At 31.3% G+C, this 110174-nt stretch overlaps 1 protein-coding gene across 2 annotated transcripts; it reads left to right on the plus strand.

Annotated features, from left to right (window-relative positions):
* The first annotated feature begins 6873 nt into the window (after nt 1-6873).
* Nucleotides 6874-81101, plus strand: LOC143200069 (uncharacterized). 2 transcript variants are annotated; one of them, XR_013006620.1, is made up of 3 exons: nt 6874-7810; nt 77399-77760; nt 79673-81101. XR_013006620.1 is itself a non-coding variant. In XM_076410336.1 (3 exons), the coding sequence occupies exons 1-3, from the start codon at nt 7096-7098 to the stop codon at nt 79786-79788; spliced, it is 1044 nt and encodes a 347-aa protein (XP_076266451.1). In that variant the 5' UTR covers nt 6878-7095; the 3' UTR covers nt 79789-81101. The 2 variants fall into 2 exon arrangements, 1 of the variants encoding a protein (XP_076266451.1); XM_076410336.1 differs by having other exon boundaries at nt 6878-7810; nt 77399-77611.
* Nucleotides 81102-110174: the final 29073 nt, after the last annotated feature.

Genomic DNA, 110174 nt, shown 5'->3' on the forward strand with positions numbered 1-110174 from the left:
GGTAATCAATCGAAGAACCTTGTTTTGACAGCGATGTATGACTAGTTAATTTGAATTTTTAGTGTAACCCCATATTTGCACCCCATAGGTTCATATTGGCTTTATAATTGTAGTATAATTGTATTATTAATTATTACAACTTATTTTGGTTCTAATGTGTTTTGCCTTTTGTCTAACATGATTTTTCCAATTTAATCTACCGTTAAGATGGATTCCAAGATATTTAGCTGATTTTGCTTGAGGAATCTGGCATCTATGGAGTGATATAATTAAGTTTTTATTATTTCGCCTCAATGCAAAATTAACGTGGTGAGATTTGGAGCTATTATGTTGAATTATCCAATCTTTCGTCCATTTGTAGATTTTGTTGACTGCCTCCTGCACTTTTTCTATTGCCCTAGGGAGAGATATATCTGTGGCCATAATAATTGTGTTGTCAGCAAAGGTTCCAAGTAGTGTTTCTTTTGTTGTTGGAATGTCAGCAGTGTATAGCAGATACAGATACAGGCAGATACTAAGACGCCACCTTGTGGAGCTCCAGCCGAAATAGTTTTAAATGTCGAGAACGTCAGCAATTGCCAATATTTACGTAAACGTTAAATGTAATTAATAAAAAAATATTTAATACTATACCTGATGATGCCTATGTGGTGCACAATGTATATATATATATATATATATATATATATATATATATATATATATATATGTATATATATATATATATATATATATATATATATATATATATATATATATATGTATATATATATATATATATACATTTCTGTACCTTGGTACAATTTGCATTTATTTAAACATTATTTCACACTTTATTCCTAGATTTTTAATCGCCGCTATTTGATCCCTTAGCTGTATTTTTATATTTGTTGTTTATTTATGACCTTCTAACTTAAATGTTATGTAATCAGTACTATCATGCAGTCAACAAAATAAATGTGGATCTTACCAACACGTATGTTGGCCAGAAATTTAAAGGAAATCCAGATCCAAACTAGCTTGACTAAATCTGGAAATGTTGTAATGTTACTTAATTTTTTGCGGCTTGATAAAGTTTATTGTTAAAGTTAGGTTATCCTATAGAGAACGGTTTACAATATTCTACTGCAGAATTATTTCAATTCGTATTATACGATAATAGGTTAGGTTACTCGTTACACCCCACGAAAATAAACCCAAATGACTGAACAAAAATTATTATTTGAAAGAAATAACACACTTTACGCACCATAAATGTCGCATTCATAAAATAATTTGATATATCGTTCCATCGTTGTATGATTTCAATGCAATGTTACCGTCGTTCAATTTAGGATGCAAAATCACTCAGTTCACGCAAATTTGTTCATAGATTGAGGAAAATAATAAACGGATTACTACTGTAATATTTTTTTGTAAATCGGATGCGAATATGTGCGATGAGGTTTAGTTTACCGAAGAACAGAATTATTTTCTTTAAGAAAACGCATTGGAGTTCTATAAAGGTTGTTAAATCCAATAGATTAAAGTACCTATTCACCAGATTTAACTCTCTAACATCTGATTTTATGGATCTACTCATATCTCAAAAAACTCTTTGGTGCAAAACAATGTTTGTCAAACGAAGAAGTAAAAGTTGCTGTAAAAAATGAGACTTTAATGTATACCAAAAAAAAAGTTGCAATAAAGTTAATATAAGTTACAAGCAAAATTTAACAATAGCTGCCAGCTTACCAGCTAAAGTATACATCATTTATGCAAATTTGACAACTATTTTGAGGACATTAGACATGAAACGCTGGAAAATCTACGTTAAAAGGAAATCCCTAAAACATCTGAATATAATATAATAATAGCAATAATCTAATTTAAAATATGTAAGACTCTTTCAGTTATGTGTCTGTAACTTGTTGTTTACCTGCTACATACGAGCGAGATGGTAAATTATGAATAAAATGATAACTAAGTATCATCATAATATCAGTTAAACTTGGAAAAAAAGTGGTTTCATTAAAATTTTTAAGTAAATCTGTTCAAATAAGCTTTAAGAATAAACATAATAATACAAATAGTTTACGTATCTTTAATGCAAATTTAACCAAATATCTCGGTATTATATTGGATGCGAAATTTTGCTGAAAGTTCATTACTAAGAAGAAATTATGTCAATATAAATTTCAAAATTAAATTCCGTAAATCAAAGCATATCAAGTTGAGTGTTAAAAAGTGTATTATCTTAAATATCAAGATATTTTGGAACAGAGCACTGAAAAATATCGCAATTCAGTAGTTCTAAAGTATGCAGGAGGATGCGATTTCTACTACTTCTCCAAGTTTCTTATTGGGCTTATTAACTAATTAAACTAACTAATTAGCTATTTAAATAAAACTATTAAATAATATACTCTTAAATTCAAACAAAATCTCCAAAAGCAGTTTTAAGACATAATATATTTTTAACTGATATCATTAAACGTATCTCGAATAATTCTAAACAAATCAATTAGTAAATCACGACTTACTAGAATATTAAGAGAGTACTAGCTCTGAAAGTAAGAGTGAATAATGCTAGATTCTTGGACAATTTATTAACAAATATATTTTAAAAATAAGTACCAGATATTATCCTATATTTTTGTATCTAGATATTTACGTAGCTTTTAATTAGTTGTTTCCCTAATTGGAAAAAAAGAGATTGTTAATAAATAAATTGATAAATATGAAATAATTTTTATCAAAAATGATCTCTAGTTACCTATAAATAGTTTTAAGAAAATATTCAAAAGTTAATTTACTACACAAAAAAACTACACATACAATATAGCAATAACACCTAATAACTTTAATTTCCATAAGAAATTTTAACATGAATTTTAAAAAAATGTAATAAAAACAACAGTTAAGTAAAAACAATTATTATAATTTCTAGATAAGATACCAAAAACTGAAATAAAATGTTTAGGAAATCTCAGCAATATTGACCTTTGACGCAACCTTGAGATAAATGGATTGGTAATTAAATATTTATACAATAAACCATATTAAAACTAATTCCACTCATTATATTAGTATTTCAACCAAATGTTCTGCGTAACAGTAACAATTCCACTTAAAAAATATCCAAAATAAACTGAAAAATCAAGACATCGTGTACGTGTTGATAGAAAACTTCAGTCGTTTATAGGCACGTTAAGTTGAACTGTCTATTAATGTTAAGACATTTTACAGTAAGCGACAATAAAATGACATGTTTACGTTAGCCAACAAATTAGTTTCCTTTCGGAGATTTTATGATAATTTTCGAGTGAGAATTTTCAAGTTCGAGGATTTGTGTATGTGTGTGAAATAATTGTGGGCAATTAAAAATGTTTGATAGATAATATCAAAGACATTAGATATTTATATAATTGAAAATAGAAGCTAGACGATGTAAATGTACAAGGTTATTATTAACTTTTCTCTTACAAAAATCCTGATATAGTATTTTAAATAACGTAATATTCAATATGTATTGACTACATCGATTAGTATTTATATATTTGACATATAACTTCGACTGTAATAAATATTATTTAAACAATATGCTCGTTTTTTTTGTACTATCTATATATAAAAAAAGTGTGACTAAAAGTTTACTGAAATGTAATTATAGTTACTAAATAAATATGCCTCCCAAATAATTATTTATGAAATTAGTAAATAATTGTTTATTCAGTAATATTATTAAAAATGCGTATCAAAATTAAGACTTTTAACATTAAATATATAAGGTATGTTTAATATTACAGTTAGTAGCAACTTCATATACACATTAAGTATATATATATATTAAAAATAAATAATATATCTGCATAATTCTCAATTCAAAAATATTTAAATGAAACAGTTGTAATAAAATATCGATTAATTTATAAAATATTTATTTACTTTTTAATTTTCCTTTAAAATATTACATTTCTTATTTATAATATAAATTTGTTGTTTTATTATTTGTTTCATACTAAAGACTTCCCGAAAATCCATCTTTTCTCAACCAATAACATGTCATTCCAATAACATAGTACAGAAATTTGAGTTGTAGAAAACTGATATATAATTATTATATATAATTATAATATTATATATATCATATATATTATATATATCCTATAAAATATAGTTATAAATAAATCCCCACGCGAAGAATGGAATAATTTATTAACAACTGATTACGAAGTTCTAATATCATTATAAATTATTAAGTAAATAGTATTATTATTCTTGGCTTATATATTATATTATGGCCTAATTTATAAAAGGAAAATTAAAGAAATTTGCAAGATATGATTGATGAGATTATTTGGTAGATATATAGCGAAATAAAAGAAAATAATATTTTTGAAATGTTATACCCTTTATGTGTGCTTAAAATATAATTTTGAACAAACAGTAAAAAGAAATGTTAGCCCTTAAGTTGGGTCATTGAAACACTCTATTTCGTGTATTGGAGTAAACTCTAACTAGTTATTAATTAATTCTAACAGATAATAATCAAATCGAGAGTAGAAGGCGAAATGGTCTAAAGGGTTACTGACTGTTTAGCTTATATTTCTCTGATTTACTGAAATTATTTATGAATTCAACAGAATTATTAATAGAATTTGTCGAATTATTAAAAACAAAATATTACATTTTATTCATGCAATGCATTGTTAATAATTGTAAATAAAATGGATGTAATAATAATATGGAGACTGATTACAATACAGTTGCATGACAACGTTACGGATTTTTAAAATAAAAAAATTCCGATATCCCCAAGGCTCACTGCAGTGAAGAAAGACACATTTTTCATTGGAGTGTTGTAGATGGAAGAGCTATAAAGCCATATTACATTATAACTTAGAAAAAGAGTTACCAAAAATACAACCAATCACTTTATAGACTATCAACAGAACTGAAAACAAATTTTGTTTCATTTGATTCAATAGAAAATAACTGGACACACGACAAAATTAACCTAAATGTTATAAACTATAAACTTGAACAAATGGTTAGCATTCAAGTTGGTTGACAGTTTAAACGATACATTCTTGATTTACTGAAATTATTTATGATTTTAATAGAATTACTAATAAAACTCATAAAATTATTTAAAAACACAAAAAATATAGTGTTCATATAATACATTGTTAATAAATGTAACTGATCAGGATGTATATTTTCAGTTCTGTGCTGAATTATTAGTTGATTATAGTAGTGTTGTGTGATAATGTATTTTAGAATAAAAAATCCAATTTCACTAAAATTCACTGCAGTGGAGAAAAGCACACTGATAATAATTATAACCAGTGTAGAAACTTAAAAGGTCTAAAGGGTTATAGGCTGTGCAATCGATCTATTTTTGACCTGTTTAAATTATTTATGATTTTAATAGAATTATTAGGAAAAAAAAACAAACAAAAATTTATAGTATTGAAATAATTCATTGTTAACAAATGTGAATAATAAGGATGCATGTATTCAGATCTGTACTAAATTTTTAATTGATTATGGTAGAGATGTACGATAATGTTAAGCTTTTTAATATAAAACGTAATCTAGTGTCACTAAGATTAACTGCAGTGGAGAAAGGCACACTTTTTCAATGGAGCATAGTAAATTACAGAAGCTATAGAGGCATATAATATTACTACTAAAAGAAGAGTTACCAAAAATAGAACCAATTATTTTATAAACTAAGAACAAAACTGAAACAATTTAATGTTGTTTTATGCGATTCGTTCGAAAATAGCTAGACAAATGGCAAAATTAACGCAAACTCTAAACTTGAACAAATAGTAGAAACATTATTAGCATTTACACTGGTCCATTAAACAGCACAATTTCTTGTAAAGGCGCAAAATGTTTGTATTTTTATTTCTAACTAATAGTAATCAAATCTAGTGTAGAAAATCAAATAGTCTAAATGATCATTGGTTGTTCAATCGATATATTTTTGATTTACTTATGTTTTTACTTTACTTATTTATGATTTTAATGGAATTATTAATTGAATTATTAAAACAAAATAAAAAAATATATTATTAATATAATACATTGTTAACAGATGTAAATAATAAGGATGCATATCTTCAGAAGTGCGCTAAATATTTAATTGATTATAATGGAGTCGTACGATAACGTTACGTTTTTTAGAATAAAACGAAATTCAATTACATTAAGATTCACTGCAGTGGAGAAAGACACACTTTATCATTGAAGTAGAGTAGATTAGAGAACTATAAGGCATATAAAATTACTACTAAAAGAAGAGTTACCAAAAATGGAACCAATCATTTCATAAGCTATGAACAAAACTGAAACAAATATTTTTTTTACGTGATTCGTTCGAAAATAACAACACACATGGCAAAATTAACGCAAATATGAATCGCGGCACAAAACACGAAACAAAACTGGCCGCGCTCTTCGAGGAGGAGCGATGAAAAAATCAGTCGAAAAGAGAAACAACGAAAATCGTCTGCACACCAAAAACTATAAAAGATTAAAGCCAAAAGATAAACCGAGAATATCATCGCCGGTAAAACGATCATCTTCAAGTTGATTCATTAGCTCGGCTACCGAAATCCAGTAGACCGCTCAGCTGAGCATCAAACCTTAAACAATTCACAAATTATCAATTTGAATCGCAGGCTCCGCCCCGAAAGGAACGCGCTAGCCCCGCCCCCCGACTTGCGCCCGACGACGCGGCCACTAAGCTATCCCCTCTTGAGCGTTGACCATCCTTGTCGCACACGCGCGCCGTCCTATGGCGGCGTCTCGTTTCGGGCGACGTCGAACGCGGACTAAACAGCGTGGGATCGCATGGTCCTTCGAGCCAGTCGTGATGCCTGATTGCCGTTTTACTATCGCATAAGAATCCACGTGATACGGACTAACTTCCAAAGCTTAGTCGGTTCCGCGATGTTGTTCACGTCACAACGCTGCGTGAAGACCGTTTGAAACGACAATTAGTGACCGTTGTTTTGGTGTGGTTCTTGATGTTCTGTCGCGCGTCTATTATGGTTATTGTGCGGTCGATCTGAGACTGTTCAGTGTTCGATTCGATTGACGATGAGTTCGTATCAATTTGTGAATTCACTGGCCCAGTGCTACGGGCAACAGGGACGAGCCGGTGAACACTCTCACCAAGCCGCCAGTCCCGGGGCCGATTATTACAATCCGAACGCGGCCGCCGCCGCTAATTACCCGCCTACGTGTTACTCGCCTCCCCAAGTGGGACCCCAAGGATACACCCCGCATCCTTACGCCGCTCCCGCACCGGGCCATGGCTTGCAACCCATGGGCGATTACACCCAACTTCAACCGCAGCGATTGCCTGGTGGTGCCGGAACCGCGGCAATGCACCACGCCAGTCCTGGCGGTCAGAGCCCCGGGATGCTCAATCCCTCGGCCAGTTGTAAGTACGCGGACTCCACGTCCTCGACGGGAGTCGCCAGTCCTCAAGATCTGAGCACAAGCGCGCCCCCGAACCGAAGTACTCCGCCACTGACCGGTACCCAGAGCGGAAATAACTCGAACGCCACTATTACGTCGAAAAGTTCGGGGCTGACGTCCCCGCTGTCGGTCAGCACATCGCCACCGGGAAAAGCAGGAGCCGCTTCCTCGACGGCCTCGCAAAATCTATCCTCGCCCGCTTCTAGTACCAGCTCGACATCGAGCAACGAACAGAAAGCCAGTACGAACAACAACAACTCGAAAAACGGAAATCAAGCTAGTAATCCACCACAGATATATCCCTGGATGAAGAGAGTACATCTTGGACAAAGTAAGTACTCATCTCCATTATCCCAATACCCGTCCTCTCGAAATCAAGATCAAAATAATGAACTATTAGTTAATGATACCTATCAATTACCGTTTTTTATATCACCTATCAGAAAAAAGCGTTCCGATATAATGTTGGTAAATATAGTAAACGGAAAGGTCGAAACATAAATGGTTGTTGAATCCATTCAAAAATCATTAATCAAATGGAATGGTTGTAGGTACAAGGCATCTCTGACGTCTAGCACAGACCGATGATAAAATTAGAACGTGATTCCGATTGAAGGGAATACGAAAATAATAAATTGAATTAGGCAGTATCATTAAAAATGATTTTTGACTAATATTGATAAATGTTCGGACTTAAATTATTCAATGAATGTCTCGCAATCAGCGCTCACCAGATTATTTGTTCAGCATCATCTATCTATAATGGTTCCCGAGATATCATGGGAACGTATCAGTTTGATTTTACTCATATTAATTTAAGGTGATACAAATTGATCTATGATATTTGCTGAGAGCTAACAGAAAAAGTTGAACTACTTAAGGATGATTATAAATATATTTTATCTAATTCGATTGCGGCTGTGAAATTTAACAAACAAAATTCTATAAATAATTATGATGAAAGCATTTCATGCCATTTTTGTTAAATTGTTATTTATAACATAAGTTACTTAATAAATATTATTAATTATCTACAACTGTTATTAGAATATAGGGTTATTTTTAATCAACTTATTTAAAAAATAAATTAAAATTACTTAATTAATTCCAAATAATTATTAAAGAATAGCAAAATATCTCATAAATATGACAACAAAAATATATAATATTTAAGATAAATATCTGAGAGCAATTTAATGCATCTTAAGTATAATTTAAAATATCAAAAACAAAAAAATAACCATAATTTATATGGTAACAAAAAAGGAAGATTTACAACATGTAGGCCATCATGTGCCAGATTATAGTTCAAAATATATTAGAGGAAATTAAAAAAAAAAAACAAAGTAAGCCTAAGAGGAACGCAACCATTTCTATATAAATAATTTATTTAAAAAACTAATCTGCTTGCAGCCTACAATTTTTTAACTGATAAAATACTTTTAATACCGTTTTTCTTTCAGGAATTACTTAAATTTATTTTCGAGAAAGAGTCTTATTAACTTAAATGATTGAGCGTTAACTAATTAACTATCTTAGTTTGATTTAATTAATTAAAGATCAGGCATTTCATAAAAAAACTCCCCTGTTTCTTTGTTTTTATTAACAACATAAAATAAGAGTCAGATTTGATGAATAATATTTAGCTACAATTTCGCTTAAATTTCGATACAATATGTTCTGCAAAATATTTTTATGAAAGACTGTATGATAAATATTATATCCCTACTATAACTAATATTTATACCCATGGTATTTTATCAAATATTTGTGTATATATATATATAACATAATATTTTACTGTTTGTAGGTAGTTAATAAATAATATATAGTTTGATTTAATGGGTTTTATACACTGTAACGACATTTGCAAATAAAATATGTTAACCTTTTTCAATTTGTAATAATAAAGATAAACATACGGCGAAGATTTATGTTGTTATAGTGACTAATGCCGGTTATTAGATCTGAAATATTACTATAATGTTAAATAATTCTTAAATTCGTTATACTATATTGTCGATACGTGTATACTTTTATGTTCCATGGTATTTCTATTTAGTTTTCGTGGTTTTTGGTGATATAATGTTAATTTTAACAAGACAATTATTAAAAAAAACGAGGCAATTAAAATAAAACTACTGATAACCTCATAAATATCATTCCCCTCTACCAGAAGCTCCCTTATCAAGACGGCTTTTCCTGTCTGTGCCAGAGATTCGGTCCCGATAGTCTCGTAAAATCATTATCGATGACTTCGACATGTAAAAAAAATCGTTCGACCTTTCGGTTATCAATTTTTAAAGCCGTCGCGTGGTGGTGCACCAGGTTCAGCAGCGTATCTCGTTCAGCCGGCTCCGATCCATTCCAAGACCGCAGGGTTGATTTATGAAAGTTCGAAGCGCGAGGGGTGTAGGTAGGCCTTCGGTCTTGTCTCGAGGTCTCGATGCCCTCACGGATGACACACAACTTGATTTACGTAGTATTAGTTAACTGCCTTCTACATCGAATCATTGTCCAATTATGACAACAGCTTAACGAGCGGGTTATTTATAGATGGGGTTGATTTGGATATCTATATCAATAAATATGATGATCTAACATTAATTTCAATACAAACTGTATATAAACTGATTTTACTGATTAATTATCAAGAAATTGTAAGAACTCGTGAACAAAATACCAAATAATTTTTTTTTAAATATCACATATCTTAAAACAACTTTTAATTCGTGAAAATATATTATTTTATTCTAGTTTTGAATATGCTTATATGTTATTTTATTTATGTTATTGAAAGATACATTGTTCAAATATATCTTAGGGGAATAATCGATAATACATGAGTTTAAATATTAAATAAATGCAGGTTTAAATGTGCGTTTTAACCATTACACTATAAAATCTTTGCGGCAGATTTTCTACATCTCCGACACTATTATTCCAATCTCAGAGATGTAGTTTGTCGGTTATTCATATCGCATTTTTCAATGTCCATCTTTTGAGCTGATTATAAAGAAATTACTGGTACCTCATTCGATAAAAATATTCATTCTATTATAACATTGCTTTGAATTTGCTCTTTTTAATGTTATTATGGGGAAGAATTCGACTATTTACTGAAGCCGATGATGCGCCTTTTAGTTTCTAATATACAACTGATAATATATTTTTGTTTGACTTACCATTCACAATTTGAGATAAATCTAAGGAATTACTGTGAATATTATTGTTTTTCAAAGTATTCTGGATCACAAGAAACTATTTAACACTACACAAGAAAATATTTTTTTTTAATATTAGGATATTCTTGGTTGAAAAAAATAACGTTTTGATTATCCAAGATACCAATCATTATAAAATGGATATATTTTTTAATAACATTTTATATTAGCACAATTTTAATTTATAAAGTACTTTACTACTTTTTTACTAGTTCTAATTTACTACTAGTTTTGTTGTAATTGCATCATCACAAGCAGTATGTGTTCGAGATAAATATATTAGTATGTAATTCCCGAATTAACTTTAATTTGACTACTTAAGCTAAATGTAAGAGAAATTTTTATATACTACATAAGTTTCTGTAGTTTGGTTCTCTAGTTAACTGCGCGTTGCCCAGTTCCTCTTTGCTGTTATTTAATAAAATTATTTCAAGTTAATAAGCGAAATTTCAGAAAACTTGGTAAATCCATTTGAACTCTAAGTCACAGTGTAGTTCTTCATTAGCTGCGTAGCGAATAATATTGTAAATTAATTGAATCTCCACTTGCATCAATAATTGCACCTATAGGGACTTATTTCAAGAGTTTGAAAGTTCGGGATTCCAATTTGTCAACTTGCACCTTTTTCCGGTTATATGTATCATGATATATATCATCAAAAGTTTGGATATCACAATGCTTACAAGAAACTTGACTATATATTGTTACAGATAATTGTAGTTAGTTTATTTAACAAATAGTTATCTCTCTACACTCGCACAAATAATTTTATCGATAAGGATGTTTGCTCATAATGTTCAGTTTGAGATTCCAATTTGTCATTTTGAAACCTTTTTGGGTTATATACGCCATGCTGCATACCATCAAAAGTTTGAATATAATAATGATTACATGAAAATGGACTAAATATCGTTGCAGATAATTGTAGTTAGTATATATATATATATATATATATATATATATATATATATATATACCTCAATTTAGGATACAAAAAATAGTTGCTGGAATAAATTCTTACACCGCAATTTCTTACTGGGTGTTGCCTTAAATCTGTCAGTTCTGAAAAAAAATAGGCGAAAGTGTGAGGATTATTATGAAATATATATCAGTTGTTGATCGAATGATTTACTCGAGCACAGTTATCGTTACAAACCGACTAAAAGGCGAATTAGCATAACTCTCGAGGCAAATAAGGCTTAATAACGACCATTAAATACCAATTAGTACCTCAAACACGTAGTATAAATCAAGAACAAACCGCGGGATAATAAAAAGAACACACTATCCGAAACGGGGACCGACTGAACATAACTCAATAAAGAAAATCGTAAATCATCCGGCGAGTGACTACGTGAAATATTCTGGGACTCCGGAATGACCTTTACATCGAAATCCGCTAATTATTCCGAATAAATAATTATAATTGGTTTATAGCGCTGCTGGTACAGTTTTTTTTTCGTTCGCTAGTTCTGTGTACGTGCTATTTTCCAGATTTACGACCAGCGGAACACTCGACGGGTAACGACCGGTACCTTGGTATTTTATGAACGTACTGTTTAGTGTATTAGTAGGCAATTAAAATAGGCGTAATAATTACTAGCTAATTAGTTCGTATGGTTTAATAATCCCTATTTGTTTTAATGACTGATGCACAAATTATTATTCAAAAGAGTTTCCGTTTATTTTACTTTTATTTATTAGTACCATGTAAATAAGAATTCGCCAATTTTTTATCAAGTATGCAATTATTTATTTCAAAGAATTTTTGTAAAAAAATTATTTAGCTGCTATTGATTAACTATTATATCAAAATACTATATACATTTGCACTATGTAAAGAAACCTGAAAATGTTCTCCAACGTTTAACTTAATATTATTAAAAAATATGTAAAAAATAAATATTAATTATAATTAGTCTTATATATAATATATCAATATATTATATATAGACTATACTAAGTATAATTCAAAATGTATCAAAATAGTATATCACTTAAATAATATTGCAGTTAGAAAGTTTAAAGTGGCTCTTAATCTTGTCTTAATTAAATGTACATTTCATTGGTTTTTGTTCTAATTATCACAACAATCAAAGTTATTGTCTAGTGATTTTTCACTTCACAATACTTCACACTACATTTGTACTTGGATTAAACCACAATCAAGACGAGCGCGAGATAAACACATTAATATGTATTCCTCAATTATAAATGTATAAATACTAAAGCTATAGTTTACACTAATGGTATGCACTTTATATAAATTCATTTGGTTTCGTTCGCTTCAATCTTCTAATATCCTGCGCGTTGTCAGTTGTATTGCTTCCACGTTAGTATGATTTAGTATTAGCATTTGATTTCCAGGTTATCGTTCAGTTCTTCGTTGCTTACGTAGCGATAGGTATTAGTAATTAAACGATGAATTTTGTTTTGGCAGCGTTGGATGACTAATTGATTTGAATTTTTAGTACAACCCCATATTTGCACCCCATAGGTCCAAATTGGCTTTATGATTGTCTGATAAATCAATCTCTTTGATTTTAGATCAAGCTGAGAGTATATTCCGACTAACCAGTATAGTTATTTTATTGTGGTTCTAATGTGTTTTGTTTTTGTCTAACATGATGTTTCCAATTTAATCTACCGTCAAGATGGATTCTGAGGTATTTGGCTGATTCTGCTTGAACATGAACGAATTTCGAGCTATTGAGTTGAATTTTCCAATTTTTAGTCCATTTGTAGATATTTTTGACCGCACTTGTACGTTTTCTACTGCGTTAGACAGAGATATATCGTTTGCGATAATAATTGAGTGGTCAGCAAACGTTCCAACTAGTGTTTCTTTTATTGTTGGGATGTGTAGCGCAGATATAGCAGAGGTCCTACGTCCACCTTGTGTTACTACAGAAGAAATAGTTTTAAATGTAGAAAAGTCTTGTGATTGACACCTACAATTACATTAAATTGCATTTCATTCTATTTTGATAACTTCAACATTGAAGATTGGTGATTTAAGGTATACACGAGAATAATTCGCTAAAGTATTGTATTTAAAAGTATATTCTAATCATTAGACATGACTTAGGCTATAACAGAAACATTGCTTCTGATAAGGTATGAGTACTTTGTGATAATCGATGTGGAGGATACAGAGAAACCACGACCATCAATGCCTCAACAATATATTCATACCACTGTTGTGATGCTTGACATTTAATTGAATTAGATCTATGTGTCAAAGTATTATAAAATAATTATTGTTGCATTAAAGGAAGAATGCTTTAAGTTAATCTGTCATAAGCCATGTAACACTATTAGTTTTAAAAAGTTAAATCTTGAATTTAAACGTAGCTTTAACAACGCGCAGTCAATCTGTTGTTACAAAAATAACAGTAACAAATACATTTTCTTTCAGTTTCTCCATGTATAAATTATTATTACAAATTCATTAAAGATTCTTAAATTACTCGTTACAAATATCACGCCAGCCATACCGTAAAGTTACAAAATTTCATTTGGGTACATTGTAACATGACCATATTGGGAGTCACAGCACTGACTCATTTGTCACGTAATGGTTCCAATTATCTCATGATTACGCAACTGGTACTGTAGACAAGGACGTATCCAATAACTATTACCAGTATTAAAAATTATAATCAAGCACCGTAAAAAAATAGGCGATTTTAAACGAACTTTATTACTGCCTCTCGAGTAAAAAACGATCCGCTCTCTTATCGGCAACAGAGATATTTTGAAGACCTATTATTACCTGAAAAACAAGCCACTATATCATGCTAAGTCAAAAGATCGGTAAGGAGTCCATTGTGAGTGAAACCACTTTTCAATTGTTGCGGGGCAATCTAAAAGAGGGCATGATGTTTACGATGTGAGGATAGAGCAATGAAATTTTCACCCCATATCAATTTGGGACGCTAGCGCAACTGATTTATGGCCGATCTCCCATGTCTTTTCCACTGTCGCTCCAGCATATCGGGACGTTCTTTTTTATACTCTACATTGTTTCGTTCTGATTTTTTTCGAGAGTCCTACGAGTTTTTCTAGGGGCGGATTAAAAAGACGAGGTTAAAATGTCGCGGCTTCAACAGACCAATGTATAATAAAAAGAACAGAGTTCCCATAAAGTATATGTATCCTATTTTTGCAAAATAAACAGTTTTTTCTAACAAAGACTTCAGTAAAATCGAGGGAGAGTTAACATTTGTATTAGCTACTTCAATATTATTGGAGAAAATTCAGAACTTATATTTCGTTGGAAATATTAGACAATATTTTTGATATAAGAAAATAAATCCTATTTAATACTATTATCATAATTTAATAAATATTTCAATGTAATTCTATTTTATACGAAGAAAAAACAAATTAGTTGCAACAGGGATGTAACCTTTAATTTTCTTTTCGGATCACTTTGTTTAAATATTGGTAATTTGTGGTGGATATCTGAATAAACTATAATCAGATACGCAAGCCCTAAGCTTGGCAAAATGTCATCTATTAATATATATACATATATCATATATTTGGCCTCCTAAACTTTCTCAGTTAGTTCAACATTTCATGGCAGACAGGCCTTAATCTAAAGTTGCAGTGCTTTTAGTAAAAATACCTTCGATATTTCTAAAATGATGCACCCTGTCACAAGTCAACGAAAATGATGGTCGAGTTAAACGAATTACTCTTTGGATTGATCTATCAGGTACCAGTGACTGCTGGTAGTTTGCAGATTTAGATAATGCCCCAATGAAAGAAATTTGATTAAAATGAAATATGATTCCTTTCAATGCAGATCTACTTTGAAAGCAAAGATGAATCCTTCCCCGAAAAAAGGCTCACTGTATTTACAGGATGACTCTTGAAGGAGAGTACTTTGATGAAACGTTTCGAACTGGTCTAAACATTTTTGTTTCATTAATGAAATAGTTTGATAGCGATTCATCTAATTATAATGAACAATCGCTTTCGGATATCACCAAATATTTATCATTCATCATCTTGTGTTAGAAATAAACTTAAACAGAATGATCTTTAACAATTACATGTAATTAGTAATTACTAATTTTTTACATCAAATACAAAATCTTCAACCGATAACCTGTAAAAAGAAAGCATCAATGAATCAAAGTTATTGAATATTATACCTATTTTATACAATATATATTGCCCTCTGAATCTCTTTCATGCGACTGGAGAACACAGATGATGCTACGCGTGTCCAAAATGGCAGGTTATCGGCCTCTACTGATCGCCCATAACCACTCAATTATCATGACGGGCGATCATCTCTGATTATAGCAATTTCGATCGACTACAAAAAAAATTAAACCGATCGATTTACGAATTTGCATTTTGGGGCATCTTAATTATCTCGGACAGCTTAACCGAAGCTCCACCCATAGGCTTACCATGCACACCTTCCAATTTTGGTATAATAACCGTCAATATAAAATAATTACATTTTTTTTCATGAAAACTAATATGCCAGTAATGAACTGAGATGACTCTGTGGATCTATGATCCAAAACTTTGATTGATAACTATTTCAAAATGTGTTTTTTTAATTATTTTCGTAACTTTACATCTACATCATAAAGTACAGCGTAATGAGAGGTTTTGGCATGAGATCAATCATGTGACCTTTCCAAAATTTGTTAAAATTAACTCATAGTTCTAATATATAGAAGAATGCCGGAATGTTCAATAGTTTCGCCAACGGCAAGGTGTTTTCTGGAAACAGCAACATGAAAAAGAGTTGATGGTAGGAAAAGTTTGTTTATTTTGCACTAAAACTTTCCTCAACTTTAATATATTTATTTTAGTGTTCTATCAGTTTATGTTTCACCATTATGTAGTGGTTATCTTGTAGGTTTGCGAAATCTGACACCTAAATTAAATGTTGAAACAAGTCGTACGTCATTCATTGATTTAGGTGGCTGTTATTTGTGTCCCTTCCAGATGGCCCAAACGGTTACAATATCAATACGAGCTTATTGCTTTATCAGATAAGAGGTATTTAGTAGCATGTCTTTTATATCAGAAGAATCTGACTAACGATTTCTTACAGATAACAGAAACCCGCTTCCAAGGTGAATAGTCATATTCACTCCATTTTAGTATCCTATTGTGATTCACGTCTCAACCATAGGGATGAAATTATGCACGAAATTATCCTTTCAATTAGTTGTAAGTCGTATTTGTATCTATATTAGTTTCACTGTTAGCGCAGGCGGTACCTATTGCTTGCGGTATCTAAAATTTTAAAATTTAATTTATCATAATCTGCCATGATGATAACTGCAAAATGTAGAAGATTTTACAATATATTCTTCCTAGAATTTTGAACTACAAACCATTTATCGCATCATTTGTCATTTTTTCACAAGAATACCATAAATTTATTTGTTTTTTTGTACATTTTAAAGCCTCCTTTTACCAAGGAGGATTTATCTGGACTGGACCTACAGTTTAACGTGGGCTCAGAACTACGGTTCTCAGAATTAAACTTATCGAGAAGACATCCGGTCTTACACAGCAAGGTTTCTGGCGTGACTGGGATCATTTTCCTTGTCCGATTTTACACTCTTGCCTAGAACAATCACAAATATTAAACACTTACAAACATACATCTACAACCATGTCCCAGCAGGATTCGAACCCGCGACTATCACAGGAGCCCTGTCGCCTTTACCACTGCGCCAACCAAGCCGGCTATATTTATTTTATTACAGAATTAAATCTGTTAAATGAACATTGTTACCATTTATAGTAAAGCTGAAGTAAAGCTGATTGCAATGATTAACATTCTGTAAACTGAGCACGAGCTGAGGACTTGAGCTTAGTAATAAACGGCAAGAAAATAGTGTCTATTACTGAAGTAATAAACAGATTCGACCAATATACAAGAGCTTGAGCTTTTCTGAAGTAAGATAGTGCGTAAAGGAGGAAATATCATAATGTAGATTAAAATATGTCTCTTTCTACCGCCTATTTCGCCATTACTTCTATATGGCTCCGATGCTCGAAAACTGTTACACTCTGACATCTGACATCTAATACCTTGGTTTTTCAAAGACGATGTTTAAGGCAAACTCTACATGTTACTCTGCAAAATCGTATTAGAAATATAGTTATTGGTTTAAGACAATTGGACAATCAGCGCGCAGTTCAGTAACAAATTTAGAGACGCAGATTGGTTTAGGCAGCCGGTTAAATGAAGAGTAGACTCTACTACCTTGTCACAAAATAAGCTTTTTGTGCTGAAGATGTAGCGCACAGCTTCAAAATAGATACAGCTCCTCAGGATCATAGAAAGCGATCAGAGGCACATTGATGATGATGATGATGTTTTATTTTTAAAACTATTCAAATTGCGCCAGTAAACTGACGGAATAAGGCCAGTCTTCTAGTTTATCCTGAGACTAAACCTACCTTAAGCAGTCCAAAGAGACCTTATTAGGTAAAAAAAATATTAATTTTACAGTATAATTGAAAAATTTGCTATTATAATATATTTTATTTTCTGTCTAATAATGTTTGACAGCAAAATAAAGTTTGTTGGTTATTAATTTTTAAGAAATCAACTTACATTTATTTTTACAGCCATCATATATAGTTTATTAATAATAATTATGAGTCGGCGTATAATTGTTTCAATGGTATAATGAGCTACAATTAACAACCAACATATAAATGGTAGATATAGTACAAATTATTGGCAATTAATAGAAATATTGTTGGTCGAAATTATTTCTACTTTTATATAGTTGCCCAATAAATATTTTCATTAATTTAACGAAATCATAAGCAGTAAATATCTAATACCTGCACATCAGTTTGGATTTATGAGAAAACATTCAACAAATTCAACTTTCAATAATTCAATAAAGCAAACATTATAGAAAAACGACAGGCATTAATGAAAAAGCTTGCGAAACCTTCTAAAAAGTCTCACATAAGGGAGTCATGCACAAACTTCATATAATATTATTGAAACAATACAAACTACTACATCTTAGCCAGTGCGTTTGAGTTAGACAAGAGGAAGCTTCAACAATGAAAACACAAAGACAGATGTATCGTCAGGTAGTGTTTTGGTGCCTGTTTTTTTATACATGTGACATACTATCAATAAATAATGTCACTACGGATACATTTATTGATGACACTATGATAACTGTTATTGGAAATAATAGTGAAGAAGCAAACAGAAAACCGCAATACCCAAGTAATAGTATAAATAAGTGAGTAAATCAATACATAATGAATTCAGCAACATCCAAACTGATCACATACCAATAAATATGAATAACACTATTATCCCTTACAGTAACAATGCTCAGTACCTTGAGATGAATCTTGACGCAAAACTTCACTGGAAAGAGTATATCACAAAGAAAAGAATTTGAATTAAATCACAAAAAATATGTTGGTTATTTGGAAGACAATCTATATTACCCACGCATAATACTACACGAACCTGCGGAATGCAGTTATGGGGTTGTTCTGCGGGAAGTAATATTAGTATAATGCAAGTATTTCAGAATAAAGTCCTCAAAAGTATTGTGAACGTACTTGGAACTGTAACTATGTGCTGCAACTCTCGTTTAACACTGAACTAGGATCCAGACTAAAATTGTTAATAATTTTTATTTTATTAGATACTCAGTAATGGATACTGTAGAGAAAAATTATAAATTAGTCGGCAAATTCTAGTAATAATACATTAAAAATTCTTTATTTTAAATAAATTGCTTTAATATATTATAGGATGTATTCTAATAACCATCTGAAAAAATAAATAATAATCGTATCGTATGTCGAAATGATACAGGATAATAAAGTCGTCTATCCAACACCAAACATGTCTTGTTCGAAACCTCCCCAATAATTATCGCCGAGCATGGCCGAGAAGCTTCCATCGTCCGGTTTAATTGTCTTCTTTTTTGTTGTGTCTTCTTCCGAACGGCGGGCGTTCACGAGAACGGGCCAGGACCTTTTGCAGTTTTGTGGTAGCGCTACGGACGGGGCGGCAAAGACCGAACCGCATCGTCTTTTTTCCCTCCCGAACGATATACTTTGGCTCGCGGGAAGCAACAGTCTGTTATTATCTCGCTCGCCATTTTTGTATCATGCGAATCTCATCTCGAGGGAGAACGTTTTCTGACCTTTCCGGGCGACTTGTTGAACTCGACGCATCGTGGCCGGGGTGTTAAATAAAAGGAACTGGCCTTTAAGCGAACGTTCGAAAAGCGTTCGCCGCAGTATTATTACCGTAAACAATGATTTAGTTATACGAGAAAGCCTATGATGCTCTTTAAACTATTTTAGGATGCCTAAATTGCAATTTACTAACCAATTAATTAATTTTTATAGGGAAAAATTCAGCTACTGGCTGGATCTTAAACTATCTATGACATTCCTCTTTCTTTAAACCAGTAGCTCCAACACAGATTATACATTCATACTTTAGACTAATGTTCCTCCTTAGTCATTATTATTTGTTTTTATAAACAGTTTGTAACTTGTTTTATAATTACTATATATAAATATATATATATATATATATATATATATATATATATATATAATTTTTTTTGAAACTTTGAAGCTTTAGTCAGAGATATTGATATTTTAGATAGACCTTGAGAAGTTTGGCCCATTTTTTGCTAACACGGCCTATGGAATAGAACAATATTTCCATGCTTATTAAACGCATTTAGTGATTCTTTAACGACTTTTCCAACATGTGGTTGAGCGTTGTTGTGCTGCTAGATCCATTCCTTCTTAATACATTTGGGATTGCACCTACTTCCTTTGTTCTCGCATCATACCAATGGTCTTTACTTAAAATCACTTGCTAAGTATTATATATAGTCAAGGAAAGCTTTTTTTTAAAGTTTGATATGTCCCAAAATATCTCCAACTCAGCGCCTTCAAACTTTATTGGCCTCTCTAAGTATTCTTTCGCTAGTCATAACTTTGACATTGTTGTCAAAATCGCCACATTTGAATCAACATGTATGCATTTTTATTGATTCAATATGTTCTTCATGTATATCAAGCAGCAAACTGTTGGCAGTATTGCCAATCCATAGCTAGAGTCGGGGGAGAGTGGCTTTTTATCCAATACGATGCTACTGATGCAGTAGGCCTTTCAATAATCGTCACCAAATCTGACCATAGTTGGCGATTTGAATTATTGAATTATTTCGCAGATCCCTTTCTATTGTCTTGATCCATCTATTTTTACAGCTGCTTGCTCTTCCATCCTAAATGTCCAGAAGTCCGTTAGGAATTCGTTCAGCTTTCGCTCGGCAAACATGCCCAAACCACCATAATCTGCGTCTCGTAGAAATGAACTAATGATTTGGAATCATCGGCAGAAACACTGTCTGTAAAATACGATCTCACAGTTCCGTTTATATAACCTCTGCTTGATTATCGCCGATTGGCTCACACTCATCATACTGCAAACCTCCATAACAATTTCATTCTGAATGAGTTTTAAATTCCATGCCCTCATATCTTGTGACTTTCCGCTGAGTAATATATTTCCTTTTTTTATTTTCCCTTTAAAAAGAGGCACGACTATGCCCTCACAATCAAGCATTAACAGATACAGCAAATAACAAAATATTAAGGGTTTGTTATTACACACATTTTTTGCTTATTTATAAAATATAAGTCTTCAAGTAGATAACATTTTGTAATAATGACTTCACGATTATTTTTATGCTATTTAGCATGTTTTTGTTACGTATAGCAAGATAATGATTGAAGGATATGTCAGTAAATTCATGCTAATATGTTTTAAGCAACATTTCCCCATATTTAATGCGAGGGTATCTACTATATATATTTCAATATAATATGTTACCTGCAAATATTATATATCATAAGAAAAACAAAGCAAATTAATTTTGCTAACTACCGGATAAAGTAATACTGAATAAAATATAAATCGACTGAATAATTTCAAAAACGATTTATAGTTTAATCATATAATTTCATTAAAATAACATTAATCATTTAAGAACAATTAACTCTTCATCTACATAGGTATCGCCTTTAATTTAGATATTATTATGAGCCATTTAATCTCATCTGAAACTATAAAACTGTTATCTGCCAGTGGACAGTGTTGCAAACTACCATCTCACCTGTTTCGGTTTTTTGTCGCATCATTTTTCGTAGTCGTTGTTTGTGCGATCGCTCCATCATTAGTCATGGACGGTGGACGGCCATAGTCCAGATATTTCTGTCATAAACCCAATGACAATTTTAAATTTCAATCATTAATTAAGACCGACGCTGGCGTTTAATAAATTTTACGGCCGATATTTAAATCAACCACTATGACACGCGTTCGTGGGCTGCACTCGATGTACATCATTTAGTTTTTCAGGATATTCAATTTTGAGGAATCCACATCTATATCTACGTACAGGGGATGGACAAACAAATATGAAAACCTGATAAACAAATAATACATTTTTGTTAATAAGGCGTTGGACCATCATTTGCATCTGGAACAACTGCTGGGGGGCAGATCTGGAGAATAAGATGGATCAGGAAGCAATTCGAAGCCCAATTCATTGCTTTTGCCATCGTATACACTGACTTGTGACACGGTGCATTGTCTTGGTGAAGCAGCACTTTCTTTTTCTTCAAATGCAGCCGTTTTCGGCGATTTCGCCATTCAAACGGCCCAATAACGCTACGTAATAGTCGCTGTTTGTGGTCCTTCCTTTTTAAAGGTAGTCCATGAAAATTATTCCATGCGCATCCCAAAATACAGACGCCATAACCTTGCCAGCCGACTGTTGTGTTTTCCCACGCTTTGGAGCGGGTTCATTGTGTCAGTCCACTCGGATGACTGTCGACTGGACTGCAAAATAAAATGATGGAGCCATGTTTCATCCACTGTCACATAACGATGCAAAAACTTGGGTTTATTACGCTTGATCGTCTTCAAACACTGCTCCGAGTCAACTCGTCGTTGTTTTTGGTCAAAAGTGACCTCGCGTGGCACACAATTTTAACTTTAGAGTATCTGTTATTTCATTCAATTTCAATTTACGGTCATTCAAAATCATTTTGTTTATATTTGAAATATGTTTGTCGGTAACAACCTCTTTTGAGGGTCAACTAGATTTCACAGTCTTCGGTGCTTATTTCACCACGTCTAAACTTAGCATACCAATCCTTGATGGTTGATTTTCTTGGGGCAGTGTCCGGAAACTCGGCATCAAGCCAATTTTTCGCTTCGACTGTATATTTCCCTTCAAAACTCATTATCTAGCACTATTTAATCAATACGCAAAATTCTTTTTTATCCATTTTTTTCACAATAACAAAAGTTGCTCCACTGAAAATGCTATAATTCACAAACTAATGATCCGACAGCTGTTAAATTTAAACGCGCATCTTTTGAGGGTTAGGGCTAAGTGAAAAACATATGGATTTAGTTCTAGTAGCGCCATCTATGTGCTAAGCCGGGGACTTTTCAACTGACCTTTTAATATATAAGACCAAATATAAATCGATTATTCAATAGTGGCTAATATGGTCCTTTAAAATTTTGTGAATAAATAGAAGCAAGAACGGGGAAATAATTTTAATAGTATTAAGATTCTCTCCATAGACTGGAATAACTTAAAATACAACCAGCTGTACATAATATATTAATTTTATAATTAATTTTAATCAATTATTACTGTTTTAGTTGTTCAAGCAAACAGGCTTTTCGCAGCTCTCATTCGTTTTAATTTTTTTATATATTATTTCCCATTTTTAACTCATTTTACTTATATGCCCAAATCTACTGAAGCTTTTAGGTAAGATAATTAAGTAGAAGTATAGTTTTTATATACTTATCATACATCATATCATATTTTACATATAATATCATTTAGGTACATTTTAATAAAAAATAAAATAAGCCCAATTTTTGGGGAAAAAATTAAATGTAGTGATACCAAAACGCACAACCAAATATTTTGGAAGTATTATTATAGTTGGAATCGAGCTGGGACCACTCTGGATCTTTTGATCGTTATTAATGATTTATTTGCAGAAAAAATCATAAGGAAAAAGTGTTCGTTTCGCACTTATCACATTGTTTACAGGTATAAATCAATCAGTAATCAGTGCGGCGATTTGTATCCTATTAGATTCTGGTACGAATAGCTGGCGGGGGCGCCATCGCCTTGAACGATTTTTCTCCGCTTCGATACAGACGCCGAAAACGCGTATGGCCGCCTGCCTAGATGTTTAAAATCAACGCAGTTCCCTCAAGCGCAAATAATGTTTTGGCCACGGCAGTCATTTGTTTGTATAGGGTATACCACATTGTATGCCGTTTCAGTTGTTTTAGGCATACATAGATATGTTATTTATTCTTATTTTAATTATACAGGTTGATAATAGAGAAAAAAATAAATAAAGAAATGAATTTTTGAAAATTAATATACTTACAGATGTTTAAAATCAAATAATCAAGATCACAGGCCTTGTGGTTCTGGCCTTTTACAATTGGGAGTTAAAATTATGAAAAGCTTTCATAAGAAAAGAAATTCTCTGAAATCGAGACCATTTATTGCTGAATATTCAGCTTTGATTATGGTAACCTTAGCTAAGATTATTAGAGTATATCTTGTTGTTAAAGTTACCCCATAAAGTGAAATCTGCTGGATTTAAGTGGTGGGTTCAGGAAAACAGACCCAAGACACATTCCTTCTGTATCACTAAATCTCAACATTTAAACATTTCCTTTTGTACTGTTTTGATGTGTTAATGATGATTAGAATATTACTTTTAATTACTAAATTGTTGACTGATTTTTTTATACAGGCTTAATTATTATAAATATATATATTTATAATATTTATACAACAGTTTTTATATAGATATTCTACAGCGAGATATCACGTATAATATCATTTTAAGGTCATTTACCGGATATAAATAATCTGAATTAAGTTGCAAATACCTAGTGTTGATTTATCATTGTAACATAGACACCTTGCATTATTTTATGGCAGTTTGATTGTATGCTGCAGTATACAAAACTCCTGTTGTTTTTAGTAACATTCATCTTCTAATTTACATGCTTTAAACGTAAGGTTTACATATATAGATACTTTGCTTCATTCCTATATATTGTAGTAGAATGTAACAATTGCTTAAGCGTGGGAATGAACTACGAAATGCATAATCTTTTACTTAAAAATACAGACACTATAATATCAATCATTTACGTCGTGTGGCCTGTTTCATTTTTATTACCGAATTACGGTGCTGGAATTATTGTTATTCATAATTCCCTCCAAACAATGCAGTGGCATCTTCAGTTGTATCAATACACATTGTATCAACACAAGCATTCTTTGTAGCAATATTGTCTGAAAATAATTATCACGCCAAATGCTAAGACATGGATATTCACAGTGCATTAAGAAATTATCTCTCTATAAATCATATATAATCATATTCATATCATATAAGAGGTGAGTTCAAGGGAGAAAGTTTCAGGGGCTCAATAGCCAGAAATACCATAAGTATTGAAATCCTTTGGTTACAAGACTTCTTTTAGTGTTTACCTTCTCTAAACACCCCAAAGAAAAACGTTGGATATGCTACTGACTACATGGAATTAAAGATACCATTACTATTAATGATCCCAGACTGTTTTAGATAATGCACAATTTTAATGTGCAATATATTTTATATTATTTACCCAAATAGTTTACCATTACAGTCTTAGTTTGATTATAATCAAATTTAATTATTCATCTGCCATTAGTCATATTGGAATTGTATTAAAAATATGAATATAATATTTTGGATGTCACTGAGACACTATCACTATCACTACAATTCATTACGTTTCATGTATCATCGCAAATTTCGTGAATTGCTTCAAAGGCAAATATAATATCTTAATTAATGAGACAGTTCTCTAAGATCTAAAAGTTTCAATAAAAATGTTTCATCTCTAATATTTATTTTTTAAGTGCTATTATTTGGACAATTATGGGACTATATTGTCTATATTGCCTTTATGATTCTTTACTGACGTACAAGTTTAAACAGCTTTTCAGTTAGGTGCAATTAAACTCATGTCGTATTTTAATTAAGTGTTTTTAAAATCATAGATTTCAATTTTGTTATTCGTCATTTCGAATTGTATCTATTATTTTCACCTAAAATTAGAAAATCTGTTCATATGGTAAAATTCGAATTATTTTTAAAAATTAGATTATGTTATAGATAACAGCTAATCGTGCAGTATCCGAAATGTGGGTCCTAAAAGCAGTTAACAAAAACAGTTTGTTTACGACTTACCAAAGTTCCGGGGTCAATGAGGTTATCGGTTCGAAACTTAAAAATAACCATTTTTCTACAAGAGCTTTTATTTTAATCGTATTCTGCCCACATACAAAACTAATAAATTATTTTTCTTTGTTTTCAGGTGAGTATTTCATCTTGGACAGAAATATCTGCAAATCGAATGTGGTAAGGTATATTCTTCGGTATTTATGTGGTACTATTTATAACAAAGTCAAAATAAACACTTCGTTATTATACAAATAACAAACGTCCATTGAGAAGCATTTAATTATTATTTCTAAATACTTTAACTGTTAATCTAAAATTATAAATTATAAAATCAATTGGATTGTTCAATAATTTCTATAAAATGAAACGACAAATTCCGAAAAAAAAGTTGCATAAACAAATCTTGACTGTAAAAAGAAAGGTAGAACTCTGAGGAAGCTCATTTTGGTGAATGATTGTTGAAACAATATGTAGTTTAATTTACAATTTTAGTTATAACTTATAATTTAATTGAACATCTGCGTTATATGAAGAACGTCATTTAAAACAAACGTCCATTGAGAAGCATGTAATTATTATTTTGAAATACTTTAACTGTTAACCCAAAATTATAAATTATAAAATCAATTAGATTGTTCAATAATTTCTATAAAATGGGACCACAAATTCCGAAAAAAAAGTTGCATAAACAAATCTTGACTGTAAAAAGAAAGGTAGAACTCTGAGGAAGCTCATTTTGGCGAATGATTGTTGAAACAATATGTAGTTTAATTTACAATTTTAGTTATAACTTATAATTTAATTGAACATCTGCGTTATATGAAGAACGTCTTTTTTTTCTGTAAAACATTCCTTCTTTTGAGGAATAATCTCTTGTTTAAATCATGATAATGATGAAAAAATATCATAAACTTTTATAGTTTAACCCTTGCCGCATCTATAAAAACTATAAATTAAATTCAATTTAATTTTGAACTTCTATATCACGTCTTTGTTCAAGATGAATTATTAAAATGACTTTGGATTTCTAGTATTACTATTGGCATCAAGCGCTGCGAGCTGACTGAACGGAGTATAGATTATCTATTAAAAAGCTAAACAAATTTACAGATTCCCGGAAAATAATTAATTATTATTTTATGTCAACTGATAATTACATACTTAAAAAGGTCATATTTTGATCTTCAAGGCCCTCGTTCAGACATTAAAAAATATTTTTGAAGCTGTGATAATTCTTATCTTAACTAGACCAAACTCAATTATACCACTATATTATTATGACATTTTGCAACTGCTATTTAAAGAAAATTATATTATTTGAAATGTTTGATGGCCAGTTCGATCAACAAAGTTAAATATTACATAAACATGCTGACTAATTTAATAAAATTAAGAACCAATTTAAAATCAATCAGATTTGATCAGGTACAAATTGTATAATAAAATCGATAAAAACAATAAACATAATAATTAATTGCCGATTAGTTTGATAAATACACGGAGCAATTTTGAAAAACAAACGGAATTGGTCAGTGACTATTCCAGCAGGCAACGTTTCATAAGTGCAAACTTTTACAGGCAAGACATTAATCATTTTCGGACGAGTTAACGATGTTATAATGTTGAAGTCGCAGCGGCAATTTGTCAGGATTGTTTTATTTTTCGAATAAAGTCATAACAGGAAAAAGGTCCGGGTTAGATGTGGGTTAGTATAAAGTCTGAAAATAGAGTTGTCATCGTGGAAAGTGTTGTTTAAAGTGTCAACAACTTAGAGTTATTATACAGCTAGCTAGTGTAGGCATATAAGAAGCTCATTATTATCATTATTACGTTATATAGCTGTATTAAATATAAGTAAATATTATATTGCATATGTATATAATTAAAAACTTTATTAAAAGTTTATTAAAAATATAGCCTTAGTGATTTCTAGAAGTTTTTATTACTCTCAAACTTAACAGCTGTCTTAAATAGCATTTTTAATATGTTACTTTTCTAAGGTAACATATCTTCCAAGACGTAACATAAGCAAACGTTAATACTGGTATCAATATTTATTATACCAAAAAAGGATTTTCTTGATACATGTCGTTCTTGTTAATTACCCATTCTTGTTAGTGGTTGGGTAGCTATATTTGGGATCTCATATCAAATGGAGCACTAGGGCATATGGACTCACTAAACCATATTCATCATTATATTAATGCCAAGTATGCAGTAAAATTTGATTGAAACAAAAGGTGTGACTCTAAAAAATGAAAAAGTTTTTCACGAATTATGTGGTGATTCTACAGAGACATGTCAAGTGATTGCATCTATTTTGATCAGTGTTGTATTCTTGGTGAAAAGTGAAATATGGGAATGAAGAAATTGTAGTTTAAATAACTGCAAAATATCGAGCTCTATTAATATAAAATCGAGCTTTCTTATATACGACAGCTGTCTTAAATAGCATTTTAAACTCTTTTATAGCTAATGCGGTAAATAAACTGATCAATATGTTAATTTTCTAAGGTAACATATCTGCCAAGACATAACATAAGCAAACGTTAATACTTGTATTAATATTTATTATACCAAAAAAGGATTTTCTTGATACATATCGTTTTTGTTAATTACCCAATCTTGTTAGTTATTAATCAAGTCTAAAATGTTATGCAGGTTTTTCGTTACTGGGTCTTGTATTTACATAATCTTTTAAAAATGTTCTTGCTATATCGTACCAATAACTAGTACTGGTTGGGTAGATATATTTGGGTTCTCATATCAAGTGGAAGACTAGGGCATATGGACTCACTAAACCATATTCATCATTATATTAATGCCAAATATGCAGTAAAATTTGATTGAAACAAAAGGTGTGACTCTAAAAAATGAAAAAGTTTTTCACTAATTATTTGGTAATTCTACAGAGATCTGTCAAGTGATTGCATCTATTTTGATCAGTGATATATTCTTGGTGAAAAGTGAAGTATGAAAAGGAAGAAATTTTATATAACTGCAAAATATCAAGCTCTATTAATATAAAATCAAGCTTTCTTACATACGTTGCTTTTATTAGGCGCATCTTGATCGGCGATATTTATTGCTGAAAATGCAAAACATCAACGTTAATAACTTTTAAAGCTATATATTAAATTAGGAGGCTTCGACATTTCTCTGGATAAACTAAGAGTTTTTTATTTACATTATTGTTAAACATTATGAGCAAACGCTATCCATGGAACGCTCAAATTTTTATATTCAACCTTATTACTTTTGTTGTATGATTTTAAGAAATTTGGTGCCTAAGCTCAACGAGCAATTATACTGGTATTGGTTTCAGTAGCTTGAAAGTGGTAGTCTTAATGTCAATGTTAAAGAATGGTCTGGAAGGCCAAAAAAGTTCGAAAACAATAAATTGCAAGAAGTATTGAAGAAAACTTAGCTGAAATCCTCAAAGGTTCTTTAAAACGGCTTAGTAGTTGACGAATAAACTGCCGCTGAAGTTTCAACGTCGCACTTTCTTTGTTTTATAGGTAAAAACTAGAATTTTCTATGAAACATTTTAACTAGCGACGAAAGATGGTTCTGCTACGATAATATTAAGTGCAAAAAGTCATGGGTTAGTTCACAGATCGACACCGACAATAATATTTTCGAACATTGACTGAGATCATATTTATTAATTTTTGGATTATGAATCTTTTTTCGTTTTTCTTTAGTAACTAACAATTTTGTTTCAATTTTTACATTCATATTATTTTTAATTATGTAAAAATTAGTGAACGATTTATTATCTTTATTAATTAATATACAAAATAACTACAAAATATTACACATAACAAAATAATTTAACAAAAGAATAGAAAAACTTTCCTCTACATCAATTCTAGTTCAGCTACCATATGCGCTGAATTACCGCGGTTCGACCACGACCATTTCAGCTTAATGTTCTGGTAAATGATTCACATTTCATCACCAGTGACGATCCGCTTCAGAAATGGGCCGATCTTGTTCATTCAGTAGCAATACCCATACATAAAAATTCATTCATGGAAGTCGATGTGCTTTTTTTAGTTCTAACCCCTACGACAACCATATACTCAGCCTTATCAAACTGTTTCCTAACCATTGTGTGTCCAATATTCAGCTTCTGATTAACAGAAATGGCCACTTCCATGATATTATCACCATTTTCGACAATTGGCCTTCCACCGATAATGATATTTTCGAGCATTGACTGAAATCATATTTCATTCATTTTTTGAATTACGATTTTTTTTCTTTTACCTTTAGTAACTAACAATTTTCTTTAAATTTTTATATTGTTATTATTTTTAATTATGTAAAAATTATTGAACTATTTAATATCTTGGTTAATTAATATACAAAATAACTACAAAATATTACACATAACAACAATAATTTAAGAAAAGTAACATTGCTAAAGACATATAGGAAAAACAAGAGCAAACCTCTAAAGGATATATATTACTTGCATAAGAGAAGTTACAAATTCTCTTACAATATGATAAGGGTTTGGAATTTGATTCCATTTATTATCTAAGAAATCTGGAACAGGTTATGTAGAACAAAATGTTTTTTGAATTCATTCTCTATTTTAGTGATTTTTCATTGAGTGAATGTGAGTTGAGTAATAATAGCAATTCGTTCAATTCGAAGCTATACCCAAATAATTTCTGATTAATGATCAACACCACGACGACAGGACCAAAGGTTTAATTATGGGGGATTCGGGAAGATGACGTAACAACAGGAGAAAACCATCTGCTGTTAAATAAAAAGCTGGTGTCGAGCTTTCGGGCGTCCTTTCGACGCACCACTAACCCCACCACCCCCGTCGCCGATTATTGTGGGATCCAGCGACTGCTTATCGAGGGTTATTTAATTATTAGACCCCTCTTAAAAGTGATTCCGTCGGAAGGGTGGCTAATTGCGAAATAATTTTGCCCTCATTGGGGTTGTGTTTTCTCTAGAAAGTCGCAGATTATCACAGGATTAAAATGAATGGCGGGCCAAAGATTAAACATGTCAAAGGAGAAACGATAAAGCTTACGTTAAAGTCTAAATAGCTATATTTCATTTCGAATGAGAATAAAATATGAGGATGTATAGTAGGTGTAGTTATACGACATCGAAACTTTATTTAACATATTTGTAATAATACGATTTTAGTGAAATATGTATTGTTTTCTTCGATAACCTGTGATCAATTTAAGAACGTAATTCTATTTTATTTATCCCATAAAAGCCTACAGAAGACTGGGATAGTTGATTTTCTAGATTTTATTGAGGCCACTCAATAATAGAAAGAAGTTCGCCATGGACAAGAAGACGAGGTAATCACTTATTCGTTAGCCCTTACTATGATATTAATAAATAACAAAATTTGCAACCGAGTTCTCAGAGTTTTTAGCGAGTTGCTATAATTTTAATGAAACAGAATTACTGTCCTAGACCAATTGTTCACAGTATGGGCTCATGATTCCTTGATATTTCCACCAAATGCACCGAAAAACTTTCCTCTTTATAGCTTAGCTACCATTTTCACTGAATTATCGCGGTTCGACCAAGACCATTTTGGCTTAATGTTCTGGTAAATGATTCACATATTTCATCACCAGTGACGATCTGCTTCAGAAATGGGTCTATCTTATTTCATTCAGTAGCAATACACAGATGAAAATTCGTTCATGGAATTCCATGTGTTTTTTTAGTTCTAACTCATGCGACACCCATACACCCAGCTTTATCAATCTGTTTCCTAACCATTTTGTGTCCAGTATTCAGCTTCTGATTAACAGAAATGGCTACTTCCATGATATTATCCACATTTTTGACAATTGGCCTTCCACAGCCTGTTATATATTCAACATCAAAATCACTGGAGCCGAGGAAACTAAAATTGTATCAGTCACCTAGCGTTTTTACCTTTATCGAAGAAAAAAATTTAATATATAGCACAATTTTCCTTGTGCTGGGATCCATTGTTGACATTAGTTTAAACAAAGCAAAACCTTAATCGATCTGACTTCCACAGTACAAAATACAAATAAGTATAGCCATATATTTGAATAATTACCATTTATTACCAATACAGTTTATTCAAATTTAATTTATCCCAATTTCAACTATTGAACATAATTAACAAAATGCCAATAATATCTAAAAAATATGTTATATGATACCAAATATATGAAAAATTGTCTAATTCCTTATATGATTGTAAATAATAAAAAAAAACTGTTGACATCATTTTAAAAATAAATCAATGTCGCTATACCTGGCGATATATATGAAATATTCTAATATAAGAAAATATTAAGCTTAAAATCATCAACAATTCAATAGGATAATTAACAAAATTATAAATAAAATCAATAATTCTCGTAGGAGATAAATCTCAACCGCATTTTTCCTAAATTTGTGTTCTAGTTTCTAATATAGGATTTGTTTAGGCCGGAAACTAAATCATAAAGAGATAAAATAACAGAAGTAGGAAAAAATGTAAGGTCATTCCTGGGAACTATTTTAACTAGAAAAATAAATAAGTTCTTCATAGCACAACTCGAACATCTTCTTGAAACACATGTTGCGTGATATTTGCATAAGATAAACCAGATGCCGCAAACGTCAGACGTCAAATTTCGCAAAATGCACGTCGCGGGGTGCCTGGTCAACCGATTGCCTGGACCTCTCGATATCGTCTTTTGTTTATTCTCGACCTTTGGACGGTTACGCAATTTTCTACGGTACCATCTCGACTCCGATCCGGTGTTAGACACATGTTTTCTGCGAACAATCGACTACGGGCCAGACATCAATTTTCCACGTACGGGACGGGGAAAATGTTATTCGGATTTCATGGTAGCGTCAACAGGTGTATATATTTTGTTGGACAATCAAACTTGAACCCCAAAATCAGCAGCCGACGGCGGATAATAAAGCGGGAAAGAGCAATGGCTTGTGACCCCGGAGACCATAAATTTTCTTTGGGAGCGCGATAAAGAGGCGCGCGACAGAAGGAGAACACTGAACGCAGAACGTACTATCGTGTTTCGGATAAATATACATTCAATATATGTTTAGTAATACATATTTTAGTTTAACAGAATTTATATCCATTAATAATCTAAAAATCTCGAATTTTTATACAACGGAACGGTTATATAGTATTAATAACACTGTGTGACAAAATATTTCTAAAATAAATTAGATTGCGTGTCTTGTATTCCTTATTCTATTGTTAAAAACATTATCTATTGAAAATATACTGCTTGTCTAACGTGTTAGTAATAGTGTAAATACTACTTACGCTTGAAAGCTGTATTACTCTACAGTGGCAGTCTATATCCTTCCATACCTAATGCATAATTAGTGATTTATAAAAAAAGATTTTTCGAAATAGTGTTGTTTTCTCTGTTTGTATGACAGTAGAAACACCAAAAACCATAATGAAGATTGGCCAAAGAACTGAATTGGTTTGTGGTAAATAAAATGTTAAATATGAATCTCTTATTCCACAAGAAAATGTGATTTTCCACTTTTACATATAAAACTTGGTTTAATGAAAATTTTTGTCAAGGCCATGGATAAAGATGGTAAGAAATTTTTGTACTTGAAAACTATCGATCATGTGAAATTAAAAGAAGGCCCACAAATAAGAAAATTTATTATCATGGTTATTCTCTCTGTCTGTCTGTTATTGATGGATTTTTAAGCAATCTTAAAGTTGAAAATGTCGAAGTTTTAGTGAATGGTTTGTAACAAAATTTTAAAACGATAGGGTGCAGAATGTCTTTAAAAATACATTTCTTCCATTCTCATTTCGATTTTTTCTCCCAAATCTTGGAATGGTGAAAGTTAAAGCGTTTTCAGGTTACTGCTAGTTTGCAATGAAAGATGATTCTACTGTTCACAAGAATATATGGCTCATTTTTATATTGACCACTTAAACTTGAGCTACTTTGATTTATTGTCTATTTGTAAAAATATAATACTTTTTTTTAAATAAAATTAATAACATAAATAAATATGATTTAAAATTTTAATACTGCCTATATTTATTTATAGTACACTAATTTAACATGCCTCTAATATGGTACGTGTTACAAAAAATCCGTTTAAATTGTTGTGTTCATGAGGAAGAATTTGACAAAAGAGTGCCTTTGTATATATATATATATATATATATATATATATATATATATATATATATATTCGATATGCAGAAAAAGAAATAGAAAGATTCCTTCATTTGACAATTACTACGAACAATAGAAGGTTCTTTATGGAGATTTTAATATTTTCTTTGACTTTTAGAGCATTGACGGAGTTGCGTTTAAAACTTCTATATAAATGGATCTGTTTGTGAAGCAATTTTCTTTAGTATGAGGGCAGTTATACAAATCTTCTGAAAAGCTGTTTATATGAGGCATAATATTAAAAGCTAAATATACTTAATTCTATATATACTTAAGTATATATATATATATATATATATATATATATATATATATATATATATGTATATATATATATATATATATATATATATATATGTATATATATATATATATATATATATATATATATATATATATATATATATATATATATATATATACCAGAAGTACTGAGCCACATTTCAATCGAAACTGTTTTGACGTAAATTTTGTAAATTGTATATATTCCAAATTGTTTCCAAATTATATATATTGGAGCCACAAAAATGGTTTAGAATGAGGGTAGTCGCAATTTTGATTCAAAATTCAATATTTGGGGATGTACGACTAAAATGGTTCTTTGTTTTCAATTCCTGATGCTGATCAACAAACTAACACACGTATACAAAAACACGAACATGAAAACATGAATTAGATAGAGGAGAGAGAATTTGTGGTAATTTTGGGGAGGTATTTACAAAATCATAACCAAGGGTCTCAGATATTTCAGGCTCTCAAGATATTTCTATTTACTCGTTCATTACTATTCCTTAACTTTTTAGTTTTTTAGTTGTCATTTCTCCATATGGTAAACATATATCTTTATCTTTGATGATTGATCTTCTTATCTGGTTTCAGTTTTGGCTAAATTCTATTTTTGAATAACTAATTTATTTTATATTAATTTAGAATGGTTAACACAAACTCATCAGTATCACTTACATTTTAGTTTAAGCTATGCACGTTTCTTTAATTTAATTTGTTTTCAAAGATTATCTTTTGATATTTGATAGCATCTGTAAGAAGTACTAGCTTTTCCTAGCATAGATAGCATTTGCAACAGCACCGCCAGTGTACTTACTTACTACTCTCACCTATTTCTAGCCGTAGACTTGATTTAACAATGATTTTTTCATTCTGTGACATGGTATATGTGTATATAAAAAGTTAATCTTATTTACATGTACTGATATATAACATTGCATATCATTTTGAATATGTATGTGTTTATGTCCAACAATGTTCATATTTTAGTTATAATTTGTTTAAATTTGTAGACGATTTTCGATAGGGTTTAAAAATTAATTATCTTAATCTCTCATGTATCATTAATCTCAACAGTAGATTCTAAAAAATATTTTGTTGAAAGGAAAATGTGCCAATCAGTTTTGATACTTCCCTTTCTGTTGATTATTAACTGTGTTCATGAAAAAGCGTTTGATCTCATCATATCGTTGTGCTTTTGTGAAACTTGAAAAAAGAAAGGAAAAGGCCCCCTATGTGTGGGCTCCAATAAAAAACTGTTTTTTTTTGTAAATTTCCTGAACATATCCCAGTTTAATACACACTAATTAATTAAATATACAGTCAGTAATTAAGCGACATATTTGATTTATTCCCATACCACATGTCACAGTCGCAGTACTTTTTTCTCTGAAGCTCGCGTGTCGGAATGGAGTCCGTTCGAACTTTTCAGACAAACACAAAAACACACAACGAAGAAAACACACATTGTTATGTTATATTATCTCGTCGAACATTTTCCACCGACTGTGTAATCCAATTAGTCCATCAATATGATATTGTGTTTTAGTTTTCGGTGATTTAATACTTGTTTTTGTTAGTGTTGAACCCGGCGATGGTTCGATGGCTCGGCCGAAAGAATTACCGACCATAAATCTGAGATCAAAAGGTTCGAACATTAACTGGCACAAATTTTTTTCGTGTGCTCTCTCGCGTCGGCTTTTATTAGACTGAGGCGTTGTAATTTTTTATTCGCCCGTTTCAAAGGGTATTAGCACCGATTAGGATAGGAGCGCATTATTTGGGAACGCCCCAAATAGTGTTTTAATTTTATTAAATGTCTATATTACACTCCTTCTTAATAGTAAGAAATTAAATATTTAGGAGTTTTAATAAAAGGATTTTTTTATTACGGAAATTATATATAGATTCTTAATTAAGCCTAGTTTTTCTTATATTTATTACTAAATATTGGAATGTATTTTATTATATTATATTTTCTTTGTTTGACGACTAATCTAAAATGTGTTTTTACCATAACTTAAGAACAAGATATATATCTAGCAGAACCCATTGGTCCTTACTTAGTCTCTATAATAATAATGTTCATGTATTAATTATCACTACTATTTTTTCTGTTTAACATTCTTTATTGTACTACAATATCTAACCAAAAGATCAAATGCTCGAGTATTATCAAAGGATTTCAAAACTTCGGTATTAACATAAGAGTGGAGTGGCAATCGTGTCCAAAAATCTGCTGAAGTTAGGTGAAAGTAATAATTCCTATATTATACGGATGCATTCAAGACACCTCTTCTTTTCTTCTCTGAAAATTTTTTGGTAGAATGTTCCAGTAACTGTTTTCGTAACTGAGTTTAATTTGCTTGTACAGCAACTTACTATGTACAGACAGGTGTAGTTTTCTTCCAATTAATCAATATTCCGATTCCATATATAATTTAATCACTTATTCACCCTTAAATATCACTGTAGTGTTTTTTTCGAAAAGCTTGCAAAATACGCATCCAAGAAAGCTGCTACTATTCGTTTGATGAAAGGTTGATTTAGAGGTGTTTTTATATTTACTTCAATAGTTTTTAGCTTACTTCCGAATACTTCGTGTTTCGTCGTTGAGGTTGTTCGTTTTGACTTAAATTCATCATAGTGATAAATGTATATACAATGTCCTTTTAGTAGTTCTTAAAATCGAAATATATATATATATATATATATATATATATATATATATATTTGCCAGATTTCGCGATACTTCACATGTTGGCAACACTGCACCTATTATAAATAGGATAAGGAAACCGAAAATGTAACAAATATCTGTATCTCCCGATAAATTATGTACTGTACAAAATGTCACTGGATACATATTAATTTGAAAAAATGAATCAAATACACCTTAATAATTAATGTAATTAGATTCAGATCTGAAAATAATTCGTAGAAACTGTAGTTAAATAATTTTTAATGATAATATCCGTATATAAAGAGACTACGATTGAACTGTTACCACTTCTTTTATGAATCATGAATCCTAAGCATCAATTATATAGGCTGGTAAGTGATCTTGTGAGATTTTACACTCTAACCAATGATAATCCAAATCAAAAACATAAATTAAAAACGGTCATGGCCTAAGCGTGATTCGAACTGGTGACTACATAAGCGACATACTATTGTTGCATATGGTTGAGTTCTGTGATCTTAACCACAGCTGGCTGGTTCTATAATATTATTAAATATTTTCGTAAACTTGTTTCCCTCAAAAGTAAGTAGTATTAGATCTAAAACAAGATTTAGAAAGGGTTTAATATAGCGCCAGTTATAAAAAAAGTTATGTCGTGGAACAGTAATCTGTCGCAAGGCAAGGAAATAAAGTAAGTTAAATAAGATTAGACGGAAACCGTGAATATGTGACCTACATAAGGGATCCTTAAAAATGACCAGCCATCAAACAAAATAATACGAAAAGCAAGCCGTTTTATTAGAAAGTCAACAGGCACCGTCCCAAAGAATACGGTATATTTCAAGTCCTACGAACGTAGGTGTTTTGAAAGCAACATAAACAAATTGTTACGTATAAATCTACGCAAAGCGAATGCCGCAAAGTTAATTTATTACTGGCGGAGTGTGAATCGTTTAAATGACTCTGATGATACAACGAGATGCGGGTTAAAAATGCACCAGCATTCTGAGTGCGGCACGGCCTGAAAAGCCGGGAAAAAGGCCGCCTGACTAATTGGTCCTTGTTATGAATAGGATTTGAACAATTTCAAATAAATGTCGTAGGAAACCCGCTCGAGAAAAAATCGCCAGATATTCGCGTAAATTTTCGAGCGACTCAAATGCATCGGATACGGTGTTGTGCATGAATGGTAATGATGAGCAATTAACACCGTTTCTAGATCAACAGGAAATAGGCCGAATACGACATTATAATCACCATTTAAACGAAGAAAAATATGCACAAGATTAATCAGTTAAATTCCTTAACAAATTTCACCATATAATAGGTTGTTAAATAAGTTCTATAATGTTCTATAAGACACGGTGCTATAACATTTCTTCGTTAGCAGAGAAATGTTTAGTAGATCAGATAAAAAGTCAGTCAAAGTTCTGAAATCGACCAAGAAACTATCAACACCTGTTTGATTCATCAAATCAAGTTACTAGTGCGATATGAGTGGTTGCTGAGCTTTAATGATTCTGGTTTTCAATTTCATTTAATTTCTTTACACTTTCAACGTTTGCAGCCAGATACCTTTAGGCTAGGTTGTACCATCACATATACCAATATCTGTCATTCTTCGGAATTTTTCAAATTATTGGGCCTTCAAAATATCCGAATCAGATTTAAATCACCTCAGATGTATACTTCTTCAAAATAGAAACAGTTTAAAAGATATAAATATCCCCCAAATGAGAAATAAGATTCTATGCTAACCAATTATAAAAAATGAAACAAAACAAGATAAGAACAAAGAAGTTTCACTAGGGGTCCTCCTGTTTCTTCAAAGAATAACAGAACGCATTGGGAATCGAACCCAAGAAACGCATCTTATACTTAATTCGCTAAAGCTGACAAGTGTGCCAAAGGTCACCTATGGGAAACTCTAATGAAGTGTGAGAATGCACAGATATAAAATAACATTAACGATGTATGGGATATAGTCACACCAGTTTTGGCCAATCACTGGACGAATCACAACATTTACATAAAGTCGAACTTCGTCGAAGAAGAGGGTTTTGATATTTACAAACAGCAAAACAATTAGTCAATATAAGCTCTTCCAAACTGGAAACCAAAGCTTCAATACAATTCACATCCTCCTTTTAACTCACTCTTACCAACGCTGTTTTTGCTCCGACCAATATGACAAAATATGACGTTAAACTTTCTAAATATTTTTTTAAACATAGATAGACCGTTAAATAGCAACTGTTACATTCCTGCAAATGTCTGGATTCCTCAGAATCAGAAGAGTTACAGCAAATTGACGGCATGTAGTACGAAATAGACCAATCTCAGAGGAAAACCATAAAAGGGTTTATGTCCAACAGTTGATTAGTAGCTTGTTAGTTATAATGCTGATGTTTATTGCAACCATTAAAAGTGTAAAAGAGTAATACTATACTTTGCTTGTTCTATACAAATATATATTAAATACAAACATGGAATTAAGTACTTTAAAAAAATCCGTATTTACTGGACACCAAAGCCTTGCTATAAAATAACGTTGACATAACATTAATTAGTATATATATTATTGCCGTATTATATTTATCCAAGTAGTACATTATTTTTTAGTTTTTAATTATTTTGTACTAGTAGAGAAACACGAAAATGGTTAGGCTGAAATATGCAGTAATAACTGGAGTGAAATCACGATTTACTAAAGCGGGACGCAGGACACTACTGGTTATATTACCATAAAATCAGATAGTAAAAATTACTCTGTTAACTGCGGTAATTAATTATCGGGTAAATTATTGAATGAATTAATAAATAGACAACCCTGTTATGATTTATTATAGCGTTTATTTGTTTTTTTTTGTTGTGGCAATAAAAGTATGTCATAGTGATGTTATTTGATAGCGTATTTTTGTAAAAGTCAAGTTTAGTTCATTGACTATATATTGTTCCGATTTTATAGTAGATTGTAAGTAATGGGTACCAATCTGTCTTAAAATAATAACCATGTTGTCCAACTCTAAACTTTTTGTTTGTTGTATTTTTAACGAGAGTGCTTCCATCTGTGGGCATGCATCTCTCTATGTGAATCTGTTGCTGAGACTAGGGATCATATCTCTACAGCCGCTCGAGCTCTTTTTATCCTACTTCAGAGAGCGTCAGTGCGAGATTGTTTTCATGTTGTACAAATCTTCTCTGATATTTCATGCTATGCTGATTTATTTACAGCTTCACTGTTCTCATTTTGAGATCTACATAGTTCTTGCTCGTACTTTGGAGATTGTTAAACATGTCCTCAATGTTTTGCTTTGGAACATTTCTAATATTTCAATATTGCTGTCGTTTGTTTTGGCCAATAGTTAATTCACGTATATCCAGATTTGATTAATTTTCTATACTGTCATATTGCTCTCGTTGATTACGTGGGAATTGATTTAACTATCCGTTAAAATGAATGCAAACTAACATATATGTTATATAATATGTTATATAATTCAGAACAACTATGGAAAAGTATCACTCTGTACATGATATCCTTGTAAAGTTACTAAAGGAACTGTCATTATAAAGGGCTAACTTATTGTAAGAAATGGAATCTTAGATTTACTGGTCGGCACGATATACTTTTATTGGACAATAGTATATTTTAATAAGAAAATAATTTTTGCAGCTATGAGTATGAAGCAAGATCAGCTCCGCTTAAAAGCCTAGAAAAAATTGGAGTATTTCCAGATTTAATTTTAAGGCACTAGATTCATAAAACAAAAACTTTTAAACAAAACCAGCTTTGCTCGTCGAGATTCTAACATATCCTTCAAGGGTGATGCATTCAGTTAAGCGTCAAACTTCAACAACTTTTTGATTCTACTTTTCTAATCGATCTTCTAATCTTCTCAACTGCCAAAATTGAGTGGTTGAGAGTGCTTTGATACTTGGTAAATTAAATTATAAATAAACTTTATTCTCGACCTGGTTGGCTCACTGGTCAAGGCGACAGGACAGGTCAGGACAGTGCCCTCCTACTGTTGCGGTAGTTGAATCCTGCTGGGCCATGGATGTACTTTATGTTTATGATTGTAATAGTGTATAATTTTTTAGGCAACAGTGTAAAATCCAACAAGGAATAATCATAACAGTTATGCAAGTAATCAGGCTACATAAGATTGGATGTTTTCTGGAATGGTTTCTAAATTGCTCACTGACCATTCTTCATACCAAAGGTAAAGGTTCGGAGTTCACGTTAAGTAGTGGGTCCATTAAAACCTCGTTGACAAAAAGTAGATTAAAATATAACAAAAAAAACAAATTTTTATTTATTTAGTTACGCGCATACATTCATCAATTTAAAAGTCTTCAGCTCAACCTGCTTTGTCTTCAAGTCATTCATACATTGTCTCCGAGCCGATATCACCAAAACGACCGATAACTTACTCGTATATATTGTTTTATTCGACTCCTTTTATCAGTTTTAACAGTACAAATTGCCGTTCGGCCGCCGACCGACAACAAACACAACTCTGCTCACATAAAACCTCCCAGAAAATCATATTTCATTAAAACAAATCGATATGGGCCCCACACCTGTCAACGACACTTTTTCCAAAGCGCTTTTTCCCCCGCCTAATCGTTGGTACCCGTCACTGAAAGATAGACTTTAATTGAACACGACTAGGATCGCTTTAGAGAGAAAAAACAACACCGTCCTGGCTTGAATTGGCCATGGCTACGTTCCAGAATGCGATTTTTTTTAATTTATAGAAAAAATCGAATGAATTTGTCATCGAGGTTTTATCTAGAGTTCGTAAAATTTAAATTGCTACAAATTTAATATATAACTCTATAACCAGAAAGTCTTCAAGAATGACTGTAAACTATTAATCGTATTTTATATAAATGTATATAACAGCTGAGCAACATTTCAATCAACATTCAATAAAAACAATGAAATTGTGCAATGAATTTCCAGTAAAGACTGTAAATCCTATTATACCAAATATTACTCTGATTGTGACTATATATGAATATAATGGAACGTATCACTTGCTAGCTCCCAATATATAGAGACTGATTTCTGCGAGATGTACTGGTCAGCTGTCGAGATTACGTCCATCCATCATCCGGTGTTTGAAAACAGTCGAAACAATAGCGGCAGGAAATTCGAGTTATATTTGAAAACGTTGACATACAAATTTGAAACCGTGGATATTTAATTCTAGCGGTTTAAATTCCTTTCATTCAAAAAATGTTTAAAACACAATACAGAAAAATCATCTCCAAAAAAAAAACAGACGGCCTTTCGGATCATATCTTTTGCCCCCTGACTAAATGCACGCAAAGTTCAAAGTGTAGAAACCGAAAAAGCTTTCTGTGGTACCTGCGTTTCGTAGACAGGTCGTGTACTCTGTCAGATTGTCGGATGTTTCTCCACAGTTGGGCAGCCACTTTTCTGCCAGAACATTAATAAAAATTAATTCTTAGAGAGCTACTAAATCCAATGCATATACGTATATAATATTTATATTACTGTTATGTATTGTTTCTTCATATCAATGTTAAATTATTATTTTAGATGTTCTTCAGTGAATATTATAAATAATTGTTGTGAAATATATTTCCGCTATTTGGAAAAATAACGATTGCAAGTAGAATATTGTCAATTTAAGCGTGAATATATGATAAACCGAGCTTATTCACCAGTCTGTGCTTTTTATGAAGTACCGCTTCCTGTGCTTTTGCGCTTTTGTAGACCTTTGGCCCCATTTTAAGTTATGGATTAATCATGAATGTAGTTGAATACCAATAACGATCATTGTATTTATTTATCTTTATATGTTTTCCTGCATATACTTTTTACATGTTTGAATTTATACAGTTGCGCACATATGTATTTTTTTCTCATTTACTAACTTGAAATGAAAGTGTTATTATATATGAAAGTATTGTTTTTATTTCTGAAAATGATTGGATTGCCTACTCATCAGAATTAGCACTTTGTTAAGCGACAATTAAAGCAAACGGCCGATGAAATGCGTCATCTCTCAGATTTCGAAAGGGAGCAAAATCGTCGGTGCTCGATTAACTTATAACATAAATTTATCGCGGCAGAAGGGACAGCAGAATTCAATACTCACTTGAGTAATACTTCTTTGAGTTTTAAAGAAGAGTATGAGAAATTGGTGGATGTTTTGGTACAAGAATGGGACAGCAGATAATCTACAGCAGCCTTATTGTATGTATATTAGTACAACCTCTAGATTATATGTAAAAAACATTCAATGATTCATTAGGCCTACTTTCTTTTTCAAGTTTAGCTATTTGAAGTTAATTATATAAATATTTTACAACACAAAGAATAATGTAATAATTAACTATGTGGTTATTTTTATGGCAATTTATACATATGTACACTCTAGTTAGTAAATAAAACACGAAGGTTTATTAATTCATTTAGTTGTCAGTAGTTTTTATTCTCTGGAAGTTTTCATTTATTAATTGGTTTACCATATATAATTAAATGATATTATGTACTTGCTAATTTCGGTAATTCTAAGTGTTATTTTTTTATAACTTTAGGATAATTAAATCGTCATAGCCCTAATTATATTGAAACAATTTATAAGTGGATTGGGCATTTTCGGTTGGTGTTATTGCTTGGGATTTGTCATGTTGGCGAGATATTATGTTCAGCCAACGAGATTTTATGTCTAGATTCTCTATTTCATTATAAAGTAATTTAGTTTTTGGTATGATTGAACTTCCATGCATTTACTCCAACGGTACACCAATTTTTAGGTTTCGTCATTGTCAGGTTTTCCATAAGGTTTAACGTATTACGGCAATTATTAGAAGACAGAGGGTACTAACTTTGGTGATTAAACAGCTATATCAACATACAATTCAAACATTAATTCATATATACTAGTAATCATTTTTGACCTATAAGAGCAGTTGCGTTATTCTATTTTCTCTATAATATCTGAATGTCGTTTTGCAGAAATTTTGCATCTACCAAACGTTTACTATAACAATCTCAATTTTTTTTCTAATCAACAAACATCCCATTATATCCCAAAAAAAACCGACGCTAAAATATCTGGTTCATGATTTCAAATAATCAATCAATCAGTACACTTGTTTTGGATATTAGAAAAGTATCTGTTCAAAATGGAACAGCCTAATTCAAATGAAAAAACTTCCCGCTAGTATTTTCAAAACAATTAGTAACATGGTTACCAAGCTTAAAGGCTATTCTGACAACTGAATACCAATAGAAAGTACAATATAATGTCTCGCCTATAATTCATATAAGTAGTTTGTTGCATCAGTAACCAATGTTCCTATTACATGCCGAAAAAAAACTACAGCATCAGCTAACTTTATAATAATTAAATATTTTGAATTAACCACACTTCCTTTAACTTATAGACATACAAATTCATCATCTTCTAGACACCACTGATCTAAGGATAATGTTGAAAATGAGTAATGACTTAAGGTGACCGTTTAACGTGACTAATGTTACGATAGATCCCTATTGAAAATATTAATCAATTTCTAATTATATAGCGTTGGGGAATAAATTTTTGGTGCGGACGCGCCGCGTGTGGGAAAAGCCCGCGGCAAGGAGGATCTCTGGTATGTCTTCAGTCATCCTGAAAGCGACCAATAAATTTTTTCAAATGTCATTGGATTTATTTATGTCGCCCGACTATTTCGAGGCGGTGTCGTCAGTATCGTGTGTTTCGTGAGGCGCATAGTATATTTGCACAGTCAAGGAAACAATATTTTACCATTCCAGTAATGAATTCTTCCTCTAGTTCAAGGCAAACAATATTAAACTTATTAATCTAAGATGTTGAACAATTTAAGAGGGACCTTTAAGGTGTGACAATTAATACATAAAGGAGTTCTCTCATAACAATGGAAAGATACATAAGTATTCTAATGGACAAGCAATCCACAATATTATCCTCGCACATTTAAGATATTTTATTAACACGTCTCATCATAGAATATCCCTTTTAGAATTACACTCTCAATTATTTATCGACAAAAAATTACCTTTTTCTTTTGTTGTTTTGGTGTTCAAAATAACTATACTTCTTCATCGCAAGATACTCCCAACTAGACCTAAGTTCAAAGAAATTGATTTATTAGTGCATTTTCAAACCTATTTGGACTAATTGGTTGCAAATACAATCTAAGTTCAAACAATCTAACGTTGCCGAGTTCTTCTATTAATTCCAACGCTATCTCTTTATAATCAACAAAATACTGCATGATGACCAAAGAAATCTAATGGATTTTGAGACCGAATAATTTTGGCTCGTAATTTTTAATCGTATATTTTAATTAATTAATGGCTTATTGGATTGAAGAATATTTTAATAATGATAATAATCAAATAATTAAAGCACCTTACTGATGAATTGATGCAAATACAAGAAAATGTTAGTAATAAATTAAGACTATACTAAGTGTAATGTAAGATGTAATGTAACAAATGATGTAACAAAAAATCTGTATATTGCAAGGGTTATAATAGGGGCAAGGTAATAACACAATGAAGAATTCATTTGCTGATAATCAGTTAAATATGAGTTGAGATAACACACATTCTCATATAACAGAAAAAGAAAAATATTATAAATATATTCACAAATAATTGTCCAATAATGAATAATAGTTTCCAGATCATAGCCTTCATTATATTGAGATTATTTATATTTCAACCTAGCAGATTTATATGAGTATTGGCTTGGGTTTTGTTATGATGACTATATTTTATGTCCAAAAAAGTTTCATAATAAATATAATTTAATTTTCAGTTTGATTTCCTTCAACTTGGACACATTTATTCTAAGGATCCACCAACTTATACATCTTATTAATGTAGTATTTTTTAAGGTTCAGGCACTTATTAGAAGTCAAAGGGAACTAAATGTAAAGAACAATGTATGTTGTGGCCCCAGATGTTGATATAATTTCTACTCTTATTAAGGGCGTTAGTATTTTTCTCTATAATCTCTGAAGGTGGTTTCTAATGAATTTTGCACCCATCCAGTGGTCCAAAAGTTTACGTTAACAATCTGAGTTTATTCTGTCAATGAACGAAATTACTATTAAATATCAAGAAAATGGCGCTGAAATCAGCTCAAATCTTATTTTAAGAAGCTTTAAAACCTATAGTAACTAATCAATTATTTAATTAAACCAATTCCTTCTCTTGTGTTAATAATTCCAATTAATAACCAAATTTGTACAATTGGATATATGGTTATTAAGCTTAAAGTATCGTAGCATCTGACTGGTGTGGCAAGTAGTACGAGAGTACAAAATCATACCTCGCTAATAATCCCTGTAAGTAGTTTTTTGCATCTTCATCTAATGGTCGATGTTTATAATAATAATGGGATTCTTTAAAGAAAATTGGCGAAAAAAAATTCAAAACATTATTTTTCAAAAGATTATTTTTCATTTTCAGAGAAACCTGCGCGATTTTGTGTCTTATGAATTTATTGACAAGACCCATCAATGTTTAGTAAGAAGCTAATCAAAATAATAAAATAATAAAAAATGGTTAAAATTAGAATTAATTGAAGAAAACAAGTGGGACCACTATATAAATTTAGAAATACAAAATAAGATAAAAATAAAAGCCGAAATCCGAAAAACTATCATCTACCATCCTACTACTACAACATACAAAACTATCTTGTCCTATGGCCCGCATCCAGTTATTTATAATCCGAAAATATTTAAAATACAAGCGCAGCTTTATTTACGAGGTCACCTCTAGATTTATAGTCGGAATTCCTCCATGCCCCTCGCCCCTCTCGCGCCCTCTCGCTCGTTCGCTAAGCGACCGCCCGTCGCCGTCTCGCTCCCACCCATTACGTCGTCCAATCGTCGTCAAGGTACCAACAGGTCCTTCCCGATATAAATTACCGCTTTTTCTAGTAGCCTTTTGCCGTTTAAAAATTTATATGCATATTTATTCTTTATTAGGGAGATGGTTATCGGGCTGATTTACGGGCTCGAAATTAAAATAACATTATAGGTACGATGGAATAACTTTGAAACGGCCGAAAAACTTCCCATATTTTTCGGTTTTTGGCAGGTTCTCCGACATCTACGCGATAAAAGTGTGCGGCCGTATTTTACGACTGTCACACGTGAAACAGTCGCATGTATAAGGTGTCGGGATGGAGCGGCGAAAGTGCACATAACATGATCATGATCCTCAAACGGCGGATGCCGCTCTTCGGCGCGCTGTTACTTTAGACGGGAAAATAGCAGGAGTCTGATAAGAAACAGTTACCTGTATTTAATATCGCTTACTATTATAGTCCTTCATTATGGAAACCTTCTTCGAAAATTAGCTACTCTAAAAATTTTCAATATTTCTTGATATAATAAATAACATTGACTATTTGATCATCATCTAATTACCTATTGCTTGTCATATTTGGATATTACGATTGGTAAACAGCATTTGCTAGTAAAAGAAATCCATTATTTCCCCCTGAAAGAATAGAAATAGCTTATTCCGTTCTATTAACATTCTAAAGGTAGTTCCATTATGCCCCTAAGAGAACTATTTATCACTATTATCAAAAAGTAAGATAGCTACTAAAAAGTAAGTTTGTCATGCAGAGGAACAGATGGTAGGGACTTACTGCCAGGGCCGGACTATAATTTGGATAAATCAGAAACTCTACTCCCAACCAACCTACTGGGGGATTTAGCGAGATACGATCAGTGTATGTATTAAGAGTCTGGCAGTTAGGGCGCAGTATATACCAGATCACTAGTCCTGGCTTAGTCATCGGTTCAACAAAACCAATAAATTATATAAATTTCTATATGATCATAACTTTTCATACATATTAATATACGATTGTCACAGCTGACCCAGATGTAATCCAATTTCGAGGTCCATTTCTCGATAACTCTTATAATATTTGGTGCTATATATCAGTAATAAGGGGGCGAATATTGTCACCATAGTCGTCGATATTCTTAACCTGCGTTTACCAAAAATTTCAAAAAACAAACCTATTAAAACCGTAGCACATCCCATGTAATTAATTCAAATCGGGAACCAAGAAGTCAATGATCATGATCATATTAATGATCATATAGCGGTTATCATGTTCTGCCCATCGTTTTCGAAAAATTAGGGTCTGATGACACCCCAATGTATAAAACACACTTTAGTGTGAATTTTTCTACATGTAATGATGCTTCAATATAGACCTGTGGGTTATCTTGTCTTCTAATATAATCGTTTTGAATTTTGATGTAGGCGTTCAACAAAAACTGAGCATCATCACTAAATAATTTTTTTATAGTTAAAATTTAAGTTAGAAACTGTCTGGGTTTTACCTTGCAGTTGTGCACGATGACGGATGGATTCATTAGACCCTGTTTTATGTTACAGCACTATAAATTTCTCTATAGATTATTCAGAGTAGTGTAAAAAATATTGTATAACTAATAGAATTGATAACTCCGATGAATAAATATGAGTTTTGATTTGTTTTGATTAAACATTACACTTTGATGACCACTAAAATGCTTTTCAACTGTGCAATTTAATATAAAATGTACTAAAAGCGATAGGTGGTCCATTGTTTCATATTCATTACACAAATTTTCGGGAAGTATCACAATGATTTCTCCATTAAAATTACTGTTTACCATAAAACAAAAATCCAGATTTACTGACCTAGTAAATAACATTACAAATTTAGTATGGCACAAAGCAAATCGCAAAATTACAAAATAAAATGTGGGTGCCCAAATTTGAATATCAAAACATCGTGACCCGGAACATACGATTAACACCATTTAAACAACGGCAATCTAAATAAAATTGTTTTGGTTCCCTGTTCTATATGACCAACATTATTATATTCAGTAACTAAATATTGACCGGCTTGGTTACCACAGTGGTAAAGGCGACAGGCCGGTACACCTAATGTTGTGATAGTCGCGGGTCCGAATCTTGCTGGGGCATGATCGTAAATTTATGTTTGTGATTGTTTAACATTTGAGATTGTCCTTAGGCAAAAGTGTAAAATCCGACAAGGAAAATGAGCGCAGTCACTCCAGTAACCTGGCTAGGTAAGACCGGATGTGTTCTGGGATGATTTCTAAGTTGGTCACTCGCCAGTCGGTAGGCTTAATGCCGAGGGCCGTGGTTCGGAGCCCACGTTAAACTGTAGGTCCATTCCAGATATATCCTCGTTGGTAAAAGGAGACTTTAAGATATACAAAAAAAGTAACTAAATATTCAAAACATCTCATCTTCTTCATTTTCATATTAATATTCCGTCAGAAAAAGAGCCATAATTAACTATTCATTCGGGCTATTTCAAAAAAACTCCCGCTTCTAACAGATGCAATTTCTCGATTTGAACGACCAACACTTGCCAAAACAACTATCCATCTGCGTCAACGTTAAATTACCCGAATCTATACATATCATCAAAATGCCACCGATCCATTTATTTAAACTACTCCCCCTCTGCGCCCCAAACCCCGCGTCGCCGTTTCCACCCCGAAAACACGACAAGATTCAATTTAACCGTCCCACCCAGTACACGGGGTCCCAGTAGGCCGTGAAAAAGTCCGAACCGGAATAACAAAAAAAACAAGAACGCATCTCGGACGTGCCGCCCGACACTCGTATCCATCGACTATCGATCATTCGGCGGAGGAAAACAAAAGAAGAGCGGTCGAATTGCATAATCGGATCGCGAACCGTACCGCTCGTATTAAAAAGTATCGAGACCGGGGCCTACTCGATTGATCCGCAATTCTTGAGCACGGATGGGAGTAGAATTCGGACTATTTTAATTTGAATCGAAGTCGAAAAAAGAGGCAACGCTTTTATATCGTTGCGTGATAGACCATCGTGCGTCCCATTAAAGCTCACTGGATATCGAGTGATTTATAGACAGTTTTTCAACTGCACTACATCATTTCGTTACATGAACCACTCGTCTCCGACTCTTTTAGGCCTGAAAATTTTAGATTTATTAGTTCGATTTGAATTAGAAAACGTCCTAGTAACAGACCGACCTGAAATATATCAGAATAAAACGTACGCATGGTTAAATCTTTCCTGATGAAGAAATGTATAACTATTGGAATGTGTTACAAAACAAAGTTTAAAATTAAATATTTATATATATATATATATATATATATATATATATATATACGAAAATCAATCACAGATTATCAAACGTATTCTAATTGTACAAGACAGTTCATATGTCATATAGTTCATAGAATTATAGTTTTCCTTCAGAAGATTCAACGCTCATAACATAACTTCATTGTAAAACAAGTTAGTAGACGTTTAGTAGTATTTGCTAAAACACTTTTGCGAATTCATTAATAAAAAGTATTCAATTATTCCAAAAATATATATAAATTCATGCGAACGTACTGTTGATGATTATATTGAATTATTTTGATATTTGATATATACGATTTATATATAATTACCTCTGATACAAAATGTTTGATACAAAGTAGGTAGTGATATCAACCGTAGAATAAGAAGAGGCTCTATTTGGCCTACAAAATCGAATTTCAGTGCTTTGGTATTATAGTCTAGAAATTCGAAAAAATCAATATTTTTGATATTTTCAAAGCAAATAACCATGATCCTACATGAGTATCTTTTTAAGAAGATTTTCCAAAAGTTATATTTTTTCGGAGATATAATTGTTTAGTGACAAAGCAGATCTAGTGCGTAACATTAGCCGAGACCAGGGATTTTCCTAGTCTGGAAAATTAAAAAAAAAACAATTTCTTGTAATATTTTCAAAGTTTAACGCCATAAGAATATTTCCTTAAGCGTTTTTTACAAACAAATAAGCAATAGCTTAAGAAAATCAAAACTCTCGATTCTCTAAAATCAGATAAATGCCTGTTAATGACAAAAATCGTCACGAAAACTACTAATGTGCTCTTATTTATAACAGTAATTAATTTCTTTCTAGCAGAATTTAAAAAATGAAAGCTGCATACGTCAGATATTAACAAAATTAAATATTTTCAGACAAGTATAATTTTGGTACTTGTAGCTGTACATTATATCAAATGAACATGTTCTAAAATTTTCTATATGAGTGGTAAACGACTGTGAAATAGTTCTAAAATCTAATCCATAATCCGTAAATGGTAATGAAATAACATTTTCGATAAATCTAAGAATATGGCTACTATAGTAAAAATTATTTAGACCAGCATTGTTTTGTGATGAAAATAGGGAAACAGAAATAAATAATATTTTGCACATGTAGGCTAAAAACGCGTATAGTAATATTATGAGAGTGGAGGGTGGAAAGTTTTAGTAGTAAAAGTAGTAGTATAAGTTTTGAATCCATAAAATTTGACATAACACAATTTCCTTTTAGCTGATAATTTCGTATAATAAAAGAACCGATACTGAAGAAGCATATCCTAAAATTCATCCACTTCATGTATTAGACATATTCGAATGGATTGGGTTGTTATAGCAACGCCCAAACGAAATGGTGAAAGGCGCTGAAGGAAACCAAAAGGCATGAGTCGGAGACTGCACGACTGATTGACAGGTTCTACCCTTTCCAGCCATTTTTGTATACAAAATGTCGCTCAAAAAGGCCCAATCTGTTAAAGATCATGGGCGGAGTGGGACCGTTTCCTTGTTCGTCGCTGACATCGTTCGATATAAGAGCGAAACATTAGACGTTTACCCATATATCTTTTTCCCAGGCGGTTTAAAATTGTCTCAAATATAAATTTTATCTTGGAAACTTATCAGAAATTTTATTTAATTTCAGTATAATCAAAATTTACTTCTATTATTTTTTAAAATAACATTATGGAGATGCAAAGCCTTCGAAAAATAGAATTTATAAAAACTGGGATGACAGTGACACCCTTAACCTTATAATAATATGTAAGTTTACACGATAGTAGAGATCAAATATTTCAGGAAATAATGTTGAACTACATATTATTAATTGCTTATAAGTTTAATTAATATAATTTAACATTAACAATTTCTTTAAACCAAAATAATTAACGTAATCATAAACAAGTATCATCATCTGTTTCTACAAATGTTAATTGCCTATAAGTTTCCATTATATGGCATATTTAATTTATGATTGTTCTTTTGTTTATCTTTCTCCATAATCTCTTTACAATCGTAATATTAGGAGCTTGTACCTATTTGATAATAAAAGCAAAGAATGATCTAGACGACCAAAATAGTTCGAAAAAACAAACAAATTTTAAGAATTGTAGGACGAAAACCCTGCTTAAACTTTTACACGACAATATTGGCAACATATTGGGAAAGTTGTGAAGGATAAACTATTGTAGCTCGAGTAGGAAGTTCTGGTGCACCCTGCGTACTTTTTTATACGCCCGTATTGAGTACCACTTGCTTAGATCGCTGCAGCATGACTTAGATGGTTTCAAAATGCTGACGAGATACGAAAATGTTACCAAAGCAACATCATTCTTTCAACTCGGTATCTCCATGATACTATAGGGATGAAAAGTTCCATAAAATTATGGAAAATATTTTAGCCAATATAATATATATTTACCAATATTATTTATCAACACTTATTTATATTTATTATATTTTTTATATAAAATTTTCTACAAAGATTGATTTAATTTATAACGATAAATCTTGATTGTTTTGCTTCCATTTAAAAAACCTAAGTACTAGTTATATGTTGTAATAGTCACTATGCCTCAACCCTTGCATTCACCAAGTCGTTAACATAAACACCAGTAGCACCATCTACTAAAGATCCATTGTGATTCACAGTGATCCACAGTGTGTATCATACCTAATAATGTAATAATTAAAAATATATATAAATTTCTATTTAAAAAATCACTCATCGAAGAATTACAACAAACAAAAGCCAGCGTATTCATTTCCCCAACGATCCGCTATCATTCGAGTATTATTTATTACCATTAACTTGAAATATAAGATAATTATATCGGAAGATAAGATGTTGTTTATTCAAAAATTTTGTCAAACTCATTAAAATAAATGATTGTTTGTATTGAACAACGCATTGTTTATAATTTTTACATAATTGTTATGACTTTTTCTGCCGATAATTTATACACAATCGTACATTTAATACCAGTGCGGATGGCTATATTTAATAAATGAACAAGTCGAAATTGATAATTGGGGTTTTTTTCGTTTAAATATGTCTAGTGGTTAACGGATCAGTGATTTCGATAGTGAACGCTCGACACTATTGGACCGCATACGTAAGACTTAGTTTTAAAATTAGTGATGAGGTAATTTTAGTATAAAGAAATTTATATTAACCGGAAATACCAGAGTTACTTAATAAATAAAGGCAATTTGTTTAAAATGATATTGAAAAGTCATTAAATTTTGGTACATAAGTAACAACAGTTATTCCACGAAAGGAAATTCTTTCCCAGAAATCAACATGCACGATAAATCCTTAATACACAGACATAATATTGATATAATAAAAACAGTGAAACAACTATTGCAACTTTAAAATTATTATAAAGCAATTAAGTTCAAACGTAATCCAACAAATACAATTCGTTTAGAATAACACCCAAAATATTTTTATTCACAAGTCGACACAAAAACTGAAAGTAATTAAATCAATCAATCATTTTTGAAAGGAAACTGACAAACGATTATTATTAAAAAGGAACCTACTAAAATTTCAATGTTAATCTAACGGATATAATGTAACAAAAATAATAGAAAAACAACACATATTTTGTGTTGTAGACTTAGAATTGTAGACTTAGAATGAAAAATAATATCTTAGAGAAAATTTCCATATGTGGTTTGGTTTGGACTAGAGTAAAATTTTCTTAGTTCACGAAAATTCATTTAAGGTTATTTTTCCTACTTTTTATGATTATCAGCATATATTCTGTATGATGACAAAGTTTGGCCACAGGAGATATACTTCTTTTTACCCGTTATCTTCTACGCTAGGTATAAAATAAACTAAACTAAGTAACTATCTACTGGCAGTGCTCCCATGTCTTCTTCACAGACCAAAATTGGATGATCTGTATGCCCCATTATGAGGAATCTCTCACTTTAGAATAAAATATTTACTTTACAAAATATTTAATAATTTATTTAATTGTCTATAATAAACTGGTGTTCATTGCTGAATCTAATTTTATTTTGTAACTTTACGATATTTGGTCTTTATTATTTAATCGCTCAATTTTGTTTCTTCGTTTATCCCATCACAATTTACTACTTCTAGTGGATGAATCAGTTTTCTTTTGCTGTATATCTCATCATACATATGTCTCCTAACTCCTTCATTTTTATTCATTTTCGATTGCGTGCCTGATACATAGTTCACCATAATCATCTATGGATTTATTAAATTTAAGAAAATAATATAATTAAAAATGAGTGAGTGTTGAAACTATTAATATAATGTATTTTCACATTTAATATCCACAACACTCTTAAAAATATAACAATTCGGTGACAAAATAATTAATTTTCAGTAACAGATACACAAAAGTTTAACACTAAACACAATAAAATTTTTATTATATAATATATTTATATATTATATAATATATTTATTTACTGATTACTTAAGAGTAATGCATTTGTTCAGGATTATTTATTGCATTTGATGATACTGGAGCCTATTGTACTATATTCTGCTTGTTCAGATACTTGAATATTCATATGAATTTAGGCTTTTCTTTTACATTTGACAATTCTTCGGACTTAATATGAATAGTACATTTCTGTTAGCCCACATGAAAGTCTTCATTTTTAACATATTATTTACTCTTTAACCTTAACTTGGTAGAAAAATAATTTACTAAAGAAGTTTTCTAGGTGCTATTCATAAAATAGTTGTCATAAGAAATAATTATTGCCTACTACATGGATGAACCATTAATAAATAAAAAGACGTTAAATATTATATACCCAAACGCACTGAATAATAAGATTTAGTATTGATTTTACCTCCAAATTTAACAAAACAAATTCATGAATCTTTGTGATCTAAAACTTAATAATTTGTTTGAATTAATCGAAAAAAATAACCTACAAATTATTATGCATAATCTAGATGCTGCACTATATAATTATAGATACGCTATAATTTTGAAACAACACCGGTAGAGAAATGCTGTTGAAAAACGACGATAAACAAACAATAAATTAAGATTTATTTTTACTGACATGCGCGCCGTTTATTTTTAAGGACTCGAGATAAAGGCGGATAATTAATTACGACTGGATTATATGCCGCAATCCCATTTGAACTTTGTCATTTTCGAACAAGAAAACGACAGTTTTCTTCGGTTCTATTGTATTATCGACGGTATTAATTACCGTTATTTAAAAATGCTGGAATATCTTTGTTACGCTAACAAGCCACTAACTATGAGGACGTCGAACAAAAGAGTTTCGAACTTTACCCTTACAGATTGGAAATTAATTTATAATATGTAGTTCCCCATTTTCATGCCTTTTAAGAAATGTACTACTTCATCACCATTGTGAACCAACTATCAAGCATGAGAAAAAAAGAGTTTTTGATTCCAACTCTCTCTGCATCTACATCTAGTAAGTACATTGTGATTTTTTAAGCTACTCTAGAGTAACAAACTTCTATAAAAAGTGGTAATAAAATTAGTAAAATCAAAATTGCCTTTAATATGTTTGGCTTTATTCTTCGTAACAAGAGGTTACACAACATGATCTATTCCGTTGGTTTTTAGCAAAATGAGACTGGTGTAACGACATTGAGGCATGTCGAATTTTACATAGTGGAATAACGGTCTACAAAATACCAAGAAATATAATCCCAGATGTTGAACACGGACGGGGTGCCAGCAGCGCCAACTAGAACCCGATAGCTGGCGACCCCGAGACGTTTATCTGGGATGTTATTGAAGAGTATTTCCAATCATTCAGTAACCGACCATCGTTTGGTTTAGACGTGCCACCATCGACTGCCCAAGCCTCGTCTCCCGGTAACACCGCTGCCATCCGTTTTATCTATTTTGTATTTTCTGTATTTTTTATATTACCAGTAAGTAACGGTCACATAATGTAAACACCACTGATTTATTTCCTTTTACCTCCATTCACTGAGCCATATCATTTACCCCAAACTGGATATTACAGCAGTATTGGATTCCTTTGTGCAACCTCATAGCTGCTCGTCGTAGATCTACACTTGCAACAAAATCTGTTTATATAATAACTATATATTTTGAAGTGGTATATGAAACTGTGGTCTAACAACCAACATATATTTTGACAAAGTTTTGGCTGTTTCTTTCTTAATAAGCTATACTAATACTTGAGCTTGGTATCTACCTGCTATGTTTGCATGAGAAATTATTTTAGAATCTCATTATGAGTGGGAAGTAATGTAATAGAGTTATATTAATGATGTTATTTATAGCAAGTAAGACAGTATTATCTGCAAATGTAACCACTGTTACTATCCCACATTTAGATATGTCACGGGCATAAAGTAGAATATTGATCCAAAAGGAATAACTCGTGGTACACTTGCCTAAATAGCTTTCAATTCAGAAAATTCATCGCCATATCTAATTCATTTTATTTGCTTATATTCGAGACCAATGTGTTGCAAACAAGCGAGACCACACTTCGTCAAAGACTATAGCTGAACAAATTTCCTATATTTCAAATTTTTTCTCAATAACGTCCATAATATAGTGATCAAATGTCCGTCTATATTTCTAAAACCAAACTGGTGTGCCGAATTGCCGAGATTCTGGACATTCTATAAAAGGGTATGATAGTGATATATCAAAATTCACCAATTGAATACGATTTTAACAACATTTTAAAAAACATAAAACCTGTAGTATAGCAGCAAGAAATGGTAACATATTTAATAAACAATAATAATTTCACCTAAAATTATTTTATATTTAGACAAGCAATGATGATTAAAAAATTAAATGGAAATAATTTTCGTATAAAAGGGACTTAATTGAAAATGAAACTGAAGTGTCCATAAACTTAGCAACCACTTTTTCTCGTTTTTCGTAAAAGACTAATTATTAGATGCAATCCATAAATCAAACAATTTTTGCAATCTCTATAAAAATGGAGTAATGTATATAAATATTGATTATTGAAATAAAAATACTATTTTAAAATATCTTTAGGGATATTTTTATCAGACATGATACAAAAAATATAACAAAACTAATAAATATCCTTTAGAGAGGAAAGTTTTGTATTACATCCGCTGTCAATCAAGAGCCATGGTTCATATAAATTTATGATGGACCGTTGTGGTCCTGGAACTGGATACGTCAGGACGGCGTCTGGACCGATCCGGGGTATCTGGATATGCGCGGGAACGCGGCTGTCGCTTGTCTTTTGCGTCATCTTAACTGAAAGGCCGCCGTTCTGTCCATGAATACGGTTTGAGCACCGGCTACATCTGTCCGTTCTTGTTTCCTTTTAATGATAAAGACGCAACTTGTGATTAAATCAGTGGTGGCGGCCGGGACGCTAAGCGATGCGGGGGAGAACGACAGCAGGGAAAAATTGAATGGGGCAGGTTAGTTAGGGAGCAAAGAGGGACTTTCTATTTCTTGTTTTATCGACGTATAAGAGTTTGTCTATTGAATTTTAATGTTATAAATAATAAGTCAATTGAAATGTCCACGGCCTGACACATAGATGGCTGTACTAGAATTAAATCCGTATGTTTTTTTGCTAGCCCTAACCCTCAAAAGATGCGTGTATAAATTTGACAGCTCTCGGATCATTAGTTTGTGAATTATAGCATATTGAGTGGAGCAACTTTGGTATTGTGAAAAAAAAATGGATAAAAAGGAATTTCGCGTGTTGATAAAATATTGTTTATTGAAGGGATAAAATACAGTTGAAGCAAAAACTTGGCTTGATGCAGAGTTTACGGTCACTGTTCCAGGAAAATTAACCATCAATAATTGGTATGTTAAGTTTAGACATGGTGAAATGAACACCGAAGACGGTGAATGAAGTGGATGCCCAAAATAGGCTGTTACCGATGAAAACATTTAAAAAATTCACAAAATGATTTTGAATAACCGTAAATTGAAATTGAATGAAATAGCAGACACTGTAAATATATCAACTGAACGTGTACATTATTTCATTCGCGAATATTCGGATATGAGAAAGCTCTGTGCAAAGTGGATCCCTCGCGAGTTTTTGCGTCGATATGTGAGATTGGATGAAACGTAGCTCCATCATTTCACTCTGAAATCCAATCGTCAGTCATTCGAGTGAACTGCACACGATGAACCCGCTCCAAAGCGTGGGAAAACGCAACAGTCGGCTGGCAAGGTTATGGCGCCTGTATTTTGGGATGCGCATGGAATAATTTTCATTGGCTACCTTGAAAAAGGAAGAACCATCAACAGTGAAAATTATATAGCGTTATTGGACCGTTTGAAGGACGAAATCGCCGAAAATGGCCGCATTTGAAGAAAAATAAAGTGCTGCTTCACCAAAACAATGCACCGTGTCACGAGTCAGTGAAAACGATGGCAAAAATCCATGAATTCGGCTTCGAATTGCTTCCTCATCCACCGTATTCTTCAGATCTGGCCAGCGACTATTCCCTGTTCTCAGATCTTAACAGAATGCTCGCTGGGAAGAAATTTTCGTCGAATGAATAGATGATCGCCGAAAGTGAGACCTATTTTGAAGTAAATCGTGATGGTATGGAAAAGTTGGAGGGTCGCTATAACCAGTGTATCATCCTTGAAGGGAATTATGTTGAATAAAAAAGCTATCGAAGCTTATTCAGTTGATCTAAAGTTTTTAGGCTAGATATTCTAACATTTATTAATTGTTTTCAATAGTTGAATTTCTTATAGACTAGAAATGTGAGAAAATCGATTTTTTAATATTTTCAAAGCTTCCTGCAACTTTAAACGTGCATTCTTCAAAACTATTTTATCAAGGCATTTGACATTATACCTCAAGTTCTAGTGAACCGATGTACCCGAAATTTGGTGTAAATCTTCCCTATACATTTTCCCATCAAATCAAAGGAACAAACCAACATATTTTTAGCCAAACTGCGGTTGTTCGAAAAATAAGATAATTTTGTTTACACTTGCTAGTTTTTTAAAATAGTAAAAATCCAAATTTGGTTATGGTGTTACCTCAGTACTTCCCATACATGTTGCTACATTATTTAGCATATATTATTATACATTACCTAACTTCAAAATGGTTTGTGATTTCCCCATATTTCTCAAAATATTAATTTGCTAGTTTTAAAAAATTGTATAAGCTAGTTTTTGTTTCCTATATTTATTTTTTATTAATGGAAATAAGGCTATTTTCTTTGATAAAACGCATTTACAACTTGTTTTTCTTGGTTTGAAACACATTTTGTTGCCAAGAATATGACAAAATCGAATCGTGCTCAGGACTTGAATGCCTTGAATAAGAAGAATAAGAAAATTATAAAATTGGATAATCATTAAGAGTTCTGCGTTGCTTACTTGGTTATGTGGTTAGAAACTAACGCCCAACTAACTAACTTAAATTCAAATAAATTTCAATTTGACGTTCATATACGTTACTGAAAACAGGTTGTGGTCAGTTCTAATAGAAAATACAAATTAACTTATTCGAAAAAGAAGATCTAGTCGTGAGTAAATTATTTTGAAGCCTACCAACAATTTGGTATCAGCATCACATGACTTTTTTCCACTTTTACCCTTGTATTTTCGGCCTAATAGGCATTACTTACATGGAACTTTTGTTTAGGTTCTTTGATATGAGAAAGTCTGTAAATTGAATATTGATTTTGAATTGATATCAAAAACTATCAAAGAAACGAGAAAGAAAGAAACAGTGATCATAAAACCTGTACATGATTAAAACATGGCCAAATCCTCTCATTCACATCGCTGGTAGGATTACTGTGAATTAATATCACGACATCCCCAACGGTTAAATTCTTAGTACTACTAGAAAATTGCGCCCAAACTCTTCTATATTCTAAAATGATAATGTGCCCATACACACAGGCAAAAAGTCGTCGTTTGAGACTACAATATAACTGACATGATTGAAGCAATTGGCTTTGGAAAAAATGGAACAATATTCATTGGAAGCTATTCAAACAATCTACTCTCTAACATAATTAATTAATGAATATTGTGTAATGGCAGATATTCATATTATTTTGTTACTTATTTGGCACACACTCTGACTTGAAATTAAAAATTGCTTAACATAATTCTATATATAAGTTTTGCTTCCCTTAATTTTATCAAAGTCTCGAAAACTTGGACTTCCATCCAAACAGAACAGAATGTAGTTTTACCAATTGACCATCAGAATAAGATAGCAGATACGAAGCTAAGCATCATACGGTAAGTTTGGATATCTTTTAACAATGTAACCTTTCATAACTAGCGCAATTTTATATCATATAATTTTTTTTCTTTATTCTTTCGAATTTTGGGCCCAAAAAGCATATTTTGTAAGGAACTTTTATTTTACTTCTTTAATTTGACGGAATCTCTACATTGATTTTGAAATATCTAACATTATCGGCAGTACGTTGTGTTCAGTTACGCCTAACTTATAGAATGAGGTGGAATTAAAATTATAATCGAGCTAAATCATCATGAGACATTATTATATAGTGAAATTGATATTCTAGCACTCAACAATTGAGAAAAATTTGTTGTTACAAAAGTAAAAATATCATTAAGCGATGTTACAATATTCGAATACATCTTCTACAATACAATATTTATGAAAACCATTGAAACTGGAGCGCTGAAAATACTAAATTTGCCAATCCTTCTGTATGGCTCCGAGAGTGGAATACTGTTAGACTCTAACATTTCATATGTTTATTGAATGAAAAGTGGAGGAACTCGTCACAGACCGGCGAAATCGACCTTTTGGATGGAATATACAACAAACATCTTATGCATGAAAACGTGGACCAAGTTCATAGGAAACGTTGTCTGAGACTAGAATAGCTGTGAACGACCGCCAACTGTTGCAAGATTTAGTGAAAATATTTTTAAAATGTACTGCGGCACCAACAACAGGGTATTGGTTGATAAGTTGGCAATGGGATGATATATCAAGGCGCTTGAAATGAAAGCTCGACTCTTCTCAACGTATATACATAACCACCTGCGACCTGTGGGAGCAGCGTTTCACACATGACAATATGGCATCAATATATGAAGAATTCTTTCACCACATCGTTTTCCGTCTCTATCTATATATGTCAGACTTATGGAAACAGTACTGATGATCCAAGGACAACATATCTTGAAAAAGCATAAAGTTCCATTCTCTTATACGTTAAAATGCACAAGTTTTGATAAAAAACGGATAAATTTGATAAAACCCCAAGCTATTTGTTACAACGTACTGTAAATTTAAAGAAGTTTTTGATCAATTAATACCTAGATGCCAAGAACATAACAAAAATATAACCTTAGCAATTAAATACATTTAAAGGTAATTTATCAAGCTATAGGCACAAAATAATAAACAAGAATTTAATGAAATCTTACAAACAACGGACGAATCAAAACCGAGACTCACGTGATTAATTTTATTCAAATTCACGAAATTATCGAGCTTTTAACAATTCCCGTCAGACCCTTCCGTCACCGTATCGGGATCCCGTTCCAACGTTTCGACCCCTTCTCGATGAAGGGGGGAACGACGAGGACGAGGCCGACGACGACGAGAGAGCATTGAGTCGAGGGGGGAGGGGACCACGCCTGCACCATCGAGAAAGGAAATAGACAGACAGATATAAATGGATAGAAAAATAACGAAAGCATTCCATCGACGTTTCGAACACCATACACATATACAAACACTGCATTAACCGAGCCAAAAGTTTTTGGCGGATGGATGGAACACGGGGCGAGCGAAAAAAATTCTTTTATTTTCACCCTCGCCAGCTATTTAGAAAAGGAAATGGTTTTTTAAGGAGACCCGAGAGATGGGAAAGCGACTCGTTTCGAGGGGTTTTTCCGTCTTTAATTCGTTTGAGATTTTCGTTCGATTGAATGCTTCGCTTGATTTAAACCGACTAAAAAATTATATCAGAAAATATCATATACTAATTCAATAACTTCTGATTTATATTAGTCAAATAAATTTTGCTATTTTTTATAACCCACTACAACTTCAATACACTTGTTCTAATAATTTTATGACATATTTGAATGCTGAATATTGTTAAAATACTCCGCATATATAGCTTGAAATGTAAAACTAGTCAGAATTTAGAACCTAAATCTGATGAATAGGGTAGATATTACAAGCACTTCTGCCTTAATTACTGATATTTGGAGACCATTTTTTCTTCAGCAACCCAGATTTCTTCATGACGAATTTTTACATCTAGCTGCTCCAAAAAATTATAATAATAATCTGGTTGTAGGACAGCAATTTAATATTAAATTTTATCTTTTAAAGGTTCATATTTATTTACAAATATATTCGTCCATTCAAAAACATATTTTTTTAAATAGTGTCGTGATTGTTGATCCAAAATAGAATAGAAAGGCTGAAATAAAAACAACAACAAAATTAATTATTACAGTTTATATGTAATAGATATTATTGATATATATTAATTTAGATGAGATTCTTAAATATTTCAATCTCTCCAGTTTTATTCCTGAACCGTTAACAGATAATTGGTTGACTTCCATATTTCTGGTGAACTCGACATTCACACCTCATTACAATCTCTGTGTTGTATTTTAAGATCCCAGATGCATTGACAATTTTTTTTTTCATTATTAAATTCATTATATTGATATTGGTGAATACTGGTATATGTTTTATTGAGTAAAACAAACCTATTCTTGTCTCTCATATCATCTATCAGGAGAAGAAAGATCTTGTCGAGAAACAAATTACAATGAAAATAAAATCAATAGATAACTGATAAACTTTAAATATGGATTGATATATGTACAAGAATATTAATTCCAGGTAAACTTGGTACAAAATATCGGGGGATACCATTATGGACTTGACTTGGTTTCAAAAGTATTCAAAACTGGAATGATTGAGTTAGAATTATTTACTGATTAGGTTTGCTTAATTAGCGTCAAAATCTCGCTGATAGAAACAGCATATATGATGCTTTTAGTAGGCATTAAATCTGTTTAGTGAAGAATGTAAGTGATGATATAACAAAATTTGGTTCTGCTAATTTAAAAGTGTAAAAAATATCTTCCATATATTTGATGTGCTCAAAAGTTTTCTTGAGGTATAGGAAAAATCTTATAAACCATGCAATTTAGGAATAAAATGTAGAAATAGGTACTACACCAGTCAAAAGAATAAATAAAGAAGTGTATTAATGAGTGAATTAGTTAATTTTTCTCTGACTACCAGCTGTTTTGGCTGATGTCTGGCTAAGAAGAAGCACACATCACAATTAATTCAAATTACTATCGATGGGCAATAAATAAAGCAAAATATAGAATTTTTTCTAAAAAATCTTAAAAACTATTTCGTATATTCTATAGATTGCGAAATTCCATTAACTATTGTTGGCCAAATTGTTACGTATGATTAAATTGTATTCAAAAAGTAGTCGGTGGAGCATTAGAATATCTTCTGATGGACAATAATATGTATGTACACTATGACTACTACATAATTAATCTACCCATTTACAATTAAAGAGCTAAAAAATCAACATAACCCTTTAAGAAAAAAAGCAGGCAAATATTACACGGTAAATCATCCATGAAATTATGAACTCCGCAGAGTTAAAAGCCAGGGCCGTCACATTCTCGAACAGAACAAATAACGAAAGATAAATATCTCGCAGAAAGAAGCACAATGCAATCGCCGTCGTAATTGCGCTATGTATCAAAATATGCCACCGAAAAATGTCGTGCGGCAATGCCAGGTCTCTTCTTCACTCTGCAACAGGCAGATTATACAAAACTGGACGCTTCTTGGACGATAAACCACCAGCCCCGCCAAAAGAAATATAAATATTTCCGTTTATGGTTGAAGTGGGAACGCTTTTCACCCATTCGATAAATCACTGAGTCGTTTGTTCGGTTCAAGATCGTGAAAGAAACTGGATATTAATGCAGTTGCAGATAACTGGCGGCACTTGAATCTTTAAAAACAGTTTCTCGATTCTATAGGAGAAAGATAAACACAACTATTTTTTAATATTTTAATTATATTTAGGATTTTATTATTACAGTAACAGTTGTGATACATAATTTCGTTTCTCTATGTAAATTAAAATACTAAACTCCAGAATTTATCCCATGATCATAACAGCAGATATTTCAATATGGATTATGTTAAATTGGTACACTTACAACTTTCAAGGAACAAAATAATTAATTTTTGTCTCACACTTGAATAGGTTTCAATTTCATTTAATCATGAATATTTGACTATGTTTTCATGAAAGGCGAAATATCATTGAAATTTTAGTTCTACTATTGAGGAATATCTTTTTTGTACACTCTAATATTTTAAAAATTTTTTTCAGTTAGAAAATCATGAATTTTAAAATAATGATACCTGGAAGACTGAACTTTACTAAAGCTATACGAAGGTTTAAATTGCATTCTCTCTTCATATAGATGTTAAAAGTGTTAGCCAAAATATTTAAAGGCTGCTTTCATAGCTCATTACTGTGGTTACTCGAATTTTTCCTCAAGAGTCTCCGTTGGATGGAGTACTATGTTCGTTTTATTATAAATTTTTCCGCAAGATATAAACCTATAAATTGCAATACCACTATCATGTCACTATTATCATGTACGTTCGACCATTATGCATTTAAGACATTTTAGAGCAAAAGATGCATTTTACGCGCTTTTACTTACTTCATTGAAACATGAAATTTTGAACGATATCAAGCTTTCTATAGCATGTCTGTACATCTAAAAATAAAATATATCTAAAATAAATATATCTAAAAATCCATACCCATTTAGAACGCTATAGTATCTGATCATGATATATTCGTTCCTTCAAAAGCTGCTTTCATTGATCATACCCTATGCTGCAGTTTTTGCGCTCTGTTTTATAGCGTTCAGTAGGGTTTTGAATCCAATTGTCTTGTCATACAACTTGATCACTTGTATAATTTTGAATTTATGACAGATATTATCTGGAAAAAAACATAGTTAGGTGGTGGCAACACTTTGTCAAAAGAATGAATCTGTAATCGGAGTTGGGAAACAATAATTGCTACTTCATGAACTTTCTCATCCACAAATATTTGGGCAATAAATGTTTAAACTTAATTAACCATATATACGATTAAATCATGAAATTAATATATATATATATATATATATATATATATATACATATACATATATATATATATTTATATATACATATACATATATATATATATATATATATATATATATATATATATATATACATATACATATATATATATATATATATATATATATATATATATATTTATATATATATATATATATATATATATATATATACATATATATATATATATATATATATATATATATATATATATATATTTATATATATATATATATATATATATATATATATATATATATTTATATATATATATATATATATATATATATATATATATATATATATTTATATATATATATATATATATATATATATATATATATATATATATATATACGTAGGTAAGAAATAAGGGACAAAAAGAAAAATTAAAATATTAGATGATAAAACTCAATCAAATAATTTTGTCAGTTGAACATTAAATAATGAAACCATTTTTAATGAAGCTCTTGATTTTAAGAAACTCTATTAATTTAGTATACCCAGAGAACCTCAACTCTACATTTTACAATTACTAGATTTAAACAAGACTCACTATGAAAAGCACTTGGAATATACTCGCTTTGGAAGTACGAAAGTAAAACTACTATAAAATCTGTCTTTTCCCTTGCCGAATAATTTTCTAATTCTAGACATTACATTCCTATTTTAGATATTTTTTTATAGTTCATGTAACTATAAAAGGAAAATAATTGTGAACATTGCTCCAATATTGCCTGAAGAAAGTAACTTCATTCAAAAATAGCTTAATATGTCTATTATACAGTTTATATCTATATTTTAAAGTATCCTTTTTACCGACGAGGGTTTATATGGACTGGGCCTACTGTTTAACGTGGGCTCCGAACCAAGGTCCTCGGCATTAAGCCTACTGACTGGCGAGTGACCAACTTAGAAATCATCCCAAAAGACATCCGGTCTTACCCAGCCTGGTTAGTGACGAAACTGGAATAATTTTCCTTGTCGGATTTTACACTCTTTCCTAAGATAATCACAAATATTAAACAATCACAAACATACATTTACGACCATGCTCCAGCAGCATTCGAACCCGCGACTATCACAACAGTAGATCCTGTCCTGTCGCCTTTACAACTGCGCCAACCAAGCCGGCAAAGTAATTCTTATTGCCTTACTGTATAAGCAAGTTGTGAGTACGTCTCGGACATTACTCACATCTTACTTAAAACCCATTCTATAATTTTTTTCAGCTAAACTCAAATATATACATACAAAAAGATATAAATTTTCCTGTAGGTATCTGTTGGTCAATATTATTAATTAGTATTGCTGAAAATCGGAGAAAAAGAATCATGGCAATACCAAAGTGAAAATAAACAGATTGCTGTTTGATTTTGCCGGCCCGGAGATCACCTGTGAACCGGTGAATTATGATCGGCGGTGTTGTAAGCAACGTTTTACAACGACAGAGAGCCCATAAATTTCGAGACCAGAAGACAACGCGCTCAAGACGCCAACGAGTCCGTGGAGTTAGAGTTAGCGAAGCGTTGTAATTCATGTTTGGCCATTAATCCTTCCAATATTAGTCTATTTCACTTATTTCATATTTATTTAGCTATATTTAGCTCGTCTATATATTTCTATAGTTATATTTAGGTATATTTAAGACAGTTGGTACTGACAATTGGATACACTATATGATCGTAAAATATATTTAAAAAATTCTTTTCTATTATTGCAATGAATTTCCACCTTGGAAGAAATGTTGAATTTATAACTAAATTCTATATTGAGTGAAAGAAACAACACCTGATCTGACGAATTAATATGATGTAGGTATATTTTTGGTTAAATTATTTGGCAAACAGATTTTGAAAATATTACCGAACTTATAAATGAATAAATATGTTTAACTTAGAAATAATTTGAGTAGTATATACAGTTTCGTGTACAATCATGAATTCATTACTTATATAAATTATATTAAATATTTAATTAATATAATTTTATATAATAATTAATATAATTAATAACTGAATTTAATTTTATAATTATATTAACATATATTGAATTATATTTAAGAATAATTCATCAAACCCTAGTTTAACATGTAGTTGGAATTATTTACAAATAATTTGTACAAATTGAATACAGTTTTCGTTAAATTGTGGCCCCTTTAATATAGCCACCCTTATTTTTAATTACTCGCTTCACAAATTTTATTCATTTTTTATTCACTTATTTAAGTATTCACAGTACAGTGTCTTTCAATTCAAGTATTCCTATAACTATGCTGATGGGCAACGATTCTTCTTTTTTGAATCATGTTTATCCCGTACTAATTCGACGGCTATTGTGATAGTTGAAAATTGATTGACTCATCCCTCCATAAGACATTTTTACAGATATTTTCATCCAATTTTTATGAGTTCAATTAGACTGTTCCAATATCCTATGAGTAGTCTACTTCTACGGATCTCTTCAGGAGAACAGACAGTAAACATCTCTTTACAGTTCAGATTGAAACTGGCTTTCCTCTTATTTCATTTAAAATAGTGGTAATATGGGTAACTCAGCTAAACATCGAATTCGTTTATATAAATAAACGATAACCTTATAAAAAATTATAGTCCTGCATTGTTGTAGATTTGGGAAGTCCATGTCTCTTCCGGTTTTGATTCTTCGAACTGCCAGTTTTCGTGTAGGGATGTAGTGCACACTTTCACATGAAAATATTTTCTAAATTTGGGACAAAAATGATCTTTCCTGGTTCAAAATACAGATACCATATGAACTGCACAAAGAACATTGAACCATGTTTAAAATCGCCAATTCTAAGAAACCAACAATTGCGGTACAGAAATGTTTATAGACTTTTAAATAATTGTATACTATTACTACACCATTATGAAAAAACCACATTAACATACATGAAACGCAAAAACCCCCATTTTTTCCACCGAGTGTTTGTTTTTAGCCGGTCTAGGACACTTGCCTCCGTCGTAAATCTTCCGAAATGCTACAAAAAAAATGCTTGACACCCGTACACATACGCACGCACGCCCAGAGGCCGCGAGATGCTAAATATACTGATGCGATTTGAGATATCAAACGTCATAATTTTGATATAAATGAGCAACTGGTATCGCTGGATATTTACTTCGGGACATCATGGTTTTCGAAATAATTGGCCAATGACGAAGTTTCGGATTCCGTGCTGGATTAAACCGTCAATCGTAGAGTTTTAGTAGATTATCCTCCACTCTCAGCAATAAAAATAATCGTTAATATCCGAAAGCTTTTTAACTCATCAAAAACACATTAAAAATTGAGACGATCCGTATTATTTTATGTCACTTGTCATTTATCATTGATATTCAACATTTAACGTTCTTAAAGTAACCAATATATCTGACATTTATTTTAAAACTAATTAAGAAACGATATACTAAATCTTAATAATCATTCTTAATGAAAACACCTGAAAAGAGTGTGAATAAAATCATAATAATTAATAAAAATAAAAACTAATCGATCTTCCTCGAACTATTCACACTCTTTAGTGAACTATAGGCGATTTTCTATAGAAACTTCCACAATAATTAAAAGTAATTTAACAGATCGTAAAACATTCTAGTAAGTTGGGTCCGAAATGTATTAAATGTAACAATATAAAAATAGATTGAAATTACTCATTTTTTCAATTAATATCATAATGAATTAACTCAATATATTTACGAAGTATCTAAATATATTAAAAACCGCATGAAAAAGAACTTGATTTGGTAATTTGACACAACAAATAAACCCTTAAATTTTTTCATTTATTATCATTTGAGATTTGTTCAATTAATAAAACTAAAAAATAACATAACAGATCAAAAAGAAAATAACATCAAACTTTTTTCTTTCTTATTAGCCTAATAATTATGTCTAACTAAAAAACACAGTTTATTAATAAATAAGAAGGAATATATAAACAAATCCGAAAATAAAAACATCTTTTAAATCTCTGAATAAATAAGTTGCATGGTTGCAAATGGAAGCAATACATCTCTATAACATTCCCTCATTAAATACTTATGGTAGTAGATTTGTAAACGAGATCTTAACATCCGAAGAGCTGTTCAACCATCCTTGCAAATCGTAAATATAATCTCGCCCACGCAAACCAATCTTCACACAACTACGTGTAATACGTTTATTGCGTTTCTGAGGTACACAAACAGTTTTAAATCGTCTAGTAAGGTGCTCAACACTTTTAAGAAAACAATATTTGTCTTTATTAATTGCATGTTTGTATGATTATTGAATTATTGTATGAGAGTTAGTTATTACTAATAAAAAATTAAATCTTATGCGTAAATTTGTTTAATTCAATTTTTACCAAGTGTCGCCAAAGCCCTTTAGGTCTAATAAAGAACTATTTGTTCTCCATTTCGATTTTTTCGGCCAATATTCTATAATTTCCTTATCATTAACTGCTTCCTTGCACTCTGATTATCTTTTTTTTTAGTATAAACAACATATTTCCAGAAATATTAGTATATTATATATTAATCAGAATATATTCCATTATTTTCTACAATTTTTTTGCTGCCAAGGCAGAGAGAAAAATGTTGGTTTGGTATGCATGGAATCATCGATCAATTTGCACACTTCTTTAGCATTTCGAAACCGTATGCGCCCGCTAAACCATCATTGATCTGAGCAACTGATAATTAGAAGGAGCCATGTCTGATGAATACAATGAGTGTCAGAAATTCCATTTCGAGTTGCAATGGTGTATTCTTCACAATTCTTGCAACGGATAGCAGAGAATAAGCATGCAAGAAGATGACTTTCCATCAGTTGCTCGCTATTGTTGTTTTCTTGAAACAATTTCTCATTAAATATGTTCAATTAACGTTGGTATACATTTAGCAGCTTGTAATATAATAAAATCGAGCTTGCTGGTCCTATAATACGTCTGGATTTTCATCTAACAGCCATTCATTCTCATTGACATAAAATTACCACTCTGAAATGATTGAAATGAAGACCGATTATTGGGATGTGAAGCAGCAGCATTACCATAAACTTTTGTTTGAAAAATCTTTAAAAGGATTCGTTGAGCTAGTGTCGAAAATGCAATTAGCGTATGTATACCCTGAATAGTTTAAGAACACCAAATGCAAAACTGTCCTTTTACGCAGCTAAATGTCATAACCATAAAACTATTGTCCACATTGACACTTCGTGTTTTCGTCAATAGATAGCGCTGATCAAAATACATATAAACAAATAATACTAGTGATATCAGGCCCTGATGATAGATGTATGTCAGTTTCCATATAAATCAAACAAATTTAATGAAACTAGAAACATGAAGACACAACGAGTATGTGTAAAAAATAGTTTAATATTATGTTCATTTCAATACCAGTGATTCATATTATTTTAATAGTTTATGTAGCACTTAGCGTGGCTATGAAAGATTAGAGCGGGCGTGAAATTTTAACTATACTATAGTTTTTATTTATGCGCTAGTGATATTTCTGAAAGAATATTGATTATTAAATCAAAACCTAAGTAATAAGTATAATTGAAAAAATGTAATTTGTTCAACGACTTTCCACATCACACATTTTTAAAATAAAATACATAGAAAGTCTTCTTTAAAATATTAGTTAGTTACAACTTTATTAGAAAACAACAATAGAAAAAGGTATTATTGAAAACTATCATACTTGAATATGTCTAAACCAGCCAATTATTTGGTTGTATAAATCAAATATATTGAAGTTAAAACACTACCTAGTTTGAATAAATTTAATTTTAATATAATCTTGAACACATATATATTTGATATTTATACCACGTCTAGCTTGTTGGTAATATGTAATAAAACCATATTCACATACTCAACGCCATACACGGTAGTTTAAAAAGCAAGATTAATGATCGGCCTAGAGATCCAATTATATAATTATAGTAAACCGTGTTCATATATTATTTTCAACAGGGAGTTTTTCGTTTTTCATTAACACGAACCGAACCGTGCACGCTCGGTCTTATGCGGGGGTTGTATTATATTAGTTGGCGATAGCACGCATTCGTTTATAGATCTTTATTAATGTTTTAAATTGTAAGCCAGATATCGGTACATTTAGGGACATTCGGCGCACGTTTTTCAGAAGGTCCTTCAACTTTCCTACTCCCAATTTTTAGGTTCATTTTCACTCTTTTCTTTAAAAGGGTTCGTTGTGATTCTGACCTTGTCTCAATTTCTCATAGTTCTTATTCGCACGTAATAAGAACTAGTCTAGTCTTTGCTTTTTTAATTGATTCAGACATGGACAAATCAATATCATTTTGGAGCAATGTTATTATAAAAGATCTATTTAAACTACTTAGAATCAGAACATATACAGACAATCATAAAATCTACAAATAATCACCTACAAAAACACATTGAATATGATACTGACAGAATATGGAATGATATTAAATAAAAGCAAAACAAAAATCATGGTGATGTAATACCTAGAAGTAATAAATATGCTAATGTAAGGTATAGAATAAGTAAACGCATTTAAATATCAGGATATATAGAGATGAAAAGGTATTCATCCAAGAAATGGAAAAAAAACATGAATTTGTTCTTCGCTGTAAATAGAAAATTCATTAATACACAGGAAATATTAACCAGAAAAAAATTGAATTTACTTAACGGAAAGAGGGATTAAAAGAACCAGAAAAAAATAGAAATGAGACATGTTAGTTGGTATGGATACTTACAGCTCATGGAACACGTAAGACAGGTAACGGAAATATGGGAAGCATGGACTAGGACAAGAAAATCAAATGGCAACTTAAGCTAACGTGGGATTTCATGAATATATCGAAGATGTTCTTCAGTAGAGAAGATAAATACAGGCAGAAGCAAAATGATTGAGCAAAGATCGAACAAAATGGAAGGAATTTGTACATGGAGAAAGGGAGAATAAATAATAAACATAATACACCTGCATCACTAGGTGGTACAAAAGTGAGAGAAGGTGGTTTCAAAAGTTTTATGTAATTACACTTACTCTGAAAAAGATTCTGTAGAAGACTTAATGAAAAATATTTAGTTTATGATGAAATTATTCATTTATTGAATAAATATCAATAAACTAGCTCAGAAGAAGAAATAGTTCTTCGTTAAAATTCAAATATTGAGTGCCTAAAGACTAAAGGACTATACTAAAAAGTATTGAAAAGTTACGCAAACTGAAATTATTTTAAATTGGTTTTTTTTAAAGTTTTCTATCTAATGATAGAAATAATGACATTAAATTTTAGTGAAAAAATTATAGAAACAACATTCTTGAAATATAATATTTTTATCCATATTTACAAAACTTTTAAATTAATGTAATTTGTGATCCAACGTATACAACAGTGACTCATTTATTTTTAAATAAATTGTATTCAGTTTATTCAAATAATCAGTGTCACGTCATTTCTATTTTCGTTCATTACCTCTTAGGTCGGCATTAATTGCCGTTATTTAAATTAATAAGGTTAGGTTATGTATTAGAAGATTATTGTTTCTGCCACTTTTCATACAATTATGCAATTATTATAATCAAGGTTACCCAAGCACCTATAAGATATCTTATAAGACAATATTTACTATGTTGTTCTTCTGCTAATAATCTTGTTATTGGAAAAATACTCGAAAGAAGAAAAAGAAAAAATTGATGAGGATTATACGCTAACCATCAGTATTTTCATGTGAGTAAAGAGAGCATTCAATCCTTTTTTTTAAATTTATGTAATAAATATTCTCTGAGGTCCAGCTACACAAAACTATACTTAACTTAAATTTATAGAGAAATGATTGACTGTGACTAAATCTAGAATTCAACTGAAGTAATTCCAGACTTAATTGCAGTGGATCATTTCTATGTATGTTACGTGTAAGTCCAATAGTATTGACATTAGCAGTAAAACTACACGGTAGATACTGCCTTATAGAATATGTCGTATATTTAATATGATATCGGAGCATCACTACTCGAGTGGTTTGAGGCTAGAAATGTCCAACTGTAGCAGTGTTAAAGTATGAAAAACACACAGAATAATAACTGAAAAAGTAAGAATTTTGAAAAGCTTGATGAAGTATTTAATTGTAATATTTCCTTTTTTCACAAGCATAATATTAGAGGCTATAGAAGATCTTGGCCAATTGTTCTTATTACTTCTATTGTAGATGCCACATCGTCAATTGATATAGTTACCAGTTCTTATTGTCAATTATATATTATCCGTAATTTGTCAATACATTATTATTTAACCCGTTTATTCCGAAGCTCTATAACACTACAACATAAATTACTTAACTAACATGAGGAATGCTTAGTCTTTACATCTATTCAGAACATATTTTTTTGAATATTATATTTTGAATTAAGTCAATAATACTACGAATATATATGCTTCTACGATGTCACCAAGTTACCAAGGAATACGGATACCAATTAAGCATCCTCGTCATGCAGTTAAAGGTGAAAAAGAAATCAGAGCGCCATTCCTTTGGCAAGACCTTTTGCCATCCAATAGTATTGACATTAGCAGTAAAACTACACGGTAGATACTGCCTTGTAGAATATGTCATATATTTAATATGATATATGATAGGAGCATCACTACTCGAGTGGTTTGAGGCTAGAAATGTCCAACTGTAGCAGTGTTAAAGTATGATAAACTCACAGAATAATAACTGAAAAAGTAAGAATTTTGAAGAGCCTGATTAATTGTAATATTTCCTTTTTTCACAAACATAATATTAGAGGCTATAGAAGATCTTGTCCAATTTTTCTTATTACTTTAATTGTAGATGCCACATCGTCAATTGATATAGTTGCCAGTTCTTATTGTCAATTATAATTTATCTGTATATTGTCAATACATTATTACTTAACCCGTTTATTCCGAAGCTCTATAACACTACAATATAAATTACTTAACTAACATGAGGAACGCTTAGTCTTAACATCTATTCAGAACATATTTTTTTGGATATTATATTTTGAATTAAGTCAATAATAATACGAATATATATGCTTCTACGATGTCACCAATTTACCAAGGAATACGGATACCAGTTAAGCATCCTCAACATGTAGTTAAAGGTGGAAAAGAAATCAGAGCGCCTTTTCTTTGGCAAGAGCTTTCCCATCCAATAGTATTGACATTAGCAGTAAAACTACACGGTAGATACTGCCTTGTAGAATATGTCATATATTTAATATGATATATGATAGGAGCATCACTACTCGAGTGGATTGAGGCTAGAAATGTCCAACTGTAGCAGTGTTAAAGTATGATAAACTCACAGAATAATAACTGAAAAAGTAAGAATTTTGAAGAGCCTGATTAATTGTAATATTTCCTTTTTTCACAAACATAATATTAGAGGCTATAGAAGATCTTGGCCAATTTTTCTTATTACTTTAATTGTAGATGCCACATCGTCAATTGATATAGTTGCCAGTTCTTATTGTCAATTATAATTTATCTGTATATTGTCAATACATTATTACTTAACCCGTTTATTCCGAAGCTCTATAACACTACAATATAAATTACTTAACTAACATGAGGAACGCTTAGTCTTAACATCTATTCAGAACATATTTTTTTGGATATTATATTTTGAATTAAGTCAATAATACTACGAATATATATGCTTCTACGATGTCACCAAGTTACCAAGGAATACGGATACCAGTTAAGCATCCTCAACATGTAGTTAAAGGTGGAAAAGAAATCAGAGCGCCTTTTCTTTGGCAAGAGCTTTCCCATCCAATAGTATTGACATTAGCAGTAAAACTACACGGTAGATACTGCCTTGTAGAATATGTCATATATTTAATATGATATATGATAGGAGCATCACTACTCGAGTGGATTGAGGCTAGAAATGTCCAACTGTAGCAGTGTTAAAGTATGATAAACTCACAGAATAATAACTGAAAAAGTAAGAATTTTGAAGAGCCTGATTAATTGTAATATTTCCTTTTTTCACAAACATAATATTAGAGGCTATAGAAGATCTTGGCCAATTTTTCTTATTACTTTAATTGTAGATGCCACATCGTCAATTGATATAGTTGCCAGTTCTTATTGTCAATTATAATTTATCTGTATATTGTCAATACATTATTACTTAACCCGTTTATTCCGAAGCTCTATAACACTACAACATAAATTACTTAACTAACATGAGGAATGCTTAGTCTTAACATTTATTCAGAACATATTTTTTTGGATATTATATTTTGAATTAAGTCAATAATACTACGAATATATATGCTTCTACGATGTCACCAAGTTACCAAGGAATACGGATACCAATTAAGCATCCTCATCATGAAGTTAAAGGTGGAAAAGAAATCAGAGCGCCTTTCCTTTGGCAAGAGCTTTGCCATCCATATCGGTTGACGAGTTTTCGAACGTAACCCGTTGAGGCAGAGGTGTTTGTGAACTCGATAAATCTTCCCGACCGTTTGGCGATAGGCCAACTAAAACGAAGACAGAACGAGAAGACCTATTTGTGTAGTTTCAGTAGGTGTAATGATATTTCTTCGCCGACGAACTGAAATTTGTGGGCTATTTCGTGTATTGTTATGTGGGATGCGGTAAAAGTATGAATTTTAATGTTAAAGCGCTCGAGAAGATTAATTAAATATTTGTTCCGAAACACTTCTGTTATAATTTGTCAATCCTGATCATTACTCAATTCCTTTTTTTTGCTTCCGAGTTATTCATGCCAACGGTCGATTTATTAGAGGCCATTTGATTGTAGAATTTTTTCAAGAATTTTGAAAAAGTTTCTGATTTGTTTGTATTTTTACAAATTACCATTTTAGTTTGTACATAATCTTTGAGAAATATTTTAAAACATTTGTTGTATTATATCTTATATTATGTATAATGTTAATTTATTATTATCGTTCTATTGTCCTTGTACCAATGTAATGCAATGTTGCTATTACCAGTGAGGGATAATGGAGTATATCAGGATATATTTTCCAAAATTAAAATTAAATTACATTACTTCGTCTAAAGTTAAGTCTATAATATTTCATTAGTACGTATTAGTAGTATACTGTTGATTATGTACTCATTTCAAAATACGTTATTGATACAATAAAAGCCGAATTAGAGAATTCTTTCATAACCTCATACAATATAATAAAACCGTCTTTCTGGGCGACATATCCAACGAAAAAAATTAGAAAATACCTAGATTAACAACATCAGTGAGAAACATTGTTAACAGTGTACAGACCATATAGATCTGGGCAACAGCAGTGTATGAGATGAGAAACATTATGAACTCGTATTTTCTAGTTTCCTGCTAAAGCGTTGAAGCTTATCCATCTGGTTCTTAGTATGTGTGTAGCTTTTTGACACTATCAAGAAAATTTAACACTTCTAATAATCTAATTTAAAATATACTATTTTTCAAACTAACGGTCAAAAAAATATGTTTTGTTTACAATATTTTGTCACTCTCTAATAGTCTTATGCTTAATTGACTGGAACTGGACATCAGAAACTTGGCTCCATCTCAAAAATCAGCAATTCGTTTTGATGTTAGAATATAATATATAAATATAAAGTTCTCATCCAAATTTTAACTCTGAAATATTTATATACACTAGTTAATATTTCACTAACTTTGAATTAATGTTTTCAGGTACTGTAAATGCCAACGGTGAAACCAAACGCCAAAGGACCTCATACACCAGATACCAAACGTTGGAACTGGAGAAAGAGTTCCACTTCAACAGGTACCTGACACGAAGAAGACGCATTGAGATAGCGCACGCCCTCTGTCTCACCGAACGACAAATTAAGATCTGGTTCCAGAACAGACGGATGAAGTGGAAGAAGGAACACAAGATGGCCAGTATGAATATCGTTCCATATCACATGTCACCATACGGTCATCCCTATCAATTCGACCTGCATCCCAGTCAGTTCGCCCATCTAGCCACTTAGGATATGACTACTAGTGACGTTACAATAGTTGATTGTGATTTAATTCGTTTTAATTAGGTATTCTTTTGTTTTTTTATTTTATTTTTTATTTATTTATTTGTTATTCGTGACTGATATTCGGTGATGGTTCTTCTTTTGTTTAAATGACAAGTGGACAATATTTTATAAAAAAGTGTATGGTCTGTATACGAATTTTAATATTACTGTACCTTTGACTACAAGAGATGATAAATCATAATTACTGTACAAAAATAGGAAGTGTATTTATGCTTGTATGGATTTAATTCACTATAAAAATGTTTAATAACCTCAGGAGTGGGATTCCAAGTTCCAAACTAAACAATTCGAATATAAAATCAATGGATTTAATCATAATTAAATCCGTGAATGACAATTTATTCTTAATTGGTTCAAATGCTGATAGTTCTTTGTTGAAAATAATAATATTTCAAAAATTAATCATACAGTTTTACAAAAACAATTTACTTAATTTCAATAAATTGGAACCATGACTACTCGCTAAATACGCGGGTATATCATGGTGATTCAACAGTACCAATAAATGTTATTTTGTTTATAATCAGTCAATAATGAAGAATTCTTTGAAATGTCAAAAGCATATGCATATTTTGTTGAAACGTATACAGATCATTTTGTGAATTGCGGCTGCATGATTTATCTGCTTTATATATTAGACAAAAACCCCTATCGAATAAGAAAACTGTAGAGCAAAATAGAAGCATGTAGACACATTACCACTAATTAAAGTTAGCTGTAAAATAATTCGAGAGAAACAAATTCGGAACTGTAACAGGGATTTGTGTAAATTTAGAATCCAAAACTGTGTTATGCGTGTGTATGTGAGCGTGAGTGTGTGAAAGTGTGATTCAAAAATGTTGTTCGAAAAAATCTTACAAGCGAATCGGTGCCAATTTGTTAGGTTCTGTTTGTACGTAACGGTAAAAATTATAGCTGTAGAACTAGAATCTGTCAAAACATATCACTACTAGTTTATGGCGCAATATTTTTCTGAGACCTGTGTTGAAAAATATGTTTCATTTATTAAGCGAGTTAATATCAAGTCGAAATATATCGGGTTAAGATTATAAAACAACAGCTTCGGTGCTAAATTAAAAATATTTAACATATATTTTTTATTCCTACGATTTTTGTTGGTTTTGGAGTTCTAACAGCTAAATATGACAAAACAGCTGATATGTTTTTATTTAGAAACTTTGAACTATTCTCATATAGACAAACCTTCTTCTTATGTTGTATTTCTGTTATATTTCTCTTCACTTGTGGCTCATCTTTATACTCGTCATTCAGCTATTTTCATAGATAGCTTTATGAATCTTTCAGCAAAATTTGCTGTATTTCTATACAGTTTGCAGTTTTAAGCTATATTTTTAAAATGTTTCTGTAAGTTCTACAACCACTATTTCAAATCTAAATGTTTTTGTGGTATAATTCGCAGGTTCTCTTAAGGCCGTTCATTATAAACGTCATATTCCTCGAGGAAAACAGCAATAGAAAATACATGTCATCTATTTCAGTTCATCCGTTCATTGAGAAACGTTGTCAACGCCGCCTACGACGCCTTTATACCGGATGTGGGCTTTAAGGAATAAATGTCGCTCGATTTCGAGTCGATTAATTTTTTTCCTCGCTGCATCAGGATTGATATTTATAGGATTCATTCATCGTTTTCGAACATCGGTGATGGCAACTAAAACGATAATAGAATCGGATCACGACGTATCGAAAATAACACAGATTGGCGAAGGCGCGTACTTCGTCGTGAACTAAAATTTGGTGAAAGCGCTGCGCGTAAAGATATTTTTCAACCAGGTGTAGAATTGAATGATACCCAACACCCTCATCCCCCAGGTCGGAAAATTTACTTTAACTCAACCGAACCGAATAGAGTAATGCAATATTCATCAAAATATCTTTCGTCTTTTTCCAGATTTCCACCTGGCCTCTCTCCAAGACGAAGGTTATGCATTCCACCAAGCCATGGGGATGGGAGGTATGGGTCCCATGCAGCGCGGCCTCTACGCCTGCGGCACACCGTATAGCTAGCCATGGGCCGCATATAACGGAGACTGTGGCCCTTCGTAAAAGGGCACTAGGTGCTCTCGGATCCTAGACAGTCTCTGGCCTGCGATTCGGTCACGATTCTACTCACGAACCCAATGAACGATACACGAACCGGTCGAAACGTGGCGTACGAACCGCGGGTTAACACTAACAACACCGTTTTTGTTTCGTTTTATATTTTCGTTTCGTGCCAATGAAGGACTTGTTAAAAGCCATTCGGTGCCGGAGTCATTTCAACAAAATTTAATAAAAATACTCGATGTTTCTTTTTTTTGTGTTCTTCTTTCCTGTTATATAGTTTTAAATGGTTATTGATGACGTTTACATTTATGGAAAAAAGTATCAAAAGTCATCAATTTTCTATTTCAATAAAGCTTCACAAAAACAGCTCGCGACTTTTGATACTTTTAAGAAGATATTCAGAAATATTTCGAACATCTTGTGATAAGTCTCTAGAAAATTTCCTTGACTGATACTTCTTACCGCGCATGTAAAACAATAAAACACTGAAAGTGTATCTCTTTTTTTGTTACGATTAATTGTTCATTTTTTTCTTTGAGTCGTTGTTCTATTATTTAGAATGTGCAATAATTGTTAGAATATTTTCTCAAAAGAAAAAGACACTTAACGTGTTTCATCTCTCTTTTAGTTAACAAAGAAAGAAAAGAAAAAAAACGTGTGATTTTAATAAATAGGATCATTTATATAGACTGGTATCAAAAACTGATGCTGATGTTCCCTCAATAGTACAACCATCACTGTTTGTACCAGTCCGATCTACTTAATGTAAATAAGATTTAAATAAGAGCAAAAAAAATTCAACTTTTTTTGTAAATATTGTCCAAGTATAAGTTATTAGTTAAGTTGCGTAGTGTTAAAAAAAAGAAAAAGTCTTATTTTAATCCGATAGAATTTATGTATCATGCAAGTGTAAATATAAAATGAAAAATAATTCATAATGTTCTACTCTTAATATCTAAGATATTTAAGAAAAGCGTTTTCGGTACAAGAATCTTTTTTTTTATTGTCCCACTTTGTGAAGGTGTGCATTTTTTTATCTATTATTTCCGTACTAAATTGTCACACAAGAAATATAAAGAAAATGTAAAGAATTGTACTATAGTGTGTATAATATTTTAAGCTCAATATGTGTTTATATTTGATTTTTTTGTTTCATTTTGTTTATGTAATTTGTAAGGCCTGAGCAGAGGATTCAACCTCAATCAGAATGTATACGTTCTAATAATAGTTACTGTTGTAATTGTCCACTCTAATAAACTATTAATAAAAAATAACTTGTGTTTTATTTCCTTTCAGTAGTTTGTATTTTTAATGATGTCTGATGTTTTAGCACTAAATTTATCCATATTACTTAGTTACTGATATAGCACCCCTTAAAGTTGTATCAAATTGAATTATTAACATTCTAAGCTAAAGGCTGGGAGTAAGTGTTATTATAAAAGGTAGTTTTTTCGGTATCCTTTTTACAAATTCAAGATAATTTAAATTATATTCAGTTTAAAAAGTAGTAAATATTACTATTGTCTAAACCTCGGACATATTTACACCAACCAGATCAGAATAGTTATCATTAAAAAGGTGGTAAACATAGCAAATGGTTTTAAAAATTTCACAAAAACTTCTGCTTCTATAATATGAGAATTTCTTTTACAAATTTTCGGTTAAAATGTATGTGCTGCAGTCGAAAGTGATCCTCCATAATGATTTCCTGAACTTATTTTATTTTTTAGCGATGTTCTTTACCAACTTCCTCAAAATAGTCATTTTGAATATTCATTATAAGCTATATATATCCAATAGCACTATATGCCTTTAAGCAGTTAAATATTCTGTAACTAATTGGTAATATCTGAAATTGAGAATTGATATACTGTTTAGATTTCAGTAAAATAATAAAATAAAAACGTAATAAAAACTAAACTCAGAACTTGAGCATTACGCATAAGTTTCCCATTCAAGTGTAAGTGTGCTTTAATACATATAGTCGTAATTAAGTTTCGACTATAGTTATCTGTTCTATGAAAAACTGTCGAAGATAAGACTGTCGATTATTATAAAGAATAAGCAGCATTCGATCAAGCAATGAATATCAGTAAAGCAATATTAGACTAAATATGTCCGACTACATGACTACATTTGTCCACATTGCTATATCTATTTAATATACCTTGAAAACAATTCATTAAAATGTCCTTCTGATTAAATCTAGCCTTCCGTGCTTAACATGCATAAAAGTTATATTCAACTTAATCTAGAAATTGTTTAAACACCCGGTTGGAAAAATATTCGATTCAGTCCTATGTGATGTGGATATTAGAAGTAATAAACTTCAAAACCTACCAGAAATCAAAACTCAGATCTCCTTGCTAGCAACTTAAAATGAGTGCATCATTATAAATTAAAATATTTACCGGATTAAAGTAAAAGAGTTTACTAACTGTGAGTGAAGATACTGAGATATGTCTTCATTTTCGGTCACCCTACATTTAGCTTGTGATATGCTCCATTTGTGTGCTTTCGAATCTGCTCTGGCCACTTCCTATATCGGGCTTCTGTCCTATATATCATGTGCGTGTTGGCTTTTCCAATACGTTCTGAGACCTGTTTTTCCTTTTTCAATTTTCATTTAGACCGCTGACATCTTTTAGTTATTTAGATGTGAAGGTGGAGGATTCTTGTCCTATATTTTCTCTGTACTGATGGATAAATCTTACCAGGTTGCCGCCTGAACAAATCACATTTAGATATAAGTATTTGGATTTTAAGAACCAAGTACCATAATACCAAATATATCAGCGATTTACTCTTTACGCATACTCACTATATTCCTAGCTGTCATCTAGTTTGATGGTATTTCATGGTCAGTGTTATGCCTACTATATTCCTGAATTAGTTTGTTAAATTTACATAATTATTTATTATTTAATAGAGAAAATTAGCAGCAGACACTACAAAAATACATAGGTAAAATATGGATTCTTAGTAAAATGTTACAACTTAACACTAATTTGTGGATAACTATAGAACAAAATGGATATTATTTTATTTAACATGAAAAGAGACCTACATAAATAGTGGCCAATAAGAAAATAGACCTATTAACTTCGATGTGAAAATGAGGAAAGTAAATATAAAGCTAATATACTTATGAAATATTCTGTTATTTAATCACTTATCATTTATCCAGGAAATTGAAATTCTCAGTGACCAAACAGACAGTGGGAAAGGATAAATATTTTTCTACTTCTTGTGTTGCTGTTCGAAAGAGAATTACAAAAGTAACCGCATAAAATATACAACTTTAAAGCTCTTTAAAACCATATAATATTTAGGTGATGGAAATGATAAAAAATTAGTCCTCAATGCCGGATTTGTACAAAAATACATATGTTACTTAATTGAGATGAAATTAATTGAACCTGACATACACATTCATATTTCAGAAAATGTAAGAAAATGTATAAATATGTAAAAAAATGCAATGTTGCTTTCTCAATAAGAAGCAGATGCAAGAAGATGAAAGTTTTTTAAAAATATTTCTCTTAGTTCCACAATCTGTTCAGAAGGCCATGAGTATTTGTTATGTTTATATTATATATACATGGAATGCAGAACTTTAGTCTATGCGTCTATGCACTTCACTGTCATTTCGCACATTTAGCTGATTAGCGAGTACATAGGATGTACTGACACTCTTTCGAAGGCAAGGGAAATGGCACGCAAAACTTTATTTTGAAACCGTTGTATGATGGATGTGTTAGACTTGCAAGCGGTTCCCCGTAGTTGAATTCCATATGACCAAATAGGTTTATGTATATATTTATACAATATCTTGTTATCTAATGTTATCTAACTTGGTTTTGCGCCCGATTAGCCAACATATTTGGTAGAAAATATGAAAGTGAAAATAAAGTTATAACGAACTATTACTTTTCAATAATACTCAATTATTTTTAGGAGTTAACAATACGACATCCATATATTGGTGGTGGTTTTTTAGTCATCTTTAGTTTCTTTGGTAGTCATATTTTCACTATAACAGTTTTTTCATTAGAAATTTTAAAACGCATGTTTGTAACAAGCATTACAAATTTTAAAATGTTTACGTTGTTATTCAACTTAAATAACTTTTGTCAAACATATTTAGAATAGTCACGATAACTCAAATATGTCACTTATTACACAGTTGCTGCTTACTTAGACCACCCTTGTTACTTTTGCTTTGTTTATGTTGTTTCATTTATTGAAATAAAATCTGTTACCTGATGTATGTTTTAAATATTTCTTCATTATTTATCTACTCTATAAAGCCTAAAATAAATATTAATGATAAAGCTTAAACTGTTACATTATCAAATAATTTCACATACTCTATATTCAGAAATAAATTTATGTTATCATACAAATCATTTATGAGTTTTTTCAATTATTTATTTATTAAACATTTTTCATATCATTTGACATTAACATCCCTTTATTCGATAACAATCAATCAATTAATGTTATTAAGTTATAAAATTTTACGTATAATTCATACCTTAAATACATATTTTCATATCGTTTGCTGCTAATATTCACTATAAAATAATAATTTATTTTAATATCTCAATTACTGTTATTTTTATTATATTTTCACCCATTAAATACTAATCCAGGGAAAATTAAAGCATGCGCAAAAGAGTAGAACGTAAATATGACTAGTGCGTTTTAATTCATGTCAACCTCTTTCATTTCTCTCTTAGTTACTGATCAACTGTTTAAAGTGAGTCCTGAACCACGGCATTAAACCTGACTAGCAGACTAGCCAAACGTGCACCTGATCTACTTAGAGATCATTGGAGAAAACATCCGATCTTAGTTTACCCATTTGCTGACGTGACTGGGATAGTTCTCCTGATTATATTTTGGATCTAAGGACAATCACAAACATCAATTTACAACCTAGCCTAAACAGGATCTGAACCCGCGACTATAGTAGCACAGCAGGACCGACCTGTAGCTTTGACCATTGCGCCACCCAAACTGGAAATAATGATAATATAACCTACTTTTTATAACCTTTAAATACTAGTATAATTAAAATTATCTTAAATTATTAATTATATATATTATATAAAATCAAAATTATTATCCTTAGATATACAAAGACATTCTTATTATTCTGTTGAATAATACAAAGAAATGCACATTCAGTTAATGTAAAACACTCAATGCATCAAAATGACGTTTTCTTCTTATTTCCAATTTTGGTCCGCACTATGTAGAGAACAAGTCGTGCATCGATTCGTCTTCTTAATAATTTCACCGTTGCCGTCACCACAAGTCTCGACCACAAATTCTTCCGTCCGTTATATACACGTTCGGTCTGACATGTGGCATTCAAGGCTCACGCTGGTCCGACATTAAAAATGAGAGCAAACGCACAAAAGGACATAAATTGCATTGAGTGAGGTGCATTACAAATGTAAATGTCGCTGCGTCCGATACGACCGGTGGTCAAGCATCAAAATAAAGTCTTCGTCTGTCAGGTTTGGTAATGTCAGCGCGAGATGGTACAAAAGACAATTTGCATATGATACGTCAGCGGTTTCGGTTACATTCCCATCGGTTTCAAGTAAAATATCTGTAGGGGTCCAATTTTTTCGAGTCGGATTTCGCTTGCGGATTTCTGGTATCGTGGAGTATTCCAAAGTATTTGTAATTATTGAAGTGTCAGTATACATACACATAAAACAATACATTAAATTCAGTCAGTATACTCAATAAATTTACAATTAAGTTATCGCCATTCTGAGGAGCTAAACGACATCATTAAATCATTATCATAATCTCGATGCCAATTTTGAGATAAGTAAACGTAATTTTCAGGGAACATCTATTTTATTTCTTCTATGTCTGCTGATAGGACAGATCGTATTATTACAGAAAGATAAAAGTAGAAACATAATTAGTAATTGTAAGTAGTTCCAAAAGCCCAAGTTATAGGAATAAAAAATGGTTAAGTGATTTGACAACACGCGAACATTAGGTCATATCCTGCAAAACTCTTCAACATCTAGATCGGAATGCTTAAATGGGAAGTCTTATGGTGAGTACAGACTTGAACAAAGATAACGTTCGGGGTCTAAGAAGAATATTCGGCATGGATTCGGCGAAAATCTCTCAGTTCGCGGTGATCGAAATCAATTCGTACCGCGTTCGGTTTGGTTGGGTCTCTTCGAAAATTTCGGTCTTCAAAGAACATTTGATCACAAAATATTGGGAATTAATAATCTATGAGAATATCTCTATATTTTGTGCATTTGACGGTTTTCATCGATTGGTTCGGAGGCGTGGATTATTTTGTTTATAACCATTCTTTTCACAATGGTATGCCAAAATAAAATGTCTTGTGAATCATTTTTCGATGGTACGTGTAGTGTTCTGCAAAAGCAATGGTTGTTGCTAAACTAACGTGTACCATCTAAGCGTTTTTAAAAGAGTATGTAATTATTGTAAATATGACTGGTAACATAATAAACAAAGTTATGATAAGGAACAAAATACGAAATTTAACAGGTTTAAAGATTATGGTAAAAAAATGTTATAAAAGTATTATTTTTATACGACTTTAGTATTCTATTTATATATTCCTGAAGAGATTCCAAACATTTATAGTTCTGTAACGATTACAAAATAATCCAAAATCTAAAGAAGATATATTCAGTCCCAAAAGAAAAGAGTGAATATGTGGACATTTCACTATTAGGTAGATGTAATAAAACCTTAAATTTAGAATATTACCTTTATTTGGTAGCATAAAAAGTATAAATGGTTTCATCAGGCATTTCCTATTTTGAAGGAGCAATAGTTGTTAACTGTGTTTTATTATCTCAGACACAACGGCTAAGTAGTATGAAAAAATAAAAGCTGACAAGTGCAAGATGATTTGGATGGAAGAACCACAGTCTTTATAAGAGGATATTATCTTTTCAAAATATAAAGTTGCTAATAAGCATATTTGAAAAATATCATGGAAAAAATGAAGGAGTAACACTTTGAAACCGCAATGATCTGCTGTCTAAACAATAACATACGTAAGTGACTATTTTCTAACATTACTGTGTTTAATGAGCCTTACTTTATATTTTAGGTCAAAGATATGGAAGTCTGTTTAGAAAGAAGCTAAAAAGCAATTGTTGTGTATAGTGCCATTAATGTGTGGATATTTTTACATGTTGATGTGTTTACCACATTTTAAAATGTTTCAATTGTTCCATGAATTAAATAAAATTGGTAGAAATATGACATTATTGTATCATTCCAATTGCTATTTCTAGTATTTGCACAACCTTCATATATGCTCCGAACAATAGTATATCGAAAAATAATATTCCAACAGCCCTTGGCATAATTAATATTTTTATGTTGTTAATAAATATTTTATATTAGATTATTGTAAAACACCTTTTCTCTCACCAGTTGTCAAATACTTTTTCCATATTATTTAACACATTTTGTATTATGGAGGGTTTCTATAAATGTAATTCCCTTCAATGAAAAATAAGAAAAACCGTATTTAGCAGGTATTGCTTATTTTGATTACTAACTAGTCTATTTGACGAGCACTTGACATACAATAGAGATATTAAATTATATCAATAAAGATATCAAAATTGGGTAGCTCCAAAAGATGAAGCCTTACTCCTTCCGACATGGTAAATTTAGGCTGACAGAACAATAAGTGACTAGTGACTAGCTATGGACAATAAAATACAATAGAGTGTATGTTATAATGTATATAAGAGATAACTCAATTTCCCATATGCAAAACAAAATCAAATGAAATGATCATTATTGAGAAGAATTGACAACAATAATATATATTAATTAAATCACCTTGATCAGTATTTTTTTAAAAATGTGAGAAAACCATGATATAGATTAATTTTCTATATGTAGTATCAAATATTTGCATTTATTTTGATTAGCGATATATTAAACAACCTAACATTGCGACGGTTAAATTCGAAAGTTTTGATATTTTTCTACATAAAATAACAATTTTCCATTTGGAGTTATTGCACTGTTTGATTTGAATAAAGCTGAAGCCCATCAGACTATTTTAGAAACTTATGTTGATGTTGCGTTATCATACCCCAATTATCTGTCTTAGTTTCAATAATTTAAATGTATCGATCTTGATGTGAATGACAACGAGCGGCCTGGAGTATCAAAAAAGAGTGAAGACAATGTATCGCAAGATCAGTTAGACGAGAGCTCAAGTCAACTGAAACTTTCAGGCAGCTTAGCGCTGCTGATGTATGAACTGCTACCAGACGTTTACACAAATTGACTGCAAACACCGCACTTTAGGTTAAACAAGAGTTCTGTGTGCTGCTACTATAATAATTCCAAATGCAAAAAGTCATGGTTTAGGATCCAAGTGCCAACCATTTTAGCACTGAAACGGTATATTCATGGTCGAGCTGTTAAAACTGAACAAAATGAACAAAGGAATGTTGCATAGTAAGTAATAGACTCGCATTCTCTTACATAATTACGCTAATATTACCATTCTTTGAATCTATGCAGCATAGCTTGACTGGTACGTGGTTTCGAAATACTAGAGAAATACGAAAAACATATCGCCGTGTTGCGAGAAAGATGGGAAAATGTCGTAGAAAAATATGAAAAATAGATTTACTGATATATATTGAACCAATTTTTCTAAATAAACGCATTTTAGAGAGAAAAACTTATCAGATGCACACAACATAATCTCCTAAGATAAGTACATACCAATATACAATCATAACATAATTATACATCGGAGTAATTTTTTAACCTCTAATTCATTCAAATTTTTTCACAATAAATTAATATTAAAACCAATAAAACCTGTATTATTTCAGTATCCAATTATGGACTCATATTAATCTACTACGATAACTTCCTATGGAAAAAATATAGTATGCTAAAAATTGGTATCCAAAGTTTAATCATATGGGAATATATTAAATACGTTAGGTTAATATTACCTAAAATATACATTCATATTATTTTTGTTTTGCACCCTGTACAATACAGCCACCTGTCTTATGAACTCTAAACTATTGATATATTTATCACTTTCTGTTTTACCGTAATAATTTCAAGTTTAGCTGGTTGTCTAAACTATTCTCAAACATTAGGGCGCCTTAATCTGTCTCGTCGATAGTAAAACGAAAAAAGTCGATAGCTACTAATCAACTATAGATCAATAATTTAAAATACTCAATATCTATGTAGATTCCTTCTATAAAAATAAAGCTGAAATAAATATATTTATAATATCAAGAGCAGTATACAAAAGTACCATATGAAGATGAAATAATCTTTATTGCGGTTGTAAAAATATATATAAACACATCAATTTTACAAATATGATTCAAACAGTTTAAACATATATCAGCATACGACATCTATTGAAACAATGGATAATTGGAGGCACAATATTTTCTGAATACAGCGGGTGGAATTCACTTTGTCGTGTTTTTACTCTTATTTTTGAAGTTGTTGTATTATTGTATTTATATTTGTTATTTGGTTTAAGAAACTCGTAGTTGATGGGTGATAAACTGATGGGTGCCATGGAAACAATTCTTCATTTACAACATTAAAATAGATGTTTTTAAAACCTAAACAAAACTGACAAAGCATTTTTGACAAAAATAGCTTAAAAAGATGTAGAATTAATCTAAAACTTGATGAGTGTATGAAAATTATATATATTACATAGAATTTAAAATATTTAATACATATGTAATAATACTCTATTGTAATTTAATTTATATTATTTATTTTATTATTTTTTATATATTTAATTAATATTCCAATACTATATGATATTAAACTACTATATAATAAATAATAAATATTGATGAAATGATATTTAAAATGAAGTATTGCTAATGTTAAATCATCATAAAAATTGAATTGGAAAAACTTTTGGCTTTTTGGACTGAAAGTAGATAATTTTACAATGATATAAATACAAATTGATTGAATAATATATCAACCTAGATATTCATAATGTTATATCATTAAAATACTTTAGTTACCATATTAAAGCCATTATTTTCGCTGTAGTAATATTAGTAGTTAACACACATAACATATATAATTTGATTTATATCAACATTACTTAGTGATTCTTTTGTTATATTTTAGACTCATTTTTACCAAATGGGGTCTGATATCTGGATTGGACATACTACTTAACGTGGACTAGTGACCAACCTGGGGATCATCCCAAAAGATATCCAGTCTCCCCAGCTCGATTACTAATGTGACTGAGATAATTTTCCTTGTCAGATTTTGCATACTAAATTTATGAACAATCACAATTATAATAAATTACAAACATAAATCAACAATCGTGCCCCCACATGATTCGAACCCGCAACTACCACAAAAGTAGGAGGACAATAAGTTAAACTATACCATATAGTTTAATAGTGATAATAGTTCTTAAAGCCAAATATAGCTAATATCAAATCGTTAAAAACAATTGGGTTTCTCCAGAGCACATAAAATTAATTAATATAAGTTATCAATTATATGTTATTAACTCCACAAATTATTTTAGTTTAAAATTGAATCTTGAAAATATAAGAAAATATTATTATATTTTTGACCCGAAACTATTTTATAATTATTTAAGTAAAGACTGGTTAAATAATATATCAATTTTAAAAGCTATATTGACAGCTTAAATTATTTTATTTAGAACATTAAATCCAAATTTTTTACTGTTTAAAATGTCGTAGTAACATGTATATTTGAGTAATAAATATACACTATTAATAACTAAATATTAATGTTATATTTTAAACTCTAAAAAATGCCATATTTCCTGGACATAATATAAGAATTATCTCTTAATAAGCTCAACATTAACATTTTTAGAAAAATTATTTCAGAAATTATATTTAAATACAGTATAGAGCACAATATAGACAAATCTTGACACAATGCCGAAGTACATTGAAAATTCTTGATTTATTGTGGTATATGGGTAAGCAACTATTTATTAAACAATTTCGCTAACAAATTATATATAAAACCAGATCCAAGATGAAATCCGAGAATATATTGTTATATTGATTATACTTATTCTAATTTAATAGATAATTATATTCAACATAAATGGCGAATGCGCTGTGGTACCAGACAGGTAATGATAACGCCTTTGTAGAAGAAAAACACATGTAAATATAAGCTTATAATATATAACAACAAACAAAAGCCGAATCAAAACTAAAATACACATGTGAAAATTAACTTATTTGATAGTATTGGCTGGGTTTAAATAGTTTTATTGTCGGTTATTTATATTTAATTTATACAAGAGGCGTAACGAATAAATAATTGAAAATATATCTAGTTTCCTCTATTGAAATTATTCCCTCTATTGACGGAAACATGATTAACTTAAAAAATTGTTGCCGAATTTCCACCACAGTTATTATTAAATTTTTTTGTAGTCTTTTTTTTAAAATCGGGACTATGGTAGAAAACATAAAGGATGGTTCAAGGGTTTCTTTTAATTTCTGGACACGATGATTCGGGAATAATATGAAGACTTTTCTTAATTATAATTACGTACAACGTTGCGCAATGATCAGGAGCTAACGAATTATTGATGCTGGAACTTTTTTCGGTATTTTTTTTGTGTTGAATTTTCAGTTTGTTTGTTTTTTTTGTGATTTCAGAGAGTAATGGCAGCTTCTGAATTTCTCGATGCATTTGGTTGTTTCCGACATATCATGGGTATGCAGAATCATCTTCAACCTTTTACTATTGAACACTTATAGTTTTTGATCCTTGTAGGTTTAAGGAATCGAGAACATACATGTGAAACATAGAGGAAAATCGAACATACAATAGCCTGGTATATGAGGATTATAATTGAGATTGGTAAGATTAGTTGATCTACACATTAAAATGTCTTAGTAATAAATTCAAAATAATATTATTAATAAAGTGCATGGAAATATTTCCGAAGACGTAAAGATGACATATTACTTCCAGTCAACATATTGACATTCCCTCATTTGTAAAGTCAAATAATGTCGAGAAGAAGAAGTTTACACACACACACGCATAAGTATGGTCAAATGTAGGAGTAATTAGGGTTCGATCATTTGATGTGTGAGATGTTATTTTTAAGATTATAATTAAGCAATTTCCATTAGCCAATACGAAAAGTTTTACACTAAATTTTACACTATTTGAAATTCATTAACAAATATTTATTTCTTAATTAGTATTTATTTGATTATATAAAGAAGTAGTTTACATATAGACACTTTTACTGAAAAAAGAAAATTACTCTGATGAATTGAGGTCGAATTTTTCAAAAATATACACCGACCAAATTGAAAAAGGGAAACTGTTACAGCTTTACAGTCGACGACGCAAGGCCGAACTCAAGATCGGTCCGTGGACGATGACGTCACCGCACCCTTGACGCAGCTGTCACGTCGGAATCGCGTCCCGGGGTCCCGGATCTCTGGGGTTCTCTTGACGCCTGTCAAACATCGAGAGAGCTAACACCGCCTATTCAATGATGGCCGAACGAACGTTCGTCGCGTTTGATGCCCGTTAGACGGACCGGACCGATTGGATGGATGGCCTAAAGGTTGTTGCGGGCGAGAAACCACCAGAAGCTGCTTTTGAAATATATATTTCGATGCGCTTGGTTTTTTGTTCGGGTTTCCAATTTTATTTATTTATAGGGATTTATGTTTCAGAAAGATGACCAGGAAAAATTTCGGGCTGAATTAATATTTAAAAGGCCATCCATCCTAACCTATATATTTCTGTAATATATTTTACTTTATTCTTTATTATTTAATGAATACGATTAAAATAATGAATGTTACTCATTGTTCATATTTGATATTAGATCATCTGGGATCTATAATAAGTGATCAATTTTTACTTATAAGTAATTTTAAAAGGTTTTGCTTGTCATCTCTCTGGAAATAATATGTTTTTGTTTCTATTGTTTAGCAATTGATTATTGAAATGAAAGAGTAAAAAATTTTTAAATTTTTAAATTTTAGAAGTGAAAATGTGTAGTCTAATCAAAATTACAGTGAACGCACGTCATCTAGATGTTTAATATATTGCCTGCCGCAATCTGTAAATTCGTTTTGAATTTGACAATATTTTACTTCTCATTTTATTCTACTTCAAACCGACTACCGACTTCAAAAAATAAATAAGGAACTCACTAAAAAGTAAAAATTAATCAAACTTAGATTCTTAACACAAAAAAACCCTTTAAAATAAAATATGTACCTCATAATCGTTGTAATAATTAAATAGATATAAACAAAGACCTTATTTAACATATCTACAACACGTATTTTATATTCTACTATACAGACAAAATTTAGCTTAATACCTACCTAAACCTGATTTCAGAGGAAACTATTAGTCTGGGAAATATCCATAAGAATCTTAGAGATATGTAGCTCTTTGAAGGATGTAGAACATCCCTTCACACAGTGTTAGTTAATATATGATTTAAATAATGTAAAGATAACCTATGAATGCGCCTAATTGAAAGAAAGAATTAAAGGGTCTAGATATTTATTTTAAAAGAATACAATTTTTCAGAGTACATAATAAAATCAAGGAAGATTTATTATTTCAATTTATGTATATAGATGAGACATTGATATTTCAGAATGGGGCGTTGGGTCACTCATGGCAAAATAATAAAAATAGTATTAAGACAAGTTGATGGACAAAATAAATAACAATATAAAAATAAAATATATTATATATTGCTCTCTATGCTGGAAGTAGGAAAGCTTTTGTTCGGAAACACCTTCGGTTTGGATGAATTTTATAAAACACATTGAAGAAGAAATTGCCAAATGATGGCATCGGGAACAAATATTAGATAGATTAGAAATCAACAGCTTAGTTATTCACTTGACTGAAACTTTTCGAATGGGGGAATATGATTCAATGCTGACAATTTTCAAGACAGGCTGATGAGAGTGGAAACAACTAAATTTGAGTATATAATTAATATATTATAAGTGTTGCAAATTATTCTATAGAGTGTAAAAGATTTATATACATAGATAAAAGTGTTATGTTTCAGAATATGCATGAGCATTTGGTTAAAATATGGGAGAAGATAAAAAATACTTAACTGTTTTACAGATATGGTAAATGCATTATGGAGCAGCAAATGCAGATTAAATCTAGTTTTAATAGGTCAATTGAAAAGTTCCCGGCCTGACACATAGATAGCGCTACTTGAATTAAATCCATATGTTTGTAGTTAGCTCTAACCCTCGAAAGATGCGTGTATAAATTTGACAGCTGTTGGATGCCGAGTTTCCGGACACTGCACCAGGAAAATTAACCATCAAGGATTGGTATGCTAAGTTTAGACGTAGTAAAATGAGAGCACCGAAGACGGTGAACGCGGTGGGCGCCTAAAAGAGGTTGTTACCGACGAAAACATTTAAAAAATCCACAATCATTTTTTGACTGACCGTAAATTGAAATTGAATGAAATAGCAGACACTCTAAAGATATCAACTGAACTTGTACATCATATCATTCACGAATATTTGGATATGAGAAAGCTCTATGCAAAGTGGGTGCCGCGCGAGCTCACTTTTGACCAAGAACAACGACAAGTTGATTATTCGGAGCAGTGTTTGAAGATAATCAAGCATAATAAACCTGAGTTTTAGCGTCGATATGTGAAAATGAATGAAATATGATTCCATCATTTCACTCCGAAGTCCAATCGAGAGTCATCCGAGTTGACTGCACACGATGAACCTTCTCCAAAGCGTGGGAAAACACTCGGCTGGCAAGGTTATAGCGTCTGTATTTTTGGGGTGCGCACGGAATAATTTTCATTGACTACCTTGAAAAAGGAAGGACCATTAAAAGCGATAATTACATAGCGTTATTGGACCGTTTGAAGGACGATATGGCCGAAAAAGGGAAGCATTTAAAGAAAAAGAAAGTGCTGCTTCACCAACACAATTCACCGTGTTACAAGTCAGTCAAAACGATGGCAAAAATCCATCCATCCACTGTATTCTGCATATCTCGCCCCCAGCTATAATCAGTGTATCACCCTTGAAGGGAATTATGCTTGAACTAATTTTGCCAAAAAAATGTTTTACTATGGTAGATCGGGGACTTTTCAATTGACCCGTTATGTATAGAGGAAAGCTTTCTTGCATACCAAAAAGGTGTACGAGAAAGATGTACAGCTAATAACAGAACAAACTAAGGAGAAATATACTGATATCAAAATGACTTTACAAGGAAAGATTGTAACGATGAAAACAAGAACTAAACGTAAAAGGTAAATATGCTCTAATGAAAGTAAATTACATTACCTGGATATGTAATTGTGAATTAAGTGAATACTACTACATAAAAACACGCCTAGAATACTACGTTATAGTAGAAATTAGTGCAATGCAAATATAAAAAAATACAACCGTAACCTACAAACTTTTTTTACTTCAATACCATGTACTATAATTTTAAAATAATATTTGATAATATTCATTATTTTATTTAGATTAGAATTAGAATATAGTTATATGTCAAAGCCAAAATGTATTAAAACTCACAGTTAATGCGGAAACATTGCGTCGTTTTGGCGTCAATTTATATGACGTGAGTTAACTGTTTTATTGAACGGACTATTTGCATATGTGTTTTAGTCCTGGCGTTGAGCTTGCAATGCGCAATTTACCCGTTGAAATCGGGATAATGGTAGGAAACTCAAAGAATACGTTAAGGGCTTTCGTAAATTCTGCACAACATTAACACGGGAATAGTATTAAGACTTTCCTTTATTACAAATCGGTATACTCTTGCAAATTGTGCAACATGACTACGTTAGTAGAGTTGGAATAGACCGAATTAACCTATTATTGGTCCTTGTTATGAACTTTCCGGTGATTGTGCTTTTGCATTCTGAGACTGATATCCCAGTTTCTAGATGAATTCTGTTCTTCAGGAGAGGGAAAAGTACTCTTGCTGGATATGATCTGACCAACTTAGACGACAGTCGAAATGACGCACAACGTACTTAACTTTTTGTAGCCATGGAAAAGAAGCTTTTTCTATAAGTAAATTGGTTTCACTAAGATAACGTAGTATGTTATCGATTGAGTTTTTTTTGATGATTTATTTACAGTTTCCAACATTTGAGTTACTTGACTGTTCAGCTATATTTAGCTACTTCAGAGGTTTGATATGCATGTATTTGGACTATTGAGAGTGTTAACAGCGTATAAAGCTTGGATTTTACTGCTTCATTTAGGAATATTAGCCAACTAAGAACTGACAGGAGTGGGGAATCCTGTGGAATACCATTTTGAACGAATGTCTTAGTCTAAAATGAGTCAACAATATTAATTTAGAATGATCGGTTTTCAAAGTATGAATGTATCACGCTTAAAAACTGTCCGAGAATGCCAGAAGTTTTAAAGCCTTGACTATTAGACCATGAGTCTTTGCCTCGAAATATAAACTGCTCGCCGTGGATGATGTTTTCACATTCGCAACTTTACTTAGAGCGTAGAGAAGTGCTCTCTTTGCGATTTTTCATAATGAGCTCAGAAGACTGGTTGGAAATATATGAGAGTAGAATGGTTATAAAATTTCCAGGTGACAAATATTATACGACCTTTTCAAGTGTGGCTTTAGCTCGTTTCTGTGGACGAGTTCTTAAAGCTTCGAAAACGTATTCGATCTCGCGTCCCAACTGTTGATTAAATATATTGTCTTTTGTGACCATTGTGGTAACCCTTTGTTGGCAAGCATGAAGGATATATTGCCAATTAAATTGAATGCGTCATTGTGAATAACTTCATTCAAAAGATAGAAAACCATCATAATCAACATAATATATTTCCGCACCAGAAAACAAAACTAATAATGGGCCGCGGCTTCGTTTGCGCTGTGGTCGAGGCGACAGGGCGGTCCTCCTACAGTGTCGCGAGTTCGAATCCCGCTGGGGCATGGATGTACTTTATGTTTGTGATTGTAAAATATAAAAATCTAATAATACATTATCCAAAAGCTCTATTAATAACAATGAACACTATGTTTTTGAAATACACTTTTAAAATTATACAAATTTTAGCTTCAAATTTGATCATGGCAAATTTCCATTCGTCTCTTTCTTGTTTACTCAATAATTTTAAAGAAATAATCCGAAGTAGTTTATTTACTTCATTTTTTGGTATTTGAAATTTCATATTATACATTTTTTGCTTAATAATAATTTTATGCAGCAAAATCACAACTCATGTTAAAAACAATCCAACTCGCCATTATCATTTTATACATAAGTTAACTTTAATTCGGCATCTAAATAAACCTGGGGAAATCTAAAATTACTTGGATTTTCCGGTAATCATTTTAATTATATAAAACATATTACTTGTAAACGTTATTTACTCTATTATGTAATTTGTCACGCAGATACAAGATCCCTCTGCTTAAGCAAACTGTTGATATCATTTGTATTAAGTGACTAAGGTGATATTATATTTAACCAGTGTAACAGTAAGAGATAAAAGATAACAATATAAGGTTTGTTATGATTCAGTAATAATAAAATTAATCTGTCCAGCTTGCTGTATATATAAAATATGTAAAAACTTAATTGGTTGAAAGGAATTAAATTCAAAGATAGCTGCAATTAAGGCATACATGAATATATTTGCTTCAAAACGATTAAAATTGCATACGTAAAACCTTATTTTTGCTTAGTAAATTGTTCATATAATTTTGTAGATGCTCTAGTATTAGATATAACATATCATGGTTAATTAAATCAAGTTTATATTAAACGAGTAATCTCTATTTGTTTATCAACTACAAAATATTAAATAGCTGAGGGACTTCACGTGCCTTTTAAATATATTTCTGTTCAATATATTTGGATACGAAACACCTTACAAGAGGATGATTTCCACAAATACATAAAAATACAGAAGAAAGAAGTATTTTCAAGAATATTCCAAAACAAAATTGAGATGATTTTAATCAGTGAGATTTTTATTATGAAAAATAGTTTCACTTCAATACATCATTAGACCAAACAATATTTTATAAAAGGATATTGCACAATATGATACTAAAAGAAAATTCGTCCTTATGAATCATAAAAATCAAATAAATTATGTAAAGTTATTGAAGTGTTTCTATATACAAAAAGACAATTACTCCTGACTTAATTAGTTTTGACTTCTTCATGCTGCATTTCAATACCACATACGTACTATATTTAGCATATAACGAACATTTCCTCAAAATTAATTATTGAAGACTGAAAAAATCGAGTAGATAGAAAACTGTACGCAATGAAACAGTGATAAATTATTTGATAGCACAGTGTCTTTCCCAATTTGTTGATAAATTTCTTCTTTCTTTAGTCCTCTAGCATTCTAATATTAAAGAGCTAAAGCAGCTCCATCCAACAATCTCGATTTTACTCTTCCTGTTCATTCTACTTCTTGTGGACAAACTACAAGGGCACATAAATATAATAGTTAATTGCATTTCATATTCATTTCAAAAGTTCACAAATATGATCTTCACTTAATGCGGTAAAGATCAATATTGGAAATAGGACGTTGATGTTGTTGACCGTTGGTTGTTGAAAGGAAAAGGAAAATCAACCATCAAGGATTGGTATGCTACTAATTTTAGACGTGGTGAAATGAGCACCGAAGATGGCGAACGTAATGGACGCCCAAAAGAGATTGTTACCGACGAAAACATTTAAAAAATCCACAATATTTGACAATATTTGATATTTTGAATGACCGTAAATTGAAACTGAATGAAATAGCAGACACCATAAAGATATCAGCTGAACGTGTACATCATATCATTCATGAATATTTGGGTATGAGAAAGCAAAGTGAAGAACTCCACGGTCATCCGAGAGGACTGCATACGATGAACCCTACTCCAAAGCGTGGGAAAACGCAGCAGTCGGCTGGCAAGGTTATGGCGTCTGTATTTTGGTATGGGCATGGAATAATTTTCATTGACTACCCTGAAAAAGGATGAACCATCAACAGCGACTAATTATAATATGCTAATAATATACTAATAATATTTGCTATTACATAGCGTTATTAGACAATTTGAAGGATGAAATCGCCGAAAAACAGCCGCATTTGAAGAAAAAGATAGTGCTGCTTCACCAAAACAATGCACCGTGTCACAAGTCAGTGAAAACGATGGCAAAAATCTATCCATTCATCGTATTCTCCAGATCTGGCCCCCGCGATTATTTCCTGTTGTCAGGTCTCAAAAGAATGATCGCTGGGAAGACATTTTCGTCAAATAAAGAGATGATCGCCGAAACTGAAGCCTATTTTGAAGCAAAGGATAAATCGTATTACAAAAATGGTATCGAAAAGTTGGAGGGTTGCTATAATCAGTGTATCACTCTTGAAGGGAATTATGTTGAATAAAAAAAACTAATTTGGCCAAAAAAATTTATTTTACTGTGGTAGGCCGGGGACTTTTCAATTGACCTCTTATAGTAATTAAAACGTATTCAGCGCTTTCACTAGTAGCTTGTCCAGAAACTAATAACGTCCTTGAAGGTTGGCCCTTCGGGCCTTTTAGTTCCCTACAACAATTCCAATACCAACCGCTAAATTTCAGACTGAAGACTGAACAACAAGACTCACAAAAAATGTTATACAATGTGTGGTTTCATGTTTCATCAATAAAAATGCCCGACTAGTTTGAGATCTCTGGGCAATCGAATATTTGGAAAAAGTGGTATCCATACAATTGACAATAAGAATTTTGTTCATTTAAAAATGTGTCAAGATGAAAACTAAAATAGAATAAAACCTTTGAACACCGAAAGATGAATTATTTTTATAAAGTTCAATATGAATTGAATATAGCTTTATAAACAACGTTTATAATACTATAGCATATATCGTATAATCAGTGAAAAAATGCAATAGATATTAAATATGATTAATTATTAAAAAAATTAAATTGAAAATATCAATTGTTTTTATAAAAAATCAGCTCAGTCTTTGTCGATAATTTTTAATACAGTTTGATACTAATATAATAGGTAGATTTAATCAAGTAGCGTGTAAGTTTATTACACAACGAAAACATAGATACCAATTATAGGATGCTGGATTCATTAATCAATTATTTAAGAATTAATTAAACCTATGTATACTCCCGACTATTCTGAAAGATGTCTGTTCGCAAGATATGAGATATTCTCTCACATTTTCCGGATATTTTATTCATCCGATTCTGTTCGTATAATATATGATAATTAATCATTAATAATACATATGGTGATACTGGCTGCGGTCATATATTGTTTACGCAATTTCTATTTTCATTTAACCAGTTAACAACAAACAAGAGACAATTGAAAGTTGAATATTTTAGATATAATTTTTAGAGGAAGCTATTTATAAGTACTCGATTTTGAAGAAGATGATAACGCTATACACTTCCTTCTGATAGAGGTTGGTATGTTAAAAATAGCAAATAATGATGACAGCTTAATGTAGTCATTATTTCTTATTTAAATTTATAATGCTGTTTTAAAAGAGTACTTGTTCATATAATATTAATTTTATAATATTATGTATAAGAACTTATAACCGTGTTGCCTTAAACTGGCTACTAGATGGTTACTGAGATGGCTATTCTTTGCTAGATTTTATTCTTCATCTCTAGAAGAATTTGTTTATTTATTTTATTTAATTTATAGCGATATGTTTTGATTCACTTGGATAAGCATAAATACACCTAACTAGACTGGATAAAACCCCGTCTGAAATGATGTCCAAACTACGTCAGTGATTTTACTTATTAGGATGTCAGTGACGGACCTTGAATAGAAGTTTTTGGTATATAATGAATCTGTCAAGACTTCTATTTTGCTTGTAAAATATTTCAATACAAATTGATGAAGGCAAAAGGTGAAATAATATCATAGGTATAAAAAACAAACATAGAAAATTGGGGATTTAAAATAACATTAATAATAGCAAGGTATTATTACTACAAAGTTCAACATTACGCAGAAATTGAAATGATAATATTCATTCAATTATTAGGTAGTAGGTTACATGTACTATGACTTAATTATTTCGTAATTTTCACTTTTCAGTGCCAGTCGCAATACGCCACAGAAAACTTTTTTTACCTGGAACCTTCGAAAAATGTCGAAATATTAATTTTTTCGATTTTTCTCATTGCATGTAAACATTCAAAAACAGTTAGTTCATCAACTAGTAAGCCGCCTGAAAGTGCTTTTAAAATGCTGAGATGTGAAAACCAATCTCCAATAAGTCTTGCAATTATTTGTCTTAAATTTTTATTTAGACTTCAGGCCGTTCTCTGTCATAAAGCAGTCGTAAAGGCGACGAGTCCACCTGCTGGTTTGAACACTGCTGTCATTATGTTTGTGACTATTTTTCAATTGTGATTGTCTTTAGGCAAGGGTACAAAATCCGACAAGGAAAATGATCCGAGCCACGCCAGTACTAGTAACTAGGCTAGGAAAGACTGGATGTTTTCAGGGACGATCTCTAATATTGCTCACGCTCAAGTCGGTAAGCTTAATGCTAAGGGCCGTCACTCGGAACCCACGTGAAAGAGTCGGTCCAGTCAAGATAACCCCTAGTAGGTAAAAAGAAGACTCTAAAATATATATAAAAAATATAATATTAAGTGGAAAACTGTTATTTTTTAAAGATAAATATTAAGATCATCTAATTTAACGGTTAATTTAGGCTTTATAATAGTTTTTTTACATTGGTACCTCATATTAACACTGAGAGATATGGCGATATGATAATAGTTAATATATATTTTATTATGACTTATTGAAATATAATGTCTCTTCTCATCAAAATTGAGCAACTGAGGTTCCTTATTTTAAGTAAATCTAAAATAAAATCTTACAAACATAATTTCTGATCAATTCTAAAGAAAATAATAATTTCTGATCAGCTGTAATAAAACGAAAATAAATAATTAAATGTGTGTTATTCTCCTAGCCTGAGTATATTACCTAATATGTTTATAATAGCCAATTTTTTTACTTCTTCCATTAGATTAGTACATAAATGGTATTTCTCAAAAAGAAAACGCCGAAACACCGAATTTCTAATGTGATTTTCTCACTAAAGATCGTAACAATGAATCTAAGTTCTTAATATTGAAAGCAAGTGGTTACATAATTAAATAAAAGAATAGAAAACTCATTTAGATACTAGCTGGAAAATACTTTTGGTCAAATCAAGAAATTTTCAAGGCAAAAGTGAAATTGTGCGAGTTTTCTATTTTATTTACAGGTTCGAAATAATCCGCAATTTTTTATAGAATTTTTTTTGCGTAATTCAATTGCAAATTTTTTAAATTAATATGATAAAAATTTATTCCAAAATTTCAACAGCCGACCACAAATGTGTAAATCCGTTACTGAATATATTTATTTTGGTCTAAAAAATATTGTTCTTTTTAAGTTGTCAGCTAACAGCAGTTTATTACTAGCTAGTAAATCTGAAGGAAATTATTTTATTCGCTCAATAGACACATAAGTTCAAAATTGTCACATTAAAGCACTTAAATAAAATCACATACTACAGGTCGTGTTTAGCAGATATTCACTTTTCTGAATATCAATTTTTAAAATTAATATCGCATAATCTGCTGTTATGAATAATTGGAGAGGCTTAAGAGACAAACTCAAAAGACGTTTCTTTTCGATCTGGAATTCAAGTAATATCAAAAACTAACAAAAAGAAGCTAGTTAACCATTTTTATTAAAAATGATTTAAAAAGAGTTATTTCCATCAACTACTTAAGTGATGAAATCTAGTAGAGAGATAAAGTAATTATAATATAGTTGAATTTGTCAAAATAATGTTCGTTACATTCCAAATATCTGAGCAAAGCTTTATTCAGAACTAATTATGACGCACTTCAAATTATCATTAAATAAATGGTTATTTCTATTAAATCATATTAAATTTTATGATGAATATAAAATTCAGTAATGAACTCTGAAATATTTTATTATTAAATAAATATTTTAAATATTCTTAAATTGGGCAAAAATCGACATAAAAAATCGACCACAGGGCATTCCTGGACATCTCACAAGCCTTTGATCGAGTTGCTATTGGAGATTAATCTAAAAAATTAGCAGGTTGCTATCGTGGATTTACTGTGGATTGCCGGAAACACATACTTTCGAAACAAAATTTATATTCGGATGAAGGGGTTTGCCATACAGATATCGGCAGGCGTTCACTGGGGTCGTGCCTTGGGACCAGTCCTGTATCTGCTCTACACTGCTGATATCCGAATAACAAAAGACAGATTTGCAAGGAAAATTTGCCAGCGACTCAAGTATTATCGCAAAAGATATCCGAGGTTGTAGAAAAGTACAAGTAGTAGTCAAAAAGATCCACAAATACAAAGACTAGAGACTAGAAAATACAGTTTAATAGATCCAAATCATTATATGTTAATTTTGCGCTGCGGCGAAAGAACAAAAACCTAATCAAAGAAATTTGTTAATCCTAAAGTCAATTTGGACCTATGCGGTTCAAATAAGGGATTGCATCAAAGCAACTAGTAATCCCACGCTGCGTAAAGAAAGTTTTTAGGTTAATTTCTACATAACCAACAAATTGAATTACGAAATTAATGCAAGATCTGAAAGCATAAAAAAAGGTTACTAGATCACAAAAATGCGGAAGCCTTACATCTATTTGTCAACATGCAGGAAATCAGAAGATTGAACTGAATTGATTAAATTGAACTTGTATAGTGAATAAGTTGCTCTAATTATAGCTAAGTATTTTACCTCTATTTTAGTTTGAGAAATATATACAGATGTATTTATCCCATATTGGCCTTGCTTGTGTATTGGTACAAGCACAAAAGAACAGTAGTAATACATCATTACAGTCTAGTTTCATATATACAATACTTCAAAAACTAGTCGCTAATAGACAATAAAAGAAAGTTATATTCCAATTCATCATTACCTTAAGAATGATGATGAATTCAATTAAGAATGTAAACGAAAACGATGCTATTAATCAATTATGAAAACAGCAGCGGTAGTCTATGGATATCGGTGCTTTAAGTATAAAACATGGTTTAAAAAAATTCTCAAACAAAACAAAACTTCTTAACCATAATATTTATGTATAATATGAGTAACTGAAATGTTTTCGAATTGATTAAAAACATAAAAGAAAAGCTACGTAGGTTTACATCTTATATTAGGTATGCTTAGAGATAATATCCAAAATAAAAATTATTATTCTAAATAATAAGACACACTAGCAACAAAATAAAGTATAATATATTTATAATATATCTATATTGTTGAATGGTGAATATATTTTTTATATAAGGATCGTTGTTAATAATAATACTTAGATTTTTTTATTAGAAATATTTCCCAAATTAGTGGTTTATAGACAAAAGTTATAGCCTAATTCTTCATCCCCATAAGTAAGAATGACAATGGTGATGATCCAGAGATGAATATAGTAGCAATAGCCTTTGGATGTTTGCTGTTTTTAATGTAAAATATCGTTGAAAGAAATATTTCAGAAAAAAACCTTTAATCGATTTTATTATATATACATACGCATAACAATAACTTCACCCCCTCAAGAACAGTAAAAACAACGAAAGAGTGAGATATATTAAATAAGTAAGTACTGTTTTATTCTATTTAAATTTTATAATGAATAGCTTTTGCTTACATGAAGTTGGAGGTTTCTTGTGGCTGATATTGGAAGTATGTTTCGTCCTATTGAAACAACGGCAATAAACTAACGGATAATATATTTATAATAGATAAAAAAATAAACGAGCGTTATTAATTTTAATATTTAGATTTTTTATAACAAATATTTTCAAAATTATGTTAGTCTCTTAAGGCAAGGAATATACTTTTTAAGACTAGTCGCTTATAGATAAAAAAGAAAGTTATACCTCAATTTACCATTCCCATAAGTAAGGAAAATGAGAATGATGGTAACATGTAGTCCTGAAAACCAGTAGTTTATGGCTGTTGGTGCTTTAAATATAAAATATCGTTGGAAAAAATACTTTCGAAAAAAAATTTTTTTAACCGTTTTAATTATATATATATACGAATAACAAAAATTCCATCCACTCAAGAGCAGAGAAGACAACGAGATGGGGAGAAAGATCATTAAACAAGTAGTAAATACTGTTTTGTTCAATTAAATGTTATAATGAATAAGAAATACGATAACGAACTTTGAAAATATATTATTATAATATAAAAATAAAGTACTTTTACTTTTCTTCAATAATTTAATGCTAAAATACCCTCTTACATGGTGTAACAGTAACAGGAGTTAGAGATAATTATTCAAAATAAAAACGTATAATTAATAGTAAGAAACTTTGCTAATAAATTAAAAGATAATAAATTTATAATAGATCAACAATATAGCGAACGATGTTAATAAAATTATTTCGATTTTTATAAGAAATATTTTCAAAATTAGTCTCTTAAGACAAAAGAATATACTTCCCAAAACCAGTCGCTTATAGACAAAAAAGAAAGTTATAACCCCAATGTGACATTCCCATAAGTAAGAAAGACAATGACAAGGATGGTATCTTGTAGCCCTGAAAACAGTAGCAGTAGTCTATGGATGTTGGTGGTTTAAATTTAAAATATCGCTGAAAAAATACTCCCAAAAAAAACCTTTTAACCGTTTTAATTATATATACATACGCATAACAAAAATGCCATCCACTCAAGAGGAGGGAGTACAACAAGAGAGAGAGAAAGAGAGAAAGAACAAGCAACAGAGAGACATAGAGTGACGAGGTTCGAACCTAAAAAGCAACCGGCAAACCCTCCGAAATCCGCAACTTTATCCATAGCCGTCTCTCTCCCCCCTGATTCCCGATTACTGTACGTCTCGCTCACTCGCCGACTTCCAACACCCTTCGCAGAGTTCCGGGGATATCGAGGCGCTCGCAGCGAAACCCCGGTTTATGACCCAATATTAACTGTCTCCCCGAAATAATTTATGTTAATGGCTTTCGAGCCGGTTAGAGAGCATCGTGGAAAGGAGACCGGGGCCCACGATCTTGCGCGGCACCACAGTCGTAGCCCGACCGATGGTGGTGACGCTACGCATCGCTTTCTGTACTCACATCGCCGATTTCTGCTCGTTTGTCGCTCATTGACTCCACTGAGAAATGAATATCACGCGATCGACAGTGTTTTTGTCCCCGACAATATCCCATTTTGATGAAACAAACCTTTATCGGTAAGTCTATAATGTAATTAAACAACTTAAATACATACATAAAATCACACGAGCATGCTTCATAAGAGATCATAGATTTAAGTCGGTAGTATAACACTTTTAGTGCCGGCGCTGGAACCTAGGGAGTCCCAGATGGCGCCAACACTTTCCGACACTAAACACCTATTGATTGATTGCGAAATGACAGAAACGCAAAAGCGTCGGCGTAATTTGATTTGCGGGTTTCCATTCAGTCTCCGGTGTTGATGATGACGAAATGACGCGGGCGTCGTAGAGGGCGCTGGATGGCTCAATGCTCCGTTTGAATTTTCGTGTCGTTATTTCGTAGAGCCGGGTAGGAGGCGATAGCCATTTTGATTTATGCCCAAGGTCGTTTTTGTAGCATCGTCGATGTCACCATATTCAAATGTTGACAAATAACGACCGATTTTGAATTATGACGAAAAGTGGATTTCCGTGTTTGGGGCCTTGAACATGCACACGCATGCCGTTCGTTCGGTCGTTCATTCATTCATTTCGGCGACGGGTCGAGTAATTTAATTCTTGGAATTAGACAAGTTCTATTTATGGCCAAAATTTCGGCGATTATCCTATTTAATTTCGTTCAAGGAATCTAGGAGAACTCTTGACCGTTTACTCGGTAGTTTTTTTATCAAAATTATATATAAAAATATTTGTCGTTATTTACAGATTAATCTTTATTTGTACATTAAATAGTTTAAACTATAAAAAGCAGATTAAATTCAAATAAGACAATCCTAATCATAACAAGTACTAAGAGATATCGAAGACGAGAGGTGAGAACAGATAATGGTCCCGAGCTGTTTTTTTGTATAATCATTGTATCATACGTAATTTCCTTCCAAATTATATTAAAAAATAGTATATAACCAGTATAGTTAATTAAATTATAAAAAGTACGTTAGAAACAATTAAAACGATGTCAAGAATTCTCAATTTAATTTTAAGAGTCTGAGAGCTCAACTAATTCATAGTGTCGTCGTTATCTTCAATAAATTGATGTTTTTTTTTGTCTCCGGCTAACAAAGGCCTCATTATTATTTACATTAGGCTTCTCTGGGTATGTGACACGCCCATTTTCTTTTCAATTCTTTTTACTGCTATTTCTCCCCTTTCTGGTGTTCTATACACGAGCTTGTCCTATTGTCTCGTTTCGAATATTCTTCTAATTTAGGCAGTTCAAGTGAATTTTTATGCAAATTTACTGTCTCTATGGTTTATTAAAACGCTCATCGCAAATCGTTTTAAAGTCCTTCCATGGCCCGTCCAAATTGAAACTAAGCAATCAGCAATAAAATCTTTTTAATTTGTTGAAATAATCGAATCCCCGCGTCCGTCGGCAATTCCCGCTCCCCGGTTACGACCGTCACCCTCCGCCCTCCCGCCGGGCATCCTCGCCGCCCCGGCAGCGTCGGCGGGGAAAAAACGGCGAGTTGGAAACTGGCAGGAACGTCATCTTCTTTGCCGCGGGCCCGCGTACAATTTAATTTACATCGTCGAATCAAAATGCAAATGAGAATGTTGATATCGATTCGCAGGGGGGCGCACGCGCGACTGCCCCATTGAAAACATAGACGATGGCGGCGTCCGCATCGATTTTCCACTGTTTTTCGGCTCGACGGCGTCTTTCATCTTTCTGCTACTGTGCCATTTCCGTTTTTCCTTAAACATAAATTATGTCTATTGATGGGAAAGCGGGAGACATTCTGTTCGGTATCTTTTTAGTTTCATATATAACGAAAACTATCTTCCTTTCGGTTTGACATAGATCGCAATATGTTTCTCTTAATTTCTTTATTTAAAGCTTTTGATCATCAGTCATAATTAATGTAGTTATTTTATTAAAGATGTTAGTAATTTTGTATAAGAAACTATATCAGTTCAAGTCAATTAAGTTGGTAATATATATATATATATATATAGTTTAAACCTTTTAAAGGTTTTTTTTTAATTTGAAAAATCGGTACAATATCTTTTATTCAAATAATTGTCGATCGATAGTCGCTATACTTTCATATCTTACAGTCAACTTATAGATTCCATCTCGAAAGAACGACGTATCTTTTGAGGCTATTCATGAAACGATCCATTTTATTGAATCTTCATTTCTCATGAAGCGCTGCGCTGATAGGACGCAAGGATCAGAAGTAGCAAGCTCTGGAAAATACCGTGGGTGGAGTAACACTTTCCGTTTTAATGTTTTCAAGTGTTTTGCAACATGAGGTCGATCGTTGTGATGCTGACGAGTAAGATTGCTGTGTCTTTGTTCGTATTCTGGCCGTTTTTCGCAGTGTCCCACATGAACATATCAATTGTAGTCGATAGCCATCGCTATTGATAGTTTAATTACCATTTATAGTATACTGGTGATCCCAATAATAGATCCATGGATATTTGGCTTTTCTGGGATGTTGATGCTCAACCAAGTGGTCCCAGAATTTCCTTTACCACAATCCACTTTTAATAGCCAGTAAGGATACGAGGCAAAAAGTCTTTCTGATTTTGCCGTTGAAGCAGCATTTCACACATGATCAAATGCCTTTTAATGGCTCTTTATTTCAATTCATACGGCATAAAATATCCAAGCTTTTGGATCATTCCCATATTCTTTAAAATAATTTTTCTCCTCACATTTAGACGAAATGAAACATACTGAAGGATGAAAACACTGAAAAGTCAGACTTTCAGTCAAAATCAAGTTGGTTACAAAGGTACCTGATGATATTTAAAACATAATAATACATAATACATTTTCCTACCTACAGGATTGTTTATATATTACTAGCAGATACCCGTCCGTTTCGCTAAAGACATGATAGAAGTTGATCGTAGAATCTAGGTTTAATATATGAACAAAATCCTTCACTTCAAAACTCTGATGCCTGGCTGGGCGTAATATAAACTAAGTATTCATTAGCCATGAATTTAAAAGTTGGAATTTAAGTTATTTACTTTGTTCTGAGGGAAGTCATTTCAATATATACATTATATTTATCATCGTATATCAAAAATGCTCTAAGAGCAGTTCCTGAAGGTTTATTGCTATTTATTCCTAACTTGTAAATCTCTTCCGTCTTTTCTAATAATTAAGTAGTATTAATTAATTGCACATGTTCGTTCCTAATTTGAATCAATTAATCTGTTAACGCTTTGTCAACTATCTCTATCACTATTTGCGTATTACGAGATTTAAATGTAACAAACATTTTGGAAAACTTTCGTTTACTTTTTTTTTTGTTGTTGAACGTTGTTCTGATAATAGACATGACAGTAAAATACTAATCTTATTTGGTGCTGTGGTTCTGAAGAGGGTATACATACATCTCGGCGATTCGTTTTTATTTATATACATAGATTGAAGTTAGTATAGTGTATTGTATATTTTTCATCTAAAGAATACAGCGAAATTATATAACACGGTTTATACTTGTATTTTTTTATGTGCTGTTACTTCAAAACTGTCAATACCGATACTAATTATTGAGCATAAAATAATAGTGTTAAACTCAACTTAAGTATCTAATTTTACTATTGACTAACGTAAGAAAACAATTAATAATTTTTGATTGATTTGGGCCGTAAAATCAGTTCAAACAAAGCGTATTTACTCCGTAGCGAAAATCAATTTGGATCAAAAAAATCTCTTCGAAGGGGTCGGAGGAAAGGCGACCTTGGCGTAGTCAGGGGTGGCTTTAAATTTTCTTGCCTTCTGTTGCGAAATATTCAGACTTGTTGTCTTTGTTAAACAAAGGCGCATCCATTTTCCATTATTGTAATTCCCATTTTTCTAATATTGTGCTAAATACTCTCAATATTTAACCAATTAATAATAAGTCTTCTACACCCCATATAAAATAACAAAACATAAAAAAAAAATTTTTTGTTAATCAAAACTTCTTAAAGAATCTCATTTTAATGTCTTAGGATTTG

This window comes from Rhynchophorus ferrugineus, unplaced genomic scaffold (genome assembly GCF_030347505.1).
Source record: "Rhynchophorus ferrugineus isolate W39M unplaced genomic scaffold, kcgeb_rfMv2 rfM1, whole genome shotgun sequence".
Taxonomy (NCBI): Eukaryota; Metazoa; Arthropoda; class Insecta; order Coleoptera; family Curculionidae; genus Rhynchophorus; species Rhynchophorus ferrugineus.

Coding starts and splice junctions, on each gene's coding strand:
- LOC143200069 (XM_076410336.1), top strand. CDS start 7,096: ATGAGTTCGTATCAATTTGTGAATTCACTGGCCCAGTGCTACGGGCAA. Junction 7,811..77,398: donor GAGAGTACATCTTGGACAAA/GTAAGTACTCAT, acceptor TAATGTTTTCAG/GTACTGTAAATGCCAACGGT. Junction 77,612..79,672: donor GAAGGAACACAAGATGGCCA/GTATGAATATCG, acceptor GTCTTTTTCCAG/ATTTCCACCTGGCCTCTCTC.